Here is a 141908-nt window from a genome sequence, read left to right as displayed (position 1 = left end):
CTCCTACCTCCTCGGAAATGGGGTTGACAATATTTGTGATGATGTCTCTTTTGTACATTTTACTGTTCATTATCGAGCCACTCCTAAACTTCTTGGACAAATCCGCGATTCATTGAAAAATTTCGTGGCTTCCCGTTCTAACTTGTCTAGAATTATTATGCGAACCATTTCTGGGCTTATGAGAACACCGCACGGCGTTCCATTCAACCATCCAAGGTTGTTTCTCTGGCGCCCACCGCTCCCTGTGGCACTCTTCTAAGCGGTCTTCTAGACACTAAATCGACTTCGTTAAGTCGTGAATGGTTCTAACAGATATTCTTCTACTAGTGGCGATGTGGAATCGGCGAAGTATCAAGGTGACCGATATTGTGGTATACCTTCTTTCATTTTGGGTAATGTAACGCTCTTGCCTGGCGATTGGGCATCTTGGTCTACCCTATTCAGCTCTTCTACGTACACTATGTATTTCTCGTTGTCCCCTTACAAGTCTGCTTATAATCATTTTGCGATGTTTCCATTGCTATAACAACATCGACTTGGTGCATTCCACCATGAATCATACCAAGTGCCCTACTGGTTTCGACTTCAGTTAAATAATGTAAAAGCATAATTATAAACCGGTCAACTCGAGAAATTAATAAAAACAACTAAAATATTTAAACCATTTACCAGTAATAAGGAATTGTTTTGAATTTTTTTATTGTGTGGTAAAATAGTTAGCATATATTTAAACGTTCGCCAAATACCTTTTATATTAAACAAGAAAATTTTCAAAAATATTCGTTTAAGATAGCGACAATTCAATATCCCTTATTTTTTGCCGGCAGTTTATTTGAATATTTATAGCTCTCTGTATTTTAACGTGGATTTAATCAAGACTGAAATGTAAACATGGTCTTCACTCGATACTCGAATACGATTTGTCTGTTTGAAACTTTAAATGCATGTTAAGAATATGCTTTAGAGCTTGATAATTATGAAGAACTATAGTGAGTTACGTCCGCTGACTAGGCATTTTACCCTGGACAACCGGACGTACCGAACTTACGTCGAACCCGGCAGCAGTAACACCGGCACTTGCCTTTTAGTTGTTAAACTGTAACAATCTAATTGTAACCTACCAACGATTAGTGCAATAAATCAGTTAAAATATCTACTGAATTTTATTCTATAAAAACCAACATCCAAAAGAGGCGTTTTGAACAGGATTCATCAACGGAAATCATCTGAATTTTCGGCTTAATCAAGTAAGTCGTTCAGTAATTCCTTTTACACTCTGCTTATTTCTAATTGTTTAATTTTTATTTTTATATTTACACCTTTTTATGTCAAAAAATTTAGACGAAGTTACTTTATCGGAATTAACTGATCCAGAAATCGAACAGTTAATTAATTCACGGCAAAATACTCATATTACCAATCGCGAAATTGAAACGACTAATATAAATATGACTCATAAAAATGCCGTAATTCCTCAAATTACTGATAACCAATTAGAACAATTTTGTAAAGTTATTCCAATTTACGGTGATGGTGAAACATCCCTCAGCGACTTTATTATCGCCGTGGACAAAATTGTCGAACTTTTCCATGGTACCTTTGCAATTCAAATTGTTCAAATATCCAATTCAAATTTAACCTTTATGTTTTAAATAAAATTCGCGGACCTCCAAAGTCATTCATAACTGCAAACAAACTCGACAACTTTATTCCAAATTCATTTGATATTTGGAGAAAAATTCGAACCGAATTTCTTAGAAAATTTGGCGACCGTAGATCTGAATCCACTATTGAAGGAGAGTTAACAACTTGGGTTCAAAATTTTAAAGAAAATTATTCTGATTACTATTTACGCTTAAACAAAAAATTATATGGACTTATCGACCTTATTAATATACAGAATAGTGATGCAAATGTTATTCGTATTAAAACCGAACTTTTCCAACAAAAAGCTCTACTTACTTTTAAAGTAGGGATTTTTCAACCCTATCGAGATTTATTAAAATATAGTACATGTAAAAGTTTAGAAGAATGCCTGTTGCGTTGTTCTGAATTCGAGAATGAAGAAGCGTTTAGTACAACCCTACGAAACTCTAAATTAGAAAAGAATAAAACATACGGCACAGTTCAGCCTCAGAGATTCTCTAACCATGTACCCCAAAATTATAATTTAAATCTACCCGGACCTTCAAAACCTTTTCAGTCAAATTTTAATAGTCCCAGACATCTCAGAAGTATTAATAAACACATCCCTCAAAGACCGACACCGACAAATCGACAAGTTTTCAGACCTTCACAAAACAAAAATTATTTACAAAAAAAATCGAATTTTTCGATACCAATGTCAGTCCGAACTGCCAAATATTCTAATCCAAATTTTAGACCAACCTCGATGTCCACTCAAACCATCAATGTTCCCAATTATAATTACAGACAAAATGCTTATAACATTGAAAATTACGATTTCTATTCTCACGGTCATTTCCTCGAAGATGATACCTTTGACGGACATGCACCTGATCCATGTGAATCATATAACGATTCCGGCCAAGAGACCGTGTGTTCAGATAACGCTGATGTTGATGAAATGATGTGTGAAAATTTTTACAAAGTCAACATAAACTTGAATGTCACATAGACTTAAACAAATTACTGTTCATTACTCTTTCACTCTTTAACCTAAAAGTTTTCATAGATACCGGAGCAACCAATTCTATAACTACCCCTAAAGCTGCATCCTTTTTGATACCAAATATTATTTTCAAAAAATATTTACTGTACACTGTCTCATAATAATACATTTAATACAATAATCTAAATTTAAAATAGCCAATTTTCGAAGAATACAATATTAACTACAATTTTAAATTTCATATAATCCCTTGGCACTACAAATTTGACTCATTAATAGGATGAAGTTATTAAATAAAAAAGCAAAATTTCGATCAATGAGATGTTTTCGTTCCCACTATTTGCATTAACAGTCGAGAAATAACACCTTCTTCTATTCACACACTTCAAAACGGTTTCACAATGATCCGTTTTACAAAATTTGCTCCTAAACAAATTACCGCCTATTCCTTTCATTTATTTAATATCCAAACTAAATTTCCTATCATCAATAATAAATTAGACATTTCACAATTCCGTTTTTCTCATTTAAATTCTGAAGAAAAAACAAAAATTATTGATTTTTGTCAACGATATAAAAATATTTTTTATAACAAATCGACACCACTTTCATCTTCAGTCACAACTAAACATATTGCAACTAAAGATGAAAATTCAATTTATACTCGCTCGTTTAGGCATCCTCCGTTTATGCGTACCGAGATTTCCAAACAAATTAGGAAACTTTTGGATCAAAACATAATTCGCCCTTCTACAAGTCCCTACAGTGCGCCGATACGAATTGTTCCGAAAAAATCCGACGCCTCAGGAATGAAAAAATTTCGAATGGTAATTGATTAGAGAAAATTAAATGAAAACACGATTGAAGACAAATATCTCCTTCCTAGAATAGGCGAAATTTTAGATAATATAGGTCGTTGTAGATATTTTACATGCCTTGATCTTGCCCGAGGATTTCATCAAATTAGAATGTCTGATAGTTCAATTCCTAAAACCGCCTTTACCGTTAATCAAGGGCACTATGAATACGTTCGTATGCCTTTTGGTCTACGCAATGCTCGTGCCTCATTTCAGCGAATGATGGATGAAGTTCTTAGAACATATTTATATAATAAATGCTTCATGGATAATGTTATTATATATTCAAAATAACTTCAGGATCATATTCACGGCATAAAACTTATATTTTCTGCACTTGACAAAGCTAATCCTAAAGTACAAATGGACAAATCAAAATTTCTCACAAAACAAAACAAAAATACCAAAAACTGTTAAAGAAATCAAGTCATTTTTAGAATTCATTGGTTATTATAGAAGATTCATACCAAATTTTGCCAAATTAACCTATCCAATTAATAAGTACACAAGAAAAAATGAAAAAATAGACATAAATAACGAACAATACATATCTGCTTTTAATAAATGTAAGGAAATTTTGTCCAACTCTCCTATACTACAATATCCGGACTTTCAGCACAGTTTAACATTGACAACCGACGCGTCCAATATTTCTCTTGGTTCCGTACTTTCCCAAAAAGGACTTCCAATCACCTATTATTCTCGAACACTAAATTCTGCCGAAAGAAGTTATTCCACTTCAGAAAAAGAGCTTCTTGCTATTGTCGATTCTGTACAACGTTTTCATCCGTATTTATTTGGCCGCCCTTTTAAAATTGAAACAGACCACAATCCTTTAATTTGGCTTTCAAAGTTGAAAACACCCAACTCTCGGTTAATTAGATGGAAGATAAAATTGGAAGAATACTATTACTTATAAAAAAGGAAAAGATAATATTGTAACCGCTGCTCTTTCTAGAATTGAAATTAACAATAACGAAACTGATTCGATTCTCCCAAATATAGACGAGACTTCTAACCCAGCCAATCCAGACGAATTTCTTGAAATTAGCACAATACATTCACAGACAGATAACATTTCTTTTCAACTACCCATAACCGAAAAACCAATATATTTTTTTTAAATCAAATATTTATAACAACTGGGAATATAGAAAGTGATTTTCTTAAAATAAAATTCAAAGACCGCCGAGTTATCCATATTGTATTGCAAGATAACGATACTCTCACCCAACAAATAGTACGTCAACTTAAGAAAGTCAGAAAGAACGAAACATACGCATACTTATCATAAACTTATTACTGGCCAAATCCAAAGAACGAAATAACTAAATTTATCAAATCATGTCCTGTATGTTTAAAAAATAGATACGAGAGAAGACCCCCTAAATACCCCTTTCAAGGCCCATTAATTTCACATAAACCGTTCCAAAATCTACACATTGATATTTTCTTTTATATTATTTAACCATATTAGATTTATTCACCAAATATGCACAATGTTACATTTTGTAAGATCGTACAAGTTTGTACGAAAACTAAGGCATTTTTTCTCCCACCATAACTATCCCGAAAAAATCACATCTGACGCAGGAACTGAGCTTACTAGTCGCTTATTTAATGAATTTTTAAATTTACATAAAATTGAACATCACGTTACCACTATTAGAAACTCCATCTCAAACTCTCCTATCGAAAGATTTCATAGTACTCTCATCGAAAAATTAAATATCCTTCACGAAGTAAATCCACGAGAATCGTTGGAAGATCTTGTCATCACTGCAGTAACCATTTATAATCAGTCAATCCACTCCTCCACAAATTACGCCCCTTTTACACTATTATACGGGCCATATGAAAAATTAATTGAAATAGATACCGAGTGCTGCTATATACGAGGACTATGTTGACAAACGGAAAAAGAAACTCTTACCATTTTTTGACCACGTATATGGTTGGACTCGAGAAAAAGCACAAACCGCATTGAAAAAAATAACAAAAGTAAAAACGATGTTCCTTTAGATTATTCTTCCCAAATTAATTCTAATAAACCTTTAACCGTATATTATAAAAACAAGCCAGAAACAAAGCAACTGCACCCTTTTCTCCTCTTGTCGTTGAAAAACAACAACATAATAAATTAATTGGGAAAAACACCGAAACTGATTAAAAAATATGTAAGAATTCGTAACAAAAACACCTTGTTACAGGATTCTGCTAATGGTAGCTCTCCAAACTCAAACCCTACACAGAAAATGTCTTCAAAGTAAGGGTTACTATGAAGAAATAATTGGACAAAAAAGACAAATAAAACATTTTCATAATATCATTTCACAATTTAACACTTCCACTATCGAAGACAGAATTTTATTATTTCCCTAGCCAATACCAGTTCACAATTTTTAAATTTACTTCACGATCATAATCTCCAAAATCTATCAAAAAATAGAAATAAGAGAGACTTAATCAGTGCACTTGGATCCACAATTAAATTTGTTACTGTTAACCTAGATCAATCAGATCTGGATTTAATTAACACAAAATTTGAAACACTGAAGAATACCAACAACAACTTAAATCATCAGGTTAACAGTCTTGTTCTTCATGCTGAAGAAACCACTGATCTATACAACAAAATTGTGCAGACATTTAGTAATATTGCTAAAAATATTTGATCAGAATATCGACACGATTTTGATGAATTGCCAAGAATTCAATTGTAACGTAGAAATTTTTGAACTCAATGAAATTATTTCAATAGAATCGTGATTGATGTCACTTTATTCAAAGAAACGACTTCCAGTTTCTGAACGACACCCTTATGAAATTATCGAAAATTCAAAAACAACTGTAATTATTTCGGGTCAAACAATCTCAACAATTCTAAAAGTTCCTATTCTCACAAAAGAAAGTTATACATTATCCTAAAGTCTATCCTTTCCTTTTACTGACGATATTATGATTATTCCACCGAAAAAATATTACAAATGGTTTAAGAATTGCTACCAAGGGACTAAAGAGTTTATTTGTACCGAAGAGATATTTTTCGTATGTTCATTCGTCAAACCAAAAGACTGTCTAACAGCATACATCAAACAATCAATCAAGTATCAGCTGCAAACCAGTGAAATCTTTGCATACAAAGCTACGTCTCTTAAAGAAGCTTGCACTGGAGATAAAATCATCCCCGTGTGTAATGCCTTCATAGTAACGAGCCCCTGTGATGTCCTGATTGATGACGAAAAATTCTCTATCAACAATACAAATATATTGACGAGGATACCGTTGATTCGTCCCGTCCCGATGAGTGCTCGAAGAATAGCCGACCTGAACGAGATCCACATCCCTGCAGAACTTGAACTCAAACCCTTAGAAGACATCCACTTTTTGGGCCATCCTAATAATAATAATATTTTTAATAGTGATTATTACAGTTATACTAATTAAGAACAGAAGCCGCATCAACCATCTCCTTTTTAAGCAGAGGCCTACTCTTAAGGATCTGGAATCTGCGCTTAAGTCTGAGAAGGGAGGAATTACGTTGACTGACTAGCTATTTTACCCTGGACAACCGGACATACCGAAAGGGCAACCAACCACCCCCCAACCCCAAAATCAACATTCCAGCTGTTTCTGTTAAGCCCGTCGCTCCATCCACGAGCAACCAACCCCTCACATCCCCCAAACCCGGCGCACCTGCCAACCCATCGAAACCAGCCGTTCCTCCAAGGAACGACAAACCGGTGGCTAAGAAGGCGAAAGTCCTCAAGCCACTGTCATGGTCCGACTCTGATTCCGAGATGTCGGTGGATGTTCCCGTTACTCCTGCGGCCTCCCGTGCCCCTCCCGCCCCCGTTCCCGCGCGTAAGCGCAAAAATCATGCATCCTCCGCCTCTTCGACGGAATCCTCTGATTCCGAGAGCAACAACTCTCGGAACGGGGCTCCCGTTGAGAAGACGGTCCCTATCCACGTGCGCGACCACTCTGTGTGGCCCGCACTCCAAAAGAAGCTCGCCGGTGGTGACATCCGCTACCGGCAAGCTAAGAACACCTCCCTGGGCGTTCGGATCATCCCCGAACGAGTGCAGGACCACCGAGCCATTACCAAACTTCTCGAAAAAAGAAGCATCCCTTACAACACCCACCAATTGCCCGAAGATAAGCAACTCGTTGCTATCATTCGCGGCGTTAATCAGGCCGTGTCTGAGGACCAGGTTCGATCCGAACTGGTCAATATGGGCCTCCCTGTCGTCAAGGTGCATCGAATGCGCCGTGGCGAAAACATCTGGCCACTAATGTCGGTGCACCTGCACCGTACCGAGGTGGCCAAATTGATCTTCGACGTCCACGTCGTTGCGGGCCTCTCCGTAACGGTGGAAGCGAAGAGAAAGTCCACCGTCGTTCCACAGTGTGGCCGATGCTTAAAGTTCGGCCATACAAACAACTACTGTTTCGCCGACTTCGTGTGCAGCTTCTGCGCACACGGACACATTTCTGCGGAATGCCGCAAGAAATCTGTGGACGGCGCCAAGCCACGATGTGCTAACTGTGGCGGCGAACACCGTGCCACATACCGCGGGTGCCCGAAGGCACCCAAACCCAAGAACTCCCCGGCCCCCAAAAAGGCCACCCCAACCCCCCGAGCAGCCAAACCGGTGACACCTGGAGTTTCGTACGCCCAGGCGGCCACCGCCACTCCGCATCCTGCTCCTCAGGTCGTGCCGGCTCCACCGGCCGCCCCCGCTCCCCCGACCACTCCACTCACCCCCAACAATATGTCCCTTGATTCGATCCAGCACTTCGTGCTGGTCGTTCAGCCACTACTGGCGCAACTGGCAACGGCACTTCAGCCGTTTGCCGCCCCCCCCCACCGCCCAAGTGACTCGTAATGTCCAAGTCACTAAAGATTCTCTCTTGGAACGCTAGAAGCGTTAAAAAACACTCTCTTGAACTGATCGGGTTCATACAGTATCACGATGTAGATGTTGCGTGCATCCAGGAAACCTTCCTGAGACCCAACACCAACTTCTACATCCCCAACTTCCAAGTCCTCCGGAACGACCGTGTCGTTCAGGCGGGCGGTGGAGTCGCCATTCTAATCCGAGATTCTATTCGGCACAATAGAATCGATACTTCTACTTTTCTGGGCGAGTCGATAGGTATCGATCTTGGCTCAGAATACGGTCGTGTCCGAATTATTTCGGCATACGTTCCCCCAAGTAAGAGTGTTTCCGAACTTAACTTGCCCTCCCTGTTTCAGTCCGATTCTCCGACGATAGTGGCAGGTGATCTCAACTCCAAACACACAGCGTGGAACTGTTCCTCCACCAACACCAACGGGCGATCGCTTCTCAGATCTGCCCTTGCTCACGGTTTCGTCATCGAAACAACCGAAACTCCCAACCATTTTCCGGACAGTGAGGATCTAACACCAGACATCCTAACTGTCTTTCTATGCAAAAACATCCCCTTCACGGTTGACATCGTCAACCATGCTGCCCTCTCCTCTGACCACAATCCGGTCATGATGGAAACCCGGTCCGATTTTGACCAATCCGACCCCCTCCGGAAGAAAACAAACTGGCTTCACTACCAGTTTCTTCTGGAGAAGTCAGACGTTCGATGCAACGTTCTGAACACCCCCGCTGACATTGATGCAGAAGTTTCCAAACTTGCCGGCGACATCATTGCAGCAATCGACCGCGCGACCACACTCGTACCCGCCCGCCGTGCCCTGTCCAGACTTCCACTGGACGCTGTGATCCTTGTCAAAAGGAAAAATCGTTTTCGTAAACGATGGCAGCGTTCCAGGGACCCAGAACTTAAAGCGGAATATAACGCCTTAAACCGCCAACTTCAAGCTCGGCTGCGTGAAATCAGAAGCGCTTCGTTTCACGATTTCGTAGCCGAGGCCGAAACTAACCCTAGACGAGTGTGGAAAGTCGTGAAGTCCATTCGTGGTGCCCGCACGAGATACCCTCCCATTTCACATAACGGAACCCAACTCACCCTTGACGCCGACAAAGCTGAAGCATTCGCTGAGTCTCTGGAAGCCCAGTGCTCCCCCAATCCCAGTGACCCCCAATTCGTGGGGAAACACCGCGACATCTCCGAGGCCATCGATGCCATGGTCCATCCCGTACCCAATCCGAACATCCGTCACACTTCCCCGAACGAAATCTCCGATTTCGTTCGTCTCCTAAAAAACCGCAAGAGTCCAGGACCTGATTCGATACCGAATCATGCCCTGAAACTCCTCCCACCCCTCCACATCACGATGTTGACTAACATAGTCAACGCCATCCTCCGCCTCCAACACTTCCCGGCGGCTTGGAAACAAGCCACCGTGATCTCCATCCCCAAGGCTGGCAAACCTGCCAACCTTACTTCCAGCTACCGACCCATCAGTCTCCTCTCCACCCTGAGCAAAGTCGCCGAGAGCGTCATACGCTCTCGGATCGACGATCATGTGGCTGCACGCAACCTGATCCCGAACGATCAGTTCGGATTCAGGCTTGCACACGGCACCGGTCACCAGCTTCTGCGGGTGACCGAGACCATCGCCGGCTTTCGCAACCAAGGTAAACATGTATCCATGCTCCTCCTTGACGTCCAACAAGCCTTCGACCGTGTCTGGCACGATGGCCTGATCCATAAACTTACTGACATGGAATTTCCTCCATATCTGGTAGGTACGATCCGTTCTTTCCTGTCCAGTCGTTCGTTTCGAACGCGGATCGGTAAGGAACTCTCCACCCCCAAACCCATCACGGCTGGCGTCCCGCAGGGTTCCCGTCTCTCTCCCGTCTTATTCAATCTATATTGTTGTGACATGCCCACCCGCCCTAGCGTCGTAAAGGCACTATACGCTGACGACGTTGCCCTCATCAGTTCCAACAAAACGATTCGTTCGTCTGCGGTGCAGATAAGGAACTTTCTCCCTGAACTTCTCTCCTGGTACACTCAGTGGAGATTGAACATTAACCCCGCGAAATCTGAGGCCGTTTTCTTTTCGAATCGTCTCAGAAAACCCCCCAAACTCCATATCTATGACCATCAAATAGAATGGAGTCCGTCGGCTAAATATCTGGGAGTAATCCTGGATAGAAAGCTGTCGTTCCTCCCCCAAAAGAAGCTGTCCAGGGAAAAAGCCTTGGCAGCGTTTGTATCTCTCAAACCTTTCTTTCATGCGAAGAAAGTCTCCCAAAGCACCAAACTTCGCGTCTTCAACGCGGTGGTGCACAGCATATTTACATATGCTTTGCCGATCTGGGGCACGATTAAGCCGTGCCATGTTCGTTCCTTGCAAGGAACTTACATGCGCTTGGTGAGATCTGCCCTGGGCATTCCTTACTATATTCGAAACGCACAAGTCCGCCTCGAATATAATATTCCAACCTTTACGGAAATCAGACATAGATACGCCGTAAATCTCCGGAATTCGCTTCCCGAACACCCCAACCCGGAGATCTCCAGTCTGCGCGACATACTCCCCCGAGGAACCGATAGGTACAAAAGGCCATGCCTTTTGGCTATCGATCCCGATTTCTAAGCGTCCATTGCGACATCTTCCCCAAATTAGCGGTCAGTCCGCTAACAGTACCGAAGTATACCCCCCTTTGTTCACCGCGACTTCGGTTCGCTCATTCCGCATGGTTATGATCTTCGGATCGGTGCCCGGAGAGTGGTTTTTAGTCCGTGTGAATCGGACACTTGCCTCCGCCGACCCAGTTTCAGGAGGCGTCTAGCAAGATTTTCCATTCTCTCGTCCCAAAACAAAAAAAAAAAAAAAAAAAAAACATACCGAACTTACGTCGAACCCAGTAACACCGGCACTTGTCTTTTAGCTGTTAAACTGTAACCTACCAACGATAAGTGTAATAAATCAGTTCAAATATCTACTGAATTTTATACATTCAAAACCAACATCCAAAACTAATGTAAGACTGATTTCAATTGGCCAAACAACTAAACATGTAAAATACATCAAGTGTTTCAGACAGAATTGAATTATAATTATGTTTGAGTGAAGGAGCAGGTAAATTTCATTTTTGAAACACGTTAACTTTGACACATTCCTTATTATAAAAAATATATGCAAAATTAGTTAGATATAATGTGGATCTGAAATGAAACCAAAAAATTATGTATCGGATATCGTTTTATCGTATTTATAACTTAAAGAATGCCAGATACCAGTATTAGTAGGAAATGAAAAATTTATAAAATTATTACTAATATAAATATATAAATATTGAAGCAACGAATTCTATTATTAGTAGTAAATAAAATTTTTCATAATATAACTTTTTTTGTGTGTGCGTTATAGCCAAGAAAAACTAACCCTGTAACACCATGCGTCAATTAAGTGAGAACAAGCAATAGTCTAGTCAAGTAGTCGTGAAATTTAGTACTTCAGCATATTCATTTGAGTAGAATTTACAGAAGTTGAGTTTAGTAAGAGTAAAAACTCACCACATAAAACAAAGCTAATGTATCAACCGAACACGACATTCAAAAAATGAACGAATCTTCAGACAAGTGCAAAAAAAGAACCAAACATACAATTTTTGGTTTATCGATCCTCATCTGACACTGTTCTTTTGAGGTTGGAAGTTCCAAACTTACTTTTTCATTCACTCAATATTTTGTAATTATAAAAGGATTTAATTCAAATTTTGCCCTGTCAACAAAAGATATATTTTTATATTCCATACTTTTGATATTGCTTTACACTATTAGTCTATTTTAGTTAGCCAAAAAATAGAACATTCAATTGTATTTATGTTTTGTGTACATACACCCAAACTTATATGGAATCACCAAGTAATTACAAGAAACGGTGTTTCATTGGGAATTTTATATAGAGCAAATAACAAAAATGTGAATTTCTCTTGGAGAACATTTCTTCATTCTTCTAAAGATATCGATATAAATTGTTCTGTGTTGTCAGGGGTACTTTGAGCAGCTCTAATTCTTTTTGTAACGCTATCACATAAGTGTATTAAGATCCCGGAAACAAGAAGGCCACTCTAATTCAGTCACTCCTTCCATTTCCAAACAATTTTTGGCAACTCTGCTGGTATGTGGAGGAACAGTATCATGCATAAATAGGGAAAATATGGGAATGAAAGGAGTCTTTTCGGATCCGCCCATGGCCTGATTGGCGAACAATTCTATTTTGCGTTGATAGTTGTCCCTTCCGAACAGTTTGAACCGAAAGACGTCTGTAGCTTGCGCAAGTTGCCTTTGAAGCTCGGGATGCGTATAATGGAATTTTTTTGCTATGTGAGCTAAAAAACTGTCTCGATCTATTCCACGATTTCTCCTGGGCCTATTTTTTAGGGTTCCCAACTGCAGAAATCTTGAGTAGGTTTTTGAAACTACGCCCTGAGTTACTCCTACCGTTTGTGCAATTTCCCTCTGCAACATGCCTTGTTCTGACAGAACAATAATTCTTCCCCTCTGGACTTCTGATAACTCCATATAAGGAATTTGAAATAAAATTTGCGAAAATAAGTAAGTTCACTTCTCTACTACTGTACATGGGAACTGTAAAGTTGACACTGCAGGAACAAACAAAGATGAAAAACCATTAATATGATTTTAATATATGATTTATTGATAGATTTCGTACAAACTGTTAGAGATGATTTTGACAATTTAGAAAAAGAAGCAGAAAAAGTTAAGGAAATTGCATATACTAATGATAAAAAGCGACAGAAATCAATTTCATGATGAAATTCCAGAACATAAAAAAACATTGAGTCGAAAAGAACATTTTAAAGTTAATAAATATTTTTTTTATTGTATGCGATTTTTTAATTAACAATATTAAAGAAAGATCTGAGGAATATGAAAACTATTAATAGTAAATTCAAAATAATTTTTCATGATAGTGATATTAGTGACTCTTTAATAGGGGAATTAAAATGTTATGAACAAAATTTAAACCTAACAGAACTGAAAAATTAAGTATTACAATTTAAGATTTTTATAAACAAAGAAAATATTATTTCGCTTGTATCCATGTGGTCATTTTTCAGGAAATAAATATTATTGCAACATTTTCTAATTTAAACATAATTCTGAGAATTTATTTAACCCTTTCAATAAGCAATGTAAGCGGTGAAAGATTAGGCCAACAAAAATTAAATAGTTTATTATTACTTTATATAGAAAAAGAGTTAATTAATAATTATAACAAACTAATTGACGAGTTTGCAGAAATAAAAGTAAGAAACAAGGCAATATAACTAATCAATCTGGGTATATTTGTGTATTATTATTATTATTATTATTATTATTGTTTGTTTTAATAAATTATGTTTATGTTTGTTTGTTTAATAATATATGTGTATTTAATTTTTGTACATGTGTATTAATTTTTTCCTTTTCTTGAAATCCGATAATTAAATAGGACTACATACTATATGCTTTAAAATTAAACTATCAAACGCAAAGTATGTGTCATGACTTAATGATAGGCCCGGAGTTACAACAATATTGCCTAGAACCCGCTTTAGTCTTAGTCCGCCACTGCGTAAAGGGGAATCCCCATCCCGTCTGTAAAGGCTGATATGTGAGGGGGAAATAGGTTTAGCCAGCACGAAAGAGGGAGCCTGGGTCGTAAATGGTTTCAGACATAACAATCCAACACTAAGTAACGGATGATCGTGGTGAATTGAAACAATGTTCTGCAATATCAAAGTCTGTTAAGTCCAGTAGGATTGCTGATTCTACAAATACTTTTACAGAACTATAACAGTGATAGTATTCGGTTTCTCACTGACAAGAGTGTTATCTTAAAAAGAGTGCTATATGTGTATTATAAAATTTTAAACAGATGGCGGAACCTATGAAAAAATGGGAAAGAGTACACGCCACGATGTTTCACAGGTTTGTTTATTTATGTGTATATTTTGTGCAGAGACTGATACTATATATTATGGAATCTACGAGTGTAAATAATTTAATCCGAAAAGTAAGGCGTATTAACATTCGTAAAATACAACCTCCGCAAGAAGTTACAAAGAACATCAAATTAATGGAAGACTTGTTGGCTGGCAATTGTGAGTTCACTAAATGGAAATACCAAACATTCAATCGACCCTACCACTTGGTAAAATTGAAATCAAGAGATGAATTATATAGTTTGGTTGCCGCGAGATTTAATTATACCATGACATCTCCCAAAGGAACACATTATGCATTAAACAGCGTTCTTAGAGTGGAAAATCCATTTTTACTAGCACAATTTTATTTGAGAAAAACTCGCTTGGATAGAAGAGAAAAACGAGTGAGTGTAAATTTATTTCACGGAACACGGAACAAAAATCTGAATCCTATATGCAGAGATAATTTTAACTGGCGTTTAACAGGTAAATATTTGATATCAAATTGCGAATTACTTTTTTTTTTATCGAAAGGGGAAAGTCTAATAAAAGACGGAAAACCCCTCTCCGGGCACCGATCCCGAAAATCATAACCCAAAGAGAGACGCATAAGCAGCAAAGCATATGTGGGTGAGTTGAACCAGAAGATGTTAGACTGGGTTGGCTCCATTAGCTTCTCACTGCCACTGATTTGTGGAGCGGTACTGAGCCCCAGGACTACGACAAAATGAATCCAACCTGGGGACTGCGAATTACAATATGTACATATTAAAATATATATAAATATATATATTTTAAGATCCTTGTTAATTTATAAAATTAAAAAAATATTATCAATTCAATTAATTATTTCGGAATAATTGATTGAATTGATAATTATTATTAATAAAATAATTAATAAAAACAATATTATTCTGTGTTTATATTTTTATAATACATAAATGAATTTTTAGGAACAGCAAAGGGGTCAAAATTTGGGCAAGGTGTTAGTTTTTCAACAAGGTCTGATTATTCAAAACATTTTGTAAACACTTTCGATTTTGGCGAATATCCAAAACTGCGGACTACTGGATTAGGTTCAGCTATGTTCATGGTGCAAGTGCTTAAAGGAAAAAGTCATATTGGAAATAAATACACCAGGATTCCCGAAAAAGGATACGATACAACTGATAACGGAAAGGGCACGGTGATCGTGAAATATCAGGATTTTGAGTTTTATCCGCAGTCTATTTTATTAATTAACTAATCAATTTATTTGTCCTTATTTTTGTTCTTTCATGTAGAAATACTTTATTATCTAAACGACGCTTTCTATGAAGAGTTTTTCTTCATTTCATTATCGTTATTTTTAATTTGTTATTCCAACCAAAGTTAATTATTATGTTTATTTAAATGTGATTTTATTTTTTATATACTTTTACATCAATGTTAGTTAAATTTTACATGTTTCAGTTTGTTTTGAAAATAAACGCGTTAGGGAAAAATTTCATTTAAATATATTGTAAATTCACCTTTGGCGTTTCATTATTTTAATATCCTGAAATTTGTGGAGTTGGATTTCTATCAGCTATTAACTTCAGTCTTGTATTTATAGTGAAGTAAATAAGTGATGAGTGGGTAGAAAAAAGTCTGGTGATGCCCTATATTAATCAAAATTATTGTACTCACCAAAAAATGAGTATATTTATTTTAAACCATTGTTTCATTGACCTGTATTTTATATAACATATCGTTCAATAAGTCCCGAGACTAAAAACGAAAACAAGATTTCTATACCATGTTTATAAAAGGATTTATCTTTTACTTCAAAATAGGATTCAGTTTCGGCAATGACCTCCTCATTGGAGCCAAATTTTTTCCCTGGAGAATTTTTTTGAGATCAGCAAAGAGCCAGTAGTCGCTGGGGGCTAAATCTGGCGAATACGGGGGGTGGGGAAGCAAATCAAAGCACAACTCGTTCAATTTTGCCTTTGTTCTCATGGACTTGTGGCTTGCTGTTTTGTTCCATTGAAAGCAATCGCGGCACCCACTTGGAAAAAACCTTCTTCGTGCTCAATTTTTCATGAACCATTGTAAATACGCTTCCAGATGATATCTGTGTCATTTCTGCAATCTCACGGACCTTCACTTTGCGATTCTTTATTATGATTTTTAACACTTCACTCACATTTTCTGGCGTAACGGCTTCCAATGGCCTACCCGAACGTTCCGCATTGTTTGTGTCCGTACGACCACGTTTAAACTCAGCATACCAGCGACAAATTGTTGGTTTGGATGGAGAGGAGTCCGGGTAATGTTTTTTAAGCCATTGTTGGGCTTATACGGTGTTTTTACCCATTAAAAACAATGTTTTATCAACACGCGAAACTCGCTTTTCTCCATTTTTCAAACAAAGTACAAAGTTTACTACACATTTCATGTAAAGGTTCGTACGTAAACAAAACAGTTTTATATTAAAATTCATTGAATATTTTGTGGCAAGTTCTCCTTGCCTTTTTCCCATTCCCATTTTTTCCATTTTTGGTGATTTATGTTTATTTTTATTATTTTGCTAGTGTTTCTTTCATTTTTAATTTTTATGCAATAAATATTTATTAGCCATTCTTAAGTTGTGTTACTTTCCACTTCCGAACAGTTTTAGAAGGTTAAAATAATAATATTCGATCAAAAATCAATTATCCAATACTTTTTGTGACGAGTGTATTAATTGGAGAAATTTTAATTGTAAAACCTATGGTACATTTTGTTTTTATAATTCAGTAATTATTTTTTTTTATTATTTTTATAGTCTATTAATATTTTTCTTGTTTAAATTGTATTAATTATTAAAGGTATTGTAATGGGAAAAAATCTCAAAATCTTAAATTTTTATTTTTTGAAATGAACGCGAACAAATTCTGAACAGAAATAAATGCGAGTTGATATTTGCTTCGTGCAATATATATCTTTATTAAGTAAGATCGAGCACCGACATCAATCAAAACTGAATAAACATATTTACTTAAAATTCGCCTCTATCCAAATATTTCCAACCCTATCTCGTTTCAACAATTTTCACCTCTTAGACATTCAATAGCACTGGAATTTACAGATTTTGTACAATATTTTGTACGTTTGATATTTTGTATGTTTGATACATATCTGCTGGCAAATTTACATAAATAATTATACGAAATAATATTTAAGTACTGAAATGTTATGTCTAAGACTTGGTATTTTTAAAAACACGCGTTTATAATTTATACTAAAACTCTTCTCAAATCGTTCGAGTCATTTATAAAATGAAAATCTGCAGGGGATTACCCTGATTTCGTTGAATTCGTATATGTTGTTGTGTTAAGAGCGGCGTTTACTAAACAAGGAATCACACTTTCAGCCAGAAAAGGATGCAAAACAAAACATAGCCCGTAATGTGGTGCCGCCACGAAATCAAACAAACATTCGGTTCTAAAATGTTCGTCTACAATTTTTTTTGCATGGAACAGGACCGCACTTGAGATCTCATACGTATAGTGGATTTACTGGTTGTAATTAGATTATGAAATTTATAATAGTAATGAATTCTTAATATATTTTTATTAATAAAAATTATATAAAATTAATATATAATACAATAATATATATTAAAAATATAATAACGTATACAGTTATTAACTTTTTTATGTGCTAATAAGTTTTGTAATATTTTCTTTTTTGTGAATTCTTAATATATTTTTATTAATAAAAATGATATAAAATTAATATATAATACAATAATATATATTAAAAATATAATAACGTATACAGTTATTAACTTTTTTTTTAGTGCTAATAAGTTTTGTGATATTTTGTCGTATAGTTAGCTGTAAACAAATCACATTTTATCATATAAACAAATGTAATAAGTACGATATACAAATACGGAAGCCGATTTAAAATCTATTAAATCTAAATCTAAATTTACTTCATACTCTTACTTTCGCACCCTCAGAGTGATGAGTTATACAAATCAGTGCATGTAACCTGCGTGTAATTTTATGTGTCAGAATTTAAGTGATTTTAGCAGAGAAACAAATTAGTCTTATTTTAGTCGTCAAACAAAGTGTAATTTGTTATAAACTTTTAAAGGTAAGTTTTTTATTCAATTTTTGTTTTTATATTGCTGTATTATTGTTTCATATGTGTTATGTATATTTGTTAATTCATGTCATCAATTAATTAATTAATTTTTACTTCTATCTGCCACAATTTTGATATTATTTCATATTTTTGTGTCCTTGGTTTTCCATTGGAAGTGTCTGGATGGATTTGTATTTCGGGTTCTTTGTTTATTATTGGTTTTTCTCCCCAAAAATTATGAATAAAGATTGATTTATTTGAAGAATGTATTATGTTCATTTCAAATCGACTTTAGTGTATTTAAAATAAATGATAGTTCGGTTTTTTTATTTTTTTTTTATTAAATATATATATAGTTTTTTTTGTTCATATTATTCGTTCACCTAAAATATTAATATTCTTGAATTATTTCTATTATTTTTTGTTACATAACTTGTCTTTGAACTATTTTGTATTATGTAGTTAAATTAACTTAGACTTTATAAAATTGGAAAATCAAGTGACACATAATTTTAATATGAAATTTAAAATCAAAGAAGCATGTACGATTATATATTATAGTATATTATAGTATACAATAATAAAATAAAAGCAATATTAATTTTAGAAAATGACAAAAACGCGTAGATTTGCTTCTTGGTTTAGGAAAAAAAAAACAAAAGTTTATATTTACTTGAACTAAAAAACAGGAAACTGAAGAAAATAGGATCATATATTGTGGATAATCTTTTAGAACGAGATGAGAAGTATAACGAATCTACCCAATGTTCACAATTTATTTTAAATGATATTAGATCAATTCAAGATTACTAAAAAAGAACAATTTAAATAAATGAAAAAGCAATTGGCAATTTAACAACACAAATTATTATTAATAAATGCACCGGCTTACTGCTTCTAATTTTGGCGATGTTAAAATTAAAAGAATCTTGTAACATCTACAGAAGCTACGAATTACGGGAAAATTAATGATTCGGTAGCAATAAAAAAATTTGAAGAAGAATACAATAAAATTCTAAAACCTGCTGGTTTTTTTGTAGATATTCTTCATGGATATTTATAAATTATATTGTGTATTTTTATAATTAATTTTTTATATTTTCAGGAATTATTTCTGAAGACAAAATTGTGGAAGTCGAGTGTTCTTATGAGACGATTATAATATAGAACTTATAGAATATTACTTTCAGATATAAAATCAATTAAACATTATTGGAACTAATCTGTGCTATTTTATTGTACATTCAGGTCCAAAAATTAAACTTCTCGTTGAAGTAATTCATAAAGACGAATTTTTGGAACAACAAAATGCTTTCGAAATTAAAAAGATTCTATTTTAATTGTCTAGGACAAGAGATACTATTAAATAGAAGAGGGCAAAATTTAAAATGTTTTGATCCACCCTACATCAGAGAAGCGCAGAAAAAGAGAACAAAAAATGCCATTTTAATAAAATATTAATTTTTAAAATAATTTGTTTCACTACGTTAAATTCCTATAAATTCCATTCAAATTACAAAGTTTACGCATTAGTTTACTGTAATTATACATAAAAAAATATTGTATATAAAAAGTGTTTTGATTTTAATTTATCAGATAATGAAAATTGTATTGTATTATATTATATGGAACAATAAGCAGAATTTCCTGTTTAGATTTCCAATTTAAAAATTTACTATTTGATAATTATTTAAATAATGAGATTAAAATATATATTTACATCACATAAATTTGATTTATGATGAATAATCAATTATCAATATTTTTTTTAAAAATATATATTATTTTTGAATTTCTTGTGTGATACAGACTCACATGTCAATGGCTTTCTTACATGTGGCCAATTTGTAATTCCGAAATTAGTAGTCTTATGAATCAAAGAGTTTCTAAATTTTATTGCTATAATAACTGGTACAAATTTTCCTGAATACGTCCAGCCAATAGGCCATTTATGAATTATTCGGTTTACATATGAAATTTTATTATTTTGCTAATTTGGAGCAAATATGAAAAACGCAATATTTTTCTCAGAAAATTGTCACTGCACAGTCTTGTTAAATATCTAAGCTTTGAGATGACATATTTCATTTACCAAAATATTCTTTATTTTTTGAGTTATTTGCTGTACAAAAATGGTAGAAAATGACCTAAGTTTGACCATCAATAACTTTGTTATTAAATAATATTACGACTTTAAAACTATGTCATGTCAAAGATCAAACATTTGTTAATCCACACCCAAAATTTGAAATAGATTGATTGCGTATTTTTTGAGATTTGCTCCAAGTCGTCGACGGCGTTTGTATAGGGAATTTAACACAGGGAGACGCCGCTCTTAATTCCTTAAGATAAATTCATATATGTTAGCTTACGTCATCATTTTCACCGATGGACCGATGCGGCTAGACTATTTTGTTTTGTAAACAAATCTGAAGGATTTGTTTACACTTGATAATCGGGGCAGTTTTTAAGTAAGAACCAAGCAGTTAAGCTTTAGATGTCGAGGATTAAAGTACATTTGTTGTAATAAAGCGTATTATTGTGAATTTAGTGTTTGATTCAAACTAAAAAGACAGATTAGCAGTCGCTAATCTATCATCAGAAGTGTGACATCTTCTCGTGAATTATTTCCGGAAGAAACTATCCTAAAGTAATTTTTTTTGTGTTTCTTTGTGAACGAACAATGACAGACAATAGTGAAAAACGCGATCGCACAGTGAGTCTGGACGTTGTGAACATTACCGAAAGTGCATCGGAGAGAGATAATAATATGGCGTTGTTATTCAAAATGCAGCAAGAAAGTAACAACAGTTTCCAAAAACAAATCATAGAAATTTTGTCAACAATGGCCAACGTCCAAACTACTCAAGCAACATTGCGGATGGCTGCGCAGGCGCAGTCTGTTTCCACTTCAGTATCAGAAGGTGTAAGTGTGGCGGCGGCGCAGTTTCGACTTGCAAGTTTTGACCCAGATGATACACCGTTTACTATGGTTGAGTGGATGGATGATGCTAGTAGGATCCAACAGGAGCTGGAAATATCTGATACTCTTATTGTTTTAAAAGCTGGTCATGCTTTACGAGGACGTGCAGCACGCTTTTATCAACATTGGAAACCTATTGTTAGAGATTGGGCTTCTTTTCGACGAGATTTTGAAATTGCGTTTCCTGACTTAGGTACTCCTGCTACTCGTATCAGAAATTGTTTAGCAATTAAGAGCTCAAGTTTTGATTCACTAGTAGAATACGGTAACGTCAAATTAACAGCAATTAGAAGATTTTATTCAGACTTTCCATGGAATGTTGTGCTAAGTCTTGTTGAATACGACATTCAAAACACCGAAGTGAAAAATCGAATCTCCTTTCAAGCTCCTACATGTGATTCTGAGCTATTAAAACTGTTGGCTACCTGTGATGCGAATAAATTGAACGCTGGTGTGCGAGAGCGTGAATTATCACGAAAACGACGGTATAGCTTTCGTGATCAGCGTTTGTTTCAAGGGAACTGCAGAACATGTCAACGCTATGGACATAAAGCAGGGGATTGCAGAAACCCGGAAAAAGTACAAACTATGTCGGAAAAGATACTGCCGGACCCTTCGGGAGTACATCAAAGAAATTTTTCTTCCGGCAGCAACACCTCAGCAAATAAGAAGTTTTGTAACATCTGTCAAATGAATGGCCATTCAGAAGATACATGTTATAGATTTTGAATTTTATACGAAATATATTTTATTAATTCCTTAAGATAAATTCATATATATTAAAATTTGTTTTTTTTTTAATATTACACAACAAATTTAAGTTGATTACAGTCAGAGCTATCTTTTAATATAATTTGAATTTTTAAACTTACTTTAACGAAAATATTATTTATTATTATTTAGTCTTGTAATGTTATAATAATACGCTCATAAAAATATAATAAGTTATTTATAAGTACCTGTCAGCCTTCAAGAAGAATTTAATTTAATTAAATTTTCTGTTATGAATGTAAATTCGATTTTAGTTTTTCAGTCTACTTATTATGTATTTGGATCATGTTACTTTCTTTTAGGTCACATGATATAACAAAAATTTAAAATAGATAAGGTAGAAATTAAAAATTCTGTTATAAAATTATAAATCGAGTATAATGCATTGTTGTTGTTTAGTTGAAGAGAGCAATCTTGAACAAAGAAGATGGAATGAACATGATAATACAAGTGTCAGCCTTTTTAAACGCTATATACAGAAGTAATGAGAAACAATTTTTAATATTGGTTAATGTCCATACCATCAAATAAAATTTTGGAACTATCATTTGTCTGTTCATGGGAAACTTACTGTTAAAATTGTTCAGGCTGAGTGCAAGTCGTTAAAGCCTGTTTCTGTTGGATACTGATTAACAATTTCTAGCTTGTCTTGATGGATTTGACAATGAAAATGGCTTAGCTCTTGTACTTGAGACATCAAACTTAAAAATGGCTGAACAGCTGACAGAATATGATTATTATTCAATTATAATTGATGATCATGATTTGATAGCAACTAAAATGGTTCTGAAAAAGTTGAACAGTGTTTTTAATATTGGTCTTACAAGAAGAAATTTTTATGTTATTAAGGTAGAAATTAAAAATTCTGTTACAAAATTATAAAATATATTATAAATAATTTTATATTACATAAAAGTCATGAAGTCAATGATTATATTCACAAAAGGGTCAGTGATTATCACAAGCTTTTACCTGTGCATTTGGAATAACAAAAAACATTACAGAATATGGTTGCATTTCCAGATCAGTATTGATTGAAACAATTTTAGGCTCCATTGGTGGCAAATATCCTTCTTCCGTCAAAGTCAACCTCACGCCGTTCAAAAAGACATTGCTAAAGCAAAATGATTAGATATCACTAAAACAAATCTAATAATAATTACCGAGAAAATAAATGATCCGTAGTCAGTTCATAAATGTAAATTCTTGTAGCCTTTTCACTCAATCCTTGAATTCTTATGTTGGCAAACACGTTTTTAATGTTTATACCAAAAACTAAAAATTACAATAGGAATATACACGAAAACATCTATCAATTAAGTATAGTTACTAGTTACAGACGAGCCTTGAAAATATGGCACATTGTTGCTGGTACATTGCGCGTATAAGCGTAATTCAGGGTACGAAACAAAAGAGCTGTTCACCACTACAGGACCAACTAGACGCTTATGCAACACGCTCACCCACCAATCCTTCAAAAGAACATCTAAGTAACTAAGGCCACTGGTAACTAACTAACTTACGGGACTGGGCGTGTAATCCTCACCAATCAAAGCGTAATTGCCTTGCAAAATTGATTGCCTTATCACCACATCAAGGCCCATTTGCGCCGAGAGGCCCAGTTTATCCAACCACATGAACGAGGCGATGAATCGGTCCGACATCCCTTTGGCACCACCTCCGTAAGCCGAGGAAGTCTCACCTTAAACATTATATTTAAAAATCGGTAAGGCTTGAATGTGATGGTTTACCAAGCCATATCGGTAATTCACTGGCTCCTGCGTTACTTTGAATTTGTTTCACTGCTGCGATTTGAGTGGCAAGCAAGTCTAGAATAGATACATCCACAAAATCGCCTGGTAAAGCTGTACGGCCATTAAAATAATATCTGAAATTGAAGAAAAATTTTTATTCATTTAAATGTAGCCACCAGTCAGTTAATTAAGAACAAGTCGAACAAATGTTTTAATATTAAGCATCAATTTTCTTTGAAGAATAGTACTTTTATTACGTTAACCTAGTGCGCATATTTCAATAGTCTCAACAGTTAAAAAGTTATGTTTATTATGGGGCCTACTAGTTTTATTGTTCAGGCTATTAAAATGAAAATACTTTAATTGATCCAACTCAAAGATTATTTAACCTTTAAGCAATTTAGTGATGTATAAAACTTGTACAAAACATGACTTTTAATAAAGCAACAACAGATAAATACTAAATATGATATTTATATAATCATAACAATAAAATTAGTTATTTTATCTTTAAACGCGTATTTCTCGAAACTGCATTTTTCAAATTTGGTGAACTAGACGACAAATATTCCGATAACTTAAAATTTTCTTCTTCTTATTTTGTATATGTTTTATATAACGAGACCCAGTTTTTCGATTGTTTAAAAAAAGTAACTTTGGCAGGCCAAAAATCATCAAATTTTCGGGAGTCATTCGATACTATTTTTGAAAACTCTGAAAGCTGCAATCATTGCAGCAGCCTTTTTGACTTGGGAGATAGCGAATAACTCGCTTAAAATTAATTTTTTTCATTGGAAAATTTCACTATATATTTATTATTTATACACAAATGTATCCTCCAAATTTTAAAACATTTAATGCAATAGTCTTTTTTTTAATTCCCAAAAATCAACTTTTTTAGGCCATCACACTAGGTGTATCCCTTAAATTTGTTTACTTACAAACATTTACTATAATAATTAATTAATACTAAAAACAAAGATTCACATACTGATGCCATGTAATAGAATTTATCGCTGGTTTTGCATGACTAATAAAGCTCTCAAAGAACTTCTCTTTTTTCTGATGTCCTTCAATCGGTCTGGTAACATCTGGTCCTACCAAAATCGAATATTTATACCTTTCGTTAATGTTTAAAATATGTCTCAAAGTTCTGAAATCTTTCGCAAGTTGGGTAGCATTTACTACGTAATTGAACTGATGCATAAAAGCATCGGGCTCTACAAAATTAATAATTAAATATGTAAATAATAGATGGGTGAATTATTACCATTTCCCAATTCCCAGTTTATTTCAAGATTATGGTCAGCTGAGAATTTGATAAGCTCTTTGGCGTTTTCAAAGTTCCATGAACCATCAGCGTTTCTTATCAAGGCGTTCAATCCGAAAATTATGTCAAGATTCGCTTCAGTTGCAACGCTATTCAACATTAACCACTGCTGGGCTAAACAGAAAACATTATACAATTACGTATCAAAATAAATATTTTTAAGTACCCGTCATGGTAAAATTGGGTCTAGGCACAAAATCACAATAGTCATCTTCATATGCACAAGAATCTCCATCTTGTAACAAATCAAAATATTCATAATAATTTTTTACAGTAGTATTTGCATTAAAATGCAGTCTGTCACCCATAGTACCCCCAATTCGAAAATATGCTGGTTGCATGTACTTAATCATGTTTAACAATCTCCTATTCCTAAAATTGTATATTCCTAGATATTAAAATTAATTAATTAATATCTTACGAAAAATTGTATGCATTTGGTCCTCTGGCTATTACACTCGAGTCCAAAGCAATGCTAAGAAACTTTTCACTCGTTGTAAATACTGCTGGTGCGTTTCTATCAATGTAAAACACTTGGTTGTAATTCCTATTAGTGATGGTGTATATAAATATGAAAGACATAATTAAAATCACCATAAACATCCATGAGATCCAAGTAAAAATGGTTCTCCATGTTGTTACTAAAAATGTTTGATTAAAATAGAAATTGTTACTGTATTTAAAATACCTGATAAGTGTAGGACTTTATTGGCGGTGTTTGATAGTTGCTGATCTCCATGCATTTTCGAGAATTTCGATTTTACTGCTGATTTATTGTTAGTAAAATGGAAAAAGTCATGTTTAGTTTTCAAATTTGACTGTTGCTGTGTAAATATAACCTGTAAATATTATTACATGACAACAGTTGTTGACTGCTTGACAAAATTATTTAAAATCAGAAGTATATTAAAAAATCTAACTAAATAAATTTAATAAATGAATGTTGTTTTGTTTCAATCTATCTCTTTTTTTTTATTCTCATCGACTAAATATTAGACAGAGAATATGTATTTAATTTATTTTCATTTGTGCAATAAAATCTATCAAAAAATCAAAAGAAAACTATAAGTATAAGAATATATAGTATAAATAATAATTTTGCTTACATGAATAAACACATCATAAATTGAATATTTTATTTATTAATGAAGATTTTAAGTAAAATTATAAAAAGGTTGGAACTAATTGGAATTTGTTTTAATAATTGAAAATATGTTCTATGTTGATAAGGTTTGAATAAGTTCAAATAAATTGAATAATATATTATGAAAACAAATATCTAATGTTTTTACATCTATGGTTGCAATGTCAAATTGCCAAAACAGCTGTTTATTGATTTTCCGTGTGCAAAATGTTTCTGATTTAAAATGTTTGAGATAACTAATATTCTGGATGGTGATGGTGAGGCATCAAAAACTAGTTTTTCAGTGTTCGTTGCGATTTTGTACATGAAGGTGTTGTACATTTTGGTAATGACACTATATGCATTGCACAGACTGAATGATTTCTTCTTTTATTTGTAAACGTTTCAGTTATGTTCTATTTAAAAGAGGTACACTAATCACATAAAAACACCAGGAATGTGTAATTGATATTTGATATTTTAGCCCGCTAGCTTGAATCAACCATGGGTTCTATCGTCCTTAGGAGATGCAGATTCAGTAACAATCTCTACAGATGTTACAAAAGATTTAAAAAACTACCACATACTTGGCATAAATTTCCTTTATCAAAACTACAAGTCGAAGGTCTCATATAATTCATTTGGCTTGTTCGAGTATAATGTATTGTTGTTCAGTTGAAGGGAGCAATCTTGAACGAAGAAGATGGAATGAACATGATAATACAAGTGTCAGCCTTTTTAAATGCTATATACAGAAGTAATGAGAAACAATTTTTAATATTGGTTGTATGTCCAGACCATCAAATAAAATTTTGGAACTATCATTTGTCTGTTCATGGGAAACTCACTGTAAAAATTGTTCAGGCTGACTGTAAGTCGTTAAAGCCTGTTTCTGTTGTATACTGATTAACAATTTCTAGCTTGTCTTGATGGATTTGACAATGAAACTGGCCTAGCTCTTGTACTTGGGACATCAAACTTAAAAATGGCTGAACAGCTAGCAGAATATGATTATTATTCAATTATAATTGATGATCATGATTTGGTAGCAACTAAAATGGTTCTGAAAAAGTTGAACAGTGTTTTTAATATTGGTCTTACAAGAAGAAATTTTTATGTATGTTCAAAAATTATAACAATCTATAATATTGTTTATTAAACTTGAAATTTCTAGATGAATCCCGATCAAAAGTTACAGTGGACAATGTTAAATTGGAGTAATCCAGGATGTGTGGGAAAGTTAAAGGATTTCTCTGAGTAAGAATGTTTGATGCTATTGATGACTTATATTTTTTTAATTTGTTTTAGAATTGATAATGATAATTTAGAATATTTCAGAGATAATTACAGACATTGGTGGTTTAGACTTACTTGGCATTTTTGTGAGTCATTTGTAGAAATCACTGATAAGGAATTAAAGGTAAAATTGTTGTTTAAGTTTTGTTTCCACTACTTCTATTAAATATATTTTTGGTAGTCTTATATGAACACTTTAAGATTTCAAATAATATTTGCATGATTTTATATTATACTTTATTATATTTATATATATTAGTAAAATACGTTTATTTTTTTTTAATATTGTGATCTTATTTGACTGAAGTTTAAATGTTTTTGTGAGTTATATACGCTATTTTTTTTATTTCACTTAGCAAGTGAAAATATTTAATCAAAATATGTTTGTTTAAGGATTATCAACAAAAAGTAAATCATTGGGGCAAATTTAAAAATGATGTTTCAAAAAATATTTTAAACACACCTACAATCACTGAAGTGACCAAAGAATCTAAGAAAAGTGAATCAAAATCAGTCAAAACTCGGGGTATAATGTATAAAAATCCTCCTCAATCTAAAATTACTGTTAACCAAAATACAATTAAGAATGAAAGTGTGTCACAAGTTGCAGAGGAAAAATGTTCCCCAAAACAGTGTGCTTCAAATACATCATCTGCAAGGAAAGAATGTACTGAAAAATCACGCATCCATTTAAAAAGTCTAAGTTCAAAGAAAGCGGAATTCATAGATTGTAGTATTAAAACAATAACGGTTTCACCTAAAAAAGGTAAAAGAAAAATATCACATGAGTTGTTGGATACAAATTTCGACAATGAACGCACCCCAGAAGTGGTACCTTTAGAAGAATTATTCCATCATAGTTTACTTAATGATAGCGGCTCGAAAAGGACTAAAATTCATACGGAAGATTCGAAATTATCAGACTACGTTAAGCTGCCAAGCATGGATGAAGTTCCGATTGTTAATTCTATAATTGAAAACTTAGAAAAATCGCCGGGTCCAGCGAAAAAACAACCGTTTAAGTTTAATACTAGTAAAATTAACGAACCTAATTGTTCTAAAGCTTTTAACTACGAAGAACGGGACAAGGATGACTATGAGGATATTTTGAAGTCGATATCATGTGAAGATTCAGAGAAATATTTTGCTGGGCATGAAACCAATATAAGCAATGTTCAAGAAGAAGAATTCTTTAAATCGCTAGTTGATACCAATAAAATTGACGACAGCGACGAAGACACCGTAATTATTGAATCTGAAACTTCTAAAATTGTAGAACCAATAGAAGATGAAGCTGAAAAATCTAATTCAAATGCGTCATTAATGGATGATGACATTGAAAAATTGTTAAGAGAAACTGACAAAATGTTAGTGGATCACAAATTGTGATTTATTTTACTACACTTTTAGGACTGATAATTTATATTTTTTTAATATTAATTGCTTTTTTTTTAACTTTTTATATTACTTTATCAGCAAAATTTAGGAGTTTAAGACTTGCTTCCAGTTCTACATTGAACGCATTTGGCTCATCTTATTCTTGCTGTGAATTTTTATTCAACATTTATTATTATTATTATTGGGGACTCTAATTGGGATGTGTAGTTTGTAGATTGTACAACATTTTATATTTTTATGTGTAATTGAAAATATATATGTTAAAGTTACAATTCTTTTTTACTTTATTGTCCTAGTGTACTTTAGGAAAGCATTAATTTTTAAATTCTAGAAATGTAATATTTCGTGTTTGGCAAAATCTCTTTAATTAAAATTCTGTAACGATTTAATACAATTGTTATCAATTTTGTTGTTTATTACTAATCTTTATAATGATATAATAGTTACTCCAATTTATGTTTTTTTTACTTTTGTATTTTTTAATAAACTGTTTGTTTAAATTGTGTATTTTCCAGAATATTTGATCGATTTCAGTGAACGCAAAAATTGAGAATGAGAGAAGTTATTTTAAACTTAATTAAAAAGTTAAAGATATTTTAAAAATTTATTATAACATATTTTTCTATAATTATATTCATAAATATCTATATACAAAGTTAATAGTACATAAATAATATTTGTATCACAGTGGTAAGTATATGTTCAATATTAACTAAATCTGAGTGATCCAACTGATTTCATTGGAATGTCTTTATAAGTGCACTTTACTTTGGCTGTTTAAAAATACACTTTCAGAATATATACTTTCTCACCCATGTTCCATTAATACAGAATTATCCAATCAATAAAAGAATAATTAAATTAATTAGCAGAATAATTGTTCATAATAAATTGTTTTATTGATGGGCGCATTCTGTAATTACCATACCCAAGTACACATAATACACAAAACACGGAAATTAATCTCTTACAATCCTTAAACAGATATTATAATTCGTCTTTTAACTTTACTCTTTGCATATATTGATAATCTGTACAAGTTTGGGGTTTAACATGCAATTTATTAAAAAATGAGTTCACATAATTTACATTGGAAGGTTTGTGTGCTAGTAACAAGTGCAGTTGTTTTAGATTCCTCAATTTGTGTAACATTATTTGCTTATGTCGTTTATTTGACCTCCTCCAAAGGTATAGGGTGTTTTCTATTAAAGAGAGTGTTTCAATCCTTAAATTTGAGAGGCACGTTGATCTTTCTTCAGAATTCTGAAAGAAATTCTTTGATTAATAAGAAAATACTAATAATGGTTTTGTTTGAGCGACTATGCAAAAATAATCTCGGTTTCTATAACAGACAGCTCGTGACATTAACAATGCGTTTGGGTTAGGGACCACTAATGAACATATGGCACAATGGTGGTTCAAAAAATTCCACAGTACTGACGCGAGACTTGAAGATGATGTTCCGACATATGTATCCTGCATTGGTTAATAGAAAGGGACCAATTATGATAACGCTCGGCCGCACGTTGCACAACTGACATTGCATAAGTTGAACGAATTCGGTCATACTCATCGGACCTCTCACTACTGACTATCACTTTTTAACAACTTCGACAACTTTCTGAGTGAGAAATGGATGAAATGAAATCACTGATTTCTTCACCTCCAGACTTCCGGATTTCTACGTCACCGTCATAAATAAGCTTATTTCTTGTTGGCAAAAATGTGTTGGTTCGAATGGTTTTTATTTTGATTAATAAAGTTCATTTTAAAAAATGTTATGGTCTTTTAAAGTTAATGTTTGAAAACCGAGATTATTTTTGCATCAACCTAATATAAGAAGTTGTCAGACGTATGCATAAATTTTCAATTCTGACAAAAAAATTAGCGTTCGTACAAATTATCTGACTATTTTCCAAACTGTTGGAATAAATTTCTATTATTCAAGAATTTTTAAAACCAGTATAATCTCAACAAAAGTAACACTTATTTGAAATTAAGAATAATTAAGAATTTGTGTAGCTATTCAAAACTAATTAGATGGATGAAATTCGTTGTTGGAACAGAGTTAATAATAATAATAATAATAATTACCTGTATGTTATTACAAACACTCCATAATGTGTGGAGTTTCATGCTTGGACTTAAGTGAGTGAGTAAAAACCCAATTAGATTAGGAACAGTTATAGGTAAATTTCTGGGGTAGACTCTGCTTTCAGATTTCCTAAAACGACTCTATTAATATTTCCCTCAATAAAATCACATCTATTCTTACATCACTGGTGGAAAATATATAATGGTAGGATAACTTTCCATAGTGTACTGCCACGGCAAAATATTAATATCGCCATCAATTCTGGTAAAAAGTATATTTTCAACCGAAGACAGTTTTCTTGCCGCCGTCAGGAATGCGTGAGAAGCTCCGCTGCAAAATGCGCACTGTTTCGAATAATAAAAAACAAGCACCGCCTTTTTTTTACTCATTACGACAGGCAAAAAAGTTTTCGAGCTTAATTCTTGAACGCACACGTAATCATCGCTCCAACTTCGGCAGTAATCCAAATTGTTTTCGAACGTGTGGGTGATTTTCGAATCAATCGTCGCTATCGACTCGTACGATCTGGGCAAGTAGTTGTTTGTGTAGTTGTGAATGAATTTTCTGAGGTCTTCAGTTGAGACTGATTGGTGCATTATATAATGACTTTCCATCTAAAAATCGCAAATTATTAAACTGTTAATTAATAGCATGCATTTTTACCTTTTCGTTAACGATGACGACAGCAGTTTTGTCTTTATACTTGTTTAAATCGATTCCCAATCGTTCAGCGAACTGATAGTGCAACAGGCTGTCAATGGCAACAAACTGCAAACTGTGGTTTACCTTACACGCTAATCCCGACACGTCCTGCACATTCCCCATGTTGATATCCTGCTCGAAAATATGAGGTGAGAACTCCTCGGCCAACAAAAACCCTCTGCACGACTCGTTTTCGTGGATTGCCAGAAGGTTTTCGGCTGATCTGTGATCAGTATAGCCTTAAAATCAAATACTCCTTATATAGTAAAATAATATTTAAAGCGCAATTAATATAAAATAATATTTACCAGTATACATTGAGATCGGATATTTATGCTTATTTCTTAAGTACTTCATTTTGAAACAGTTCTCTTCCATATCCCGACAATAATGTAATTCATCTTTAAGTTTGCCTTTCATTGTGGAACTTTTAACCAACGTTCTTTGACACAATTTGTCTTCATGCCAGCAACTGATGTTGTTCCACACGTTAGCGATGACATGGACGTTGAAATTTTCGAACGCGTCTTTGAATTCGGAGCACCTCTTCAATCGCTTCTTGTATTCCATGTAGTTTACTGCAATTTTTACAACGTTTCAAAGGAAAAGCTAATATTTAATGTATAGGCTTACTCAATCTTTTCGTTCGTATGTGAAACATATCCAGATGGATGTACACATCTCCGCAATCGTAATATTCTCTGCTGATCAGTTGTAACTATAAAAAATATTAATCAAATTGTTTAAAAAGTTGTTACCTCGAAAAATATGTGTGATAACCTAAGACCATTTACTAATTAGAAAAACTTATTAGAATACAATATTACTTTAAAAAAACTGTTTATTTATTTTTAGAAAATTTCCTTGTTTTATTTAAAATCGTTTCATAAATGTAATGGGTTATAAATTGAAAAATGGTAAAATCAGTTCGACTAATCAAAACACAACATCAAAAGAGATTCCCTTATTTCATCTTCCATTTAACAGACATTTCTATATCACACTCTAAATTAGTATATTTCTTTATTCTAAACAACTTATTTATTATTTTTATTTTTTATTTTTGTTAAAATTCAATGAATGTCACAAAAATGGCTTCTTAACAATGAAAAACTTGCTACAAAATAATAAACTCAGTTTCAAAAGACTTGTATCACCCTCTAAATCAAGGGTCGCCAACCTTTTGGTAGGCAAGGGCCATTTAATGGCAAAGTGAAGTAAAGGCGGGCCGCACTTGTCCATAATTTGGATAATCGATTCATATATCTCACAAAATACTTTCATTTACAAAGGAGCAGCCTCCTTAAGTCAAAAGATTGAATATTCATCACAGTATGGTTAAGGGGACTATTCATACGCCCACGGCATACAATTGCCAGACAAGCACATAGTCGAAATGGTTGAGAAATAGGTGGATACCTGTTAAAAGCCTTCAGAGTCATTATCAGGCTGCATACCACCAAGTCATTCCCAATGCAACAATCAAAAGATGAATTATTGTTAGTCGATTACGATCTTATGAATGTTTAGACTATTATTTAGACATAGAACATCAAGGTTGTTATTAGACCCATGTCATCAAAATTGGTTTTTAACATCAATGGTCAAATATTCTTTTTTTGGACGAAAAGAGAATTCATTTTTGTTAATAAAGAACAAATTTACATAAACCGAGAGGCGGTGTGTTCCAATGCCGTATTCATGGAGGAACATGCTGACCTACATTAAACCACGCAGTCCGGGAGGGTCTTGGAGAAAATAAAATTGAACGAATGCAGTGAGCACCACTACACTACTTCAGTAATGGAATACTATATTTCAAAAATTTAATGATAATCTAAAAACAAGCATGCACATGCGTTATTATTCTTTATTATAAAGCAGGGGTAGAAATACGAAATACTAAATCAAATTATTATCATTTTTAACTTAATTATTAACTTATTCTCTATTTGGAAAATATTAAAACGTTTTAAGGGTCCTTTTAAAGTAGATATAGTATAATAACAAAGTTTTGTTAATTTTAAATCAAATTGCAGCATAATGCAAGATTTTTGAAACAGAGCGTATTAGATGAGTGTCTATTATATATTTTTATTTGTTTGGTATGGAGAAAGATATGAAAATGCAAATTTTTTCTTTTTTTTTCTATTACCTATTTATCATTTATCAAATAAATATATATTATGAAAAAATAATTTTACTAATATTAGTACCTAGAGGTGGTCGTGAAATAATCATGCAAAATATAGAAGACAAAGGAAAAAAGTGTTATTCTTGCGTTACTGAAGTTATAGAGCAACGATCAGCAACCGGAGGTCCGCGGGTTGTATGCGTCTTCGCGACCCGCCATCCGTTTTGTAAATGAAAGTATTATAGTTATATAGTAACCAAAAGGTTGCCGACCCCTGTTATGGAGTATATATTATTTCAATGAGCACTACAACATTTTTCTGATTAGTGCTTGTTTCTATAATTGGAATCCTGCACCATCCTATTTGGTAACTTCCAATATAAAGCAAACGATGAAGTTTTCATTTTAAAATAGATATTTTTAAAAATGCGTTTAAAAAAGAAGAAGTAGTAGTTCATTTCAATTAGAAATATACTCACCATATCATAATAATCAATATTAAAATGCAGAGGATTTCTAGGCGTAAATAATATCAGTGTAGGATTGTGCGACAACACTTTTGAAAGCTGTGCACTTTTCGAACCGCTCGGCGTCATCCAAGAAGTCACGACGGAAATATTATCAACGATCCATTGCATAAGCGTATCGGAATTCCAGTCTTTAGTTTGAATAGGGAATGTCTACAAAACGAAATTAATTTATAATAAAGGCACAATTAATAGTTGATTTAATTTCATAAATATAATATTTTTTTATTAATTTTATAAAAGATTTTTTTCTAATATAATTACATTTGAAATGATGGACTTACCAATGTGACGTTCCAAAGGTGTAGGCGGACTTCGGGTTGTTCAACTTCCGAAGATGTCACGTAGAATTTAACGCTTTTCGTGGGCTCTTTTTCTAGATATTTTAATGCTGTTAGATAGTATATCGCAAAATCAGCGCTGCCGGGCGATGCGTTTAACGTTGCGGTCACATAAACCTGAAAAAATCATATTTTTATCAATAATTCATACATAGATTAAAGAAATCAGCAAAACGGGATGTTTCTTTTTTTTGTAGATAACGGAGTTTATAACTTTAAATGTTTATTTCTATATTTCTAAAAAAAAAATTGATAGTTAGCTTTGAAAATCATTTATCATTTGTTTCGTATATAAAATTAACGAAGAGTGTTCGGACGATTCGGACTGACTGAACTTTTTTTACAACGTGCGAAGGTGGATGCGTTCTCATAGAATAGTTAAAGTATCTACTTAAACACATGTAAGTTATGCATCACAACTGAATTCTAATATGACACACAGATAGTAATTTTGACATTAATCATTTTTAAATTTCAGTCATATAAGAATCCACCATTCGCAATAATTAATCAAAATGCATCGACCGCAGCCTAAATGCAAAAATTCATCGAGCCTCATGAAGAATGCTACGACACCACCCCTCTACATCGACGATTATGATCTGGAGGAAAACCTGAAACCGAGTGACGTCTACTATATTCCCCGTCAAAACGTGAACAACCATTTGTATATCAAGTTCATACTACTATGTTTGGTTATGGTACTATTTGCAATTTGTTTATTTTACTATTTTAATTGACAGTATAGTTTTATTAATGGGTGCTTCCATCCTTACATCATGATATTCTGTTATGGTTTCCTCAGTTTTCCTTTCAATGGGATGGCAAACACACTGCAAGAACTTGATGATGTACTGAGCTTCTAATGGTCCTGTATACTGAATGCCCCTTCCATGAGAAGGATAAGCTACTAGCACAGGCCATTTGTATACCTAAAACATATCACCCATTATTAAATATATTTTGTTACAAATACACATTATCATGTTGAAATATTATTGTAAACTGTAACCCAATAAATACTATTGAAATACTTTGTGCAATTTTTGTTAAATTAAATAAATTTACCTTGTTGTATTGCAGTTTGCACTCTCCATTTGGTTGCCAGCAGTTGACTGCAGCAAAAGTGACATACTTTTGCATATGTTGAGCAGCTTTTTCCAATTCAGTTCTGGCATGTTGACTTTCGGCACTCCAAGGTGCATAGAACATCAAAAACGTAATATCTGATGATCTGGCGAGTTCGATGCCTTTGCTGATTTGGCCTCTGTACCAGTCTTTAATAATACTGTTCTTTGAGAAGAACGGATATGCGGCCGGACTTTTAGTAACTTTAGGAGGACTAAAACATTGCCCAACATTAATATTAATAGCTTATCCATAAATTATGAAAACATACTCATTTGTTAGAGCCGCATATGTGACAACAATAAGAGTGAATATTGCGACCTCCTTCGATAAATATAACATTCTAAGCGCAAAAGTCGGAGGTCTAACACTATTATCGGACAAGTCTTCTTCACGTAAATCGTTCTCTTCACTGTCACTGCCGGCACTTGAGTATTCTTCAACATTTGCATTATTTGAATTATTATCACTTATCATTATCTGAAATGTTAACATTGTAAGGTCAATTTTACTGCTTTGTTGTAAATTTACATTTCTTAAATAGTGTTTTTTTGAATAAGCAGTACCTTAGCATGTCATGAATAAGAATTGGTTTAACATTTCAAAACATCTTTGTCAGTTTTTTAAAGCGAAAATCTTGTATTTATTTATTCTTGGATGAACATATTTAATAACATGAAACGTAACCTCTTATGTAGTGTGGCCCACAAATGTCAAACTTTGCTTACTTTGCGGAATCTGATTGGTCAGCAATATTTCTATTGATTCAAAATATCAATTTCATTTCGTAAATGCAAATTAAAACAAATACAATATAGTACATAGAATTAAATAAATATATACAGAAGCATTTTTAAATTTAATAATGAAAGAAATGAAAGCTTTAAAGTGTTAACTGGGTTGCATATGCACATATGTATCAATTTAAAAAATATATATAATTCTTGTTATCTTTCGTAATTAAATTGATATTGCATTTTTATTTTATTATTTTATTATTTTATATATATATATATATATATATATATATATATATATATATATAAATATATATATATATATATATATATATATATATTCCGCCATTATATTTTTTCCTAGATAATTTTACAAGACCTTAAAATAAATTAAAGTGAATACTTCCCTCCTTCGCCACGTTGATACTGAAGAAACACATATTTCATAAAATGCAGTTTTCATCATTTATCGGTGTTGCAAGTGCGGCGAAGGAATTTTTAAAAACGCTCAACTACGAACATAATACGAATCCAAGGGAACAACGGTTAAACAGAAACCATAAAAGAATTCGTGAAATGTTAAATTATCGGATAGTTCTTTGCCCAGATTTCACCTGGATGGACGCAACTGTTCTTAAACGGCCCTCAATTAAATTTGTCTTCAATTTGTGGTGTGACTTCTGATGAACCGTTGACATTTGCTCAGTCCCATCCCGGGGGGCACTAAATTTAATTTAGGTAACAATTAAACAATTAATGAATTACAAACTGTAATTTATTTAATACATGCAATGTTCTATGCTAACATTTACTTTAACCACTTTAACAGGTGGGCTAAAAAGTTTGTAGACTGACACATAAATGGCACTACTAGTATAAAATCCAAATGATTTTCAGTTAGCCCTAACCTTCAAAAGATATGTGTATAAATTTGATAGCTGTCGTACTATTAGGTTGTGGGTTATAGCATTTTGAGTGAAACAACTTTTGTTAGTTTGTAAAAATGGATAAAAAGGAATTTCGTGTGTAATGCAATTTCGTCCCTCATATTTTCAGCATTAATTGTATAAATTAATATTATCAATCAATATAAATTGTATTGATTAATATTCCTTCATAGAAAGTAATCAAAGGGAAGTCTGAGGGTCAAGGGGGCTAGATTGTGGTCCCAGCCAAGGGTGCTTGGACATAAAATATTCATAAAAAAATTATAAAAATTTAATAAAAAAATTTCGTAGAAAATTTAATAAAAAAAATTCATAAAATTTCAGAAAAAAAATTCATAAAAATTTAATAAAAGATTTTCATAAAAAAAAACTCTTTATAATAAAATTTCATAAAAAAATATATATTTTAACACACTATAGGCGGGTAGCAAAATAGTCCAAACTAAGTTGTTGAATGATAACAAAAAATAAGAGATAATTCTTTCAGTTCCGTATGTAAACCAATAGAGTAAAGTTATCTCACCCCACTTTTAAAGTAAGTACATTCAAAAAGGTAAAAATTACCCGGCCCGCTAACAATCAACAGTTCTCGAGACGGGTATTTTTACCCGACCCGCTTATAGTGTGTTAAATTTCAAGTTCGTGGTAGAATTAATGAACAATTGGGAAAGATACCCCCGAAGTATAGTATTATTAGAATAATATTCCAATATTAGTGGGCCAAATCGGATTAAAAATTCAAATTTTATGGGAGTGTCCCGCTTTCAAATGGGTCACATTGTAGAACTCATTGCCCTGAACTGATGTCCAATACACTGAGGAGTGTCTAGCAAATCTGTGATAAATTATTCCACTCACCATTCATTGAAAGCTAATCTTCTTAGCATTTGTACAAACAATTGAGTATCGTATTCCATACTTTCTTAACAGGAGTTAACGATTATTAAAAAGGGACTAATATTTAGTGATCTTGCTAGGTTAAAGCTGGTTTCCATTTTGTAAAGCAGGAAGCTGGAACTTATTTGATAGTTTTATTTTCTAAATTTAAAATTAAATATAAACCCTCAAATGCCTTCTGGGATATAACGCATATCATGCTCTTGTGGGAAAGTATATGTCGGTTCTATAAAACGTTCAATGGGGACTAGAATCTGCTGTAGCAGAACATGCATTGTTAGATGGGAATTATAAGATAAAATTCCAAGATACACAATTGTTTGTTTCAACAACTGGATATGACAACAGAATGATTAGAGAAGCAAATGAAATCTATAAACTCGGAAACAACTTCAACAGAAAAGATGAAACACTGAAACTTGATAAAATATGGACACTGGTGCTCAAAAACACCAAAATCGCTAAACAAATAAGAACGGTCAACGAATAAAACAAAATTTCTCGAACATCAGTTGTAAATTAAATGTTAAAGAGACACGAATCAAATCAGATCTCTGAAGATGTAAGCCACTCGTGAAACATTAGGAAATAATTCATTTAACAAACGTCGACCTATAAACCCGAACAAATATGGATATTCAAATTTTGTGTTCAACTATTTGTATATGCATGTATTGTCAACCACTATCTGAGGACTTACTTAATTACTTTTATGTTTATCTTATTATTTATCCTAATGTAAAAAATGGGAAATTTTATACAATTTTTATATTTATTTTAATTAAGTGAAACCTAAATGAAATAATCTACAATAAAATAAAAGTTTATTAACAATATTTTATGAAGTTGACATTTTAGGATAATTTTACAATTTTATTTTGTTGTATTTAGCCCCCTTATGAACCATAAAATTGTGAAGATTAGCCCATGATAGGTTGTCCTATAAAAGGTTGTCTTTGACATCCAACTTGACCTGGACAAGTAGGTATTGGCGGAGATTGAGCTATAAATGGTTGAGCCCCGTAAGACCACGTTGCTTGAATTGGCTGCGGCTGCGGTGGCGGCGGCGGCGGTGGCTGAGATATGTAGACCCACGGATTCGTCAGACACTGATTGTTGATGTACGGACAATAACCACCACTGCAAGAGCCCCCACAGTTTGGATTAGGGACAATATAACACTGCACACCCACTAGCAACAAACATGACAGAATTACGGTTTGTACGTACATTGTGGTTATTTTAAAAATCTGATGGTTTAAGAAATTTTTTTTAGTATTTATAAGAAATTGGAAAGATAATTATCTGACCTATTGATAATCTTACGCTTAGGAAATTTGCCATTTAAAAATATAATTTTGCATTATCAAGTTTTTATCGAGGACAATATTATAGTTAAATATTCGTATGGAATAAAATTGAAGAGCTTTGTTCTAATTCCTACGATATATTTGAGAGAAATACTTTTATTTTATTGGTGTATATGAAATAGCTTAGCACAATTGAAAGCTTCTATGTTGTTTTCAAAAATTAAAAATGTCAAAATTATTTTTCTCATACAATATTATTATAAGTTTTAAATATTTAAATGTGTTGTACGTCAATTAATATTCTGATGTTATATTGTTTTTAATTATAACATCATGTGCATTCGACAAGTGGGTTAAATTTGCCGTAAGGTCGTTGTTCCGACAAAATGGCATCGAAGCTATGCCTGCTAAAAATAATCACTGATTATTTTATTTCGAGTTTAATACACGCCAAACGAACAGGATACCTATCCTTGAAAATCCCAGACATCTGTTTGAATTAACTTCAACAGAAACTTTTTATTTATATTTCGCCACCGACTCCTGATATAACTACTGTAAAATTATAGTCTATTGCGTTAGTCATACTACAATGGTTTGGTATTGTTTATTTAAATATAATTCGTAGTGTAATGAAAGATACACCCGTTCATGTGCACTTATGATTATTCTCACGCCTTTTGTGAATGTAAATGTTTACCGTCTACAGTTATTTACTTTAAAATATGAGCTTCAAGTTTTTTTGTGTTACTTAACTTAAAATATTATATATGATTAACTATAGTTGTTGATTTATTACATTAAAATTGCAGTGTCCTGTTATTGGAGATCTCTGTAGGGCATATGAAGATTTGTATTAATTATCATAAATAAGTTATTATTAGTCACAAGATAAACAAGTTCAATTTTGTCTGTTACACTTATGACTCGCAGTCAAACACTTAAGCACTAAATTGTGAAAACTAATGCCTTAAGCTAGTGTCTGATATTCTTAGATACTTTTCACATTTTATTACATGATTTTATTGATGAGAAAATTGCATCCATTAATGTGCAATATGTTAATCATTAATTTCTATTTTTGACCGAAAAATGTTTAATAATAAATAAAAAGATAAAAGGGGTGTTTCCATTTTAAATATGTCCAATTTTATACGCATTTATTATAAAGTTTCTAATATTAACAAAGTTATTAAAAAATAACGAATAAGACACATAAATCTGCGTTAATACAAATATTTTTATTAAAAATGTATTGATATATTTTTACGAGGTTGGTCTATGGTTTCGTTTGTATATAATTTAATGTTGAATATTTTAATTACATAAGTTAAGATATGATATATTTGTGTATTTGTATATCTTTTTAATTTAGATGATTTCGGTTAATTGTACATATTAAATGGTCTTTTTAAATAAATACATTCAAGTCTTTTAACAAATTATAAAATTTAATAAAATATTTTGATTAATATGTTACTGATTAATGAATACAATTAATTCTGTTATTGATAATTAATTGTCAGCTTATCCCAAATTTAGTGATTATTCATTAATTTATATAACCCACAGAACATACGATAAAAATAATTTTCGTAAATTTAACAGATTCACACATGAACATATCGATGTTTTTTTAAAAGATAAATTTAAGCCAATTTTCATGTCAAAAAACTGTTTCAAGGTAATGAACGCAGTAACCTAAATTTAGATTTTTTAGCTTTTAATTATTTTAGACTTTCTGTATTCTTGCTAAACTTTTATCGCATGTCCGGGCTCAATGACCGATTATTAATCGACGTTTTCATTACAAAAAATTGTTAAACGGGTGTATACCATATTAAAAGATTAACAGAATTAACTTATTTTAAAACAATAATTTTGTGTATTATTTATTTATACGCTTATTAGTAATAATAGAAATAATGTAATGTAATTTAATGTAATTTTTTTATTTATGGCAGTTTAAATGTAAAATTTTTCTAAAATTATGATTTTGTTAATATTTATGTTGATGATGTTTTATTCTTTATTACATTAAAAATAATGATTAGTACAATCAATACAAAATGTTCTTCATGAAAACTTAATTTGATTATATTTTCAAAATACTTTTATTAACTTTTATTAAGAATACAGACCTATTAGTATAATGAAAATTGTCAACAAGTATATTCTACAAGGATTCTGTAAATTAACGTTAAAGAAATGAATTTATAGAAAAAATTAGTATTATAAACATCAGAAAGTGGAGTACAGTGGGTGTATTGAAACTTATCATAAATTCATAACGTTTCGTCAAAATATTTAAGCCGACATTAATCATACCACAGTAACTTCGTGCTGTTTATATCATTCCTTAAACAAATCTCAACCAGTCTTTCTACACGTTACATGCTCCAGGATATCGGCGTTGGCATCCTGCCAGCCGCGAACTATCCATCACTGGACGACAGAACGTTTGCAGAAATCAGTTTCGAAAGCTGGCATACGCTGACGGTTTCGTTTTGAGGAACGTCCTCCTCTAATACACGCATCTTCCTTCCGGGTCTCGTCCACATCCTGGTTGATTGAGTGAATCTTGTTGGGTTGTTTTGGTGTTTTCTGGTGTATTATGTCTGTGCCTTTAAGGTAAGCTGTTTGTCGTGTGGTATGATATGTTATTAATTTAATAAATATTATTAAAAAATAAAAATGTGTATTAATTTAATGATATGATTAAGTCTTCCCGATTAAACTTGTTTATTAAGATTTTGTGTTAAAAAAATACTAATGATATACGCATATATTTTTTAAACTATCTGTTTTACTGATCTTGACCGTGAATTTGGTGATTAGGCTCTGAAATGTTTTGATGAAAAATTTAAAAATACGTATTTTGCAATTGCTGATAAATTAAATAGAAAAAATTGTTTTAAGTATATAATTAATATTTTTGATAGTATAATATTGATTAATTATACTTGAAACATTATAACTTATCTTTGTCGAAAAAAAGAGTTTTCTAACTAACACTACACAAAATATTTTTATATAAAATTGATTATTTTTTAATTTGTATAAATATTAACCCAGATTAATGAAAATCAAAAAATTATCGGTGGCTATTTTATTATATGAAGAAGTAATTATTTTATGAATTATAAAAGGTTTCGTTGAAATTACGTCAATTGCCTATTGGACTCTGCACTAAAAATAAGTTTTCTTAAAAAACATATTTTTAAACTCGTTTTATTGATTGATGACTTTTTTAAGTCTTTTCTTTCAACAAATTTTTATTTTAGGAGGTACACCCATTAGGTATATTTATATATTTTTTATCAAATTATACTATTTATTAAAACATGATTTACAAAGAATAAATTCTAATTTAGAACATTTCAAGTGATGTTAATTGGTATTTTGATTTATAATTAATTAAAAATTATATTATACAAGTTGAATAATTTAATAAAAACAACAAAAATCGTAAAAATTAAATATTATTATTAAGTATTATTTTAAACTCTTAAGAAACAAAAAAAAAAAACATATAGAAATAGCGTATTAAGAAAAAAGCATAATATTTAAACTAAAAATAATAAATAATTCCCATTTACATAGGAATTAATGAAATTAAATTTTTTTAAGAAAATCTAAGACAAATTTATATTTTTGCTAAATGTCAGTAATAAAAATAATTAAAATTAAATTATTGTATATATATATATATATATATATATATATATATATATATATATATATATATATATATATATATATATATAGTTTAATTGCTGCTAATATATCAAGTTACACTTTAATTTGGTGTTTTCTAAGTTTAATTTCTTATCGAAAATTAAATTTATTTTCAATGACATCTAATAAATTTACTTTGAATAAATAATTAAACTTAGACCACTTTAAAAACTGTAAAAGAAACAATAAACTTATCTTAAAAACGAAGTGACGACAGATAATAAATCATTAATTTCAACACACATAATGAAGACAGGAAAACATTGTTTGTACACGAATCCTTGGGTTACGTTTTTGAGTTTCTCATGTAGATCTATTACTCACTCTTAATTGTTATGTTTCTTTTTGTTAACCTGCTACCGACTAATTTTAAGTGTGCCTTTAGAGTTTTTAATCCTTGCAAAATTTTATTGTGCGATTATTTTTAACATCTAGAATCAACCTGTTGGCGTCTGTCTTTGCTGATTTAATTTTAAAGTTGCTTCTTCTTGAAATACTCGTTGCTCCATTTTAAATAGGATGTTAACCTAAATGTTTCCGAAACAATGACCTTAGTTACTTTCAGTTAGCGTCTTAAAATGCAAATTCACTTTGAAACAGGTGCTCTTTACTTAGAATATTTTTTATTTCGTAAAACTTCCAAACGAATATAAATTATCCAAATAAAATTTATAGCTTTCAAAAAAAACATGTTATCTTTCTATCGTCATGTTACTAAAAATATAGTTTTTATTTAAATTCAATATCAACTATAAATGTCTCCCAAGATCAAGAACATGTTCTATGCCAAAAATTAATTAATTATAAGTATTGATTCATTTAGATCAAAGAATTGTCTCTAGTAATTCGGAAAGTAATTTCGTATGTAAAACGATCAATGGATAGTTTTAGATGGCGCCTAAAGACGTCATTTAGTTCAAGTGCCAGTAAATAATAAGCTGTCATACGTTTACAAAGTTGAGAAAATTATGTCAATGGTACTAAAAATTAGTCATGGTTTATTTTAAATGTTCTTAAACTGGAACAGTATTCCAAATTTTATTATGTCATATGTCAAAATTTATACTTTGTATAGAGTAAAAAGTAGGAATAAGATTCTCACTACATACCGTAAAAGACAACCCTATAAAATTTGTTTTTCCTTTGTCCAATTTAGACAAACTTTCTTTTCATTTATAAAGCATGAGAATATGGTAATTTTTTATGCATGAAAATTTAAGATATCATATTAGCAAATCTTTTATGAAATATTTAACTACATCACTGGATTATGCATGTTCTGAAATGGGTATATACCAAACTTCTTAAAAAAATTATTCATATTTATAATTCTGTGAGAAAATTAAAAATTATATTCTTTTTATGAATTTAATTTTTAATCTAGTCTGTAGAATAAACTGATAAAAATAGCACAAATTGTCATATTTTTCAAGAATATATATACTAAACTATACGTATACTAACACTTTTAATGTTTGTTTATTTCCACAAATCTACTATTCTATTCAACGCATTTATTGTATTTTTTACGGAATTCAAGGGTATCTTTTTCAATTGTTTTAGCGAAATTTTTATATATAATTCATTGATTATAAATTTTTCCTTATTAATACAAGGATAATATAATTAGCATAGTATTATTAGCATAATATTGTTGAAAAATAAGATAATTTGTGCTGTGATTTTTTTAATTAAAAAATAAGTTCATAATAAGAATAGGATTTTTAATTTTTCCACAGAAATATGAATATGCATAATTGTATTATAAATTTGTAGATTTGCTACAAAAATGCATGATTTCTTCAATTTTCATGTTTAAAAAGTACATATTTTCATACTTTTGAATTGATAAAAAGTTTGTTAAAAGCAGACAAAAATACATATTTTATGAGGGCGTCCCGCTTTCATATGGGCCATACTGTATGTGTGTAACAAATGTTTTAAAATGTAAAAATTTTGAAAAACATTTTACAATTTTTTTTTAAATAGTGATTTATCATAATATAAAAAATATAATTATAAACAAGATCTTCAAATTAAGTTAACATGTTTAGACTGATTTAAAAGTGGAAAAGTGACGTTAAATTTGATTTAAGTTTTTAAAAATAATGCCAGACCTTTCCAGAAAAATGACTATTTTAAAAAAAAGAACAATTTTTTTCATAAAGAAACCAAATTGGTAATATAGGCTGGATGCCTAAGTATTAATAAAATAAAACTGAATGTGACTTTGTCAAAAAATAAAACAATACACTAAAGTAAAAAAGTGTAATATATCATGAATTTCTCAAAAATTTTAATAAAATCTTATGCCAATGAAATAATAAATTTAACAAAACTCTCAAGGAACTATTGGAAAATATGAACTGAATAAAACGTGACAAACATCGAGAACTTAAAAAATATGATTAAACAGGTATCAAGTCCATATTCTAATAAATTCGAGGCGTGCAATGTTTTTTGCGTTGTGTCAAAACCTAACTAATATTTATTATCGAACAAATGTTCATGTTCACTGAAAACCACATTTTAATAAATTGAAGTAATAGGTAATGCCTGAAAATTTAATTTAAACTTTTTTAATTTTAAAATTGGCAAGCGATACAATCGCTATTTTTAAATAGGTGGTTCTCCAGACTTCCTACATACAGTTTTATTAGAAAACACATCCAATAACTTCTCCTACCAACGGGTCATTTAATCTTTTTATTCGCGCCACATTGAAATCTATAATGATGCATCTAATTTAAAAACCAACATAACATTTCCATTATGTTGTGTCTGGCACTTTTCGAGAAACTGACTGTTTTAGTTGTTTTTAAGTTAAATTGACCTTATGACTATTATTAATAAGTTTTTATACTTATGAGACAATTACAATATCCTTAATGGTATCACCAAGCTTAAAAATAATTTAGCACAATATTCGTATCATATTTATTATAAAATATATACAAATAACTAGAAAATATTTGTAGTGTAAAATATTGGCGATCTTTAAGTGTACTTGACCTAATAAAATGGATATAAATAATATAAAATAGTTGCAGTTTCTTTAAATGTGGGTGACTATATTTAAAATATTTCCTGGCAAAAATGTATAAATGGATACTTATTGTTTGTCTTTTCAAATTGTAACAATTTTTAATAGATATTCCGTATTTTCTTTTAACTTTAATAAAAAATATTTTTTATTCGTTTTAAAATTTTTAATTTTAATTTACTAAAAACACAATAGTTGTTCATGCTTCTATAATTATATATTCAATTTTTAATTATAAATTGTTTGACAAATTTTGTGAATAAAAATATGTTTATTGGATATTTATAATTAATTATATTAATTATACAGTGATATTATCAAATACAAAAATATATTATTTTAGATATATTTACAGATACGCCGTGTCTCTTATATTTTGAATACAGTACAACTATCGGTTATGCAACCAAGTTTACTTTCCATCTCTGATTTAATCTATCATTTCAATATTTCACGAGTAAGTTGTCTCATGTTTAAATAATATGAATAAAATATGTAAATAATAATTGTTGTTTGATAAAGATTAATTTGTTGAAGTTAAAATAGTCAAAAATTTTAAATTGCAAGTAATTACAAAACGCAATAAAATGATTGCTTATAAAATAAATTGAATTGAAAACTTATATGAACATTATATTTAATTAAATGTTAATTAAGCAATAAATTTCTTAAGATTTTTTAAAATAACTGTACGCATTTTCTTCAATTTAGCCAACAATTAACAATCAGAAAAGCCGCTTAACTTTATTAATATTATCAGTCGGCGCATTTTACTTTTCACTCCACCATTAATGGAATCATTTAATCGGAGTGGTTGGGATGTTTTCCCGAAATGGAAATAATAGAAATTTTTACTGTCATGTTTCACTTTTACTGGTTTTCAGTTATTTACGCGAGTTATTCACATCGAATCGGTTCAAATCCATTGGGCATTATAAAAAAAATCAATCTTGTGTCAGTTGTTGTAATTCGACAATGTGGTGAAAACGACCTATTGATTAGAGGTAGGTTACTATTACATTAATAATTGATTTTATTGTGCTTATTACTTATCGAGTTGGCAGCAGAGATGTTCTTAGACTTGCTCGTATTAATAGAAATCATCGAGTTAGTTAGCAGATAATTTTATTTAAAAAAATACATAAAAGTTTTGCGGCGTTTTTTCAAGGAGTTAAGTTTAAAATGAAATAAGCCGACAAAAATGTTTAAGCCATAAATAAATAAATTAATACAATTATTTGTACAAAAATCTATAAATATAATAAACCAATAAATTTTGATATAAAAATATTTGTAGGCAATATAAATTTTTTCAAATTCATGAATCATTTCAAATAATTGAACAATAATGTTCATTGATAAAATACGAAATGAAACATTTTATAAATATATTTATTTAGTGATTTTTAAATTTATACAAATCCCACCTTAATTGCCTCTTTTATTAGACTAAAGCTTGGGAAACATGAACACGAAAAAATACATATTAAAATTATGAAAAATAATAATAGTGAATACTCTGCTGTGAATATTATATATTTAATTTAAAAAAAAGTTAGCATATAATCAATTTAAAATGAATGTAGAACTTTTTTCTTCATAATATGTATTTTTTTCATTTTTTTGACTGTTACAAATAAAAAAGTTACTGAGATATTTTGATTTTAAATGAGCACCACAGGATATTTTTATGTAAAGTAAAAAAAGCACAAGATTTTTTATCAGTAGAAATAACTTTTTAACTAAGGCAAATTGACAGTTTATTTTTATTGTCTTTTAGAAAAGAGTTCTTGAATATACTGTGTAATTGCCATTTGTTGTTAACTGAGAAATAAAACTTTTGAAAAATATATATTTGTTAAATAATTTATTCATAACTTTAAAAAAAATTGTTAATATTTTGTTGGCAAAGATTCAACGAAATATCGGCAATGGTCATATAAAATTAAATTTCACGACTCTTCAATCAATAACCACAATTCATCTAAATTTGATGCTTTTTGTTGTTTTAAACGAGATTGTCGTTTTACAAATTTTCAATTGTATTTAGATTTGGACATTATGTTGGCCAATCGAGGATCTCAATATTTTTATCTCTTAACCAATTTTGAACAACTTTATATGCAGAAAATTCCATATAATTGGTAAATTATCATTGGCAAATAGTTCCATTATATTTCTACATATAAAATGGTCCATTTTACTAATAATTACACTTCCACCTAGTTTCTTTTTTTTTAAGAGGACGATGAGTGTATTTTTTACCATTTGCTCTTGTTCTATTCAATATGGATTCATCACTTCTAAGAAGTATCCTTCGGCAACATTTTGGAGGATAACTAATACATTTTTGTGTTTTTAGTTTTATTAGAATATTCTTTTTTGATACCAGTGGTTTTTTTATTGAAGTTTTGTTTTGTTCATTCAGTTGACTAAATCCACTGGATATTGTATAACTCAATTAATTCATTTTTTATTTTCCTTGAAGATAGAGGATGTCGTTTACTGATTTTTTTCCATTTTGTCAGTCAATAAAAGGATATGTTTTTTTGTTAGAACATTTTCTTTTTGTATTTTCAATTGAGTGTTGTTGAGGAGTATCTTAAGTTTTTAGCGATATCAACAATATTTAGATCTTGATGTTTCATGTTAATTGTTATTTTTTTCCTCTCTGGAGAGCAATGTTTGTTTTATCAAACTGCAAGTGAATTTATTTTATAATATTGTATAAATTCTACTAAGAATAAATTATAATTATTAAGTGTATTGTTAAATATATACACAAAACGCAAATATATTTGAATGTACTATTTCTTTGGCCAAACAAATCAGACTGATATATAAATACAAAGTAATATCTTCCACGCATATAAGATTTATGTATAACAAAAAAGTAATATTGAAATATATTTTTTATACTAATTTGAATGAAATCTTTTTATTTGATTTTACAAAATATTTGATTTTAAATTTTGTCTCTAGTCTAGTCTCTAGCCACCTCTGTATGTGTCGATTAAGGCATATCAAAAAAGAAAAAAGAATAATAAAGAATATTTTTTATACTGACTGGACAAAATTTGAATTAAATTCTTTTATGAAATATTTTAGAAAATGTATAATTTTAAATTTTGTACTATTTTTCTGGTCACCGCTGTAATATTTTGGAATATTGTCCTTCTTTCTGAGACACTCTCTGTTTTTGTTATTTAATTACACTGTAAAATAAATATCTGTTGTTCGAGGAATTATATTCTGGTTATATAGTAATGTTTAACTTCGAACGTTTCCCTATTTGCATTAACGATAACGTTCTGTTCCAATTATGTCGTATTGGCGTATTTAATTTGCAACATAATCACGTCCGGTCAGTGTATAATATAGCGCAGACTATAGGAAATACCAACAACACAAATAATATTCAGCAAAGCTAATAAGTTATTATCAAAATAGTCGCAACTAACTTAAATTAAATCTAACTGATTGAAAAGCCGGCGTTAAATTCAGAAACTATTTCCTCCTTGGTGGATTAACACGTTTTAAACATATTAATTGAGGCGTGATTCATTTCTTTTGTCAATTGATGTTTGACCTCAGACACACAGACCGTTTGGTGCGTTTGTATTTTTTTGCCGAACGATCGTTATCAGAGCCCGATTAACTCCATAATGGTCCGACAAACGGACCGTTTAAAATCTCCAAAGCATTTTAAGAATGCAGTTGCCGGTGACTCAGTGAAAGTTTTTTAAGTGGCGTGCTCTTGAACACTCGAGATGATTTTAGACTTTACGAGGGAAATTCTTAAATGTTTTCCCTTTGCAAACTGGTGCACCGCAGTGTTTTATACTGTTGTTTGCTCCTTTTTTTCTACATTGGAGGTGAAAACCATTTTGAACACTGCATCATTACGACCTGTTATAAACGACGATTATCTTATATTAAAGACAGTAAACTCGAGTGTGCGTTATTTGGTACAGAATTGCAGTTTTGAAGAATGTTGAAAGAATATATTTTTAAGCATTTTAAACGTTTGATAATTGCAATTTCTATTGATTTAAAAATATACTACTAATTCTAGATTATGTTAGATTAGGTCTGAAACATGAATTCACAATTACTGAATTTGATAATATCAACACTTAAACATATCGTCTTACATACATAGATAGATAGAATGTTTGACTGCGCAATTGATGTCTGTTGCTTTAAGAGCAGACAGAATTATTAAGATAATTCCAATAAAATTTTAAACATTTTATGTAATTAATGATGACTATCTAACCTCATTGTATGAATATAGAAAATATTATTTATTCCTTTTTGTCTTGTTACATTCCTTCTTATTGTTCATTTTCTTTTGATATTATTAATTAAATGCTGAACAAACAATAAGATCTTTTTGGGCAACACTCGTAAACCGGTTCAACTGGTGTCTGTGCACTTAGACCGCCAATCTGAATAATTTCCGATTTTTTTTCAAACACATCTGACCAGTCAATACATACATGACTCACGACATTCCGACTCCATAAATAAAATATGTGGCGACACCTATTTGTGAAACGTTTTTTGTGAAATTGTATACAAAACTATGTATGAGTCACTGAAATCGATAAGGAACGATAAAATTAGTTGTCTTAATTCCGAAGTAAATTTTAGTCGATGTAATCTTCCAAGCAAACATTTTTTAGGAATCTTTTCCCAGTATTTTCCAAGAAAACTTCATTATATAATGAATATTTAATATTGCGCACTATTTATATATTTATTATACATTTCTATCAAATAATATCTGAAGTAGTACTTAAGTGTCTAATAATTTAAGGAGATAACGTTGTTCCATTATTAGCGAATGCATACTGCATTTTCTACAACTGTACTTGTAATAAACTAAGTACTATGAAAGTTTAAATTTTTCTTTTAATATATATATATTCTGTTAATGAATTATTCGTTCCATCAAACATTTTAATGAACAAAACTGCAATTTTTAAAATATACAAATAATGCAGTTTATAATTTTTAACAAATCCCGTTGAGTAAGAACCTCATTATTCAACTCTTTTATATCACATCAGTATTAAACAAATACTATATTTGCTATATGGTAAATAATTATTTTTGATGACAAAAAAGGAAGTAACAAACTCAATTTATAGTTATTTTATTAGTAATCGAATATTTGTACATATACAGTAGTGGACATAATTATCGAAACTTGAATTCGAAGTAATGTTATAATGTTTATTATTTTTTTGTTATTGTTGTGTCTCCTATCCACTGGTCAATCTAATTTGATTTTTTTTTAAAATTGCGTACTTTTTTATTTTTAGAATGGACAAAATAATAGCAACTTTTTACATTATAGTCTTTTATTGCTCCCTGTAAATTTAAATCGATTATTTACAAAAGTTCTTTTGCTTATAATAATTATTTAATCATTGGTCCAAGTGAATATATAATAAAAACTATAATTCAGCGTTACCAAGACCGAAAGAAAGAAGAGGAGATATATAAGAGTTTATGGCTAAATAAGTCAATCATTTCCTATATTATTAAAAAAATTAGGGAAAACAGTCAAGAGAAAATCGATAACTGAAGAATTAGAGTGTCAAAACACAATCACATATTACCGTCAATCAAAATTATAAACAACCTAGGCGGAATGAGCTGAAATTAGTTCGAAGACTGTGAGAAGATGGTTAGCTGATGGGTGTTCGCTTTATCCCATACAAACAATAAACTCTAAAATCTCTGATTTCTAAAAATGTGAAACTCTTGGCTTGTTTAGGATAACATTCACTGGACCACAGAACGGTGGGGACGAGTAGATTTTAGTGACGAGTCTTATTTTATATAAAAAAATATGGTTCTGCTTTTGTTAAACATTTTACAGGAACAAAACTATACAAAAAGTTTGTAATACTCATAGAGAAACATGGGGGCGGTTCAATTATTCTATGGGGATGAATCAACGCTTCTGATACATAGGACACATAGGCTGATTTATATTCAGGGATGTATTGAACAATAATTTGTTTCCACATATTAAAGAAACGATGCCCTGAACACGATGAAAACGTGAAAACTATCCAAAACACAAATCTAAAATTGTGACAGATTGGTTGAAAGATCAACGCATCGATGTTTTGTTTTGCCCATTCCAACCTCTAGAAAACATGGGGATCACGTTTATAACCAAAGTCGATATTTTATAAACTTAAATAAACTCTTCACAGTAATTTAGGAAACTTAACGAATATAGACTACATATATACGGAAATTGGTGGTCTATGCCATGGAGATGGGCCAAAATTATAAAACAAAGTGTTTTATCTTAAATTAAATAACACATTTAATCAATAAAAAATCTCTTTCAAAATTAAAGTTGCCTAGCTATATTTATACCCAACTCAATTCCGAAAAATATATGTAACATTTTATAGGATAGAAAATAGTTTTTATTATACAATATAACAGAATACATTACACAGTATAACAACAATAGTAAATTAATATTATTTTAACAGTTCATATTATATAAAAGGGTTATCTAAAATACTTAACATTTTAAAAATTTGTTATAATAGTGACCACCACTGTATATGAGGTATTATATATAACTCCCCCGTTAGATATAGGTTTGCTGGTATAGATGATGAAGGTTTTAAGGAAAAGTATTGTATTGTTTTGTATTCTTGAAATCAACAACTAGAAGCTCTTACAATTAGACGCAAATTTAAATCAATTATATATTTGTCTGATCGTACAAGAGATGAGAAAGTATGAAACGGAATTTGTTGCGCCTTAATTTTTACAAAGATCTTAAATATTATTTATTGTTAAAAAGTGAAATTGGTGTACTTTCGCTTAGTGGACAAAAGATACTCGATATGTATTTTTTATTTCATAATACAAACAGTTAATTTTATAGGAAGAGACGTTACACAATAATTTTTCTTAAACGCAACCTCAATGAAATACTTATATAAACAGTGTAATTTGGAAGTAGTTTTGTTGAATAAATTGTGTATGAATGGTTGTATTTCAGTGTGGAAACCAACCCATTAGTTTTATTTAGGGTTAGGAATTAAGATAATTTGGATGTTCTAATATTTTAATATCAATGTTTCTATGAAACACCACTTCCACAAAAAATTATGTCTCACAAAATATAATTTAAAAACAAATAATTTTGCTAAAAATATTTTAAAAGATTACTTATTTCATTTTGAAATATTATGGATTCAAAATTTTTCAATTATTTGTTTATTCATCAGAGACTGATAATGCATTACTTATTGTATTGCTTTTACAATGCAAAAATATCAAGATAAGATATAATTGTAATTTTATTAATTTAATTGAATTTAATAATAGCAGTTATTTTATTTATTTTATTGGTAGGTTATATCTCTATAATTCATTGTAGTTTTTTTATAAAAGTGACTAGGTTTAAACAGATAATAAGTAATTTTTAAAATTAGTTTTAAATAAACCGACAATTTGGTTGTCATATCCTTAAACTTTAGATAAATATTTTTCCGTATATTTTAAAGTATTATAGATATAGATATATTTTTGTATTCTTATGGTATAGCGTATATGTATATACAAATTTTTTAGTGGTTTCGAAAACCGCATTACGTCTGCGGAATAACTGACGAAATATACTTCCTCTAACGTTTCATGAAGTTTTCCTAATATTTCTAATAATAACTAATTAAGTATGTTAAAAAATCACTTCTTTTGTTGTTATTGTATTTTACTCGCCTCAGTTTTTGGCAGGACGACTAATTTCCTCCCGATACAAAATAACCAAGTGTTGGTTTGCAAACCTGCGTATTTACCTTTGTATACTGATCGTATGTATGGTATAAATCCCCACTCCCAGATACGGTGATATCATCAACGAAATTCCAAACATATAAGTGAGTTAATTCAGTCAGAATATCAGCTTACAGTCGAGCCAGCCCAGTCTTCACGGTCAAATTTCCCTTTCTGTGCCGGTCGCGTACGTACATTACTACAACGGCGCTGCATGAAAACCGGCACAATGTCCAAAGTGATCGTAAAAACGGTTGCCTCGAAGAAACCGGTGGAGTACAAGGACTATCAGAACTTCTTGCAGAACTACAAGAACGGCAAGAAGGACGATCAGATCAGTGTGGTGTCTAGTGACAGTGGTGTGAACAGCCCTTCGGAAAGGTCGCCCGTTGGATCGTCGATTAGTTTAAATACTGACGGTTTCGAGCTGGACGGCACCGCAAAGATGAAAACAGAAATTTGCATCGACATTACTCAACCGACACAAATTAAAATTCAGTTGCAAAGTAATGGCACATTGCAACCGGCAAAGGTAACACCTAAACCCAATGAAAATGTTATTCAAACCTCGAACTTTAATCGAAGAGGCACTGTTAGGAAAATGTCCAAGATCTTCGACCAAGAGGGCGAGAAAAATACAAAAATAAACGCAGTAAACAGTGCTCCAAAGCCGCCTCTTCCATCCACTCAATATCATAACAGACCTTCTTTGGAGAAATCTAAGAGGGAACCAGACAATCAGTTCCCAACTCTTAAAACAAACGGAACAATGTCAGCTTTAGACAAATTGTTGTTGGAGGACTTGAAGAATTCCCAACAAAACATTCCAAATCCTGAAAACATCGTAATACCCGCACCAGTTCTATCAGTGGACTCGGAAATGAACAAAATGTCGTTGCAAGACAAAAACGATACCGTCGTAATGGACGCTGAAAACATCTTCACATGTATTAAAAAGGCCGAGCCAGATGAACCAGATGTTTCATTCCCAAAACCGGCACCCACACCCAGTGCACCAGCAATCGAAGCGGCAGTAATACCTCCTCCATCTCTTCCAACAAATGCTTCCAACAAGCCTCCTCTATCTCCGAAACCTGTTATAAATGCCACCCAATTCTCGCCTCCGCCACCGCCACCCCCCATGCCCACAGCTGTGCCAACCGTAAAGGCATCCTATCAAGGCACCCTGAAGCCAAATCTTCCAAAACCCGTTCCACTGCAGACAACCGACTCCAAGGAAATAGATGCGGTGTTAAAGTTAGCTAAGAGGAAATTGGCCTATGGCACTTTGAGGGGTCTGTGCGACGCTTATCACGATAAGGCCAACAACTACGTAGCCACTCTTCCCCGTAGTTCCGTGCACCAAAACAAGAACATACAGAACATCATCCAGTCCATAGCGTAAGTCTACTTTATTGGTGTTTGGTGTAATTAGATCATGCATATTTATGAGAGAGGGCATTTGCATAAATAAACAAACAATTGTCTCTATTGTTAACCAGCTAAAGCTCTCAGTTTTATTTACATTTTCGTGTTGATCCGGCGCCTACTCCGTAAAACTGTTTTAATTGCTTAGATAAGAGATGCGAATCTCTAAGGTCAGTGTCTAGGGTGTTAATTAAAAGTTTTATCGGTGCTTATTTGCGTTTAGAGAGTTCATCGTTTCTTGCACTCAATGGTTTAAGGCAAATTTAAACTCTCTGCCTCATGACATTTCATGGAACAATTTTTTTAAAAAGGCAAGAAAATAATTATAACTAATAATATTTTAAAATCATAAAATAAATTTAGAATTTTTTGTCGAATTTTTATTATTATTTTAAGGAAGGAAGTCCTATAAGAAAAATAAAATTAATGATCAAAAATTTCAAAATTACATAATCTTGTTTTTTAGTATAATGAATGTTATATTCGTATTTAAGTTTTTAGTACTGTTGATAAAAAACAAAGAATCTTCAATTTAGCACTTTTTTGTAACTTAACTCATGTGAGCTCATGTAACAAACATGATAATGTATTTTTACAACGTATATAGATGGTTAATTATTTAATACATAAATTATCATTCTTTTACTTCATAAGTATAATAATATTGTTATTATATTATTTCACATCAGTAATTTTACTCGTACACACTCACCTTACAAAATTTAAATTAGTTGAAGTATCTTTTCACTTCGTTAATGCACAAAAATCATTTTGTTTTACGATCACGTCTCAATGCGAAAATTCCCCACTCGTTATTCTTCTTGAGAAAGTGTTTGTTTAAAGTGTCACTCAAATTGACACGGTATTCATCAAGTTAATTTTTTCCAACGAGCAAACGAGCAGTTATCAATAAACAAAATGAATAGAAAGCACGCATTTTTTCGGTTAGTGGCATCTCATTCGCCATCTGTCTGATTAAAAGCAGAGGTTGGGTCTACTCTTCTACGATTGATTGTTTTTTGAAACCCGATAAAAATCAACAAATTAATCCTATTCACGTTCCCATCAGATTTAAATAAAATATTACGTCCATTGTAATTTAAAGGACACCACAAAAAGAAAGTGGATCGGATCATTAGCTCTTGTTGTAAATATTAAATACCGAGACAAATTTTGGTGATTCTTCAACTGGTTAATATTTAATAGAAAGTAGGAAACCATATCAACCTCCTTGATTATTAAATTATACGATCCAACTAAGATTTACTCCCAACATGATGTCAAATATGTATTTCATCAGTTACACATCTGCTGTTAATTGTGAATATGCATATCCTAATTTTTCTAAAATTCGCCAGATGCCAAACTTTCAAATTTTATCTATTCCACACAGACACACACTTGCTAAACACACCCCTCCATGCGTTATTGCAGGAATGTTTGAATTGCATTTCGGTCTGTCCATTTCAGTTTCACGAAACAGTGAAAGTAATCTTAAATGTATCATCATAATTGGAAAATAAAATTCCATCGGACTAATACCAAATGCAATTGCCTTTCATGTCATCCCATTACTTTCACGCCTAAAAGCGCTTGTAAATTCTGTATTGTCAGATTTGCAATAAATGTGTGTGTATGCGATATTTATTAAATGGCCGTGTCGTAAATTTTATTATTAACGTGGGCTCACGTGAACCAGAATTATAAATAAATGTTTTTGTATATAAATTATTGTTAATTTATTAGCTATGGTACCACATACTTATAAATAGATGCATGATATAATCTAATTAAACCAAATCATGATTTAGTCTCTATTGTTTTTGGATGAGGTTTAACAAAGTAGTACGAGTATTTAGTTCTCGCATATCTAATTTGTGCATGTTTTTAGGTTGCAAGGTGGTTTGGACAAATTAAGTGGTCGGGCGAATCCGAAAACGGAATAGAATTACCCTATTGTATATATGCAATATTTTATATCTTCCGCCTATTTTCTATGAAGATAATTGTAAATAGTTAAACATATAGTTATTATTATACCTTATATACATATTAATAAAACTATTTTATTTTTTTAAATGCCTTTCTTTTCTGACTGTCTACGCGGTAGTAGTGGTTGAGGTTATAAAATAATTGATGTACATTTTAAAAATACTCTGTATATTAATACAGCTGTTATATTTAGAAGTGGTCCAGGAAAATATGAACACTTGGTAGTAGTGACGTAAACAAATACACGTTGAGTCAGAAATGTTTCCACATTACAATGCTACTTTTCCTGCAGTGAGAATAGAAAAAATATACTTTAAACATAATATTAGCACTAAATTAATTACATTTTATATAAATATATTTTATTAGCAAGTAAATTTAATTTCATAGTTAAAAGTCTTATACATTTAAGTAATTATCATTACTATTTAAAATAGTATGAATTATTAAATTCTGTTAATAATGTAATATTTTCATTATTCATTTATTTTTAAGAAGTTTTTAGTTTTTTAAATAATTTTTGAAACTAGAAATTCCATTAAATTTATGCTCTTTTAGATTAAAAAAAATGTTATATATTTTTGGACATAGTTTTTTATTAATGTATTAAAAATTCTATTAATTTTGTGTTATTTAAATTTTCTATATTCATATTTTTTATTTAAAAAGTAAACTACAGTTTGATTTTAACAAAATTTACATCTTACATTAATAATAAATAAATTAAAATTTCATATTTAATTTGACATATTTTGTTATTTTTATTTTGTAATTTTAATTACTAATTTTATTCTTTCGTTGGAATTGTATTAATGATTCTTTTAATGAAATATAAATATAAATTTTTAACAATTAAATTTATTTTATTGTAAGTTTAAAATAAGTGAAACTATAGGAATTATTCTTTTATTTTATTTAAAAAATTAGTTATATTTACAAAAATTTGAAGAATAAATTAAAAATTTTATTTTTATTTAAATATTAATTTATTTGTTTCACAGTTTAATAATATTTATCTTATATAATTACATTTCTATTAATAATTTTTAAATTACTATAACAAATAACTATACTATACTATAATAATAATTTATTTTTATATAATTTCAAAAGTATTTTAAAATGTTTAATTTATTTGTTTCACAGTTTAATAATATTTATCTTATATAATTACATTTCTATTAATAATTTTTAAATTACTATAACAAATAACTATACTATACTATAATAATAATTTATTTTTATATAATTTCAAAAGTATTTTAAAATGTTTAATTTCTTAATAATTAAATAATATTAAATCGAAAAAAATAATATATTTATATTATATTATATCATAGTTATATTAAAAAATAAATTATTAGTTTTACTAGTTACTTTCAGAGTTCGAAATTCCACCTTTACATTTTAAGTGCTTATAATGCATAGTCCACAGTCCATTATTACTGTGTGATAAAAAACAACAAAACATTTATAACCAACATTTTACGTATGCATTATTAGTCATCATTTGTTTATCGCGCATGTTAAATATATTTATATAAAAATGCAAATAAGCTTCGACATTCAACAAAAATTGCAGAACATCCAAGGAAAAGCGATGATTCACGACTTGTGGCGGGATTCGTCATTTATCGCGTTCAATAATTATACCGGAAATATTATTTGTTATGTGGACAACGCATTCTGTTTAAAAGGCGGGTATTGTTAATTAATAAGATAATTTATTCAGTTTATTCAACCGATATAGTTGCTAGACTATTTGTTACATCATTCTTTTAGTAATTAGATTTCCTGGTAATTTTTTTTGTGCTCCGAAAAAATGTTTTGCAAAAAAAATTACTGTCAACATTTTAATTTATAATAAGGTTCTTTTAAGATGTCATGTCATGGTTTCTGACAATCGCTTTTTTGTCACGTTTTTTCATCTCTTTTATTCGGTTGAATAAACTTTAAGTTAAGTACATGATTAGGTTGTGTTTGACTTGCGTACCTAGTCAATGTAAAAAAATTGGGATGTATTTCTGATGGTTAAAAAAACACTAACATTTACTTATTAATTTTTTATTACTACTAATTTTATTTTCTTCTTTCAGTTATTTTACATGAGTCTCCGACAAAATTATTAATAGTAAGATATATGGGTGTTTGCTTCATTTTTTTGCTTTTCCAGCTATCTGTAAACAGTTAGTTACAGCTTACAATTAGCCTAATTAACAATATTGCGTTTATTTTTTGTATTAAATTGTTTTATAATAAATTGTGTTACTATATCTCTTTGTACTGCTGTATTTAAACATCTCTAGTTACATATAAATGTGGACTTTTGTTTGTAGAAGTTGCTAAGTTGGGCGTTTGTTTAGTCAAATGTCTAGTCAAAATGTATCAGTTGACTAGATCAACATATCTATAACATTAATTCAAAAATATTTATAGGAACTAATTTAATATTAAAGATTAATTGAAAGACCTTAAAATTGGCTTTTTAATTGGATTTTTTCTCTATCACACGAAGAGGTTTAACAAAAAATATTTAAATTTATCAAAATGGTCGACATTCTCGCAGAAAGTGTATAAAATATAATATTTACGGTAACATCGAAGTATTTATATGTGTTCAAAAAAGTGGGATGTACAAAAGAAGTGGTGAAAATCCATGAAACGGAGAAATGAAAGAATGTTGAACTACCATAAAAAATTGTTTCTTTTGTTTAAATTTGTTTCACTTATTTAACTATGCATACCATATTTACATGTCAGAGTTAGTAATTATTCTTTTATTATTATCTAGAAAAGCATAAGAACAACATTTTTGTTGAATTGTTATTACATAAAGCCAGATTCTCGAAAAAGGATACTTTAACACATTTTCTTTACAATTATATATTTACATATTTAAATAAATTTATATGTGAAAAATTTATCCCATTTTGTGGTGGAACTATTTTATTTTTGGTGCAAATAAAATATAGGTTTAGCATTTACCTCGATGCCATTGAACCTTGAGTTTCTGCACAAAATAACTTGCTACTGAAATGAATCATTGTTTGACAAATTATCTGATTCGTCTAGTACAAATCTTTTTTCTATATTCATAATTATGAATCTGTTAATCTTCACTTAATCGTACGGAATTAGTAAGTAAGACGCCTTATGAGCACTGATAACGTCAGAAGATACTCTGAGATCCGGGCCCCAGTGTATGTGTGTAGCAGTATTTTTCAATCGTTTTCATGGTAGAACCCTCTTAGTATGGAAAAGTATTTGGTGACTCCTTATACTCCACTGGTTCTAATTTACACACATTAATGATTCATAGATGTTTCTTAATTCATGTTAACCTAAGTACCAAATTTTAATTAAACTGGAATTTTATGGAATTATTTGTCAATTGAGCAATTCTAGTTAAGCTTAACTTATGTTGTGTAAGTCGTTCTCTAATTTAAATAAGTCAAAATTCCAGACCTAGCCTACGCTTAAAGTTAAGTGATTTTTCCCATTATTTCTATTGTTGTGTTATTTCATCTAAATAAAAGCGTATATAAGTTTAAAAATATAATTTTTGTAACGCTTAACTAAAAATAATTAATAGTTTTATGTTGACATTCAAAGCTCACTACTCCAGAATTAAACCTTTTATTACCTAAAAAATTGACAATGGGAAAAATAAATAACATTCTGGATGAAGTTGTATTTCCTATTTAACATTTTATTCTATTCCATAAGGATTACCACCCTCAATCTATTGTTAGAATGGCGAGAATCGTCGTTATCAATCAATATTTCGTCGCAACTAACAAGACGATTAATAAAAGCCATATTTGCGTTGCGTGCAAGGGGAGAATTGGAAATTGTCAAATACATAATTTTGTTATCTTCACTTATTTTATGTGGAATTCATTTTTCCAATTTTGCCTTCTCTAATTGTGAATTCTTTGTCAGTACAGTCTTCGGAACTGTCATCTTCAATGCATTCAATGTCACTTTTAAATCGACGAAACCAAAATCGTAATACTTCATCATTTATAAAACTTCTTTTCCAGACGCATTGCTTCTGTTGCTTTATTCCTTTGATTACCTAAAATATATTTGCTGAAGTTATAAACTTGAAGAAATAAATAAATAGCGTAGTTAGAAAGGAGAAAGAAGGTATTAAATGCAGATTAATATAAAAATGTTAAAAAATTAAAATGTTACAATTACGATTTTGGTTTTCTCTGAGGAATATATTAAAGATCTGATCACTATAAAAATTCAGAAAGGTTAAATAACAAAACTATCAGTGTCACTTTTATAAGAAAATATTTACCAGAAATTAAAATATTTTCAAATACATACTAGTTTTTTATGTGAGATGATGACACATTTACCTACATAAGTTCAAAGATTATGTACTCCTTCACAAAGTTAGTTTAAGTTAGTTAAACCAACCTTAAATTTATGTCTAATATTTTAATTTTTACAAATAATAACGCTCAACTTACTTATATTGCATTATTCGTTTTTAAATTACTGACATCAAAATAAGCCAAAATAAGCGATTGCGTTTAAAGTTAAAATAAAATCGCACGTAATGTTATTATTAAATACGCATTTACAATTCAGATTAATTTTCATCAAGTACATTCCTGATATCAGTGGTAATATTAAACGGCCGACCGATTTCCGGTGGTGGCCGTCTTTCCGACCGTCGATAATTTATTAAAATGCCACGAACAATACGGTTCAAGGCGGGATTAAAATTCCGCGTTATTGAAAAGTGCTATTCCATATACAGCTCAGCTCAATGCTAAGTGTTTGACCGGGCACCGACGGGTTTTTAACTCGACTTATCTCTTTATAGACCCGGTGTTGCCTTTGTCCAATACCACGGCTGGTTGATCGAGGATAATCGGTTATAAGTTCTTTATGTCGTAAGATATAACGACATTTTCTCCAATGGGAGAAATGTAAATATTAGAGAAGTCGATGATTTAACTAATTCTATTCTTTTCATATTTATTAGACCTAATAAGGCTGTTGGTTGAAGTTAATAAAAAGTATTAAAAATGGTTTAGTTTTACATATACATCATACATATATTAAAGAACCTCCTTGTTGCATTATTTTAATTAAGGAGATTGTAGTTTTTCCCAAGATATGAGTTTGGATATTTTTAATGCAAGTAAGATTATTTTAGTATGTAATGTGAGCTTATAATATATAAATATAAATATTATTATTATATTGTTAAATAATTTATAATAGGTGTAACAAGACAAGGAGATTTAAAAGTCACTTATTCTGTAAGTAAATAAAATTAAAAAACGTCTAGAAGATAAGAAAATTTGCATTAAACTTAAAAATTTATTTACAAATATAAAAATAATTGAACGGAAAGTACAGTCACATCTTTAACTCATGTGACCTAGTGATGTATCTATTAATGTGTACTTTAGATAAACATTGTTCCGGTCATATTTTTTAAATTTTTGAAATATATATATATATACAATATATATTTTATATACACAATTATAATATATATATATATATATATATATATATATATATATATATATATATATATATATATATATATATATATATATTATAAGAAAAAAATATTATAATTGTGTATATAAAATATTAAATTCACTATTTTTTAAAGAAAATATATTCAACTAATCGGTAATAATTTATCATAATATTAATAATATTATGAATCATTGAGTCAGTGAGCAATAATAATGATGTATACAATGTTAAATATTGTTTAGTTAATTATTACTTGAAACTGGAATCATTTAAATAATACTAGAGAGATACTGGATTATTACTTGTCTAAAATGTAATTTTATGTATTTTGAAAGTAGTAAATTTTTCAGTATATGTTTTCCCTTATGTATAATTAGATTTTAATGAATACTAGCTCAAAACATAAATAAGAAAGAAAACATAAAAATATGAATAACTATCGTCATTAAACATATTTCAAAATATATTCGTAAGAACTGATGCTAGCACGAATATTATTATTTAAATTAACATATTATTTATTAATGTATTACGTAACGTTAGTCAAATATTGTAAATTTTGAAAAATTGTTGGTAATATAATTTTTCATATGATCTTCTGATTCACCCTGTATATGTATGTTTTGTTTTGAATTGTGCATTTTTTGGAAAAAATGTCTCATCTTAATTTGATATTCTTTCTAAAAATTATAAGAAAAATGAAAAATATTTATGAAATATTAAAGTATTTAATAAAATAAACATAAATATCTAAAATCTTAGATCTTAGATCTTGGAAACTAAATAAATTAACCCAGAAATTTAACTGCTCTTATTTTCTTATTTAGATGGTTAGATAATTGCAGCATTTACTGATTTATTCTTAATTTATTTCTGAACTTTTTAAAAAAATTAACATCATTAAAATTTCTTTAAAAACATAATAATAGTATATACTGAAAATTTCACGCTGTATTTGCAATTATAGACATTAGTTTACTACTACGTATTAGATAAATGATTTTATGGTTTGATTTTATTTTACTTGTAAATTGTATTCATTAAATTTAATGAGAAAATTATGAATCAAATTAAAAATATTTATATTCTTTAATTTTATTATTCAATTACAGTAATTTTGGTGTTAATATTAAAAAATATACAATTAATAATATTTTTTTCTTTAAAAAAGGTTTTTATAGCTATTAGTTATGAGCTAAAATTAAATTATTATATGGTCATAGAAATTTGAATATTTTAATCAACAAAATTACATAAAAATAAAAATACGTAAATAAATGACGTATTTCAGGATTTGTTCAATGATACATATCGGATATCGGTGAATATTTCTTGTATTAAAAGTAATTCCGTTATCTACAAATTAAAAAACTAAATATTCGGCTGGCATAAAGTAGAGCAATTTTTTATTAAACGTTCCTAATCCCTACAAAATCTGTAATAATTTTTAGTTTTACAGTATACACTTAAATAAACAGAGTTAATATAATGCCTCACGGATAGAAATAATCTCCAACGCGGTGAGAGAAAAATCAATATCGCTCGACGAGTAAATCGACTGCAACGCATGTTCTACAACAATTTTCAAGTAAAAAATAAAAGTGGAAGATCAAGAAATTTTATCCTACTCCAAAAAATATTCTTTCCCGAGTTCCAAGTTAAATAAAAGATCTATTTGGGACACAACTTGAAATTAACGTTTCCCCAAGAACCGTAAGAGACAAATTACTATGGGGGTGTCTTCATGCGTGAACATCAGCCAAAAAACCATTACAATTAGAGAAAAACAGACGAGCCACACTTAAGTTGCCCCATTTATATTGGACTTTAAATGATTGGAAATTAGTGATCTGGAGTGATGAATCCAGGTTTAATCTGGTTAGTATGAATCTGATGGGATTTTATATGTAAGGCGACTTATTCATGAAAGGCTTAACCCAAAGTATACTATACCCACTGTTAAACACGGCGGCGGGTCAGTAATGGTATAGAGGGAGCTACTTTTCGGGATTTGGAATGGGTCCTCTCCATCGAATAGAGGACATTATGGATCGTTTTATGTATAAAGAAATATTGAAGAACAACAGAATAATGACCCAATATTGTTATGAATTGGCCATCTCAATGTCCCGATCTAAACCACACTGAAAACTTATGAGAGATAGTGACCAACAAAATAAAACACAAAAAGTATAGTAATAAGAAATTTATTCATGGTTTTGTAGGAGGCCTGGTAAAACATGGATCCTAATATTATTGACCACCTGTTGCTTTCCATGTAAAAAAGGTGGTTGCAAGTTATTCATAATAATGGGTATTTTACAAACTATTAGTGTAGAAATAATTAAAATAACAATTACAAATTATTTGTCTAATATAACTTTAAAAAGCATAAGTTCTTGCTTTACTTTTTGCCAGCCCAAAACAAATAATCATTAGTAAAATTAAACCCTTTATTTTTTATTATTATTTAACTATGTAATTATTAAATTTAAAAATGTAAGTAAATCTTTAACATATATATTTTTTAACATAATAGCCAGGACAAAAAATATTTAAATTTTAAAAAAGTTGCATTACTTTCTGCCAATATTGAATGTTGTAACAGAAATAGATAATGAATATTCACATTGATATTCAACTTCAGAAATTTTTATGTTTATTTATGAAATTAATAAATTAATTGTATTTATTTTTAGATGTTTTATATGTATTATCAAAAATTGACTTTTAGCAATTGTTATTTGATCAAAGAAACTTGAATATATTCCTCAAGATAATTACGAAAAAATAATTAATTTTTGAATAATTTTACATCATATGGAATATGTTTTTTTAATCTAAATTACTCATTCACTTATAATTAGATTATTTTCTTATTAGTTGGGATTTTATCCAATGATTTATTAATTTTTTAAAATCTAAACTTTTTACACTATATTTGATTATTATTGAAATTAATATAATATTTTATTTAATTATTGTATATGTCATTGAGAAAATTTCAAACCAAATTAAAAACAAATCCACATTCGACACTTGATTTTTTAAAAAAAATATTTGATTAAAGTAACTTGAATAATTTAATTAATAAAATTAGAATAAAAATTATGTATTATTTATATTTTTCAATAATTTCGCAACACATACATATATATTTTTAAAATCTAAATTTCTCATTTACATTAAATTCTTACTTGTTAAGAAAATTTTTCTATTTATTTAAGATTTTAATCAATAATATTTGTTTTACTTTTAATTAAATTTTTGGAAATTTTCAACGAATTTAATAAGAATTTTATTAAAAAAACTAAGAACAAAGCGATTGTCCATTAACGAGAAGAAATACATTCCATGTAGCGTCGATATTCGTTTGGCGTCCCGACGCTCTGACCGGTGCTTCCATTTTTAGACACGGTTCAGTTTCCAACCACAATTCGGGCATCTTCGGCTCTATCTTGCAATGATTCAACATTGCAAAGCCAAACATTTTCAGTTTATTATTCGAAATGCACCTTTTCCAAAGTTTTTAGTTTTTAACGAATAGATTCGTTGGCATTGGCATAATTCCTCGTAAGTACTGCGTTTATCGGTGTTTTATTGAGTGTTGCTCGTTCACACATTGCGAAACGAACTGCCCTTTTGGTTTTTGATTCTGAAGGGCCGTATTCCGTCACTGCGCGACGTTACGCCTGTTTTTTTTTCATATTTTTCGACGTCCGACGGAAATAAACCGTAACCTCGGTTGCACCTGCACGCATTGATTATTGATAATTTGTTGTATTCCTGTGTTATTATTTTTTTTCCGTGCGCAAACGTTTCCGAAAATCCAAAAATACCACGCAAACCTTTGCCAAGACTATAAGCCAAAATCTATAAAAAATATTGTGGGTAACGCATTTTTTACGCAACACTTGCAAAATAACTTGCAATTACTTTTATATACGTTTCGATTTATTTGCCATTGCGGGCCTGACGTTATTTCGGTATTTGTAAGCGTGTAAATTGTGTGTCACGTGGAAGTTTCGTAGCCTTCGGAACGAATAATAATTCTATTTATTTCTCGAATATGTAACGTGAAGCTTATTTCGGGGGAGTTTCGAAATCTTATTGAAATTTGTTAGTCATACAACTTTCTTCGACCTTGAACTTCTCTCAGATGTGAATTGCATATCTGAAATGTGCTAAATTAATTGAGAATAACAAATGACTAAGTGATGAATTTTAATTTAATTTGTTATTTTACAATACGTAATAATATTTTGATGCCCGCATTTTGTTGTATTACTTTAAGTCATAATTTATTAAAATATAAATAGAAGATATACTTCTATTTATATTTTAATAAATGTTGACTTTTACAGTAAACAATTAACCAACAATTTTGATAACAATATTTATTTTGTTTTATAAAAATAGCCAAACCAAATATTACAAAAACTGTCAGCAAATTTAAATATTAAAGTTAAAAGTATTTTTTATTGCACTTTCCCATTTCATGAGCATCTAAATTAGAAAAGTAAGTTTTAATAAAAAAATTAACTTGCTTTATTATTTTAGTTTATTAGAAAAAATGATCATGGATAAGGTAAATCCTTCATTGAATTTATTAACAAAATTAAAAATGACACATTAAATTATGATATTCAGATTCTAATAATATTTGATCATTTATCATGATAAATAATAATAAATTTTTTTTTATCATCGACAAATACTTTTATTGTTATGTATTGTGTAAATTGCAAATAAATAATTTTATATATTTATTTCAAAATATTCAAATTTAATCGTATTTATTATTAATTCATTAACAATAAAATATTTAAAAAAAATACTACACAGAATCATTATATATTAAATATATAATTATATAATAATTATTAAAAATTCGAAAACTTAAAAATACAACAAATATGTATAAAGATAATTATTATATTTTTAAAAAATTGAAAAGTTCTGAAAAATATTCGATATTTTTTTGTTTCATTTATTATTTTGAAGCTACTTGTAATATTTATTATATATATATATATATATATATATATATATATATATATATATATATATATATATAGTTATTAAATAAATATAAAAAAAAATCTTCCAATCTACAAGTTATAATCAGTTAAAAATGCTTATTGTACCACTCCGTATTAATTTTCTTCATATTTAATATAGTTAATATAATTTTAATGAAACAAAATAAATAGTTCACAAAGCATAAATGTTAAATTTAAATACATTCAATTTATTTCTAAATTAGGTTTTTTTTCAATATATGTATATCTTTAATAAATATTAAAAAAGTGATGATAAATGCGTTTATTTTATTGTTAAATTCAACCCATTATTTTTAATAATTTAATAATTTTATGCTTCTATATACATTTCTAAAAATAATCTTCAGGGTTTGTAATTAATATTAATAATTAGTTATTAAGAATTGTATTAACAATTTAATTTAGAGAGACTAAAAGTATTTATAATCCAAATATATCACATGCATCTGTTACAACTTGACATCTAATTATTTCTTATTATTTCATTAACAATAAATTATTAATATACACATAATCATTATTTACTGAATTATCCAGAAAATTAAACATTTGAAAACTTGTCAATAAAATAAGAAAATGAAATGTACTTAAATTAATACACTAAATTATTATATTTTTCAGAAAATATGAAAAATTCTTAAAAATATTTAATATTTTTTTCTTCTATTTCTTCCTTCGATGATCAAAAATACTTATTGTATTATTCTAAATTAATTTTCTTACATTTAATAAAATGTATATTTTTTTCCTTTAGATTTAATATATTAAATATAGTAACAAAATATATGTTAAGAAACTAAATACACAGTTCACAGAGCACAAATTTCTAATTTAGATCCAAAATGTGGCATTATTTTACGAATTTATTTTAGGGAGACTGAAAAACATTTATAATACAAATACGCGTGTTTAATTTCTCAGTCGCCGATGTTAACGTTATAGGTTGAGAAATTAGCATTAATAAAAATATTATTGCAAGTTCGAAAATAATCGTTCTAAATTTAAATCGAGAAATTCTCGCAATTTTCCCGAAATAACGCATTGTTACAGAAATTACGGACGCGCACAGAGAGAGGTCTTTAAACTCGACAATTTTCGAACAACTGGTAAAACTACGTTGCTTTTAATCCGATTTATTTATTGCACCTCTAAATTTCGAATGGACGTATCAAAAATATTAATAATCATTTGAAAATATGCAGTTACTAAATGTCACATATTTTTTGGCATTTTGGCAAGTTTACAAACGGTTGCAGTGCAATTGCACATACGAGTGATTGCCTACCGTGATTTTTTTGTACTATTAATGTTTATGGTTTGTTTATCGGTTTGGGATCTGTGTGTTTTGTCTCACGAATTTTTGTTATGGTACTTAGAGTGCTTAGTCACACACGTATTGTTCGATTAACAGAAATTTTGACGAACTACGTGTTTGTTTACGTTTGAGGAATTTACGTCACACCTATGTAGTAACGACAAATTGAAAAATTATTGATATTAGTTACTGGAAAAGGTAATTTATATTTTTGGTTCATGATTTATTTGAATTAATTTTTTATATTATACATATAGTATTATGTATTTTAATATTTTATTAAAGCGCTAAATTCGTGCAAAAGTGCTTTCATAATGGTTTTTTTTGGAGCAGATATTGTAACTGATGAAGTTTTGCCAGTTTGGGTTCTTCGGTTTAGTATTGCATTGAACATGAACAACGTCAAGGTTGTCCTGATACCCACACCAATGAGGAAATTAAGTAATATCTTGAAAGTGGTTTGAAATTGGGGAGTCATTAAACTGCGACGAATCAATCACTATAAAAAGGTTACATGCAATGAAATTTATCAAAAAGCTAGACAAATGGAATCCACATAAATTGATAGGGTACAACAAAACGAAGCCTTTAACAATTGCCAATTTTTTCCTTGCACGTAAGGCAAATGAGTCTTTTTCTAATGCCTGTTACGTGCGAGTATAAATAGGTTGTTTACTATAATTCCTGACAGTTGTAGCTGATAATTCTGGTGGAATAGTACTTAAAAAATAATTTAGTCCAAGAAAGATTTTGACAAGTGTATATGGTTGCGTGTAAAATTTCATATATTACTATTTACAATGAGTATGATCATTGTATCTGTTTACTACATCTTCGTGGCAACATAAAGAACATATTAAAGACACGAAGATAGGTTCAGAATCTTAATTTATCCACCATATAGTGCAGATATTTTTCCAAGGGTTTATTATTTATTTTTGTCCAGTTTTTTACTTGAAAAAAGGCTTGATTTCGCAGAGGAGGTCCAAACTTTGTTTGACCTTCACTTCAGTTCCAAAAACTCTTGTTCTATTGTCAAAAAATAGTTGATTACTATAAAATTTATTTTGTTGAAAGTAAATTACTTTTTTCTGTACCTAATATTAAGAGTATTTCATAGCTGGCAAACATATATCACTTATTTGTGTTGTCGTAGGCACCAGTTTAATTATCCTACATTTACATTCAATATTTCTGCACTAAATTCCCATGTAAATTCATATTTTGCCCACACGTTTAAATAGCACTGGTGAAGTGTTGAAAAAAATCTTAAAATCGTTGCAGTAAGTTAGTAACTTGATTCGCGACATTGATTATACCAAATATGTACACGTCTTTGCTTCAACAAGGTTCATCGTAATATCTCGTATTTAGTGCCAGTTGCTTTGGTTAATTCAAACTTATCATCACGTTTTAATAAAGTTTATTTATATTTGTTAGTGATCTTGTTTGATCAAATTAATTAGTGCTAAACGGTGCCCGATGGTGTGGAACACGATTATTTCTAATTAATTTTATGTGCGTTCAAGTTGTTGTGTTATTTGATGACCATATGGTTGTCAGCAAATAGGTATGTCAAAATTTTCATGGAATACGCATAATTTTCAAGTGTGCATTTACGTTCTTGCTAAGGACTAATTGGAAATTGGATTATTTGGCCAATTGGTTTAAAATTAATTACATAAAAAAAATAAATTAATTAGTCGGCAACATTTATACAGTTGTTCTAGTTAAGTGCTTTGCTGCCGATTTACAGAAATAAATAATGGTGAATTGATTTGTGCCATTTTCTACATTTCTGCACAGACATAATTCTCCTTGAACCGAGTAATATGCAGTAAACATTCCTAACACACAATCTGACATTTCCCCGTTGAAAATATAAAAATAAATGCAATTTATAACAATAAAACCCACGGGCGGCGGAATTGCGCGATTTTTTTCCTGCCGTCCTGTTTTGCAGCGACCGAGCTATACTTACATTTGTGTCGTCACAAGTCTCGTAGACTTTTGTGGGCGTTGTAAAACTAAATAAACCAGTTCGCATTATTCTATTATATTCAAGCGCAAATTGTAAGTCGTTTCATGAACTTTATGAACTGTACGCTTACATACTTTAAGGGAGCTGGAGCGAATATCACTGTATTACTGCTGTATTTGTTGTGGTGCAAATACACTTCTGATTAACAAAATTTGAACACTCAGAAAAATTAACATTTATTAATGAGATTTGGTATACAAGTTAACTGTAACTTAAATAATAGTTTATTAAAAATTAAGCTGTAATTATATAACACATAAATTTGATCATGAGTGTGTAGGCCAATCTCGCAAATTTGCACACTCAGGTACTCGCCTTGGCGTGCTGTGGAATAGATTGTTAATCTATTCCTGAGGCAAAGAGTTCAATTATTCCCGGGTTGAATGGGAAGATTAGTCAGTTTTTTTCCTGCCATATCTGTAACACGAGTTTGTTCTAAACATCCCATGAAAGGAAATGTAGAGAATAAGGGGGTTTGTTGGAACACGGCGTCTAAGATACATCCGCATCTCTCCGGATATCCTATACATATCAGTACCCTGTATAACTACAAGGAGGAAGTTGTTCCCATAACACATAGTTAAAATCACTGTTCTAGAGAATATTCTGGACTACGTCTTTGTATCCGACTTCTCTCCAGCTCCATCCCATTCATCAATCCAATTCATTCGTTGGCACCATTCCAATCTTTGAGGCGGATGTTCGGAGGTCAGTGGAAGCACCAAATGCGGGTGGTACCCACAAAGACCAAGAAACCTGATACCACACCTTGTTGACGATGCACCAATTAGTACACCCACAGTATTATGCAGCTGCCACACGATTTGTCGATATATGACGGTATTACATTTCTGTAGAACCTCTTTGGCCGTCAAAAGCGTCATACACGTATTTCTCTCCGTGCTGGTCAACACCTGACCTCAGTACACACTCTTCTAACTATTTCTTTAATGGACCACCTTCTTTAAGTCCCCCTTCAGATTGGGTAAATTTACGACTGTAACGCAACATTTAACCAAGCAAAAATTGAAATAAATAAAAAGAAAAAATACAAAGAAAACCATTGGTACAAATATATCTGAAAAGTTTTAGCTATATAAACACATTATTTCTTGGTATTCGGATTTTGGTATAATATTTGGTATTTAAAGTTATAAATGGTTTTAGTGAATATTATTTTAAATGTCGATGTGGTTGAGAATTGTTAAAATATACAACGTGCTTATACAGCTTTGATTCACAACATATTTTCTCCTATTTTCCTATACATCCTTGTTGACATATTTTCGGAAATAATTAATTAATTTCGTTTGTATATTTCAGGTACGTATTTCATCAAAATTTCATAAATAGTAAGTAAAATACAATAAAAAGAATGCAATTAAAAATATTTCATATTTATTGTTTTCTAATAATTACTATTAGTAAACTATTTAACACAGTAGGTAAAATAAAATATACTAAACTAACACTACAAATAACAATAAATAACTAATAAAACATTATTAATAATATTAAAATTATTTCATATCTTTTGTATTGAAATGAGCTTCTTCTGAGTTGTAATATTAAAATATTCAGAATAGGGAAAAATAAACTATTTATTCACGTTATGTTTCTTTTATATAATACACTAATAAAATGAAATATGAATTTTTAAAGTCGCTAAACAACTCGGTTTAATTACTTTTGACGTTCATATATTAATTTAAGTTTTCATAGATACAAAAAAGGAATAATAAAAATATTAGATTAGAATTTTTGCCATCTTTAAAACATCAGACAACATAACTTTGCATTATTTATGCAATTATTTTTTTATCATAAATAAATTTTATTGCAATAGTCTAGACAATTACTTTCTATCTTTAGATAAAACTTTTAGGATTTATTAGCTCGAAAAATGAACAATTTATCAAATCTACATTATCTTCTCATTATTAATAATGTATGTGTTTTCCTAGCAATTAAGATGCATAATTAAAACAGTTTTACAAACATATGCAGATGAATCATAACTTATTAGATTCATAATAGCGTGTCATTTTGGAATTTTAGCCTACGCATATTTACAATATTAGCCATTTTACTGTGTACAAATTTACAGTAAAGTGATTTATTTATTAAATGTCACATTAATTGGACCAGATAAAATTTAAGCACCGCCGATAATTACAAAAATTCCTTAAATTTGTCCTAAACAACTTACGTGGGTGATTATAAATAAAACACTCGTTCCTAAAATGTTTGAAATTGGAAATTAGGTTTCCATAGCCAAAATTGTAAGTTGGGCATCGAGCCAATACGCAAACATGTATGTCCTGTCATGGTGTCTATAATAAAACGCATAAGATGTGTTTATTCGGTTTTGATACACGTGGACACATTCTTCAGCAATTAATATACACTTACTGTTTATTAAATATAATGTGACGAGTTAAAAAATTGATCATTTAGTTGCTCAAGTTAATCTTAATTAATTAATTTATGTTATTACGGTCATAAACGATTAGTTACAATGATTGTTCACATGTTCTTACAGATATTATCTATTTTCCTAATTAAATCTTTGTTTAATTGATTAAATAATAAAGTTAAGAATTATCAATTGTTTCATCTTTGAGAAATAAGAAATGGAAACAGTTTTAACTCAAAATTCTTCTTTTTAGAAGGAAATTAATAATTCTGATAGTATTTGATTTATTCAGATAACAGTTTAAAAAATTTACAACATATGTGTTATATGTTTATTTTCATTATTATGATATATTTAATTAAACATTGAGATATCGAGATAATAAAATCTTTTTTTTCTAGAATGCAATTAATAATTTGAATGGTAATCTCAGATTAGCATGTTTGAAGGTAATTATAAATATGTCTAAAATTTTTATCAGATAAAATATTGATTTAAAAGCTTATTTACTTTGCTTCGATGCGTTGAAATAGACATTCATGAAAAATATAACGCAATTGTTTTTCCCAATTTAAAATTAACTTAATAACATAGCTCAAAACTTCCAAGGTTCTACTTTTAATTAAACTTACTTTGACCGTGAGATAATCCAAATATAGAACAGTGTTATTTAATTATATATTTTTATTCTGGATTTACCATAATACACTAAAGCATTTTGAACTATCATCAATTAAATAGAGAATGTCAACTGTGTGTAATTATTAATGACATCCTTGAATCGATGAAAGGAAATTAAATAAAATTTACTAACATCTTATTAATTTGTTTTATTATTAAATACAGCAATATGTAAAATAAATTAAATTCCCCTCAGTCTTCTTTAATAATATGTTCCGTATCTGAAAAATATTAAATTAAAAAGCCACTTTTAATAAAAATAAATCGATTTACGTACGGTCTTCTTTCCCTATTTTGGATACCAATAGATGCTGTCTGCGATTGTGAACTGGATTGATGTTCGTGTTCATCTACATGTTCCAAATTGTAGTCGCCTCCATGTATTTCGTTGATGTGCTCATGGTGTCCGTGATTTTGGGCATTGTTTTGAGCCTGGGATAGGTTTATGTTGATCACATTGGGTTTGGTGTATGGCGGGACGACTGGTGGAGGTGGTGGAGGAGGTGGCGGTGGGTACGGAGGGTAAACCGGGTAAGGAGGGTAAGGATATGGCGGAGGATATTGTGGATAACCACCGAAACCACCTTGATAACCACCACCGAAACCTTTCAGTTTTTGGAGAAGTCCGAAGGAACGAACTTGACGTGTGTCTCTGACTGTAGACGACAAAAAATTTACATAATTGAGAGTAAGGAAGATGACAACGGTTTACTTACTTAGTGCATCATTATTGTTGGCACTTTCGACCACTTCCGACAATGCAACGAATAGACACACAAATAATCCCGTTCTCACACCAAACATCTTGATTATGATTATTTTGCATCCATTGCAAATATCCTTTTATTTGGATTGTCCCCACCTTGTGAATTTCTTGTTAATCTTGACAGACAAAATCAGAAGGTCGTTAATCGCAAATCAGGAGTTCAGGGCAAACTGAATAAATTAATCAATAATACCCATAACAGTTTTGTGTAGGTGTATAATTTTTGCATTACTAATACCTCACTGTACTATCACATTTTTATAGGACGCTCATTGCAAAACCAACAAAAAGTATATAAACGTACATATTTTTTAAATTATAAAAAAATGCTAAAAATCATTTTACGCCATACGTTTAAGTATACTTATTTTTATAGAATTGCAAACTAAACTAGGAATGGCGTTAAAACCGATTTATTTCTTTATGGAAAAACAATAAACGAAGAAAACAATTTACAGTTACAACTGCACGTATAAATATTTATAGACTTAAATGCACCATTCAGCAATTTTAATTAAAGTTTTTAGAAGAATCACATGTATCATTTTCCAAGAAATGTGTTACACCATGATTTGTCTCTAAGTTGGTCATTCATTACTTGAAACGGAAGAAACCGTAAGTAGTCCATAACAATTAAAAATAGCCTAAATCATAGCAAATTACGTTAAACTTAGGCTGTTTATAAAAATGAGTCAAAATGTTTAAAAATAGTCGTTTAATGGGTCAAATAAGTGAATGTACGTTTAATTCGTTTTTTTGGGATTCGGAAATGGCATTGAATGTTCAAGAACTGAATAAATTTTGCACATTTTAACATGTTATTATATAATAATTTATAGGCAATCCATAAACCATCTAATCGGCCTAGATCGATGATGGAAAATTTTGCCCAATGTAAGATGTATAACATTTACTTATGTATTATTCTTATAAGTATATGTTACAGTTAATGCGCAATTTTGACTGGGTCATACACAAACTAATTTGGCTATTTTGATAGAAAAATCAATTTCGTCTAAATTAGCAGTTAGTTTATTGACTAGCCAAGTATTCCGGTTAATGTAGTTGATTAATGGAGAAATTTAAAATAAGTACACTGTTTGAACATTATTCAAAATAATGTAACTAATTACCTTAATTTTTGTTTAGTAACTACAATTCCTGCTTAATTTTATAATAAAGTTACGAAAGATCTTTTATTTTCTTGAGTTGTTCAATTAAAACCATGTTCAAGAACAAGCTACAATAAATAATTTTGTTTTGGTTACTTTTTAAAACCATCCCTTTTTCATGTTAACTTAACTGTTTTGGATAGCATTTAAACTATCCGATTAGTTTATACTTCTTAATGATCTGAACTACTAGATCATTGGTGTCTTCTATCAAAATAGTTAATGGTTTTGTTAGTTTATAAGTTATCCACTAAATTTTGAACTCCTGAAGTTTGCACTAGCCGTAACGTGTGAATTTCAGATTTGAAAGTAAACGTTCTCCTGCTAACGTTTGTTATATGCAACTCAACTTACATCTTCGACATCATTATGTAGCAGCTTCCTAGCAAATATAATTTTCTTGAATGTAGTTTATAAATTAAATAAAACAATTATATAAAATTTTTGATTTGCTATATTAGTATTGAATTTATGGTTTATCATGAGTTCTGTGGCTTATGGAATTCTTACGCACATGATGATGATGTTTGCATTGCTTATGATGATTATAATGTGCAGTGCAGTCATGAGTCTTTTCTTCTTCGTCATCAGCATGTTGGTATTGGTACCTTTGCTCTGAAAAGTATTAATGTTAAAATAGAATTGTTTTAATTAAATCAATTTACCATGAGACACTGGTATTTTTGGAGTATGTCTTTTATATTCGTTTGAATGTTTGCACAGTCTTTTGCATGTGTGATTATTTACATAATCCCTAATTTGTGAACTATCTGATTCATGGGTATTACAAATATTTTCTGGATTCTCCATTGATGAAGATTCTTCTCCTAAAGTCTTCTTGTCAACTAATTTATAATCGTGCTTAAGCCTTTTACATGTAATTTGACCTCCAATTTTGTCCTTTTTCTTAATTTTTTTCGGAGATAACTTTTTGTTAGTTCCCTTTAAACATGCAAGTGATGACTTAAAACTATTCGGGTCTGACGCTTCCACCAATATCAGTTTTTTGTACAGCCTTTTAATTTCTTGGATGGTTTCTTCCTTAAATGTTTTTAAGTCTGTTTCTTCTTTGGGAGTTGCTTTCTTTTTTTGGTTCGAATTGGGTCGTTTCTTGCAGTGTTTTGCTTGTTGTTTCAATGATGTATTAGAATTATTTTCGTCAGTTGATTCTTCTAATGAATCTTCATTAAAGTTTTCATCACTATTTTTAAACAGTATTTCAGTGTGTAATTCTTCGCTCATTCTATGCTATGAAATGAAGATGAGTATGAAAAATGATTAATTTTTTGATGACTAGTAATTTGACAGCAATGACAAGATGACAAAATGATAACAAATAAGGCTATAAACGGGTTCGAATAACAAACAACTTTGTTAAATTAATATAATTTTTAGTTATAGTTGTTTTCTTTTTTAATCAGATAATCGGGTTAAAACAAATAATTGACTTACAATTATAAATTAACAATTAATATTACACTACATTTTCTTGTCTTTCTTTAAGTTGATAATTTTATTAATATTATTAAATATTATTACAAGTATGTTACTTGTATTTGAGGAAGGTAAAAAATTTATTTTATCTAGTTGCTAAATTAAAAGAATATACATATATTTTTAAACAATTCTATTCATCAGACACTGAAAATTCAAAATATTAAAAATACTATGTGATGTACTCGTGCTCATGCTTGGGATGATAGCACGGTAATGACTGTGATCATGCTTGAGATTGTTATGTTTGTCATCATGAATAAAGTCGTGACCGTGCTTAAATTCATTTTTGTGCTCATGGTGGTTTTCATGATTATTGTCCTTGTCATTGCTGTGCTCAGGATCGTGTTTGTGTTCGGAGTGTTGATCATGATGATCAATATCTGGAACAGAAAACAAGAGTTTGGTTATGTCTAAGTGTTAAAAATAAAAAAAAATATGATTCAACTAATATTTTTAAATACTCTTACAAAATGCCTTATTTGCATTTGAGGAAATCCAATATTTTTATTCTTATCTAACAATAAAAATTTAAAAACATTACAAATAATCAACCATAGGTAGTTCTTGTACTCATGCTTCGCATGATTACCGGGCTGTTGTCCTTGCTTATGTTTATCTGTGTGATCATCGTGGTTTTCATGTTTGTGGTGATGGCTGCGATTATGACCGTTTTTGTGTCCATGCTTGTACTCGTCGTGATGTTCATGCTTGCCTTCGGAATGATGATCTGAAATAAAAGAGCAGTTAGTCTACGTCTGGTTGTTAAAATTTGGTTTTACTTTCATCTTCGTGATGATGGACATGACGATGGTTTTGCTTGTGGTTATTCTTATACTTGTAGCTGCTACCATTTGTCTTGATTCTTACATGAATTTTTTTGTCCCGGTGTGTTAGGTCAATCGTTATATTATCATAATGAGTTCTGTGTCTGTGTTTCTGGCAACGGGGTTGTTGTTCTGAAGTAAATCAATGGAAAGAGTTTATGATTGGAATTATCTGTTTTGAATTACGTCTTTTCTTGTAGTCTTTTTCTGTAACAACCATTGTATTATTTTCGTTAGTTTCTATTGAGTCTCCAATACTTCGTCTGCACACTCTATGCTACAAATTGAAAATAATTATAGAAGAGGAATTATTTTGTAATTAATAACAATTTGACACTTAAAAATGACAAAATTATAATTTATAATAATATAAATGTGCCTAAGCAACAACACTCATATAAATGGGTAAAGTAAATAAAACTTAATTTTAATATTTTTTGACATAATATAACAAAATTTCCATGTTTTATTTCTAGTATTGCAGACCAAATTTTATTTTGTCTAGTAAATTAAAAGAATTATTTTTTATTTTTAAATAACTTTATTCAAATAACAACAAAAGCACAAAAACATAACAAATAACTGTACTCCATCAAACATCTACCACTTGTGGTGCTTCTTGTGGGAATGCTTGTGTTCATGCTTGGCATGATGACCGTGATGATGATGGTGGCCATGCTTGTGATGATGGTCATGCTTGTTGTCATGATGATGGTCGTGACCGTGCTTATGTTCATGTTTGTGATCGTGATGGTTTTCATGTTTATGATCCTCGTGATGGCTATGCTCATGACCGTGTTTGTGTTCGTGCTTGTGGTCATGATGGTTCTTGTGTTCATGCTTGTGGCCGTGGTGATGTCCGTGCTTGTGTTCGGAGTGGTGGTCATGATGATGTTGGTCTGAAACGAAAAATCGTAGTCAGTATATGATTAGGTGTTAATAATTTGTACTTACTTTTATGTTCGTGATGATGGCCATGATGATGGTCGTGCTTGTGATGGTTCTCATGCTTGTGACCGTGTTTATGACCATGTTTGTGCTTGTGCTCGTTCTCGTGCTTATGGTGATGATGCTCATCATGTTCGTGGGTAGCCTTGTGCTTATGCACGTGCTCCTGTTTGTGATCGTGCTCATGAAGGTGCTTGTGTTGATGATAATGGACTTCTTTCTTTCCTTTTTTATGATGATAACCGTAGTAGCCTAGGTCATCTCTTTGTTCGTATCTAGCCGGAGCGCTGTATGGTACGGCTGAGGCCGCATCGTCATAGTCTTCTCTTACACCCAAGTCGTCGACTTCCGCCTCCACTGGGCCGCCCTCAGCGAAATCATAGTCTGGAGTTCTGCTACCTCCGTATGTTAAATAATTGACTCTCGAATAGCCCGGATTTATGTACGCGCTGTGTATATTATTGCTCGCAGGCACGTAGTTGCCGTAGACGATTGGCTTCTGTTGGTTTTGAGCAATGCTTACATACGACTTAGCTTCTTCATCTAGTTCTGGATCTACTTTTACTGCGGCAATTGCGCACAATCCAATAATAAACACATTCGCGAAAACCTATTGATTTTAAAATAAAATTAGTAATTACATTCAAATTAAAATACATGTAACATGAAAAAATATCAGAGTGTGTAATTAGTTGTGAAAGTTCAAACACTGGAGTTTTGTTTCGTGACACTTTTCATTTTGTTTTTGGCGACAACATATTGCAGGCGTTTCTAGAGCATCAACATTTTATTTATTAATTAGATGCGTATATATTTCCTTAATTACTATAAAAATACCACATAAAAAACCTAGCCCATTTTATTAAATTGTAAACAGATTTCCCTGTTTTAATGTCATTTCTATATTAGACTATTTAAAAGTTCTTTCTAATTAGAAATGTTACCGATCGACATAAGATAAATTATCGTAAGTGAGAAAACTTACCCAAGCTCCTCCCATGGTGCAAAAGTGACTAAGCAAACCAAGCTGAGAGTGTGCCTTCTGAGTCGTGCCGCACATTATTTATATTAAACAAAAAGTACCACCACCCGTCTACCCAGCCATTTCTTCTCGCTTCATAAACTTCCGATTTAATGCAAATTTAGATTATAGACTATGTACTTTACGTTTTTCCATTGGGTTCATTAGTTTTAAGTTTCTGTCTGGTTATTTTTTAAAGGCGTAATTAGTTATTAATTTAGCGCGCTGGGCTGTCTTGCATAAAGTGAAAACGGGACAAATTAACTCAATTTTTCTGAATTTATTATCGGAATAATTAACAATACCAGGTACGGTGTATACGTTATTTAATTGTTAGGAAATTTAATGTTCGTTAGAGTCAATTGATTATATAATAAAAAAATATCCGGTCGTTTGAATTAAATTATTCGTTAAACAAATAGTACGATTTCGACAAAATTACAAAAATATCTCTTTTAAATATAATTTTTTATAGGTTATGTTATATGTTATTTAATATTGAAGTAGGTATGTAGTAGAATATGCAAAATAATTATTTGTAAATAGTTTAAAAAATTATACACAATAATACATTTAATCCATTACAATAAGATAAAATCATACATATTTTATTATGTATCTCTTTTGTGGTATTCAATTAATTAAAATTATTATTAAAGATATTTACCATAACAATATATTATAAGAAGAGAAAAAATCATAATAACAAATTAGTTCTTAATAGATGAAGATTATATTAATTTAAAAATGTCTGTTTTTCGTTCTACTTAATTAAAAGATTATTTTTTTGTTTACCTCTATTTTTATCTTTCTCAATTTCTTTTTTCTTTATTAAAAATTATTTCGAGAAAAAATGAAAGCATAATATTCAATTTAATACTGAAGTAGGAAATTTGTAGTAAAATATAAAAATTCCATTTTATTTAATTAAATAATTAAATTTTATTTTTATTCTCCGCCATTTTTATGTTATTTAATGTCAGAAGAAATTCATTTCTTATTAGAAAATTGTAATAAAATATAAATATGCAAAAAAGTTTAAAAAATCCATTTAAAATCAGTTTAATTTATTTAAAAATCTAGACATGAAAATAATCGTATTATCATAACATAATTACACTTTAATTTTTAAGAAATGAAGATTACATCATATTTAAAAACATATATTTTTCGCTCCATTTAATTAAAAAATTAAATTTTATTTTTGTTTATTTTTATGTTATTTATTTTGTTTTTTAGTTGTAACAAATTATTTTGGACAGAAGGGGAAACATCTTTTTTTTAATACTAAATTAGAAATTTTGTAGTTAAATATAAATCCAAAATAAATTATTTTTATTATTAAATTAAATTATATTTATTATTATTCTTAAATTTATTAAAAAACCTTTTAATAATTTTAACAATCTTTTGCAAAGACAAGATAAAATCGTATAATCATAATTATAAATATAAATGGAAATATTATAAAATAAAAAATAAATTATTTTCTAAATAGTATCAAAACATTTTTAAGTAAGGTAAATAGAGTAAATTTAATAAATTTAACGATGTGTTATTAATGTTAAAAATAAGATGAAACCGTATAATCATAATTTAAATTAGTAGTTTATTAAATGAAAATCATTTTATATTTAAAATCATACTTTTTCTGTACATTTAATTAAAAAAAATAAATTTTATTTTGGTTTAGCTTTAATTTTGTACCAAATTACTTTGGACAGAAGAATACACATGATATTTATGGTATATATATATATATATATATATATATATATATATATATATATATATATATATAGACACAAAAAAATATATATAAATTTAGCAATTTATCTTTATTTTTTCGTAAAAAAAGTAAATTTTTTCTGTAGTTAATAGTTTTACTAAATTATATTTTAATGTGACACATTAGCCAATAAATAAATATTTTAATAATATTATTATTATAAAAGACATAACATCGAACATTTTTATGGTTTACTTTTAGTATAATAAATATTATAAATTTGTGTTGTATTTTATTATATTTATTCTTTGATAACATAATAAGAATATTTAGAAAAAACTATTCACGAACATTTAATAAATTTTGTTTATAAAAATACATATTAAAATAGTAAAAAAATATATATAAAAATATATATCATACATTCATTTTTATATTAAAATAACAAAATTGTAAGAAAATGTATAATTTTTTATTTCTAACTATATTTATTTTTAAAGAGTTATATTTGGAATATATTTTTCAAAAATATTATATTTTTTTAATACAAAAATTTATTCATCATTTAATATTAAATTACTTTAATACATTTTGATGATGTTTTAGTTAAAATTTGAAATGTTACTAAATTTACACGAACATTTTATACTTTATATGCAATTTACTTATCAAATAATAAATAAAATATATTAAAATTCTAAAAAGGAGAATGCATTTCAGAAACTTTCAGAATATTTTTTTAATCAAACATGTAATTGTTAATGTTATAATTTTAAAAATTTTCATATTCCAACAAAATCTTTTCTTTTAATTCACATATTTTGTCAAGAAATTGAGGGGGTTGAAGTAAATACTTCGCGTTGGTTTTTTAAAGTTTATTATCAAAATAAATATGTTTACAACTACGATCCCCTGATATAATAAACCGCCTGTCCAAGATCGTGATGGCCGTGCCAGGGTTTAGATTGATGGGCATGCTCATGTTTATGTTTGGCGTGATGGTCATGATGATGTTTATGATCGTGTTCGTTATGATGGTTATGTTTATGATTCTGATGGTGTTCATGGGCATGTTTGTTCTCATGTTTGTGATCATGGCTGTGATCCTGTTTGTGCAAATGACTGTGGTCATGCTTGTGCTCTCCTTTATGACTGTGCTCGTGTTTGTGGTCGTCCTTGTGCTCGTGCTTGTGGTCATGCTTATGGTCATGTCCGTGTTCGGCCTTGTGCTCGTGACCATGCGATTCTGTAAGAGAAACATTGGATTAGATATTAAATAACAAAAACTATAAAGGAAAATGTACCTTTGTGTTCGTGATGATGACTGTTATGGTGACCATGTTCATGATGGGCCTTATGATCATGCAAATGTTTGTTTTCATGATGATGTTTATGGCCCTCTTTATGGTCATGGCCATGCTTTTCTTTGTGGCTATGTGCTGATTTATGTTTATGTATATGTTCTTGCTTGTGGTTATGTTCATGCAAATGTTTGTGTTGGTGATAATGAATCTCTTTCTTGCCTTTATTATATTTTATGTAGTAGTATGATGTGTCGTCTCTGTTCCCTTTTGGATCATAGCCTTCATTGGTCGGGCTGTATGTTTCAGGTTGATCTTCTTCTTGTTCGTTGTAAACTGGTTCATTTTGAATGTACGAATCGTCTGTCACTTCCTCTGGTTCCTGATATTCCTGGTTTTCTTGATTTTCTTGATTATCTTGATAATCTTCCGCGTATTCGGGGTTTTCGCCATCCTCAACGTAACTGTGCACATGTTGTGCCTCCTCTGCTTCTGAATTTCGGTTGGCTATAATCGGATTCTGTTGATTCTCTTGCTGCAATTGTTGTTGCTGTTGTTCAACTTTTTGTCCAACTATTGGTATTAAATATGATGGGGAAGGTCGAATTGTGTTTGAGTAGTATACTGGATTGTTTGGATACCGATAGTATGTGATGAACGGTTGAGGATGTTCAGTTGGCTCTTCCGCGTTTTCATTCTTCGCTGCAACCTCTTGAGCTACAGTCAAACATAATGTCGCGAGAAATGCGCAACCTATTACCTAAAATTGAAAAAATAAAATGGCAGTTGGAAAATGTGTGAAAATGTGTTTTCGAAGCATTGTACTTACAAGTGCTCCCATGGTGCTCTCTATTGATTTAGATTAGCCTACCACGCTGAGAGTGATGACTTTCTTCTGTCCACCATCACTTTTATACGTTAGTATTTCGCCCATGCCTATTAACAGTCCATGTCGTGAATAATTATAAGAATTTTCATTTTCATAGTATTAAATTATATGCGCGTTTATATAATTAGTTAAACTGATAATTAGATTTCAATTAATGGGCAAAAGTTTGCAATAAAAACCGGAGTAATGGTCATGGTTGTAGTTTACGGTCGTAGTGTCTTTATATTAATTATCGTATTATGTTTCTATACTGTACAAATCAATGTTTTATCCCAGAAATGTGTATTTGCATAATGATTATTTGATTCAGTCTACTAATTTGTTAAAGTAGTACACACAACCGTAGTAAATTCCATTAATGTATTCATGTGTTAATTTCCAATATGTTTTATTAATTGTTTATTAAAGGAAATAAATGCTAATATTGTTAATCTTAATAATGAAACTAAGCGAGGAAATAATAATAAATTTAAATTAGCAGTTAATGTTTTATATCATTAATTCTAAATACTTACTTTATCTACTTAAAATAACAACTAAAAATTTACGGGAAACAAATTATTAATTTCTCTCCGAATTGATAAATTATCATTCATAATTTATTGCATACAAATAAACGTAAATATTTTCATAAAAAGATAAAAATATATTCCATTTTTAATTTATTAATAATAAAATAGAAATAATAATAATTAGTAATTAAAATTTAAACAAAACTTATTTGATAATCAAAAACATAAAAAATATACAATAATTTAATATAATAATATAAGAAAAATAGATATAGATGATGATGAATTGGGAGTAATTATATTCAAAGAAAATTTAATATTAAAATCAAAACTAATTAAAAAAAAAACATCTAAATAGTTTAACAGTTAAAATAATTTTACATCTATTACAAGAATTTTGATAATAATAAAAAATATAATAAACTATTTTTAAAGAAATTTCTTTTTTATATTTTTTAAACCAAATTAATTTTAAAATGAAATTGTCGCATTTTAAATTTATTTTTATTTAAAAAATAATTTTTTTATTAAATTTTGTAATAAGTATGTATATAAAGTAGTTTATAAGTTAACTTTTTATTTATTTATTTCTTATGTCTTATACATCTTTAAGACGAACTAATTTGATACTAAATTTGCAAACATCTCCAATATCTTTTTCGGTGTTATATTTAAATAGAGTATTTTTCTATATCGATAATTACAAATTAAAAACTCTGCATTTTTTTAAAAAAAAATAAGTGTGACTTAAAAGCATAATAATTTGAAATTTATTTTATAAACAATAATATAATATATCATATTTGTTAACACAATTTCTTCCTAAATAAATTATAAAATTATTTTACTACACATTTAATATTTTATGGATTTTTATTTATTAAATTTTCTTGGGTAACCATTTTAAAATAACTATTTTAATTAATTAATTTTAAGATTAATTATCGTTTTGTAAATTTGCATACATTTTAGATTGTATTATATTAAATTTTAAATATTATTTATTTTACATATTTGCAAACATTTTAATTTTTCTAAAATATTTCTTTTATAAAATTCAACTAGAAGCAAATAAATTTTGTAAATAAAAAATTATTATGCTTTCAACAACATTTTATTAAAACAAAAGCAACAAATTTAAAGGTTACCAACAACTAAAATCAACAATGTCTTCACCATTTTTTATGACTATGGCTGTGCTTATGTGACGAATGATGGCTGTGACCTTCCTTATGACCGTGACTGTGTTTGTGACCATGTTTGGCGCTTTCCTTGTGATGGTGCGAATGCTTGCCGGAATGTTTGTGACTGTGATCGTGGCCGTGAGAATGAGATTGGTGATGGTCGTGAGTATGGCCCTCCTCGTGTTTATGATCGTGGCTGTGGTGGCCGCTGTGGGTGTGTTTGTGGCCGTGCTGATGACCATGTTGGTGGGCTGAGTTGTGTTGATGTTCATGTTGTCCTGAGAATGATAATGTTAATTGTAATAATGTAATAATGCAAATTTTTATTGACACTTTATGTTGTTTGTTGTAAAAAAATAAATGTAGACTTTTCATAGAAATATTTAGTGATTGTGACTATGTTATAAGTATAAATAATATTGTTATATTAATCAAAAAATATATTTTATTCAAAGCGAATGAAAGTAAGACGAAAAAAACTTTTAAATTGGGTGGTTAAATTTAAATATTTAGATACTGATAATCAACAATATGATTAAAATAAACTTACCTGCATGCTCGTGTTTGTGACTTCCAACATGATCATGCGAATGACTGTTCTGATGGTCATGAGAATGCTGCGCGCTGTGCTGATGCGTGTGCCCACCTTGATGCTGATGACCGTGCTGCTCTTCGTGTTGATGCGAAGATTGATGTTTGTGGATGTGCTCTTGGTTGTGATCGTGCTCGTGCAAATGTTTGTGTTGATGATAGTGGACCTGCTTCTTTTTCTTCTTCTTCAATTCGTACAGTTCAGAATCGTCGCCGTAGGTATGATAGATGTAATCTTCCACCGGTTGGTAGACTACATGTTGGTTGTTTTCTTGCGCACTATTCGAGTATCCATAGACGTCTTGCTTCTTCTGTAGTTCCGTGGATGCTACAAAGTGGTTATTGTAAAAGGTCTGAAACATTCTATGAATGTAGGGATTTTCTCGGAAAAATGCGGCTGCGGCGACTTCCTGGTCATTTTGGATAGAAGCGGCTTCTACAAAAACGATTGTTGCGTACAACAAACTGATTGTCACCTTAAAAATAACCAATAATTAACCAGTTAATTTAATTATAATTAATTGTATTAGCATACCCAAATTCCCATGGTTGCTTACTTAAACTGATAGCTCACCAAGCTGTGAGTGAGTGATGCGTTCTGAAGAATGGATTTGGTATTTATATGGATCAAAAACGACTATCATTTAAGTGAATCCTTTTACGGCTTATGGATTTGCTTTTCAAACGTTTAAACAATTACAATCATAAGCGTAGATGCGGAAAAATTATTTACACTTTTACTGCAATTAAACTAATTTAATATGTATCGTCCAAGAATATCATTATAATTCTTGAAAACAGTTTATTCTAAGAGAAAAAAATATTTTTTTTTATTTATTACATGTAGTAAACTAAAATAAAAAATGCATTAAATTATTCATATCTAGTCATAATTTCATAATTATTAAATTTTATCTTCAAACTTAACAACCTTGCTTAACTTACCTCAGCCTAAACTAACCAACTTCATTTTTTATATAAATTGTAAGTTAATAAAATCATATTCATTAAACAAATTCAAATTCTGAAGTAAAACGTACTGTTGCATTTTTAAAAGTATAATATCAAATTTTAATTTAGTCTTTACAATAAGATCATGCAAAAATAATGTTATTTTAATAATATATCTATTAATTATAATAATTTATATATTTAAATTCATTATTGAATGGAATAATAAGAATATTTAATAATTTTTTGCATTTACGCACGCCATTGCAAATATAATTTTTAACAATTTCAAACGGTAATCAATAGTAAGAACACGCAAATCATTGTTTTATGTTAATTTCGTGTTAATTAACATCAGACGAAGCATCATTATTGTATTAATTAGTTCGTCGTTACAAATTAATCACGTTTGTTTATAGGAAGAATTGCTTCAACGATTTGAAATGATTGGTTGTAGTGTCAAAAGGAAAACATGTTTTCTACCAAGATATATACAAATCAATAATAATTTTATAATTTATTAGTATTTCCTAAATTTTTATGGTAAATTTTAAATTGTAAAGAATTTTTTGGAAGATAAAATAAAAATTGTAATAAATAAAAATCTCAAAACCCTTAAAAATTTATATTTTTATTTGAAATTTTAATTAAAAATTGTACGGGAAAATATAATTAAAACAGATATTTGTCACATTTTTGTGAGATAGAGAAAATAATAAGAATTTGCGTCCTCAACATATATTTATTTAAACTTTTTAAGTTTTTCCTTAACAAAAATGTACAACTAATAAAATAAATATTTAACTAACATACTTACACATTCTTTAGTTAATTTTGTTAAGTTGGTTTCATTTAATTACACTACACGCCAAATTAACACATAATTTTATAATTGGATTATTGTTTGAAAAGAATTTACGCGTTTTCTTTTCTTGTGATAAATTATTAAACATTTAAAAAGAAAATGATCATGCAAAAAATTATTTCTAAAAAATTATTTATATATTTAAAGTAAATAAAATTAATAATGAGTATTTCCCCCTTGGCTTAGAAAAAGATCATTTAAATTGTTTGGTGGGTTTGGAAATTGTATCAGTCGTCTACCTATCCTATCCTATATGTGCCCAATGGTATTAGGGTCTGGGAGTTAGAACTATTTCAACCATTCCAACTTATTGAAGGTACTGATGCACGATTCTGGCTAAGTGAGGTCTGGCATTGCAAATGGTGCAAATAGAATTACATGATTTTCTAAAATTTCCATAATGTACTGTTTCCATTTATGCCACAACAAATCATTATAATAATCACTATAATAAAGCATCTGTGATTATGAGAAAATATTAGCAAATCACACTTTACATAATTACAAAACAAACAAAATTTGTTAAATCCTTATTTTTAAGTGTAGTTTAGTTTAAATAATAAATACATATATAATCTAAAATATATAAATCTATAATATTTTTTTATACGTTTATTTTTCTCATTTTCAAAAAATATTAATAATAATTTCTATTTGTGTGGTGTGTTAATTTCTTGGAACAGTGTATGTAATATTAAAATAAAATTAATATTTTTTAAATAAAATTAATTTATTAAATTATTTTAAAGAATTAAAAATATTATTTTAAAGAATTAAAAATTAGATGGCGTCATTCATATTATCATATCATCACTAATAATAATTGAATAATTTGAAATCTCTACCCTCCTGTAGACAGCTTTAACTTTTTGATTGATATAAAGATACCATTTTGCTGTTTTAAACATATATTTTTTGTTATAAGAGGACGTAGTGGAGTATCGTACTTTTTTAAATATATTTAGTTAAAAACTCTAATGAATGCCCCAATATAATAAAATTTACCTTCTGATGCATGGTAGCTGTATATCAAATAGTACGTTTATATGAAATTATTTCTTCAAATGAACCCAATAATCATCATTAAATATTTATCTTACTTTTGTAACACTCTGTATACATAATAGTTTTAATATGTATTATTTCATCATTTCATTCACTACTTCCCTGTTTATTATACAAGAATATAAGCACAAGTCAAAAAAAAAATATCGTATTTATTTAAGATATTTGATTATTTATTTGTTTTTACAATTTTTGTTCTTTCCCATTGTGAACAATTTTATATATATTCAGTAAAAATATTGGTTTAAAGTAAATATTTGGTATATATATTTAAAGTTTAAAATAAAAGATAAAATTTATAAAAAACACCTTTATTTATAAAAAATAACAACAAATAACAACGAGAACAACCTAAATTCAATGTTTGGAGTGCTTATGATGGTGGTGGCTCTTGTGACCATGTTTGTGTTCATGTTTGTGGCCGTGATGATGTTTGTTTTCATGTTTGTGGCCGTGATGATGCTTATGCTCATTATGATGGGAATGAGAGTGATGATGGTCGTGTTTGTGGTCCTGGTGGTGGCTATGCTTGTGGTCCTGATGATGGGAGTGCTTGTGCTCGTTGTGATGATCATGCTTATGTTCTTGATGATGCTTGTGCTCGTGTTTGTGCTGAACATGATGTTGGTGCTTGTGTTCCTGATGATGCTGGTGATGATGCTCGTTCTTGTGGTGATGTTCATGTTTGTTGTGGTGGGAATGCTTGTGATGGTTCTCGTGCTTGTGTTCGTGGTGGTTATGGTGTTGATGCTTGTGACCATGCTCATGTTTGTGCTCGTTCTTATGTTTGTGGTGATGTTGCTGTTCATGCTTATGTTTGTGCATATGCTTGTGTTGATGGTAGTGCACTTCGGCATGGCTCTCGTGGTGATGGTGGTCGTGATGACTTTGATGATGTGCGCCACCGCCGCTTTCGTAGTCATCCAGATCGTAGTAATCTACGCCCCTTCTGTAGCTTCTGTCTTCTATTTGTTTTTGTGGAACGGGCAAAGCTAGCAATGTCGCTTTGGTTGAATAAGGCACGAAACTGGTGGTATCCACGAATTGATCATTCCTAGTGTTCTCCATGAACTGATCATCTTCTTTCACTGACTCCAAGAACTTGTAGTTTTTGCCAGCATCATCACTGTTAGCGTTTTCGAATGAAATGAACTCTTCGACGGGAGTGCCGCGAGGGTATCTTCCTACGTCGTCAATTGTTGATCCAGAGTTCTGCGGTAAAATCGAGTCGAAGGACATGTCCCGTGAGGTATCCCATTTTGAATCGACTGTTAATGGATTTGCCTGAACGGCGACGAAAATTGTCCAAAGGATGCTCGCTACTACCTGTAAAAGTTCACATTTTATCATAAGACAATCTTCTTTACTGAAAATTGCTTCTGTCTTACCATGGCTCCCATGTTGCTTTACTTAGCAAACACGCTGAGAATGAATATGTTTTTTTGGCGCCGCTGTTTTATAGTAAAATTTCTCCCCTTGTCACACTCCCGCTTTGTTTAAAGATACGGTACAGTAGTTAAGCGATCGTTATAGGTTAATTAATGCTTAATTATTATTTTATAAAATTAATAAGAGCAAATTATGGCTTTAATATTTTAACATTAGGAGTAGATAATTAATATATTCAAATTGAATTACGGAACAAGAACCTTCGACGAGGGCAATTCTATAATTGACTCTAATTTCAAATATTACAAGAAGATTAACAAACAAACGTACTCATTTAAATTAATATTATGGAAAGATATGTTTGTAGTAAAATAAGGAAGAAAGTCGAGTTCAGTTACATGGCGGTATGTGTCTCAGCATAATATAAATATTAATTTTACACATGCATTTCAATTATCTTATTTTCATGTTGATTTCTACGTAAAACTATAATTATCTTGTTGTCAAATATAAAAGGAAAAGAAACCTATTAGCTTTTCAGAAAATCAGAATGATTTAAGTGAAAACAGTCAACTATTGAATATATACATATATTAGTTTATGTAGTTCTCTTTGTAGAAAATTTATATTTTAATACCATTAGTTATGACAGTTTCTATAATATTCAGGTGCTAGTTTACAATTAAATCCTATCAAAGAAAAACAAAGTCAACCAAACTCTCAGTTCCGTCTTTCCCATTTACGCTACTTTAATATTATTAATAATATTATTATATTAATATAAATTAAATATTAATTTTTTTCTTAAAATAAATATAAATCCATATATATTTAATTAAATATTTTCTTAATAGTCACTGATTAAAAAAATAATTTAACCTGAATAGTCTTCATCTACTACCATCTAATTTACGGATTTTAAGGAAATTGAAAAAGTTGTATTTATCCTATGTAGTTTCGTAGAAAATTTCAATTTAAAAATATTATAATAAAATCAATTGAATTTTTCCAATCTTTATAAAAATTATGCAACCATGGATGTAACAAATAAAAAATATTATTTATTTTTTATGAATATAAATTTAATAAAAATTTAAATATTTTACTAAGAAACTAAACATTCATGTCCAAGATGTTAGAATTGAAGTTAAGAATTGTTTTCATTGATACTCTTTTCAAGAAGTAGGTTTATTTTTTATGTGAGAAGGATAATTTTTATTTGATCTGTATAAGATGATAAAAACTAATCCATTGATTAATAAATATTTAGAAATTACATATCATATTCAAATAATTCTTTCTAATACTTCCAAGAATTAATTGTTGTATGTATATGTTACGGCTAATGTGCAAAATTTGGCCTGTTCGTAAACTAGCTAGATAACTATAAGATAACTAAACTCTTATGCTTTTGTTATCATAAAATAATATAGGTGTTTATTAACTGTAATTCTCTGGCTAATTTAATTATTGTAATCTAAGTATTATTAAATTAAAATGTATGTAATTTCAGATGTTTATTTATATTTAACGTTTTCAGTATTTTTTTGTAATTTTTGTATGTATCTACGATATCAAAAATTATACTTTTTATATTAATCACTATTTTTTAGATACCCACTTCTATTGACTAATAGTTTGGCTAGTAAGGAAACTAACAGCTATTTTTTATTTTTCGTTAAATTAAAAATGGAGCAAGATCTTACTTAATGTAATTGAAATAATGGAGTATAAAATAGATAATTTGTTTATAGACCGATCAAGATAACTAATGTGAAAAGCATACTTTATATTATCATAAAATAAATAATACTCTTTGTTGTTCATAAACTACAATTATAATTCTCTGATTAATTTGATAATTATAAATTAAGTAATATTAAAATAAAAATATAATAGTTGAGATTGAATGTTTTTTTTTTCAATATTATTTCTTCGTAATTGTTGTACTATATGGCTAGTATCTATACTGTTAGCTATTTTGATTTTAGACGTAATTTCGTCTAAATTAACTAGAATAAAGTAATATATCAGGTACTATAGTTGAAATATTTAAGAAATATAAAATACACAGATATATTATATACCAATATAACTAATGACAGGTATACATTTTGTTATCATAATATAATCAACATTTTAACTGTTTATAAAATACAGCTATAATTCTCTGCCAAAATCCATTGCCATAAATAAAGTAATATTAAAATATAAATATAATTTCTTAATGTTTATACAACTGAACAAAAATCTAGAAGATGCATTTTCAATTTTAATATACGTAGGTTTTTTTTATTACATATATTTGTGTTCAATCTGAGATTGAATGTTTGTCAACAGTATTTCTCATTAATTTTTATATGTATTATTGGCATCGATACAAAAAAAATTATACTTTTATATTAATCACTTCTTTTTAAATAGTGTTATGTTAATGAAATTGTGTTACATTTTAAAATAGCTAACAGTTTGACTGGTTTATGAACTAGCTATGTTTGAGATTACACATTATTTTACTACTTTTTTATTTCTATATTCAAATTTATTATATTTTAAATAATTATTTTCAAACTTTATTCACTTTCTTATAACATATTATAGGTAGACCACAGATAGAAAATAAATTCATTAATTTTAATAAAAATATGTATATTAAATGTATTTCTATAAAAAATGCAGCAAAAATTAATAAAATTATAGATATGCTAATTATCCTATAGGAAACCAAATATAAGAGGTAAATAATTTTTTTCAATAATAAAAATTAATAGCTTAATTATCTAATCACAATTATAAAGAAATTAAAATTAAACTGATTTTCTACCATAAAATATATTTGAAAATGTAATAAATCAAGAGAAATTCAGAACAAATGTCGTAATGCCATTAAAAAATGTTAAAGCTCCTTCACTTGAATTACGTAAAAATAAAACTTTTATTACCATTGGTTATACCCTAATATTGCTTAACATTTAGATGATACGTTTATCATATGTTATGTTATGGATATTTTTATACATTGGATAAATTTATTAAATTAAAACTCTATTAGAATGATGATTTGTTTGATGTTTGACAAAATAGTTTGCCGCTGACTATAAAAAAGGTTATGAAAAGGTGAATCCGTTTTTAAATAAATAAATAAGAAACGTTTGTAAACTTAATAATTTTTAATAACAACGACACATTATAAACAATTCAACGAAAACAATACAACAAGCTTAAATCTAATTTACAAATTCAGTGGTGACCGTGATGATGTTTATGGTGACTTTGATGTTTATGGCCGTGCTTATGCTCATGTCCGTGATGATGTTTGTGCTCGTTATGATGATGATGTCCATGTTTGTGTTCGTTGTGATGGGTATGGCCGTGATGATGTCCATGTTTGTGGCCGTGGTCATGATTGTGCTTGTGGTCTTCGAGATGTCCATGTTTGTGACCGTGATGATGACCGTGTTTATGTTCCTCATGATGTTTGTGTTCGTGTTTGTGACCGTGATGGTGTCCATGTTTGTGCTCATGGCCGTGTTTGTGGTGATGGTCGTTTTTGTGTCCATGTTTGTGTTCGTGCTTATGGCCATGTTTGTGATGATGGTCGTGATCGTGTTTGTGACCTTCGTGATGGCCATGCTTGTGACCATGGTCGTGTTTGTGTTCTTGTTTATGTTTATGTAAATGGTCTTGTTTATGACTGTGTTTATGTAGATGTTTGTGTTGATGGTAATGTATTTCGGTGTGACCTTCTTTGTGACCATGGTGACTCTCATGACCATCTTCATGCTTAAATTCACTTACATCGTATGGTTCGACTTTCTTGTGATAACTTTGAGTGGTGATCTTCTCTATTTGTTTTGGTCCCTCTAGATTAAAGCTGGTCTGAGTTTTGTAGTGTTTAAAGCCTGTTGTATCCAAAAATTTTGATGTAACTTCAAAATCTGTATCTGCATATTGTCCGGTTTTCTCATCTGACGAGAGTTCTTCATGCTTATTTTTGATGTCTTCTGTAAGTTTGTCCATTCGTTGTGTTTTTATGTTATCACGCATTCCGTATCCATGGTAAGTTATCACGTGTGGTTGGTCGTTGGATGAAAAGACCAAGGAACCAGATACATCAGCAACAGCGCTGTTAAATAACTCAGTTTTCTTAATATCATTAATGTCAATTGGAGTGGATCGCACGGCAAGGAAAACCAAGAATAAAACACTCGCTGTTGCCTAATAAACAATAAATAAATTTAAATATTAAATTCAATTAATACGTAAGTTATACTGTTTTTTACCTGGACTCCCATGTTGCTATTTGTTGAGCGAACAAGCTGAGAATACAATTTCAATAAGGTAAACTGTGGTTTTTATACTATAAGAATTCGTCGAAAATTGTAATATATGCTCCAGTAGCCCCTAGATTATAATTATTATTATTTACGTAAATTTAATTAATAATATGTTATTCATATTTCTAATTAAAATCTTAAAGAAGTGCATCCGGATATCTAGTGAAATGAAACATGTAAATTGCTATTATGATTTTAAAAATCTTGATAAAAAGTGTCGAAAATTTATTTGAAAAAAAGATCATATTTATAATTTTATCTTTATTCTTTAAAAAAATACTATCTTTACAACTTATACAGTTTAAACAGACTAGAATAGTTTTCATTTATAATTTTTAGTGATAAAAAATAATAGATTAAATACTTAATAAAGTTGGTTGAATAAAATGACCAGTTATTTAAATAATATAAATTTAATAACCGACTCTGAAATATAAAAAAGTGGCTTGTATTTTTAAAAATTATCAGAATACTATAAATGCTATTTAAAAATGCCAGATAATGAATATATTATTTCTTTTTTCGGGGTTAAAGAGCAGAATAAACAAAGAAACTATAAAATTTTAGATTTTCCATCTAATTATACATTTCATGTACATTTATGTGTTATAACACATAATAAAATTAATAATATGAAAAATATTTATAAATTGTAATATATGAATATAAAAAATTAAATAACAAAGAATTTTAAATAATAATTTTTTATTCATAGTTTAATTTAGATTGTTCATTATTATTATTAATTATTTTCATTGAAAGCTACATCAGATTTATAAAAAATAGATTAAATAGAGAGTATTAATCTTATAAGAATTATTTCATTGTCTTAATTTAATTAACAAATTTTAAATTAAAAATTTTTTGTCCACAAATAAATTACATAAGTAATAAAATATATAAACTTTTTCATAAAAAAATAGTACAAATAAAAAACTAAAATTATTTTATATTAATTTTTCGTACTATAGATCTTCAAACAATTTCGGTCTAATATAAAAATTAAAAAATATTAAAACGAAATATATAATAAAAATCAAAAGTATAGTTATTTTTATATTAATTCTTGTATTATAAATTGATTTAAAATTAAGTTCTAAAAATTTATCGCAATTAATAAGAACTGTAGCAGAGGTAATATGATAAAATTATTATATTTAATATGATTTTAAAATGGTTTCTTTGATACTCGAATAATAATTATTACATATTAATTACAGAGACAAATTTTACTGTACTTTCTATTAATTATTGATTTTTCTCGGGTATTAACTATAACGTACAAATAATAAGAAATTTCTTTTAAATTACGTACTTGCTTAATTTTTAATTAGTAGAACTATTGATTACATTTACAATTTACATAAATCAATACTTGTACAAACCCAATTATGGTTTAATAAATTTAGAGTTTTATTTTGGTTTAAACTAAACTGCAGTGAGTGTAAAAAAATTTAAACATGAACGAATCGCTTTTATTGGTTGTCTCACAAATTTTTTTCTAGTAAAAGTAACAGTTTTTGTTTTACACTTAATTTGATATCATTTTTATGAGTCAATTTAACATTTATTGTTCACGAGTAAAAGGTAAATTTTCACCTTTTTTTGCAATTATTTTAGATTAAACTTTGCTTCATAATCTATCAAAATATATCCAGATTCTAACTACTAATTTTCTAAATAAAACGAGGTAGATTTAGTAAAATAGTAAATATTTATTAACAAGACAACAACATAAAGAATAAAAACAACAAAGAAAGTAACAATCCCCTAATTCACATCTGCCACTTTTAGTGATGGCCATGATGATGTTTGTGGTGGCTGTCATGCTTGTGTTTGTGGTCGTGTTTGTGTCCATGATGATGCTTGTGCTCATTGTGATGATGATGGTCATGCTTATGCTCGTTATGATGATGGTGGCCGTGATGATGATCATGTTTGTGTCCATGATGATGGCTGTGCTTGTGGTCCTGGTGGTGTTCGTGTTTGTGACCGTGATGATGTCCATGTTTGTGAGCCTCGTGATGTTTGTGCTCATGTTTGTGGCCGTGGTGATGTCCGTGCTTATGTTCGTGACCATGTTTGTGATGGTGTTCATTTTTGTGACCATGCTTGTGTTCGTGCTTATGGCCATGTTTGTGATGATGTTCATGTCCATGTTTGTGACCATGTTTGTGTCCATGCTTGTGGCTATGGTCGTGCTTATGTTCGTTCTTATGTTTGTGGAGATGCTCTTGCTTATGCTTGTGCTTGTGGAGATGTTTGTGCTGGTGATAGTGGACTTCGGTATGGCCTTCCTCGTGTCCGTGGTGGCTCTCGTGGGCGGCTTGTTCTGGTGCGTGGGCACTTTCGTATTGGAAGTCACTTACATCATAAGGTTCAGTTTCCTTGTGGAAACTGCTTGTTGTAATTTCCTCTACTTGTCTTGGTCCTTCCAGATTGAAACTGGTCTGAGTTTTGACATGTTTGAAACCAGTTGTGTCTAAAAATTTGCCGGTGTTTTCCAATTCAGGGTCGTAACCAGTAGATTCTATCGATGAGAAATCTTCATAAGGAATGTCATCTGAATCTTCGTAGTTGTCATTCCTTTTGGTATGAACCTTGACTGTATTTGGATTTGCATGAAGTGTGATAACGTGGGGTTGGTTCTGCGCGATAAGTAAAGGGGTGGGAATGTTTGGTACAGCGCTGATGATTGGTTCGATTGCCTTCAGCTCATAGTTAAGTGGGTTAGCCCTCACACTGAGAAAGACTAAACACAACACACTCGCTGCTAACTGAAATAATAATTTATTTTAATTAATTATTTATATAAATAAATAATACGATTAAAAACTGTTAATAATTGAATTCTTCTTACCGGGACTCCCATGTTGCTACTCCTAGAGCAAACACGCTGAGAATAGTTTCTTGTCGGTAGCGCTGTGTATATATACTTACTTTGAACATAGCGCGGCGGTCAATTATATAATATGCTTCAATGATCATTAATAAATTAACGAATAGAAATTACCTCTTTTAGTTTATTTATTGTTTCAACAGGTTAATTAAATTTTAAGTGTGCTTATTGTTGTGTGTAAATAATATTATATTTATTTTACTGAAATTAGGCACGGTCAATGAAATTTTTATCTTAAATATACATACATACACATATATATTGTGTCGAGTTTTATTATTTTAATTAATATAATATATATTACGTATGTATGTATGTATTCAATAAAAATTTGAAAAATATTATTACAAACTTTTAATACTATAAATTTACTTAAGCAGTAAGAAAATACCAGATGTATATTAGTGAAAGTCAAATGAATTTACTCAAAATAATTTAAATAAGAAAACAAAAGTTACATATTTTGTGAAAGACATTTTAAATATTTAATACGGTTCTTTTTTATTTGAAATTACAAATTTTCAATTTAACATAATATGTAATCATATAATCGAAATAGGTTTCCTTAAATTAATTAACTTACTTTTGAAATTTATGGAACGGATTAGAAAAATATTTTTTAAGATTAATCTAAGAAATATTCCCATAATCAATATGTAAATTTAATTATTAAAATATTGAAATATTGAATATTGATTAAAGTTTTTCATTATAAAATAATGTTGAAAATAATATATTGTTTTTACATTTGTTTGTATAACTTATTGAACTTTGTCGTGTCTGCAAAATACTCATTGTATGCAGCGATGTTCTCTTTATCTTATAATTTTAATGATGAAAAAATCACAAAATATGTAAATTATTAAGTTATTTATTTTTGTTAATTTTAATTCATATCACATTAAATTGAAATTTAATGTAATTTAATTTAATGTATTTATTTAATACCAGTGATAAATAAAATGTATAAAAAATAGTGGTTTATTTTAAATTATAAAAAATTTAAATACTTTATTTGAATAATTACTCACTTCCTTATGTATATTTTTTATATAGTTTTACTTTCATAACTAGAGGAAGTTTTTCTTATATTTTGAGTGTATTTAGCACAAAATATCTAAGCAAATTTTGTATGCAAACATACATTCATTTGAAAAAAAAAACCTTTATGAAATTATTTAAACAAATTTAATTTTAATAAACCTTTTATTGAATTGAAAATATTATTAAATATTATTATTAAATATTATTATTAATATAGTTATTTGAACATTCCAATATTATAACTTATGTAATTAAGTTTAATATTTAATAGTTTAATTTTAATATTTAAAATATTTAAAGTAAAAACGCATATATGATAAATTATTAAAATATGAAAATGCTTCGATTGAATAATCACAATTTAATATTTAAAGATAATAAATAGTAACAATTATTATTTCAATTTTAGAAATAGAGAAATTTTGTGTAACTGATGTATTTATATATCAGGTAGAAAAAAAGTATAATAATAGTATGATCTTGTATGGAAATATATATTTAATTGAAAAAAGTTTTGATAACACAATTTAATTAAATTTAAGTTTAATAAATTTTGTATTGAATTAAAATTATTATCTACATAACAATTTTTATTAATGCAATTATTTGAAAATTCAAATATGTTTTAATTTTAAAATATTTAAAGTAATAAATCTATTATTTATTTTTAATAGTAATTAATAATAATGTTTTATAAATTCCAATTTTAGAAATGGAGGAATTTTCTTTTATATATTTGTGTTATTTATCACTTATAAAAGCGAAATTTGCACGTAAATTTACATTTATTTGAAAAAATCTGAATAAAATAAATTAACTAATTTTAAGTAAAACACATTTTTTTATTTAATTGAAAATATTCAAATTACAATTTGTTGTAATATAATTGTTTAAACATTCTAGTATAATAATTGACTCCAATAGTTGTATTTGATATTTGATAGTGATAAATCTAAAACAACAATTTTCTAATTCTAGAATAGTTGAAGTGATAAATTACACATATTCATTAAATTATAAGATGAAAATATTTAAACATTTTAATGGAAATACCACAGTTTCTTAATATCTATTTTTTAATACTTAAAACTAGTAACTAATACCAACGTTTTATAGATTTCATTTTTAGTTACAGTGAAATTTTCTAACTGATAAATTTGTATGTCAAAATATTAAAAAAAAATAATAATTAAATGATAACTAAATTTAAGTTTAAGAATTTTATATTGAATTGAACAAAATATTTATATAACAATCTATATTAATATAATTATTTAAACATTCTAATACATCTTCTCTGTGAAACAATGTTTTCCTTTTTTAATTTTAAAATTTTCAAATTAACAAATTACACATATTCAATAAATTATTAAAATATTGCATATGGATTGGATTAAATAATTACAGTTTTTTAATATCAATTTCTTAATATTTAAAAATAATAATAACAATGTTTTATAAATTTCAATTTTAGCAACATTTTCTCGTATGTTTTTAATTATGAATGATATATTTATATCTCACTATATGTAAGGTAATTTTGTATGTATATGTACAATTATTTTAATAATTTAAATAAAAAAATAACATTCATTTACAAATTTTAATTTCAAAAGTAGGAAGTTTCTCTTATATTCTTTTAGGGTAATTTGGGTGTACTGAAGTCGAAAAACGTTCATTTCTTTGTCATTTGTGCCATTTACCTAATTAACGGTATATTTCTGTTTTTTGATTTATAATTTTACTTTAACTAGCCTACGGAGTGAACAGAAAACTCGATCGAAATTATTATAATTTGTTAGAAAGGCAATTAAATTACGCGTCCAACGGTAATCAATTCGTTTTGGTTGTATAAAAAATAGTTGAATATCTGAAATTTATGATAATTATCAGTCATTTTAGTCATCTAAATAATTCTTCCTTAACAATAAATAATTCCAATATCCTAAGTATATATTGTTTTTCAATTATAAAAATGGCTGATTTACTGAAAATTTAAATTGTCAAAATATTAAATTCATTATTATACAAAGAATTGACAGTACATATTCTAATCTAGCTTCTATGTGTAAATATGTTTTCCTTTTTTAATTTTAAAATTTTTAGATTAACGATTTACTCATATTCAATTAATTATTAAAATATTGAATATGGATTGGATTGAATAATAGTTTGTTAATACCAATTTTTTAATATTTAAAAATAATAATAACAATGTTTTATAAATTTCAATTATAGCAACATTTCCTCGTATATTTTTAATATTGAAATATTATATTAACAAAGGGTCTATTTTGTAACATTCTGATTACATATACCGAACGAGTTAAAAGTTGTATTATAACCAGATAGTTATAATTTTAACCCAATGTCATATTCTGTAACGACTGATTTTATCTTTTGAATATTTTTAACTTAACTGTATATTGAATATGTTATAATACAGAGTGGTATTAGTAGGGTTGTGCACCTATTTACACGTTTTTGTTATTCGAAATTGCCAATTCTAATAGCGTAAAAAATTATTAAATGAAAAAAATATATAAATTATTTAAAAGGAAGTTAGGTGAAAAAGCTAATTAGTAGTTAATAATTACAATATTATTGAAAAAGCAAATAAAACAAAGTATAAAAATTAGTGGAACTTTAACAACACTGTCTCATCATCTTCTTTTTTAGTGCTTTTACCTGGGGTTATTTTAGAAAAATGAATAAATTTTTTTAAGCAATATAATTTAAAAAATGTGTTGTCGATCAGTTGAAACATCATGGAAATTATGACTAATTAGTCGAATTTCATTTCTAAAAATATATGTATTCATGTTAGAAGAAATTAAATTTGTATAATTATTCAACTTATCGCCTCCTTCTTTCACGAATATTTAGGTAATTACGTGCCATAATATATCGCAGCCGTTTTTAATAAAGTAATATTAAAAAATGTTAAATTTGAATGTCTGAAAACCTATATAAAACGCACAGAAAAATAAATAGCTGATCGATAGTGGCCACTCATTAATTAATGAAATAACCATAGAGTCATATTTATCATTCATCAAAAGGCATGCCGATATACATCTCGTTTTAACCCGGTGATTTTTCGATATCGACTATAAATTTAACCATTCTTGGACACACATATTACCACCATAGGTTAAAATCGGTCGATGTAAAATAACCGTAGAATATTTTTAACCAAAAAGTTACAAAATAGACCTCTAAATATTCTATATTAATACTACTACTACTACTACTTCCACTAATCTATCGTTCAATTCAATGCTTGTATTATAAATTTTTCGTAATTTGTGATTATCTTTCTCAAGTAGAATAGTATTATTAGTTTAATATTCCAATATTGTTTACAAATAAGATATTTGTGTTATGTATGTATGAATGTGCATCATTTTTTATGAAATTTCATATTAACCTTTTCAGGAAGTGCTCAATCCAATGGTGTAGTTTGATTAGCTATAAAAAATTTGTTAATATGATTTCTTCAATTTTTATGCCTAAAAAATTATTTGTGTTGGTTTTGAGCAAAAAACGTGACATTTTGTCCATATGCGTATATTTTCATGGTTTACAATTAAAAAGTTTGTTAAAATCGGACAAAAATTACTAAGGTTTATTAAAGACTGTAAATAATTTAAAAAAAAATAAAACTTCAGAATTGTTTTTTTTTTAATTATTTTATTTGAAACATATAACAAAAAAGCAAACTTAACAAAAAATGCAAACTTAACAAAAAATATACAACACTTACAAATCACACAATCAGTGCTTTTTGTGCTTGTGACTATGTTTATGATGACTATGGTGTTCATGCTTATGACCATGTTTGTGGCCGTGTTCATGCTTATGACTGCCGTGATGACTGTGGCTGTGCTTATGGTCATTATGATGCGAATGACTATGATGATGATCGTGTTTGTGATCTTGGTGATGGCTGTGCTTATGATCCGAATGATGAGAATGAGAGTGACCATGGTGATGATCATGCTTGTGTTCCTGCAAGTGATGATGATCATGCTTATGATCTTGATGATGGCTGTGCTTGTGCTCTTGGTGATGCTTGTGATGATGCTCGTTCTTGTGGCCATGCTTGTGATGGGCGTGATGAGAATGATGATGTTTGTTCTCGTGATGATGCTGATGCTTGTTATGGTGCTTATGTTTATGACCATGTTCATGTTTATGTTTCTGTTCATGTTTGTGCATGTGTTCTTGCTTATGATTGTGCTTATGTAAGTGTTTGTGTTGATGATAGTGAACCTCTCCTTCCTCTTCCTCGTGATGGTGGCTTTCGTGTTTGAAGCTGCTAACATCGTATGGCTCTACTTCTTTGTGATAGCTTTTGGTGGTAATCTTCTCCATTTGTCTAGGACCTTCTAGGTTGAAACTAGTTTGAGTTTTATAGTGTTTGAAGCCCGATGTGTCCAAGAATAAATTTTCATCTTGAAATTCATTGTCTTGGTAGTTTTCGCTGTCGGTTTCAATCGAAGAAAACTCAGTTTGCACTTTGCTGTCTTCTTCAGGAACAACTTCGTACACATATCCATTATTATATTGATTGATCGGATTGCCATCTTTATCAACTGCATCTTCCGCAGTGAAATGATAATGTTTAACATACGGTTCATAATTTGTCGCTGACGTTTGCAATACTACTGGTGTCGCGCTGTGTTCCACTGAGATTCCTTTCGTTTGATCGAAATTCTTCGCAGGTTCCACATAGTACTCATAATTCGGCTCCAATTGTCTTCTAGTAGACCCAGTGGATTCCTCCTCTACAGGTTTGCAGCTAACCAGGAGTAATCCCAGACAAAACAAACTCGTCAACACCTAAAATTATATTAAGTAGCATTAATAAATGTCAATAAAGTAAAAAATGATTGTGTGATTGTGATCATGTTTTTTGGTTGTTTGTGATTTTATTTACCAGAACTCCCATGCTGCCAACTGAGTTGAGCAGTACACGCTGAGAATGGTGCTTTCAAAGTCAAGTGCACGTTTTATATTGTTTTATTCCTTCCCTTACCGGTTTTCTGTGTTAGATGTTACTGCACGGTTCGCTGCGTAAATGAATAACGCGATCAGGAACACTTAAACAATTCAAATAATTAGAGACCAATTACAATAATTATTCTAAGTTAATCCATAATTAAACACGTATGTTTATTTGTATAATTAATAATCGAAAGTCTGCTCATTTTAAGTCAGTGATATTCTAGTTCTGCGCTTTTTTAAATTATGCGTGTCGAAGCTTTTCTTTTTTTTTGTTAGTTTTAATGAATTCAATTGCAGTTCATTTAACTGGTTTATTTGAGAAAATGTATCGGTGTTTCCGGAATTAAATCTGAATAATTAATTTTGTATGACTTATGTGCATATTAATAATAAGTGATTAAGAACTGAAACAAAATTAAATTTCATGTTTACATTTATTGATTTATTACGTGAAAATATATGTCTTACATTAATAATTGTGTGTACAGAGCCACGTTTTATTTCTTTGAAAAGTAAAATAGATAACCAAATAACAATTAATGAACTGTGGCAGTCTCATAAAATAAAGAAAAACTTAATGAACCTGGAATTTTATGCTAAAAGAAATTGTATAATTGGGTTAGAAATTTTATTGTCTAATTAAATTAAGAAAGTATGACAATATTTAATTGGTTCAGTTTTTTTTATTACCTAATTTAATTTGTATCTTTTGTAATCTACATATTTAAATTTGTTTTCAGACACCAATCAACAAGGCTCCCTGGTGCAGAATTTACTGGCAGTAAAGGATACGGACCACCTTCTCTTTCTCCCTTTATTAACAGTGGAAACATTCCTATAGATAAATATAAACCAGAAGTAAGTAAGAAAAAATAATAATAGTAATATAATAACATGGTGTCGATTAATAACTCTTCCTTATTTTCACACTTTTCCAAGTATTTTCTAAATACTTTAATTGAGTATTGTTTATTAAACCAACAATGTTAACAAGCAGATTAATTTTCTACTCTGCCGACACTAAATTTCTTAGCAATTATTGTGCGCTGTCGTTAATTAACATATTTAAGTAACTTATTAAAATTTCCCGGTTTAGTAACTGCCCTAACAACAATCAATAGGTTTTATCATGCTTATGTCGTGCATAAAATTCGCAATTAAATTTAAATAGAAACGCCTGTCCGACATAATCTAGACAATTAAGTCAATGAACTTAATTGCGTTTTCTTAAATATGCTGCAAACCATTTTTTAAATCCGGGAAGTCGATTGATTTCCACCTTGTTATGAGATTGACCGACTGCATTAATGATAGCGTGTTTCAGAAGAGTAAATATGAGTAGCAATAGTCATTTTAAGGAAATTTACAGTTTACAAAAAATGTACTTTTGAAAAGAATTGCTGGAACCGAATTAAAAAATTTTTATTAATATTTTCAGAAGCAACAATACAACAAGATGGATCCCCCGCAATGCGTGCAAAACGCCATGATGACCAAGGATAAGAAACCATTCACCTACACCCCTAGCGGCATCAACCTTAGCGAAATCAAGTCGCCAAGGCTGAGCAGACGGATAGAACGAAATGCGAACTTCGACGGCGTCAGTCAAGTACCCAACCAACCACCGCCACCCCAAAACCACGGACCGCTTCCGCCCTCCGCTCTGGCGGCCATGCAACCCCAAATGCATGTTCAGGTATTCCGCATCTAAATTGATACAAAGCAGCAATGTAAAACCGAATTTTAAAAGGTATTCCCATCTGGTCCGCCGCCACCTCCACCAATGGGAGGAAGAGGAGGCGCTCCACCGCCACCTCCACCCCCAGCTAACGGCCCTCCACCGCCGCCACCACCTCCAAGTCAGCCTTTGCCCACGCAGAAGGTTATGACCGGCGACAATCAGGTTCTCGAGCGACCGGACATGACCAAGATCATTCCGGATAATCCGATGGCTCTGCTTAGGAAAACTGGAGGTCCCAAGCCCAGGAACTTCGTTGACGAGATGTATCAGAACGGTGCACCTCAGGTGAGCCAACCTCAGATGCAGTACGCACCTCCGCCGCAGCCGCAGGTGCAAAAGGCGGCGCCTCCGCCACCACCCAGGTCTCCAGAGAACGTCAGAGAACCTCCAAGGTAATGACTAAATAATAATTATAATATTGTATATACTAAGTACTAAGCGATAAAGAAATTGCAACACCAAGAAGTGGTGTTCAAATTTAATATTATTTTGGTAAAACATGGATTTTATAGCAAGAAGTACACGATTAAAATTTGGAAACAAAATATCAAAAAGATTTTAGATTATATCTAATAATTTGGTTAATTATGTGTTTGTCTTTCGATGTTATCCAAACACTCCCTGACAGGCATTGATTGGCATTGGTCTATTTCCTGTTGAGGTATAGTATCCCAAGCTACCCGTCCTTCATGTCTTAGAACCTCCAAAGTCCGTGGGGGCTAGAGTAAATTTCATAGCACTTTACTCGTCATATCCCAAACATATTCTATGGGTGAAAGGTCAGAGCTAGCCATCAGATTCACATCTGTAACTTCAGAAAATTTAGCCTGGCAACATGAGTTACAGCATTATATTGCTGAAATATTTGATCCCTTGGACGATTAAGGTAAGGAAGGACATTCGACTCCACTACTTCCTGAAGATAACCTTGCGCTGTCATTTTGCTTCTAATAATGACTAAAGACTACTTCCATGAGCAATAGCACCCCATACCATAATGCCCATTGTTCTCCCCGACGTCGTCTGACTCTTATTTGCCCATTATGTCCACCCAAACAAAACGAATAACAAAATTTATTTGCATTGTGGTAAAAATAAGTTTACATGAGAAAATCAAACATTACCAAATTTTAATCATTTACTCCTTGCTAAAACATTTATGTTCATCAAAAGAATATTAAATTTGAACATCCCCTTCTTAAAATTTAAACATTATTTTCTTGCTTGTGAATTGTTTTAATGTACAAACCATCGTCAGGAAATTTACACATTATAAGAACAATTAACATAAAACACAAAATAAATAATTAGAATTATATTTTTAATCGACACTTTACGCATTTCAAGTCCACGAATGGATAGGAAATAATGTTGGGACGGAAAAAATAGTCTACCTGATCAACTTGATCACTTAAGAAAGAAAAATATAGAAAACCAAATGATTAAAAAGAAAATAATTAATTTATTTAATCTTGGAAGTCGAAATTATATTGAATATAGTCTATAAATAAAAAACTTGATGACGATCAAATGAATTTAAACTTTCCGCCATTTTTTGTTTGATACAAATCAAGTTATCATAACCATAATTATTACAGATCTTTGTTGATATTCTTACAATGAGAAAAATAATGAAAATTAATTTTATTAAATAAGAATTTGAACACTCTGACGTTGTAAGAAATAATTTATTTCCAATATTATAATACAAATTTTAGTTTTACTTGTTAACTGACTGACTAATGAACTATTTGAATTTAGATATCAACCACCAGTTATCGAAAGAGCTCCTCAACAGTCACCACCAGTTCATCAACAACAGCCTCAGTATCAACAACAACAACCAAGATCACCTCCAGTCCAGCAACAGGCTCCAAGAACTCCTGAAGTCGTTAAGCATGTACCGAGTTATCAAGCGCCAGTTATTGAAAGAGCACCAGTTTCTCCCAGACCCGCTCCCCAAGAACCACCCGCAAAGTCCGTTAATGTTGGATCGCTGTATATACCGCCAGTTAATCAACAATCACAACCACAGCAGGTGAGTTTTATACACAATTTAATCGCATTCTAAATTAATAATAATTTTTATATATTTAGAGAGTAGTTTCTCCTCCTACACCACCACAAAGATCTACTGACAGTCCTGTCACCATTTCGCCTGGCACTCCGCCTTTGAAGCAAGCACCAAGACCATGGCAACAAAAATCTCAGCAGCAAGAAAGCGTACCGGAATGGGCTAGACGTGACGTTGCTTCAGAACCTCAGGTAAATTCTAACACATTTTTGTGAATGTCTGAATACTCATAATAATAATCCCTTAGGCTCAATATCAATCTCAGCAGTCACCACCGATTCAGCAGCAACAGAATCCAACCAAACAGTCCATCCCAGTGCATATCGAGGTGAAGAGCACCCAGCGTCCAACTTCGCCCTACCAACAACAAAGGCCACAGCCTAATAGACAACAATATGAGCAACCACAGCAACCGTCGCCCAATGCAGTGTATGTTACTCAACCAGTTGTCTTGCAACATCCGGGACCAGGTCCTAGAGGACCGACAGGTTCGCAGCAACAGCATCAACCACCAACGGTAACAAAGCCCAGGGTCGACAACCAGGGAGCCTTCATCATACCCATACAGATTGAAGGCAAAAATACGACACAGCCAATCAGAACACCTGGGACACCAGTTGATAGGTTGTTTTCTTGTACATTTTACGCGATAGATTTGATTGAATAATTCGATGTTTTAGGTCACTTCAACGTCAGCAAAGTTGGGGTAATAATCCCACGCAGTCAAATACCTTCCGGGTTATTCAGAAAATAACCAATACCGATGATGAAGAGGATGATAATGTTCCAGTTACTTCTCATTCGCCGAAATATCCTTCAAATTTCCAGCAGGTACCCGCTGAGCAACTCAGAAGAATGAAAATGTCTGAAGGAGACAGAAATTTGGTCGATAGATTTAGACAAGGTAGTAGAAAACTAATCGCTTACAAATACCTGTGCTAATGTTGATGTTTTATTTACATCTGTACAAGGATTGTTACAAAATATTAATTGTATTGTTTGTTATATACTAACTATTGCATTTTAGATTGTAGAAACTCGTATGAATTAACATATTATATATGAATTATTGTTTTAGTGTGAGCTTAGTAACATAAGTGTATATTTTAGAAAATCTGATAAATGATGAGGAGAATCCACGATATAGGGGAGGATACATTCCATCCAAAGTTTTTCGAATGTTGGATGAAAGTGGTAAAAAAAATTCATTTTAATATTGGTGTAGGGTTATCATCTACGATTAAACATAGATATAAATTTCTGAGTACTCCAAAAATTTTCTGAGAAATACACATGTAATGCTTATGTATTTTATTAGTTTGCTTATCATTATTCACACATTCAACTTTTCTCAATGTTCAGGGGAGGACGATGTTTATTTGCACAATGAGGTTGACCCCAGATATCGAGGTCCAGAAATACCTTCTAAAGCATTTAAACTACTTCAAACAATGACAGAGGGCTCAGATATACCTGTTCATTCAGGTTACAGGGGTACGAAATTTTATGAAAGTATGAAATTTTTGTGATTTTTTATCATTGGCATGATTTTTTATATTTCTTGTCCTGGACCACATTTGACATCAATTAACTATTCGAAGCTATCCAAATGGAATACTTCCATTATATGATAATTCTATGTGTTTTCATAATTTCTTTAAAGTTGGAAGGATATTAAATTTGGAAAGCCAAATATTAAAAATATAAACATATTTGCAGAGTTCATTTGGGGTTATATTAACTTGTTAACACAACATAAATAAAATTTTAACTTCAATTCATGTATTAAAATAATATTTGTTTATTTAGTGTCTCCAGGACCACAGCAACCTGTGAACAGAGGGCCCCAAGTTAGAACCATCCCTGTTCAAATAGAAGGTAAGTTAAATTTCTAATTTAAAACAAAAAATTTCATACAAAATCAATGCTTTTAGGTAATGGCCAACAACAATATGTGCATCCTAGCCAACAAACTGTTCCAGAACCGAAGAAGTATACCGGAAGCTCAATTCCCAGCAGATCATTTAAAATATTGCAGGCTATGACATCTCCAGATGGTTGTGGTAAGTTTTGACACTGTCTATAACTTTTAAGGAATATCACAGCATTTTTAATAAACAAAAACATGTTTTTATATGTTTTGATATACCTTATAAAACATATCATACATTACAAATGATTATGGTTCATACAGTGCATATAAATTGACTAACTATGTCAGGCATACCATAAATCGTTCACGCATTGTAAATCCTACCTTATTGTAATTATAAATATTGAATTTAAAATAATAAACCAGCCTACCGTTGTAGTTTTTCAAAAATTCTCAGTTCCAAAATTTTGTTATAGCCAATGTCAACCAAGATTACGAAACTATAGAACAATCCGACGTTCCCTTAAATGAACAATGGGGTGTAGATCCTAATTACCCCCCTTATTCTCCTTATTGGCACGAATATTATTATCCCCCTTATCCTCAAGAACTTTCTAAGAGCGAATCCTCAGAAAAAAAATCTAATTCTAGCCAAAGAACCACACCAGTACCGTTTTGGGGTTATTACCCACCACCATATTGTTATGGCAGACCACTAAAAACACCATCTACCGATGTAGAATCCGACAGTGAAACAATTAAAAGTTCCAGAAGGACACCAATACCTTTTTGGAATTATTATGCACCACCTCCACCACCGCCACCTTATCAAAGGCCACTTAGAACACCACTCACTGAAGATGAATCAGATGCAGAAAAAACTCCTTGGGGTTATCCATGTTATCCCACTAGTTCGGAAGAAAGTTTCGAAAGTAAACAATCAAATTATCCGCCACCTTATCCTCCGTATTTTGACCCATACTATTATCCACCTTATTGCTATGGTTATCCACCTGTCTACTCGCCATATCCTATGTATCATGTACCAGAAGGGGATGATTATGCTGGGTATTCCTCTACTGATGAAATGGCATATTATAACAATCGATTCACGCAACAGCAACAATTAAAGCAAAAATTAAATCAGAAACTAAGAACAGAAGAATGCAGCACCCCTAAAATTGTTATAACTCCTACAAACACGGAAGAATCGAAAGAAGAAATCAATTTTAAACATCAAGAAGCAACATTCGAAGCAGAAAATTCACAAATAGAAACACCTGTTAACTATTCCGATGAAGAAACTCTCGATTCAGACACAGAAGCCGAAGAGGAAGAGAATCTTCATCAGAAATCAAAAATGAATGGTCTAAAATCGATTCCTTCAGTGTCAAATGTTCACATGTACAACTTCGATGAAAGCATTCAACAATATTCTGATGAAGAGCCAAATGTGGAAGAAGTGTCTGAAGCTACAACTGATACTATCGATGACGACGATGCTTCTATATATATAATTGAAGATGATGCTCTCCCTCATCAACTCAGTGTGATTTTTGAAGAAACAGAACGTACCGATTCGAGAGTTTTAAGAGAGTCAAGCGTTGTTAGTGATTCAACCACTATTGCAGATGATGTTGACGAGGAGTACAACACAATCAGCATGCGTTTGCCTCTTCAGTTGGAAACTTCGAATAGTAGCGAAATGACAACAATGACGGTAGGAGAAGCTGAAGTCAAGAAGTTGTCATATAAAATAGAACAAGAGGAAACTGAAATTTACACTTCATTTACTCTAAAATCTCCTTCGTTGACTCCAAGAAAGAGATCACTATGTAGGTTCGATAGTGAAGAACCATCTTTGGAAGAAAATGTTTATATTAATAATGACATTGAGCCTGAAAAAACTGTAGAACATACAAAAGAAAAAGTTGAAGAAAAAGAGACGGAGAAAAAAGACGAGTCAGAACAAGATTGGTGGAGTATTATTTCTAACGACGATGATACTCCTTCTCGTAAACCAAAAGTATATAATAGTGAAGAAACTGATAATATTGATAATCATGATATAAAATCCGCACAAAACAGTAATAAGGAAGATGAGATAACTATTGAAAAACAAAAAGAAATTGAAAAGAAGAAGGTCGATGACGGCAAAATTGTAATGAGAGACTTCGCAGCGAAATTAAAAGAAATAAAAGATATTCATACGAAATCAGGTACTATTAGACGTCAGAGCTTGGCAGAAGAACAAGCTTTGGAATCTAAATTCGAAGAACAAAAACAACATGATTTCTGGGCACAAATCAATGACGATGATGATTCTGAAACTGAAGAAGCAACTCAAACTCTTACTGAACCTGAAAATATTACTAAAACTGAAGAAGACAAGGAATTAATTGAAGACCAAGAAAAACAAGAAGAAGAAAAAGAAGAAGAAGAAGAAGAAGAAATTGACTTTTGGAGTACTATTGGAAATACGGATGAATTGACTAGTCGTAGACCAGTCTATAGATATAGGAGAGATACAGATTCCACTCGTTCTAGAAATAGTAGCGTTGGCGAGAGTCAAGTATCAAAGGATGTTGAATCTAAAGAAACTGAAAATAGTATTGTACAAGAAACTCTGGAAGCAGATGTAATTGAAATTGAACAGGAAGTAACTGAAATTGTAGAAATATTGAATGAGAACAAAATTGATGCATGTGTTGCCCTTGAACAACAAGTCGTACATGAACTAAAAGAAGTTGAAAAAGTAAATATTGTCTACGAAGATGAATCTAATGATTATTATGATGACGAAAAACATGTAAATAAAGATGTTATTAATTATGACGAAAGCAAAGACGTTGATTATTATACAGAAGTTGCTGATGGAAATTTGGCAACAGACGAAAATGCCCAAGAAGAGGCTGTTCAAAATAAATATTTAGAAGAAGAAGAAGAAGAAGATTCAAATAATTATGATGAAGTTCCAGTAGAAGTACCCTCAATTAAGGATAGAATTAGAGCTCTTCATGAAAGCGTAAAACAGAAAGAAAAATCTACATGTAGCTCTCAAGAACAGGGCATTTCAAGAAAACATACCCCTTCTCTCACAAACGATAAACAACAACAACAACAACAAGAATACTTACAAGAAAATGAAGACGATGAGTCATCAGATTCAGAATCAGAGGAATCTGATTCCGATTCAGAGAAAGGTATCAGTAATATTAATATTAACGGACAGCAAGAACCTTTGTCTATTAAAGAACGCATTAAGGCGCTTCAAGAGAGTGTTAAACAGAAACAACAAGGCATTCAGGAGCAGCAAGAGCTCAAAGTACAAGTCAAGCAGAAGATTAGTGCTTTGGAAATAGCAAATAGTCAAAACTCTTCAATTGATATAAACAATAGTGTGAGCAAAACTACATCGACGAAAAGTAGTATGAAGTCCTTTGAAGAGTTTAGTGAAGAAGAAATTGATTCAGGAATAACATCTGATATGAGCAGACATATTTCTGATAACGAAGAATTCACAGAGTTGAAGAAAATGAGTAGATATCAAAGAGCAGCGACTCATTCGAGATTATTCAGACTTCTGCAAGATGAATGTGATGAAGATGATGAAGAAAAAGAACCTACAGGTAGCCAAAAAAGTGATGATAAATTTGCAAAATTATCTGTCAGAAGAAGAATGGAGGAGAAGAAAAATGAAGAGAAATTGATTAGCAGAGATCAGCTTTCTTTACCTTTGAAGAATATGAGTGAACCAGATAGTATGTCATCAAGTGGATTGACATCGCCAAATTCTCCGGTGAACGAAAAATTGGTAAACGAAGTGGTACAAAGTTTGTTGCGCAAGAAGAAAGGCCAAATATTTAGAAATATGCCAAAAGAAAAACTATATGCGGCTGCGTTAAGAATTTTACAAGAAGATATGGATGGTTTGGAAACACCTTCCGAGGAATGCGTCAGTTTTTTATCACCATTAAGAACTGACACCGAGAATTCCACACCTGCTCAAACGCCTCAAGAATTTTATGGTAATTACAACGAATACTGTCAATACTACGATACTTGGAGCGAAGCAGATAGACTTTATTACGAAAATTACGACATTTGTCCATCCAAAGCATTTAAGTTAATTAAGGATCACCTTAATACGAATAAAACAGGTACAATATCTGGTTTTTTGGCTAAATGTCCAAAAATATTAAGTTCTAAAAATGTTCATAAAGACTTGTACAAGCTCTTAGAGGGATCTGAGGATGCCGACAGTGCCCCGACCACCCCCGAGAAAACTAAAGAAGTGAAGGAAGTAGCTTCTTGAAAACGAAACGAAGAGAAATCGAATATTCGATGTGATTTGTTTGTACGGACCCGGTTTTGTATGAGGTACAAATATTGAAAAACGATTGCATTTTCTATTAGATGAAATTTTTGTTTTTTTTATTGGTAGGCTTTAAACGGACATTGACAATTGGAGAAACCACAACATTTGTACATTATGCTCTAATTCATTTAAAACATTAACATTCATTAGTTCATTAGTCAAGTGGTTTCTCTTTAGTCGATGGTTAAACAGTATTCAGCTCTATGGAGTAAACTCCACCTTTTTAGAAATGAATTAGGCAAAATGAATTTTTGACGGTTTTATTTGCATTTGAATAAAGTCACTATAAATATGATTAACGTATTAATACAACCTATATTAACATATTAATGTTGTTGCTTTTATTTTGAGTGTTTCATTTATAAAATAAATAGTGAGCATGAAAAACAAATATTCAGAGTTTCTGTTTCAGAGATTAAATTGAATTTTTAACACGTTTCTTATAGATATTTTTTACGTGATCACCAATTTTAAAGTTATTAAAAATATATTTGATGTGATAGAGAAAAAAATAATTTAAAAAGAATATGCCTATTATAGTAAAAAGGGCAGTTATTCAAAATATAATTTTATATGCAAACAATAAATTATTATAAATAGTATAAAACTTGATAATGATAAAAATAACATTTTATTAGGAGAATATATAACTAGTAGGAGCCAAATATTTTTTTTTTAAATATATTTCTTTAATTTCAAATTTTAAATAATATAATAAGATAAATTAATTACGATTTGGCATGCATGTTTGCTTTAAAATTATTGCAAAGCAGTCTAAAACAAACAAACAGTTTTAAGATGTTTTCAATATAAAAATGACGAACAGTTTGCCTTTTTTAAATAGTGACTTAAATTTCTAATATGAAAGGTGTAGTTTGCTACTGAGACAAATTAACTAAATTTATTAATCATTCTAACTATTCATTGAAAATTGTATATGTTTTGCATGGTGTGACATAGATTATTTTGTTATTGTATTAACATTATACTGATCATGTATAACACATTTTCATTCACTTTATTCAAATGCAAATAAAAACGACTGATATAAATACTTGACAAAGTGACACGGACATGTTATTTTATTGTCTGCTTGTATATACAAAATTTGATGACCAAATATATTTCCAATTGAAAGTAAAAAGGTTGAACGAAAAAAATACATATTTACAGCAAAAATAAGTAAAAAATATAAATAAAATGTGGGTGTAAATTTCGTACTTTACCAAAAACCTTTTTGCTATTCAGAAACACAAATCCACCAATTATACTGGCATACTAATATTTTTCTGTTTTAGGTCCTGATCAATCAGATTTGTAAAATCTGACCCATTGAAGCCGAATAAACTATAAAAACAGAGTAAAAAAAATTGAAAACTCTCAAAATAACATAAAATGTAATAACTAGTTTTTATTTTCTGTGGATGGCTAAAAATTTTCGTGTGAGGTGTGAAACGCATTTTTTTTTGACTTACGCCACATTCACAAAATAAATGGAAACTATATTTTTTTTGTAAATAATTTAATACGTTAAGGAATTTTATATAGGTACCCTTCGGATTTAATAATCACGCATGGAATGTTAATATTGTTTTAAAAAAGTTATTAATAAAATGTAATAATAGTTATTGTATGTTAAACAATTTATGTGTATTTTTAAATTTTACTGTATATACATATTATATGTAAATGAATATGTTAATAAAATGTTATATGAATGTATTTTTAAATAAATGTTTAAATAATTCAATTTTGGAGCCTATTTATTTATAAAAACAAAATTAGAGCCTGCGAATGTATAAAGAAGGAAAAAGAAAAATATTTTAAGCAATAAAACATCGAAGAAAAATTGACCTGCGTTATGTTTATGAGAAATTTTGGATTTTTTATGTTTGTATATGTTTTTTATTTATGTATAATTACACTCATTTTTATGATCTATAATATTTTTATGTAACAACTATTATATGGTATAGGTCGTAAAAAGTAAGTGATGATAGTAATTATTATTATCAGTTAACATAGTTCTCTTCCAATTTTTAAAAATATATAAAAATAAAACTTGAAGTTACTTTTACCTCTTTAAAGAAACAATTAATCTGAGATAAAATGAAATGAACCAATAGATTTATTACCCAGCATTGTCTACATTATTCGTTCTTTTTTTTGCTCAGTTGAATATGCATTGTATGTTACAGTCCCTTTTCAGAATATGGGTCCGCAGTCGCCTCAGATATCACCTCCGCAATTAATTTATTACATTATTTCATAAAATTATTACATATTAATTATATTGATTATTGCGATTTGAATAAGTTTTCTTTTCTATAACAGTCTATTTTCAATCCAAAGTAATGATGAATGTTCAAAATTCTCATTTTTCCACATTATTGGCTGGAACAGTATTCAATAAAAAAATCACTTTGACAATGGAAATCATATATAATTGTAATGGTCAATGAGGATAACTGTTTAAAAGTTTTAGGAAAACCTTAGAATACAGTGTCACAATAGGTACTGTTATTACCTGTATATTTATTAGCATATTGGCAAAAAAAAGTTGAAGTTGAATTTCAGAAAAGAATAATCAGAATTGGGATATGACAATAATACTCTATTTTCTTTTAACTTATTCACAAAATAAACGATTTATATACGTAAGATTTGATAATTACTCATGGAATGTAAACAATATTTCAAAAAGTTTTTATTAAATTATAAACATATGAATTATTCAACTAATCGAAATTTCTCTTAAAACACTAACTCGTTGGCTATTGATGGGTTATTATTGGTAGTGTTAAGAAACCATCCATTTTTACCGTTGTTGTTGTTAGGGTTGAAGAAATGTGTATTACATAAATTAGTCCTACATGATCGACAGTAAATCTGTTGACCATTAGGGTTATTCCAGGCGTCGCAATAATTTGTAGTATTACTTCCTGGTGGAGGAACCCAACAATGTCGATGAACGTATTTAATAACATCTCCTGAAATCAATTACTCAAATGAAAATTTCTAAAAAAGTGTTATTTCTTATACGTGTGTATTGTGTTATACAAAAATCAAAAATTAATTATAATAAAATAATTTTCAAAAAGATAAAACTACAGTGTAACAAATACTTTTTTTTTTCATATTACATATTTGTTTTTTTTTGTGATATTTGAAAATTGAAACGGTATTTCAAAAATGAGACTGTAATTCAAAAAATACCAATAATTTCTTTTACTTCCTTAAGATGTGCAGAGTAACAGTGATCAAAAAATCGGAGGTACGTGCCCGAACCTCTTTATATAATTATTGTTCATTATTGTCACAAACTAAATGAAATTTCTACTTTTTAATAGTAATGTAGTAATATTCTAAATTCGTCTTAGTATATAGTAGTCAGATAATTTTTCATGCATGTCAATCTTAATTTTTGTATTACACACTTTAAACCTATTAAGAAATATATACCTTGATAATATTCTATGGACTCGTAGCATTGTGCATTTTTGCCTCTGCAATAAATCCACATGCCTGCATCAATAATAACTGCACAACGTGTTTTAAATCCTCCTTGGCAAGAATAACAATTGAAACCTTTACCTAACAAAGATAATAAGCAAGTTGCTTAAGAATTTTCTATATAATATAATATTTTAGATACTTACAATTAGCATCAAATGCTGCAAAACTTAATATTATTATTCCGTATATTAGCATTTTATTTCAAAATTTTAATATGTCAAATCAGAATCTATATGAAAAATGATGTGAATTGCATACAAACAATATTTATTTTTTATGTTGTTGCCCCTCATTAACATCAAATTTGATAATTTTCACATTTTACAAAATGTAATATAAACGTTTTTATAATTATTTTGGACCAACACGAGGTAAATTAACTAGAGATATACAATAAACAATATATTTATGATTTGCAAGACGATTTTTAAACTATTATTTAGATGCCTGATTTTAATCGGAATCTTCTATTGGTTTCAACATCACTTAAATGTGAATCGGACGACTCAAGAAAATAAAAAGAACTAAAATGTTTAAATCATTTACCAATAATAAGCGATTGTTTTGAATTTTTCTATTGTGTGATATATATATATATATATATATATATGTGTGTGTGTGTGTGTGTGTGTTTTATATTAAATAAGAAAATTTTCAAAAGAATTCTTAAGGTAATGAAAATTCAATATCCCTTATTTTTTGTCGGCAGTTTATATTATCGATTTGTATTTGGTTTACAGGTAAATAAATACAAGTTGAAGGACGATTTTATCATAATGATAATATAATATAATAGTATGCATTGTTTAAATAATGCATTTCATATACATAATTTATAATAAAATAATACCTGATGACCCTTTCGTTGATTGTTTAGAGATTTTTTGATTTAAATAGTTGAAGTGTAAACACGCATGAAAGGAACATCACAATATCCTATGAGTAAACACAAAAATCATCTGAAAAGAAAGTAACTGTAGAAAATAAAATTGGTTAAACACGTAAATCAGCTATAATGTCAATGTTTTTGGCTATCCGAGTGTGGAGATTCCTCAAGTATAACCTCCGGTCCATTGGATTGCTTTAGTTTATAATCAGATATTCAACACCTTTCAACCATTGTCATCTGACGATGATTGAGTTCACTAATTGAGACGACGTGAAAATAATTAATTTAAAAACGATCCAAAATAACACATTTATATCAACTTCATTTAACAACATTAAATTAAGCATTTAGAACTATATAAAATATCGAATACCTTACACCATATTTACTTTATTAATGCGTTGTTGTTTCCGATACATTTCATTTGACAATTATATTTTTGAAAATGTTTATAATTATAATTATACATACATATATTACAATTATATTCTATTAATGGGCTTTTGAATGACAGTTAGAAGAATTTATAAACCATGAATTCTTTCCATTGTCATAATTGGGATTGAATTTGTTTCCATTACACTTATCACCTTTACATGACCTGCAATAAATCTGTTCACCATTTGGATTATTCCATGATTTACAGTAATCCGTTTGGTTGCTTCCTGCTGGAGGAACCCAACAACGCCTTTCGACATATTTAATAGCACTGCCTAAAAATTATAAATAATGATAACAATAATAATACATGAGTAAACTGCCACAATAGTTGACACGCATGTTATAGTCAAACTTTTTGGATTTACTTAAGAAAAATGTATAAGTAGTATATAAAAGTAGCAGGACGTTCTATCATTATTCTTACCTTGGAAAAATTCTATAGATTCGAAACATTGAGCATTTTTTCCAGTACAATATTCCCATACTCCGGCAGGAAGAATTAAGGCACATGGGGTTGTAAATCCTCCTTGGCATGAATAACAATTAAATCCATTTTCTAAAATATATTTAATTACTCAACTGAAATAGACATATTAATTTATTGTATAATAATTAAAATAATGATAATAATAAAATTGTTAAAAAACAGTATTTCTCTATTGATATGATTTACAAATAATTTTTATAGAGATAATATGTCAAAACGAAGACAAAAAGAAGTATTTAAAAGTTTAAATCTTTACCTGCATATAAGCTCACGAAAAACAGTAATAAAAAGAACAAACTCTTGAATAGTTTCATTCCGTACAAAATAATAAGTATACGTTAAGCAATTAACTAACAAACTAAAAATACAGCAGTAATTACGATATTTAGTGAATTTCTTTATCACTATCATTAAAATTCAGTATTCATAAAACGACCGTTTTTTTAGAAAACGTGCTACTTATTGATAAATTTAGTCCTCTAAAATTTTAATATTGAATATTGGATATTCTAAATATTTTCTAATTAAAAAAAGGTCAAAAAACTGTTAAAAATCACATATAATAAAGACAATTTTATTATAATTTTTTGTTTAAATGTGTCCCACATTGGTTGTCCTTGGCTAAAACAATATTTCCAGACAATAAAGAGGAAAAGGGACTTAAATGTCCAGAGCTTTGAAAGGCTGATACTCCAAACCGCATTTTAAGTATTGTCCACTAATCGTTCTAAAATATCTACTGATAATAAACGTTTACTTTTACCAAATTTCGAAATAAAAAATGCCTATTTTTATTGTTTTTTACAAATACAGCATGACAGCATTTTTTTGACCAGATATGCACATCTAAATAATAAGTCCAATCTTAAAAAAATTCTAATAAAAGTCCAACAGAAAACGAGAAAATGTTAAAGTAAATACTGCATAAAATTTAGAAATTCATATGTGGTAAAAAAATTTCGGATAAGTTATGAAACACCCTGTATACGCCATAATTGAAAATTTTGCGAAAATCGATGAAAATTTCCAAAATAAAATAATCTGTAGTTCAGATACATTTTCGATAAATCTCGAGATATTTAAAATTGTCATATATGAAATATATGGAAAATATAATTTTTTCTGAGTAACCTAAAACTAGTGTTTAAACTAGTATTAAACCTAGTGCTAAAACTGCCAAATGTGTTAAATGGCAAACTTATTATTAACATATTTTATAATCTTTGATAATTTCAGTTAATGTGTGAATATGTTAATGTGTTTAGAAACGAACAAGTTAAGTTATGATAGACGAGAATATTAATATTTTAAAATTTTCGAGAACTTATCTAAAGAAAATTAACGTATCACAAATGAAAAAAATAAAATTTTTGAAAATCTTTTTTCAACATTTAAAATAATTAAATATATAAATTCGATTTCTGCCAAGTCAGATTTTTTAATATTTCAGAAAAATATGGTTTGCAGCAAAAAACGTTTTAGAAAAATTGAGACTGGGACGTTTATGTTAGTTTTTTCTATGTGATCTAGAATTCTCGTAATAGTTACACACAAGCACTTTGAAGCAGTATGAAAATATTTATGAAGCAGTTTTTCTAAAATTCACTATTCCAATTTTTTTACAGTTAATGCCGTCCCATTAAGTGAATATATTTATCGACCCATATCAGAATCAATTTACTATTTCACTGTTATATTTGTAAATAAAGAAAGTATAAATATTATTACTTTTATTAAATTTTGGAATTTTCATTAATAAAATGTATAAAACAGACATTCTAAGTTTAAAACTTATATTAATATAATTACTTAAACTTAAAATTACACATAACAACTTTTAAACCATGAGAAATTTTCCAAGAGATATTATAAGAACGTAAAAAATTGCAGCAGTTGCAGTTGCAGCAAATATGCAATAATCTAATCACATTTTACACGTGTACATAATAATAAATCAATAAAATAATTGATTATAATTAAATATATAATATAAATTTATAGTATAAAAATATTAATAATGATAAAATAATATATACTAAATTTAAACACAAGTTTACCAAAACATGAGAAAAAAATTTACAAATTTAAATTTGAAGGGCTATACTTTCTAAGGCAACTTAGATTTCCTTCATTATTATTCTATCTGCTTCCAAATTTTACCACCAATTTTAGAAACACCTTGTATAATAATAATAGTTATTATAATAACAACAGCTACAGTTAATATAAATAAATTTGCCTATATTATAAATTAAATTTAAAAGTAATGTATTTTTAAATATTTATTAATTAATATAAATTATTCAAATGTGAACTTTTTTATTATTTACACATTAATTTTATTTAATTATTAATATTTAAAACCTTAATTGGTTTATGGTAATTTTTGGCGATGTTTATAAATCGCAGACGCGTAATAAAATTTTGTGTTATTTCATACTGAGGGAATCCAATAACGTTGATTAAGGTATTTTAATAATGTCTATTGAAATCAAAAATGTTTTTAGTTAAACTATAATTTAAATGAAAATTATCAATAAATTAGTTATCGAAAAACATCTAAACTGGGTTATTTCTTGTATAATTGAATTTTTAATTTTTATTATTCAAATTCTACGGATTATAATTTAGAAAAAGGGTATAGTCTAGTTTTTTAGTTGGCAGTATAATTTGTTAATGTGATAAATTACAAATCTTAATTGTTTCTTGCAGGACAATTTGTAGAACCTTTGTCAAACACCTGTATTTGTTATTAAGCTGTTTATTTCTTCTTCTATAAATTGTATATTATAAATGTATAACATGATTATTGTTTGTTTTTCAATAGAATTTTTACTCCGTTTACTGTAACCACATCAAGTCTGACTTACAAGATCTTTCTCATTCTGAAATTCTAAAGGAAGGTACTATTAATTTTTTTTGGTAAAGTTTTCATCAAACTGTTGAATCAAGGTTTCTCTTTTCAATATATTTTTTTAATATAAAGGTTTACATTCAAGTCTTATTTACTATATTAAAGGATTTCTTTTCACATCAATTTATTAACTTTGCCATCTCCAGGATGTATTATTTTAATTTTTAGAAAAATCATTGGTGTGTGACAACTCCATATTAAATGCCACTTCCAAAAATTCAAATAGCCTTGGGACTCTTAATAAATTATTGACACTGTATATACATATTTTTATTAAAAAATGTATAAGAAAGTTACCATAAAATGACCAAATACTAGTGAGGAAACAAACACTTTGTACTCTATGTTTTAAATCTAACTAATTTAGTACTACAATAAGTAATTTTGATATATATCAGCCTTTTGAATGATAATTTTATGAAATTATCAATGTTTAATAAATAATTGCATAAAAGTTTTCCTTATCGCTTTACATTACAAAGAACACTGCAGGTTTAATTAACATTCCAATTTATACCCAGTCATAATTGATTCACTTCTTAAAAGTGGGTAGTTAAAGTATTAAATGTCGTTCATCCGATATCATAATTATGTTGTCTTGAAGACAACAACGGTTAAAAATGCCAACTGTAAATTTATTTGTTGGCAGTTTATTAGGTCACTTGTTAAGCTGCATTAGCAAAAAGTAATATTCATAGTTAATTATAAAATTAATTACATTATTACATTTTTACTTGTGCCATTATAATGTGCTGGTTGTTATAAGTGCTCCCGTTCTGACGTTTCAAAATGGTAAGTGTGTTTTAAATTTGACATTTCTTTTTTAATTTTTGTTTTGACATGTGTACAAAACACTGTGTGTACAGTGTTTTGTAACATATATTAATAAATTACTTATCTTAAAATATCCTCCTTGCAATCAATATAAATTATTTTTGAAATAAATTATTAAAATTTGATAATATTAAATTTAAAATTTGAATTTGTCAAATTGGTATATATACAATTACAAAAATATATTTATCGTTTAAACATATTATTTGGATTATTTTTTACCATAATATTCATTTTAGTATAAAAATTGCCGAATTTGTATATTTATAATGATTCCTATTTATATATTTGCATATACATAATATTTTTTTGATACCATTGCAATTTGATCTCTTTTATTATACGATTACAGTATAATTTCAAATAAATAGATTAATAAAATATATTTAATTATGCACAAACATTTGAAACAACAACTTTTTAATGTATGAATAACTAAATAATTTATTTTTAAAATTTACTAATTACATGTTATTAAAAAGTAGCTATTTAATTTTATTAATAGTTAAACATGAATTAATCATATTTAATTATGAGTAAATAATATGTAAATGAAACGATAATAAATAAAGAAATATACACATAATCTATAAAATCTATAAAATCTATAAAATCTATAAAATCTATAAAATCTATAAAATCTATAAAATCTATAAAATCTATAAAATCTATAAAATCTATAAAATCTATAAAATCTATAAAATCTATAAAATCTATAAAATCTATAAAATCTATAAAATCTATAAAATCTATAAAATCTATAAAATCTATAAAATCTATAAAATCTATAAAATCTATAAAATCTATAAAATCTATAAAATCTATAAAATCTATAAAATCTATAAAATCTATAAAATCTATAAAATCTATAAATCATTATTTAATTTTTCTTTGGACTAGGTGTTACACGTTTTTAAACTCCAATATATGTTTGTAGATTTTTAAAATTATCATAATCTCACTGATCTTCAATGAGATAGCCTCGCTCTACATCCCGGGCACTGCAACCGCAGTGGCAAATCTGAACAAAGCTCGTCTAAACTACGCCATACAAGCCCGCAAAGCTACAGCCCAATTCGGTCCGAAGTACTTTCGGCCCAACTTTCAAACCTTTCAATCCTATGGGCCTCATTTTCCTAAAGCCAGGGCCATTGAACCACATGAAATACAACAGTTTCCTTTCCAAAATGGGGACCCCAACAATTTCGAAATTCCCGAACAACTTCGGGAGTTCGATGCCGTTCCCGACGTCAGGTTTTTGAACACTGCCGAAGTTTTACAAGATCTTCCGGTGATAAATGCAGAGAATAACTTTGGTATGACTTTTAGTTGGTTATTGATGTTCAGTTTTTAACAAACATATTTTAGTTGAGGAAGAAGATTTCGTACCACCTGAGCAGCCCAATAATTTATTTGCTCCACAAGAATTCACACAAGTAAACAATCAGGTATAGATTTCTATATGTATATGGAATTGTTTTAATGAAAAATATTTTTAACATTTACATTTTTTAGGAAACTGTCCTGCAACAAATGCCGGACGAGCAACTACAAAATGAGCATGATATCCGTACACAAGAATTTCTTAATAACTTATGGTCCTCAAATAACCTTCCACAACCGGACTCTTTCATAAGACATATAAATACACAAAAGTGAGTTATATATATAATGTATATAATAATTTTTTATTTAACTAATTAACTTTGCATTTTACACTACATGGAAGTCAATTAAATCCAAAATCAGTAATATTTTTTAAATTACATTTGATGTATAATTTAAAAATTACATAGCAACACACTTGTAGACCAACTGTAGTTGTCCAACCTGAAAACTTTGAAGAAAGGGCAGCTGATCCTCATTTTGGACACAAACATATTGAGCACAAAAAAGTATTTAGTAATCCCCATGGTGGTTACCATGCCCATGAACTAACAGTAAGTTTAACAAATTCTTCTAATTCCTACATTCGAATATATTCCGATTATTTAGATTGACAAAGGACACGGGCTTGATCATGCCGGATATAACCATCATGGAGGTTTCGTCGAAAATTATGGGGGAAGTTTTCATCAAGGACAAGGAGGAATCATCAAACATGGGACATTCGTAAACTCAGGAAGTTACGCTCAGGGTAATTTTATACTATAATAAGTTAAAAACAAGTTAATGGAATATGGTATGTTTAAAGGTGGACAGTTGATTCATGGAGGTGGAATTAGTCCTGCATTAAGTCATGGAGGAGCAGTTATTCAAGGAGGTAATATTAACGAAATTTGATTAACAAATTTTATATTCATATTTATTATTTTTTTTATTTCAGGAGGAACTACTTATGGGGGTAAGAGATGTAACTACTATATTTAATTAAATAAATACCTAACAAATAAATTTAATTTTATATATACCATTTATGTTTTTAGGTGGTTTTGGACATGGAGGTAAGACTATCTGATCTATTACTAAAAAATACGACTATTAATTAATGCTGAACTCAATTTAATTCATCTAAAATAAATATACTTATGATTACATAATAAAAACTTGAATCTATTAATGGAGATAAATAAAAAAATATATATTAGTTCTCATAATAATTAAATTGTTTGAGTGATCAGATTGAAATATATTTATTTTCTTTTTCAGGTGTTAAATATTAAAAATTAATTACCTATTAATATTTGCTTTAACATCATTAAGCATTTATGTACTTTGTTAATTTAAAAGAATAAACATATTTTTTAAAACATTAATTTTGTTTTTAAGTTTTACCAACTCTTAATTTAATTATTTTTAGGAAATTCAAATTTCGGACAGCATACAAGTGAGTAGTGAATCTTCATCATTATGTGATTAAATTTATGAAAAACTAATCGACTTTGAAATAATTTTAGCAAATATACAAATTTCCCAAGTAAACGGACATAACAACGGTGTTCACCAAGATCAGTTATTTGTTGGTGCTCCACAACCTGAAGAAGAATCGTTTTTGCATAACGAGAATATGGAAGAACCTTCCCTAACATCTGAGTTAACCGATGACACAATTGTAAATTCACCCAATCCCAATTTCAATGTAATGACTCTACAAGCTGAGGATGAAACTCTTGAAGTAAACATATGTAAAATATTTGATTTTAATTACTTACATTTTTAAATTTGCAGCATTCTCCTTTAGTGTCAGCAGGTACTTTGTTTCCAACAACCCCTTTAATTCCAACGACTCCTCTGATTCCAACAGTTCCTCTAAACCCAACAACTCCTTTAATACCAGCAACTCCTTTAATTCCAACCGCTCCTTTAATACCGAAAACTCATTTACTTCCACCAACTGTGCCAGGCTTGAGTTTCCTTCCAACGGACGCAGGTGTATTTGAAAAACAACGTGAATCATTTTCAAATTTGTTTGACCACGGCAGACAAGACACCACTAACCTATTTCAAAAAATAACTCAGGATCAACAAAAATTAGCTGATCAAAACCAGAAATGGATTGAACAAGCACATCAAAGAAGTGTCGCCTTTAGGAAACAAGTGGATACTGACAATAATGAAGTTCCAATTTTTAAAAACAATCTAAACCAGATCATTGATTTGAATCACTTTGGTGAACATCCACAAAACAAAAGAGAGTCAGTTGATAAAGAAACTATAAACGGACAAATTCCTGTGAAGATACTTCATGAACCTTTGAGCATTGGTAAGGAACAACATGTACCAAACGGTAAGTGACTTATCGAGGTTGATTAGTTCTAGATATTAAGGTATAATTATGATTTTAGATGATCCGAATGTAGTTGGAGCTCCATATTTATTTGAAATATTGCAAATGGATAAACAAAGAGAAGCAATGAGGATCAATGAAAATAGCGAAAATGAATATAATAGAAAAAAGAGAGACGTAAAAAGCATAATTAACATTCAAATGGATGATATTAAAAAAGCTATGAAAAATGTACAAGCATTAGACAGTGAATCAGAAATAGCACTAGAACTGCAAAAATTAAAAGAAATCAGGGAACACGAAATTGAAGATGGAGGACTAAATGTTAACAACAATACTCAGGCCGCTAGAGTACCAACATCAGAAGATAATTTCGAACAAGAAAGTTCAGAAGAATCAAATAAAGATGAAAATTCACAATTTGAAGTAGAGCCTGAAGTTGTAAGACTTCATCCAGATGACTTCAAAAGTAATAGTTTTAAACAAAGTGAAGAGGATGCTGCGTTGGGTTTGATGAACAGTGGTTTTATGGATCAAAACATGAATGGTGCTAGATTTAAAAGAAATATCGATGATGAGGAAGAAAACAATGACAATTTATTAAATGACAAAAATGATTTCCATAATAGACAAGAAGAAATAACAAAACAGGCAGATGAATTGTTGGGTAAAATACTTGAAAATGATCAAAAATTTAAAGAAACTAACTTGGATAAAGCAAGAGAGGCAACAGATGAAAATTTGGGAAAACTATTAAATAGTCAAATAGAGTTTACTAACAATAAGGATTTATCCGAAGAAAAAATCAACGAGTTGATGGCAAAACAAGAAAAAATAATGAAAACTTTACGATTGAATGAAAACGATGGCGACTTAATGATGATTGGAGACATCGGTGGGAATATTTTAGAAGATCTAACGGAGAGCAAATCAAATACTAAAGCAAGAATGAGTAAGTTTTATTAATGTTTCTATTTCCTTTTCACAAAACGTTTATTTTAGGTGATCAATCGCACAAGAGACGAAAGAGGGACACTCTCCCATTAACAAAACTAATAAGCCCTGATACTAAATTGGACCTTCCCAAGTCATTCGATAATTTTGGAAACGTGGCCAAAACCATATTTGAAGATGAAAAAGCTCCGATGTTCCATGTCAGAAACTTAGTAGGATCTACACAGGATACAATTATGTCAGCCATGAGAGTACCTCCTAAAAACATTCTTGTGCCAACTAAGTTGTCTATAATGAAAGATGAAGAGATTCAGATGAATAATCCTCAAGGAAATCAAAATAACGTAGGAGCTATTAATCCTAATATTATGACACGCATGGGAGGAACTGATAAAAGTATTGATAATAAAGAAGATGGAAGAAGTGCTGAAGTTGAAGATGATATAGGAGATAATAATAATAGTGAAAATGACTTTGGTGAGTTTTTAAATTCATTAGTTTCATTAATTTGGGGGAAATTAATGACAAATATTTTCATAGGCATAATGTCCACATTTGAGAAAATGGGAAAGGCAATTAAACACGGTATTACAACAGGAAGAGAAACTTTAGAACATGTGAATAATATTGCGAATAATGCAAAAAATGCTGTTAACAGTTTGCAAAATACTACACCGAAACTGGTTACTCCTTTGAGTCAAACAGAAAGTGGTGGCAAAACTATGTTAATAACTCCCAGAATTTTGGATGTAGAAAATGAAGAAGTAGGCTTGCCACAAGAACCACCTAGAGAGTTATTAAAATTTGGAGACGTAATGGACGCAGTTGGTATATCAAATCCAAACGGAGATAAATTGGAAATGGAGAAGATAGTATTTGCACCCACTGGTCCAGTAATAATTAGAGATAACGTACCAAAACAATATAAAGTAAAATCTCCTAGATTAGAAAAAATGTTGAAGAAACAGGATAAAGACCTAACAAAAATGGAGAATGCGATTAACAATTTGGAGCAAGCAAGACAAATAGTAGGAGCTCCGAATTTGAGAAATTATGTTTTACAAATGAAACAACACATTGATTTGATTAAAAGAATAAGTGCCAAAGAAAAAATTAGGAACAAAAAAAGGAAAGGATCATATGTTAAAAGAAAAGGTATGTATTAGTAGTATATTTAATACTTTAATACAGATTTGTATTTGATTTGAAGCGTCTGCAAAACCCACAAGTGAAGCACCACAAACACCACCCGAAATAAATCAGCGAGGTGGAAACGTCCCCAGTAAGGAAGATATTAAAGTTGGATTGGATTTGCCTCCAGAATTGTTAAATCCGTTTATGGGCAGAGCGACTGAATCTGAATTAACAAAATATTTTGGACATAATTTGAGACCAGAACAGAAAGCAGCTGTTTCAGGTAAGAAAATTTCTCCATTCTTGTGTTGTTTTATATAAAATTGATAAATAACGTTTTCTTCTAACAGAAGCGACAGATGGTTTAATGTTTGAAAAAATCTTCAACAATACTAAAAGGTTGCATCCACGATCAGTTATGTTCCCATTTGATGAGATGTTAGCTAATGATTATCATAATCTTGGCACATACATGTCGATTCAAGGACCTATTTTGCATCCATTTATGAACAGACCAACCCAAGAATATTCAAATACCTTCTTTAATGATTATAACAACAACATGGATGGTGCTTATGACCCGATGGGACAACATAGTTTAAATAACATGGGGTATAATTCTGAACATAATGACTTGAATAACTTTGGATACAATCTTCTGCACCATAATACAAATGACCCGATGGGACTACATAATTTAAATAACATGGGGTATAATTCTGAACATCATGACTTGAATAACTTTGGATACGATCTTCTACATCATAATGCAAATAATGTAGAATATAATTCAGAAGACGATGGTGATTTAGAAGGATATGGAATAAGTACATTTTAATATCGTTAATAATATTTTTATAATTTTCCTATGTTCGTTTTGTAAGTTGTTCAACAATACAAAGTCTTAAAACATTATTTTTGTCTTATTCCAAGTATTTTATAATATTTTAAAGGTATGAAACTTTACAGATGAATCTAATAATATCAATCACATATTGTGTTTGTAAAAGAAAATAGCAAGAAATTTCCCAGTTATTTAAAAAAAAATAATTTAAATAATGTTCCTATAAATACAATAAACTTGGAAAGAAATCAATAATTCTCAAATGTCTCCATTTATAATAATCTATTACATAAAATACAAAATTTAGGCAGCCGCAGGAGCAATCGGTATTTTCTTTCCATTGGGTCCAGTCACACTTATAGAGAAAGCATTTCCATCAGCTCCACTTTTAGCTCCACCATTAGCAGCTGCACTGAAGACGTCACCAAACGATACATCAATTGTCATACCATTCAAATTGTACTGCTGGGAACCGGAAATTCCAGCCGATCCAGATATACCACCAGGTCCGAAATTAAAAGCCTGTGTTTGTGATCCTTGCAAAAAAGTGAAACAGTTCATAACCATGGTCGGAAAATGATTAGGTGTTTTTACCAGTGGCAGACGCTCCAAAGTCGGCAACGGGTCCATGCGAATTGAAGGCCTGAGATTGGGCACTTCCGGCCGAAGCACCTACGTTGAAACTGGGAAATGCTGGGAAGCTTGGAAATCCAGGTGGCAACTGGGGATTAACGGCTGTGCTTTGTCTTTTGTGGCCGGCTGCTTCCCTCGCTGTTCTAGTTTGATTTTTTCGGCGAATGTTTAAGGAGGAGTTTACTGTGATTTCGTCGAAAGGTTGACCATAATCAGCTAAAACCGAATTTAAATTTAAAAATGTACAAAACAACACAATTGCAAAACTTGTTTGGGTGTGTTTGTATTAATTGTTCTATTTTTCTTTTTGAATTCAATAAAATCGATTTCAAGATGCACTTTTTCTGGTATATCAAAATGTCAAAGTTTGACTTATTGTGAGTATTTTAACAACTTATTATTTTTAGATATGACTAAGGTTTCATATATCAATTATTTTTATTAGTAGATAATAATTTAAAAATTATTTATGATTGTATAAATTCACTTATACCTTATATATTAAAATATTATATGATAATTTAAAAAAAATATATAATTAAATTATTTATATTCATACTTAATATATTGTCGTTTACCGAAAAACGTTTAATAATTTAGAAGTAGATTACTATCACAATTTGAATTTAAATTTCATGAACAAAAATATGAAACACACAATCCGATATTTGTATTTAAAGTAGTGTATTAAAAATGCAAGATAAAGTAGGTTGTAAATTATTAAAAATAAAATTTAAAATAGCTTCTCTAAATTATACAGATTTTTTTGTGTATCTGCAATAAGAGTATCGACCAGAATATGTAAATAAAGTTATACTTTCACCTCTCGACATATATTTGTTTTAATCTACTCACGTTTTAAACTTCTAAGGGCTGATCTACTCCTTTCCACAACATTTCCTTTAACAAGAGCAGCCACCAGCACAAACGCGCACACAACAACCACGTTCTTCATTTTGATGACAGTTTTCACTCTAGATGGACCACTTAACACTCCAGATTAACCTCGACTGATGTATTGACTTAATTATTAATATTTAAATGCTTAAGTTATTTGTTTTAACCGGTTTGTTAACAGTTTTTTTTAGTAAGATGGAATGAACAAATTATATGACATTTCTCTTGAATCATAAAACAAACATGTTAGAATCCATTTAAGAGGTTTTAAATTGAAAAGGGGATTAACAGTAGTATGTGTGATTGTTTTTGGCATTTAATTTAAGTAAATAGGAAATTGTGGTTATGTCATAGTTTAAAATAAAATGCTCTGTTGTTCAAAGATCTTGAAAATTTAAATCTGGTTTGACCTTGAATTAATTTTCTATTCAAGGATAAAATAAATTCAATTTGTTAGTTTTATATTAATATTATTTTTATAACATGAAAGCGAATGGAAATTACTCCTAAATTATTTTCATGTGTTTCGAATGGTTGAATTTGGATGTTAGGAGTACTTCCTGGAGAGGAAAACTATCTTGAAGTGTAATTACTCTTTTCTTTTTTGCACGTGATAAAAACTACGGTACTACGCAATTGTGAGCCATTTACCACAAAAAAGTATCTTTTAAAAATTTCGAAATAACATATGCAACTTCTTCTTTCAAATGAACGCCAATAGAATTTACTTGGAAATACAGGAAAAAATAAAGCTCTTCGAAAACGCATAACTTGTAATATATTAAATTATTCATATCAACACACTAGATGGACAATTTATTTTCGAGATAATTAATATTGCCGTCTCTACAACGAAGTGAATGTAACCGATAATTTATTTTATTTACATTTTTAACTTTTTTATGTCAAATAGAAACTATAATTGAGTTTTTAAAATATCAAAAAAGGAATAATTTTTAGCTAATAACGATGATAATGAAAGTCCAAAAATTATTATATTTGATAAACTTATTCTTAATCATAAATAATTCATTTGAATAATTATAACATCATTCTTGTTTGTAAGTGTTTGAATATAAAATTTAACACAACTTTAAATCCAAATTTACCAGAAATATGTATGTTTTGTCACAAATTATATCAATTTTTGAAAAGCTACCTTGAAATTTCTTGTAAAAGGTTTTTCTCGTTTATTAAAAAAATATACTGTTTGGGGTAACACACTTTGTCAATTTTCTCTATCTCGCAACAGCCAAATACAACAAATTTGGGACAACCTGTATAATATTCACGAACTTTGTGGCATAATTTCCGGTCCACCCTGTACAATATGTGCATGATATATTTTTGTAAAAAAATTCAGGTATTTCAATTTATCATCATGTGAAAGTAGTAGATTTTGTTCCGAAATTCTTTTATACGTTCATATCGTTTGGTAAAAAAAAATATTCAAAAAAGTTTTTTTATCTTATCTATGTACAAAATATGAATCTTATATATATATATGTATATATATATATATATATATAATTGAAACAAAATGTCTTTTTTATTGCTTCTAAGAACAATTTAGTTAACAAAAGTCATTCCGTCACTTTAAATATTCATTAATTTCATAGATATTTTGTCTAAAAAGTGATAGTGACAAAAAATTAAAATAAGATTAGGTTATGAGTTAGGATAGATTGAGTTAAGTTAACTTAACTCAATTTAATAGCTAGTTCCTGATATGATCTCATCTTAAATAATAGCAGACGTTAAGAAAAAAATTCAGTACTGAGAACATTTTAAAAATTAAATTAAAAAGAATTATTTTTAACTTTTAAGAAAAATAATAATAAAACACCCATAGGTGTGTGAAATTTGATTAAAAAAATAAGAAGACATTTAAAGCATCACTATGTTGCAAAACACGTGTAGATTTTATCTGTTCCACATATTTCCATGTTACAATTTGCGTGTCCTAAATCAATAGGCCTACAAAGAAAGAAACCTCATTATGCAAATTGTCGATTACGATTTGAATACGAATGCGTCGGACACCTGAAAAATGTCAGGCCTCCGGAAATAAACAAACTATTACAAAATAATTTACGAATTTCACTTTTTTTATGATATAACGAATATGATATTTCACATGGGTGTAGGATATGTTTCCGATTATTGTAAGATTTTTTATGCGTTGGGTGGGGCAACATTTAGACAAATTTCTATATAAAATTCCCTCAATCCGTCGTATTGTCATTCCGAACTCCGTGGATAAGCCATATCAATCAAAAATGTCCTTCAAATACTGCATTGTAAGTAATTCAATGATTTTTTGCTGTGACAATACATAAAATTATAAAACACTTTTTCAGGTCCTGGCTCTTGTAGCAATCAACTTGGCCAATGCTGGCAAATTATTCGGTGGTGGCGGCGGTCACCATGTGGAACAGTAAGTGCCCATAATCATCAAATTTGAACATTTCCACACGAAGTTTGCTGTCATTTCAGTGAGCACCATCTCATCCACGCACCCCTGCACGTTGCCCCGGAAATAGTCCACGTTCACCACGTCGAAAAAGTTCATGTGCCAGTGCACGTTGTCAAAAAGGTTATCGTTCAGGACGATCATCACCATCATCATGCCGATCATTTTCACGTCGACCATCACATCCACGCCGATCTTGATCTTCACGGCGGTCACGATGGTTTTGAGGGTGGCTGGGACGGCGGTTTGGCCGGCGGTTTCGGAGGACACGGAGGCTGGTGGTAATCCACGTTTGAAGAGTGAATGATAGAGTTCGCAGTTAGGTAATTGTGGAGTAAAATGGTGATAAATATTTTGTGTAATGATTATGAATTTTCAGATATGATGGCAGAAAGTGCAAAACTTTTTTCAGTTCTAGTCGTTTTGTAGTTCTAAAGGTCATATTTTATAAATATTGATTGTTGTTGTTGTTATGTAGTTGTTACATATTTTTAATAAATTTATTATAATTAACATGTATTTTTTATTTATGTGTGAATGTGATGATAAAATACTTTGAAAAATAATGAATAATAAAATAATGTACGGGAAAAATAGGTTCAAAATACATGATAAAACTAAAATTAAAAACTGAATAAATATATTATAATTATATAAAAAAATTTGTCCAAAAAACATTTTTTTTTTTTTTAATTTTCAAAATCAATAAATTACTTATTCAAAACTATTACATTTTTTAAAGAGAGCTGAATTTCCTTTTATAAACAAATGTTTCATTAAAGAGCTATACGTATTTTTGACTAACAATTATTAATTATATAACTAGTTACTGTAGTGTACTAGTTTTTCACTTGTAGTCAATAAATAAATTATCATTATATAAAAAAAATCCCATAAAAAATATTTTGTATCAATAAATTACTTATTTAAAATTAAGATTTTTTTATATTGTTTTCTTCTCATTTATACAAAAAACAACAGTTTCATTTTAAAACCGTATATATTTTTGGTCAACATAAAAACATATTTTTTCATAACTCATAAGTTTAAATCTTTAAATATTTTGAAAATTAATTTATATTATAAATTCAGTCAATAAATCAATGACATGACAAAATTAATCTTGAATGTGTCAACCATTTTTTCTGTTGTAGACTTTTTGTAATTGTAAAAATCATATTTTATAAATTTTGGTTGTTGTTATTGTTATCTAGTTGTTATATATTTTTACTGAATTAATTACAATCAATATGTATTTTGTATTTTCGTTCAACAATACCTTAAAAAATAATGAAAAATAAATAAATGAATACATAAAAAAAATTATAAACTGAATAAATACTCACAGCTATTTTCGACCATTTTTTATAAATTTTAAAAATACAATATCTTTCCCAAAATCAATAAAATTTCATTTATAAAAAAATAAACAACGATTTCATTTAAAAGCTATTTTTGGGTAACAATAAACTTATTTTTTTATAACTTAAATTTAAATCTTTAAACATTTTAAAATATTTTATAATAATAATGAGTCTCCAGACATGATTGTAGAAAACCTTTTTTCAATACATAAAATACTAAAATTGAAAACTGTATAAATATTTTTTAAAAAAGGATAAATATTTTTTAATTTCTGAAATCAATTTTTTTCATGACTAAAAAATCAGCATTTAAACGTTTAAAAGCTGTATATATTTTTGAGTAACTAACTTATTTTTCTCAAATATAAATTAAATTAAAAAATAATATATATTATATGTTTAGCCAAAAACTCAATGACATGTTCAAAACTATTTTTTTAAATAATAATTTTTATTTCTAAATTAAAAAGGAGTTTGTTTATTTTATTAATTTTAAATATATAAAAAATAGAAAATATGTATAATATTTTTATTTTATCAATAATTTATTTTTACACGAATATGTATTTGTGTTAATATTTCAAATATCTAAATGCAAGAGCTTAATTTTTAATACATTTTAAATTTTAATAATAATAATTTCTTTATTAAACTGATTGGTATTCAAAACAACTGTATATATTATCAAATATTATATTTATTGTTCTATAAATTTATTTTTCAAGTGAATATTTTTTTATAATTTACACGTTTAACCGTATTATGTTTATAAACCTATTTTGCTTTACAATATAATAAATTCTATGTATATAATAATATAATTAAATATGTTGCGTAAAGATGCGTAGTTGACATGTTAAAACAAGATTAGACTACATCACGTTTCAAAATATTGATTTCATGCGTCCTCTACACAAAACAACAAATATAATTTATTATTTATGCATGTATTTAACTTTCTTCTTCCGAAAAATAATTTATTCGTAAACGGAATTTACGTTTCCCATATACACCATATATATGCTAATTTATTTTTTGACCTAAAGCTATAGAATAATTGTAATACAGTTTTAAATTGTTTCAGTATTGTAACGCATATCCGTAGGATTACAAATTCTATGTGCGAATGATCCATCAAATGGCCATTTGGCAGTTGTAATACGAAAATTTTAATATAAAACTGATCGTAAAAATTTTCACATTTTATAATCTAAAATAATATATTCATATAATTATATTCTTCCATATTAGAAAATTTTTGACTTCTACTGTAGTGGGGCCAAGATGTTTCGTATATATTTGGGAATCTGTTGATCTGAATCACATTCGAGTGCTCCGGTACATTTTGGTTACTTGGTGGAACTACCACAAATTCTAAAATGGCATCCATTAAATTACTCGTAAGTGTTTAAACGTTACAACATTATCTGGGTGTTGAGACATCAATTTTCAGGTCGCATTCTGTACTTTAACCGTTGTCGCGGCATCTCCAAAACCAGGTTTCTTGTCCGGTGGCGGAGGTGGCGGCTGGAACGGAGGCGGCTACGGTGGCGGCGGACACGGAGGCAAACAGTACGAATAATTGATTTTTTGATAAATTCTAATAACCTAACCCAACCTGAATTTTCAGCGAACATCACATCATTCACATTCCATTCCCAATTCACCACAAAAAAGTTCACGTAGTGCACAACCACGTCGAAAAAATCCCGGTGCCAATCGTTCATCTGAAGAAAATCCATCTTCACCACGACCACCACGATCACCACGACCATCACGATTTCCACGATCATTTCGATCACCATGACCACGGTTTCGCTGGGGGATTCGGTGGTGGATTCGGCGGCGGATTCGGCGGCGGATTCGGCGGTGGATTCGGAGGCGGATTTGGCGGTGGACTTGCCTTGGATGGTGGCTTAGATCACGGATTCGGAGGCGGCCATGGTTTTGATTTGGGCCATGGACCAATTGAACACGGTCCAATCTTGCCCGTTGGTCCCGTTCTGCCACCACCGGTGCACGGTCCAATCCTGCCGGTAGCTCCCATCCTGCCGCCACCAGTGCACGGTCCACCACTCGACTTCCACCATGGACACCATGATATCGATGATCACGAACATCTGCACGGACCTCCAATTCTCGCACATGGACCACCAGCCCCAGGATGGTGGTAGATTCCACGAGGAAGAGCAGTACCAAAGCACATTAGGTAGGTAATTAGTTGTTATTATTTAATTATTTTACTAAGAAAGGTTTTTTCGTTTCAGAAAGAAAGTTCAAAACGTATGGCAACACGACTGAGAGTTTTGAAGTTCCAATTTTGTTGTTAAATATTGTTGTTTAAATGAATATTGTTACATTGTTGTTAAGATTGTAAATAAATTATTGTTTTAAAAACATCCAGTTTTATTTTTAAAAATACAACATAAAGAAAGAAGTATATGAGGAATTTAAAGCGGTGGTGGATCCGTTCATTGTTATCCTGTTAACATTAAGTTATTTATGTAAAATCTGTTATGTTTATATTTTAAATATAAACTTTAACACAAAAAAGTGTACTTTGCTGGCAAGAAAATGAGTAATTTATTGACCAACTCAATTACATTTTTCTACCTTTCTATTAATAAGTAATCGATTTTAGTTCAAATTTTAAAAATTTCTCTTGCTTAGGTTAACTGTTTTTGTATTTTGATTAACTATTTTATTGTTACTATATTATATTATACACTATTTGTTTCAATTTTTATCAACTATATTTGCGATATTCTTCTTTCTAAATCCATATTTTAAGAATTTCTCAGATTTATGATTTAATTGTCTTTTTATAATGATTTTATTTTCACTTTATTCAGTACTAAAAATTACTTAAAATGTAACATTTATCCATGATAATACAACCACAATTTAAGTTAAACAAGACATTTTGAAGTGATAAAAAGTTGTCGTTTAAGTGCACTAAAGAAGGATTTTTCTTTGTAAAATTAAACAAACACGACAGAATTGTGAATATCAAACAAGGAGGCCCGCATAGGAAAACGTCAGACAAAATGGATATACTTTCCATCTGTAAATCAAATTGACTTTAATCAATTGACGATTAAATTTGAAATTTCGTAGGGAAAGGTTTCAACAAGGACTATTCGTCTACGTTTGTCTGAAAAAGATTTACCTGCTCGAAGATCTGACAAAAGAAAACTCAACTTTCACCTAAAAATACACGAAGAAGGTTGCCTGATGATAATATTTTTGTAAGACATTTTAAAAATAAGAGATTACATTCGAAGTATATTTGCACCATTTTAAAATATTTTCTGATCATAATATGGATACCATACCATCGGAGCGATCGGGATAAAGAAAATTAAAGTGATATATTACAATTCGTTATGTTCTTTGGGCAGAATGGAATATGCCTAAAATTTCTCTTCTAACACGGTAACGACCCAAAACACATTGCAAAACTGACTGTGGAATGGTTAAAGAACAACAAAAACAAAAGTTTTGGAATGACCGCCTCAATTACACGACCTAAACCTAAAATTAAAATTTTAAAAAGTAAATTGTACTAAAGATAAATAAATGCAGTTATGGAGTGCAAGTATCCAACATTTGGCTACCCAACACTTTACATAAAAATGCAATTATCAACTATTTGTATTATTTTTTAATAGTTGGTGTATATGGTCTATATGTATTCATTTTCAATTCCTTTTATAATTCACAAGAGAAAATTTAGAAAAAAAACATAATAATAATATAATAATAGTAATAAATGATTTATAAATTTACAAAACTGAACTTGAAATAAATTTTGACCCCAAATTGGATAAAAAAAAATCAATAAAATTATCAGTAAGAAGAGTTTCAATTTTCATAAAAGATAATTATTAAGTTTCAACAATTTCATTTAATGTCTTTCACATCTTATCTGTGAAACAGATCAGTAGTACCTAACGTATTACATACAAATTTTTCAACTTTATTAGAGCACCAACACGAGAATACAAAGCGTGATTTGTACACCTTTGGTCATTTCGAGTCGGCTGTTGCATGTCAATTTCGAATTCTATTTCCTAATCTAATTTTTGGCAAAAAATAGTGGGAAAACCGTATATAAAAGGCAAGTTCAAGAATTGGATCAGTATCAAGTCTCTAGTGCTATTGTTCAGTACTTGTGGGGAACAACCAACCAGCAAAATGGCCTTCTTTAAATTCAACGTGAGTATTTCTTCATGCAGTTAACCCACATTTATTTGAATTCTTTTGAATAATTCTACTGGTTTAAAATTTCCTACTTGCATTAACAAATGTATAACTGTTTTTAGATGTTGGTGCTTGCCGTAGTTTTGGCTGTAGCTAGCTCAGCTCCTGCTCCAGAACCAGAACCAGCAGCTCAACCAGGATGGAAACATGAGTAAGTTACTAAAACAATCATATGCTAAAAAGTCATATTATTACTGTTACTTCAGTTCGTAAAATTGACATGGTATGATCTGAATGTAATAAATAACACCATATGAATATAAATCAATTTGATTTACTAGATTTGTTAATTTCTTATTTCAAAGGTGTGAGAGCGATGCCTCTCATTAATATTTATGGAGAAAGTTTGTCACATTACAAGTCAACGCATTGTGAAGATGTACGATGCATAACTATAAATTTAAATATGTCAACATTTAACCTTTTACCCTTTCAAAAGCTTTATAATATTTTCTTTTTCAGACACCACCATGCGATCATCGCAGCCCCTTACCACGTTCATAACATCCATCACCACCACGTGGAAAAAGTGGCGGTGCCAGTTCCAGTTGTGAAGAAGCTCGTTGTTCACGATCATCTCGACCTGCATCACGGTCACGATCTGTTGCACCACGATTTGCACCACGATTTGCACCACCACGATCTTCACCACGACCTCCACCACGATCTCCACCACGGCCTTCACCACGACCTGCCCCATGATCTTCATCACGGCTTGCACCTTCATGGTGGCTTGTGGTAAAAACCCACTGTTTGTGATAAATCATAGACAAGTAGAGGTGAGACAAAATATTTGTTATGTTGCAACTTTAAATTAATCACTTCTTTTTGTTTCAGACCTGATATTTTAAGAAAGTGCAAAACATCTGCCCACACCAGTTCGTCATATATGCTCACCCTAGGATTATTCCATGATTGAAATGTTGTTCATATAAAGTCAATAGTTTTGATTTGCGGTTTTTAAACATTTTTAATAGTGGGTAGTTTGTTTTGTAGTTCTGATAATAGTTGTAATATTTTTGTTACTATTCATGTTTGAAAATAAATGCTTAAAAAAATTTACTTTGTTTTTTATATTGTATTTGTTGTTAAACAGTGACCATATTCAATATAGAAGCACTCCTTTAACTTTTTTATTATAAATTGATTTTATTGAATAATAATTGAAAAACATTTATATAATAAGTTCTTCATCATCTGATCAACTAAATTAACTAAATAATGGAATAAAATGTGAAATTATCTGAAAATATCAGATACTGCTTTAACTGTATTTAAAAGTGTGTTAGTGAGTGGTGTCATTTCTAAATAGTGTAACAGATAAAATTAAACTTATACTTCTTGTTGACACAAAGAATTAAACTAATTATGAAAACTAATCCGTTAAATTACTACCTGATATTGTGAGAAGTTTGTAATATTCTATTACCAGTATAAGGAATAAATTTATTAAAAAAATATAATT

General features: G+C 29.6%; 22 protein-coding genes across 28 annotated transcripts; 8 read left to right on the top strand and 14 right to left on the bottom strand.

Annotated features, from left to right (window-relative positions):
• The first annotated feature begins 14202 nt into the window (after positions 1 to 14202).
• Positions 14203 to 15833, top strand: LOC126266514 (protein mono-ADP-ribosyltransferase PARP11-like). The gene is made up of 2 exons (XM_049970649.1): positions 14203 to 14870; positions 15338 to 15833. Exons 1-2 carry the CDS (start codon positions 14336 to 14338, stop codon positions 15628 to 15630), a joined length of 828 nt encoding a protein of 275 aa, XP_049826606.1. The 5' UTR covers positions 14203 to 14335; the 3' UTR covers positions 15631 to 15833.
• A 7266-nt stretch (positions 15834 to 23099) lies between these two features.
• LOC109608715 (heparanase-like) lies at positions 23100 to 26273 on the bottom strand. Its single transcript, XM_020025242.2, has 10 exons — positions 26009 to 26273; positions 25742 to 25961; positions 25487 to 25692; positions 25261 to 25434; positions 24982 to 25210; positions 23988 to 24124; positions 23760 to 23938; positions 23567 to 23708; positions 23400 to 23511; positions 23100 to 23350 (listed from the first exon to the last, which is right to left on the bottom strand). The coding sequence occupies exons 1-10, from the start codon at positions 26061 to 26063 to the stop codon at positions 23185 to 23187; spliced, it is 1620 nt and encodes a 539-aa protein (XP_019880801.1). The 5' UTR covers positions 26064 to 26273; the 3' UTR covers positions 23100 to 23184.
• Positions 26274 to 26633: 360 nt separating this feature from the next.
• On the top strand, positions 26634 to 29409 carry LOC109608714 (uncharacterized). Of its 2 annotated transcripts, XM_020025241.2 has the most exons (8): positions 26641 to 26789; positions 26853 to 26872; positions 26928 to 27068; positions 27119 to 27314; positions 27364 to 27560; positions 27618 to 27700; positions 27752 to 27863; positions 28133 to 29409. In XM_020025241.2, the coding sequence occupies exons 2-8, from the start codon at positions 26855 to 26857 to the stop codon at positions 29126 to 29128; spliced, it is 1743 nt and encodes a 580-aa protein (XP_019880800.2). In that variant the 5' UTR covers positions 26641 to 26789; positions 26853 to 26854; the 3' UTR covers positions 29129 to 29409. The 2 variants fall into 2 exon arrangements, with proteins under 2 accessions (XP_019880799.2, XP_019880800.2); XM_020025240.2 differs by having other exon boundaries at positions 26634 to 26872.
• A 318-nt stretch (positions 29410 to 29727) lies between these two features.
• LOC109608705 (thioredoxin domain-containing protein 11) lies at positions 29728 to 36766 on the bottom strand. 2 transcript variants are annotated; one of them, XM_020025230.2, is made up of 12 exons: positions 36631 to 36766; positions 36336 to 36544; positions 36005 to 36278; positions 35713 to 35868; positions 34880 to 35053; positions 34548 to 34748; positions 32568 to 32652; positions 32243 to 32512; positions 31896 to 32173; positions 31413 to 31846; positions 31232 to 31361; positions 29728 to 30400 (listed from the first exon to the last, which is right to left on the bottom strand). In XM_020025230.2, the coding sequence occupies exons 2-12, from the start codon at positions 36539 to 36541 to the stop codon at positions 30125 to 30127; spliced, it is 2484 nt and encodes an 827-aa protein (XP_019880789.1). In that variant the 5' UTR covers positions 36542 to 36544; positions 36631 to 36766; the 3' UTR covers positions 29728 to 30124. The 2 variants fall into 2 exon arrangements, with proteins under 2 accessions (XP_019880789.1, XP_019880790.1); XM_020025231.2 differs by having other exon boundaries at positions 36596 to 36740.
• A 5701-nt stretch (positions 36767 to 42467) lies between these two features.
• LOC109608744 (titin) lies at positions 42468 to 116823 on the top strand. 4 transcript variants are annotated; one of them, XM_049961557.1, is made up of 14 exons: positions 42468 to 42586; positions 60077 to 60111; positions 105748 to 105865; positions 106446 to 106703; positions 106758 to 107140; positions 108510 to 108786; positions 108846 to 109013; positions 109070 to 109446; positions 109503 to 109726; positions 110185 to 110316; positions 110632 to 110700; positions 110757 to 110885; positions 111172 to 115075; positions 116372 to 116823. In XM_049961557.1, exons 4-13 carry the CDS (start codon positions 106464 to 106466, stop codon positions 115008 to 115010), a joined length of 5838 nt encoding a protein of 1945 aa, XP_049817514.1. In that variant the 5' UTR covers positions 42468 to 42586; positions 60077 to 60111; positions 105748 to 105865; positions 106446 to 106463; the 3' UTR covers positions 115011 to 115075; positions 116372 to 116823. The 4 variants fall into 4 exon arrangements, with proteins under 4 accessions (XP_049817514.1, XP_049817513.1, XP_049817515.1 ...); XM_049961556.1 differs by lacking the exons at positions 42468 to 42586; positions 60077 to 60111 and adding exons at positions 66937 to 67070; positions 73240 to 73268; XM_049961558.1 differs by lacking the exons at positions 42468 to 42586; positions 60077 to 60111; positions 110185 to 110316 and adding exons at positions 66937 to 67070; positions 73240 to 73268.
• Positions 54690 to 58067, top strand: LOC109608716 (arp2/3 complex-activating protein rickA). The gene is made up of 2 exons (XM_020025243.2): positions 54690 to 55961; positions 57880 to 58067. The coding sequence occupies exons 1-2, from the start codon at positions 54775 to 54777 to the stop codon at positions 57932 to 57934; spliced, it is 1242 nt and encodes a 413-aa protein (XP_019880802.2). The 5' UTR covers positions 54690 to 54774; the 3' UTR covers positions 57935 to 58067.
• LOC109608746 (WASH complex subunit 1-like) lies at positions 75148 to 75982 on the bottom strand. The gene is made up of 3 exons (XM_049961562.1): positions 75730 to 75982; positions 75291 to 75669; positions 75148 to 75234 (listed from the first exon to the last, which is right to left on the bottom strand). Exons 1-3 carry the CDS (start codon positions 75815 to 75817, stop codon positions 75216 to 75218), a joined length of 486 nt encoding a protein of 161 aa, XP_049817519.1. The 5' UTR covers positions 75818 to 75982; the 3' UTR covers positions 75148 to 75215.
• On the bottom strand, positions 77383 to 78253 carry LOC126264296 (uncharacterized). The gene is made up of 2 exons (XM_049961561.1): positions 77617 to 78253; positions 77383 to 77566 (listed from the first exon to the last, which is right to left on the bottom strand). The coding sequence occupies exons 1-2, from the start codon at positions 78191 to 78193 to the stop codon at positions 77421 to 77423; spliced, it is 723 nt and encodes a 240-aa protein (XP_049817518.1). The 5' UTR covers positions 78194 to 78253; the 3' UTR covers positions 77383 to 77420.
• LOC126266529 (histidine-rich glycoprotein-like) lies at positions 78579 to 79561 on the bottom strand. Its single transcript, XM_049970695.1, has 5 exons — positions 79459 to 79561; positions 79228 to 79404; positions 79038 to 79175; positions 78658 to 78828; positions 78579 to 78592 (listed from the first exon to the last, which is right to left on the bottom strand). The coding sequence occupies exons 1-5, from the start codon at positions 79490 to 79492 to the stop codon at positions 78579 to 78581; spliced, it is 534 nt and encodes a 177-aa protein (XP_049826652.1). The 5' UTR covers positions 79493 to 79561.
• On the bottom strand, positions 79872 to 81222 carry LOC126264295 (uncharacterized histidine-rich protein DDB_G0274557-like). The gene is made up of 3 exons (XM_049961560.1): positions 81206 to 81222; positions 80227 to 80830; positions 79872 to 80171 (listed from the first exon to the last, which is right to left on the bottom strand). The coding sequence occupies exons 1-3, from the start codon at positions 81218 to 81220 to the stop codon at positions 79873 to 79875; spliced, it is 918 nt and encodes a 305-aa protein (XP_049817517.1). The 5' UTR covers positions 81221 to 81222; the 3' UTR covers position 79872.
• On the bottom strand, positions 83831 to 85112 carry LOC126266524 (histidine-rich glycoprotein-like). The gene is made up of 3 exons (XM_049970685.1): positions 85101 to 85112; positions 84494 to 85031; positions 83831 to 84216 (listed from the first exon to the last, which is right to left on the bottom strand). The coding sequence occupies exons 1-3, from the start codon at positions 85110 to 85112 to the stop codon at positions 83873 to 83875; spliced, it is 894 nt and encodes a 297-aa protein (XP_049826642.1). The 3' UTR covers positions 83831 to 83872.
• Positions 86845 to 88010, bottom strand: LOC126266523 (histidine-rich glycoprotein-like). Its single transcript, XM_049970681.1, has 3 exons — positions 87983 to 88010; positions 87407 to 87923; positions 86845 to 87134 (listed from the first exon to the last, which is right to left on the bottom strand). Exons 1-3 carry the CDS (start codon positions 87992 to 87994, stop codon positions 86845 to 86847), a joined length of 819 nt encoding a protein of 272 aa, XP_049826638.1. The 5' UTR covers positions 87995 to 88010.
• LOC126266522 (uncharacterized histidine-rich protein DDB_G0274557-like) lies at positions 90686 to 91728 on the bottom strand. Its single transcript, XM_049970676.1, has 2 exons — positions 91717 to 91728; positions 90686 to 91654 (listed from the first exon to the last, which is right to left on the bottom strand). Exons 1-2 carry the CDS (start codon positions 91726 to 91728, stop codon positions 90686 to 90688), a joined length of 981 nt encoding a protein of 326 aa, XP_049826633.1.
• Positions 97834 to 98967, bottom strand: LOC126264294 (histidine-rich glycoprotein-like). The gene is made up of 2 exons (XM_049961559.1): positions 98915 to 98967; positions 97834 to 98831 (listed from the first exon to the last, which is right to left on the bottom strand). Exons 1-2 carry the CDS (start codon positions 98924 to 98926, stop codon positions 97845 to 97847), a joined length of 999 nt encoding a protein of 332 aa, XP_049817516.1. The 5' UTR covers positions 98927 to 98967; the 3' UTR covers positions 97834 to 97844.
• Positions 103775 to 104951, bottom strand: LOC126266519 (histidine-rich glycoprotein-like). Its single transcript, XM_049970673.1, has 2 exons — positions 104940 to 104951; positions 103775 to 104842 (listed from the first exon to the last, which is right to left on the bottom strand). Exons 1-2 carry the CDS (start codon positions 104949 to 104951, stop codon positions 103775 to 103777), a joined length of 1080 nt encoding a protein of 359 aa, XP_049826630.1.
• Positions 116824 to 117701: 878 nt separating the features above from the next.
• LOC126264231 (uncharacterized) lies at positions 117702 to 118790 on the bottom strand. Its single transcript, XM_049961074.1, has 3 exons — positions 118733 to 118790; positions 118536 to 118667; positions 117702 to 118063 (listed from the first exon to the last, which is right to left on the bottom strand). Exons 1-3 carry the CDS (start codon positions 118782 to 118784, stop codon positions 117828 to 117830), a joined length of 420 nt encoding a protein of 139 aa, XP_049817031.1. The 5' UTR covers positions 118785 to 118790; the 3' UTR covers positions 117702 to 117827.
• Positions 118791 to 119848: 1058 nt separating this feature from the next.
• On the bottom strand, positions 119849 to 120754 carry LOC109608738 (uncharacterized). Of its 2 annotated transcripts, none has more exons than XM_049970567.1 (3): positions 120663 to 120754; positions 120344 to 120475; positions 119849 to 120191 (listed from the first exon to the last, which is right to left on the bottom strand). In XM_049970567.1, exons 1-3 carry the CDS (start codon positions 120718 to 120720, stop codon positions 119971 to 119973), a joined length of 411 nt encoding a protein of 136 aa, XP_049826524.1. In that variant the 5' UTR covers positions 120721 to 120754; the 3' UTR covers positions 119849 to 119970. The 2 variants fall into 2 exon arrangements, with proteins under 2 accessions (XP_049826524.1, XP_049826525.1); XM_049970568.1 differs by having other exon boundaries at positions 120705 to 120738.
• Positions 120755 to 124062: 3308 nt separating this feature from the next.
• LOC109608694 (uncharacterized) lies at positions 124063 to 130884 on the top strand. The gene is made up of 17 exons (XM_020025216.2): positions 124063 to 124112; positions 125092 to 125470; positions 125523 to 125602; positions 125670 to 125809; positions 125965 to 126094; positions 126150 to 126291; positions 126349 to 126417; positions 126481 to 126498; positions 126581 to 126598; positions 126955 to 126981; positions 127052 to 127269; positions 127323 to 127881; positions 127940 to 128833; positions 128884 to 129312; positions 129376 to 129990; positions 130046 to 130252; positions 130320 to 130884. Exons 1-17 carry the CDS (start codon positions 124110 to 124112, stop codon positions 130805 to 130807), a joined length of 4416 nt encoding a protein of 1471 aa, XP_019880775.1. The 5' UTR covers positions 124063 to 124109; the 3' UTR covers positions 130808 to 130884.
• A 184-nt stretch (positions 130885 to 131068) lies between these two features.
• On the bottom strand, positions 131069 to 132555 carry LOC109608734 (uncharacterized). The gene is made up of 3 exons (XM_020025264.2): positions 132302 to 132555; positions 131408 to 131662; positions 131069 to 131349 (listed from the first exon to the last, which is right to left on the bottom strand). Exons 1-3 carry the CDS (start codon positions 132399 to 132401, stop codon positions 131117 to 131119), a joined length of 588 nt encoding a protein of 195 aa, XP_019880823.1. The 5' UTR covers positions 132402 to 132555; the 3' UTR covers positions 131069 to 131116.
• Positions 132556 to 134565: 2010 nt separating this feature from the next.
• LOC109608740 (uncharacterized protein DDB_G0272718-like) lies at positions 134566 to 135322 on the top strand. The gene is made up of 4 exons (XM_020025267.2): positions 134566 to 134643; positions 134704 to 134780; positions 134840 to 135139; positions 135196 to 135322. The coding sequence occupies exons 1-3, from the start codon at positions 134623 to 134625 to the stop codon at positions 135099 to 135101; spliced, it is 360 nt and encodes a 119-aa protein (XP_019880826.1). The 5' UTR covers positions 134566 to 134622; the 3' UTR covers positions 135102 to 135139; positions 135196 to 135322.
• A 2189-nt stretch (positions 135323 to 137511) lies between these two features.
• On the top strand, positions 137512 to 138562 carry LOC109608730 (ATP-dependent RNA helicase glh-2). The gene is made up of 4 exons (XM_020025259.2): positions 137512 to 137580; positions 137634 to 137752; positions 137811 to 138389; positions 138448 to 138562. Exons 1-3 carry the CDS (start codon positions 137560 to 137562, stop codon positions 138352 to 138354), a joined length of 684 nt encoding a protein of 227 aa, XP_019880818.1. The 5' UTR covers positions 137512 to 137559; the 3' UTR covers positions 138355 to 138389; positions 138448 to 138562.
• Positions 138563 to 140326: 1764 nt separating this feature from the next.
• On the top strand, positions 140327 to 141222 carry LOC109608733 (uncharacterized histidine-rich protein DDB_G0274557-like). The gene is made up of 3 exons (XM_020025263.2): positions 140327 to 140398; positions 140506 to 140594; positions 140906 to 141222. Exons 1-3 carry the CDS (start codon positions 140378 to 140380, stop codon positions 141183 to 141185), a joined length of 390 nt encoding a protein of 129 aa, XP_019880822.1. The 5' UTR covers positions 140327 to 140377; the 3' UTR covers positions 141186 to 141222.
• Positions 141223 to 141908: the final 686 nt, after the last annotated feature.

This window comes from Aethina tumida, chromosome 1 (genome assembly GCF_024364675.1).
Source record: "Aethina tumida isolate Nest 87 chromosome 1, icAetTumi1.1, whole genome shotgun sequence".
Classification (NCBI taxonomy): Eukaryota; Metazoa; Arthropoda; class Insecta; order Coleoptera; family Nitidulidae; genus Aethina; species Aethina tumida.
Note: the sequence above shows the minus strand (reverse complement) of the source record. Positions and strands in the feature narration are given on the sequence as shown.

What these genes read in the sequence shown, in the direction of transcription:
- LOC109608730 (XM_020025259.2), top strand. Translation starts at nt 137,560, where the DNA reads ATGGCATCCATTAAATTACTC. An exon ending in TGGCATCCATTAAATTACTC is followed by an intron (nt 137,581 to 137,633) that starts GTAAGTGTTTAA and finishes ATCAATTTTCAG; the next exon opens with GTCGCATTCTGTACTTTAAC. An exon ending in GGCGGACACGGAGGCAAACA is followed by an intron (nt 137,753 to 137,810) that starts GTACGAATAATT and finishes CTGAATTTTCAG; the next exon opens with CGAACATCACATCATTCACA.
- LOC126266523 (XM_049970681.1), bottom strand. An exon ending in TCACAAACACGAGCATGCAG is followed by an intron (nt 87,135 to 87,406) that starts GTAAGTTTATTT and finishes TATCATTCTCAG; the next exon opens with GACAACATGAACATCAACAC.
- LOC109608738 (XM_049970567.1), bottom strand. Translation starts at nt 120,720, where the DNA reads ATGAAACTATTCAAGAGTTTGTTCTTTTTATTACTGTTTTTCGTGAGC. An exon ending in TTTCGTGAGCTTATATGCAG is followed by an intron (nt 120,476 to 120,662) that starts GTAAAGATTTAA and finishes AATATATTTTAG; the next exon opens with AAAATGGATTTAATTGTTAT. An exon ending in ATCTATAGAATTTTTCCAAG is followed by an intron (nt 120,192 to 120,343) that starts GTAAGAATAATG and finishes TATAATTTTTAG; the next exon opens with GCAGTGCTATTAAATATGTC.
- LOC126264296 (XM_049961561.1), bottom strand. Translation starts at nt 78,193, where the DNA reads ATGAGCGAAGAATTACACACTGAAATACTGTTTAAAAATAGTGATGAA. An exon ending in AAAAATACCAGTGTCTCATG is followed by an intron (nt 77,567 to 77,616) that starts GTAAATTGATTT and finishes AATACTTTTCAG; the next exon opens with AGCAAAGGTACCAATACCAA.
- LOC109608746 (XM_049961562.1), bottom strand. Translation starts at nt 75,817, where the DNA reads ATGTTTGGTGTGAGAACGGGATTATTTGTGTGTCTATTCGTTGCATTG. An exon ending in CAACAATAATGATGCACTAA is followed by an intron (nt 75,670 to 75,729) that starts GTAAGTAAACCG and finishes TGTCGTCTACAG; the next exon opens with TCAGAGACACACGTCAAGTT.
- LOC109608733 (XM_020025263.2), top strand. Translation starts at nt 140,378, where the DNA reads ATGGCCTTCTTTAAATTCAAC. An exon ending in TGGCCTTCTTTAAATTCAAC is followed by an intron (nt 140,399 to 140,505) that starts GTGAGTATTTCT and finishes AACTGTTTTTAG; the next exon opens with ATGTTGGTGCTTGCCGTAGT. An exon ending in CAACCAGGATGGAAACATGA is followed by an intron (nt 140,595 to 140,905) that starts GTAAGTTACTAA and finishes TTTCTTTTTCAG; the next exon opens with ACACCACCATGCGATCATCG.
- LOC126266524 (XM_049970685.1), bottom strand. An exon ending in CTACATAAAATATAATAAAG is followed by an intron (nt 84,217 to 84,493) that starts GCAAGAAAGAGA and finishes TTTCTCTTACAG; the next exon opens with AATCGCATGGTCACGAGCAC.
- LOC109608740 (XM_020025267.2), top strand. Translation starts at nt 134,623, where the DNA reads ATGTCCTTCAAATACTGCATT. An exon ending in TGTCCTTCAAATACTGCATT is followed by an intron (nt 134,644 to 134,703) that starts GTAAGTAATTCA and finishes ACACTTTTTCAG; the next exon opens with GTCCTGGCTCTTGTAGCAAT. An exon ending in GGCGGTCACCATGTGGAACA is followed by an intron (nt 134,781 to 134,839) that starts GTAAGTGCCCAT and finishes CTGTCATTTCAG; the next exon opens with TGAGCACCATCTCATCCACG.
- LOC126264231 (XM_049961074.1), bottom strand. Translation starts at nt 118,784, where the DNA reads ATGCTAATATACGGAATAATAATATTAAGTTTTGCAGCATTTGATGCT. An exon ending in TGCAGCATTTGATGCTAATT is followed by an intron (nt 118,668 to 118,732) that starts GTAAGTATCTAA and finishes TATCTTTGTTAG; the next exon opens with GTAAAGGTTTCAATTGTTAT. An exon ending in GTCCATAGAATATTATCAAG is followed by an intron (nt 118,064 to 118,535) that starts GTATATATTTCT and finishes AATTGATTTCAG; the next exon opens with GAGATGTTATTAAATACGTT.
- LOC126264295 (XM_049961560.1), bottom strand. An exon ending in CCATCATCACGAACATAAAA is followed by an intron (nt 80,172 to 80,226) that starts GTAAGTACAAAT and finishes TTTTCGTTTCAG; the next exon opens with ACCAACATCATCATGACCAC.
- LOC109608744 (XM_049961557.1), top strand. Translation starts at nt 106,464, where the DNA reads ATGGATCCCCCGCAATGCGTGCAAAACGCCATGATGACCAAGGATAAG. An exon ending in ACGTTGCTTCAGAACCTCAG is followed by an intron (nt 109,014 to 109,069) that starts GTAAATTCTAAC and finishes ATAATCCCTTAG; the next exon opens with GCTCAATATCAATCTCAGCA. An exon ending in TGTTCATTCAGGTTACAGGG is followed by an intron (nt 110,317 to 110,631) that starts GTACGAAATTTT and finishes TTGTTTATTTAG; the next exon opens with TGTCTCCAGGACCACAGCAA.
- LOC109608714 (XM_020025240.2), top strand. An exon ending in ATCAAAACTACAAGTCGAAG is followed by an intron (nt 27,069 to 27,118) that starts GTCTCATATAAT and finishes ATTGTTGTTCAG; the next exon opens with TTGAAGGGAGCAATCTTGAA. An exon ending in AAGTTAAAGGATTTCTCTGA is followed by an intron (nt 27,701 to 27,751) that starts GTAAGAATGTTT and finishes AATTTGTTTTAG; the next exon opens with AATTGATAATGATAATTTAG.
- LOC109608705 (XM_020025230.2), bottom strand. Translation starts at nt 36,541, where the DNA reads ATGATAAGTGATAATAATTCAAATAATGCAAATGTTGAAGAATACTCA. An exon ending in GCAAACTGCAATACAACAAG is followed by an intron (nt 35,869 to 36,004) that starts GTAAATTTATTT and finishes GATATGTTTTAG; the next exon opens with GTATACAAATGGCCTGTGCT. An exon ending in TCCGATCTCAATGTATACTG is followed by an intron (nt 32,174 to 32,242) that starts GTAAATATTATT and finishes TTTGATTTTAAG; the next exon opens with GCTATACTGATCACAGATCA.
- LOC109608734 (XM_020025264.2), bottom strand. Translation starts at nt 132,401, where the DNA reads ATGAAGAACGTGGTTGTTGTGTGCGCGTTTGTGCTGGTGGCTGCTCTT. An exon ending in AGCCCTTAGAAGTTTAAAAC is followed by an intron (nt 131,663 to 132,301) that starts GTGAGTAGATTA and finishes ATTCGGTTTTAG; the next exon opens with CTGATTATGGTCAACCTTTC. An exon ending in CTTTGGAGCGTCTGCCACTG is followed by an intron (nt 131,350 to 131,407) that starts GTAAAAACACCT and finishes CTTTTTTGCAAG; the next exon opens with GATCACAAACACAGGCTTTT.
- LOC109608715 (XM_020025242.2), bottom strand. Translation starts at nt 26,063, where the DNA reads ATGCATGGAGATCAGCAACTATCAAACACCGCCAATAAAGTCCTACAC. An exon ending in TGAATTACCGATATGGCTTG is followed by an intron (nt 23,939 to 23,987) that starts GTAAACCATCAC and finishes ATAATGTTTAAG; the next exon opens with GTGAGACTTCCTCGGCTTAC. An exon ending in ACGGATCATTTATTTTCTCG is followed by an intron (nt 23,351 to 23,399) that starts GTAATTATTATT and finishes ATTTTGCTTTAG; the next exon opens with CAATGTCTTTTTGAACGGCG.
- LOC109608716 (XM_020025243.2), top strand. Translation starts at nt 54,775, where the DNA reads ATGAAAACCGGCACAATGTCCAAAGTGATCGTAAAAACGGTTGCCTCG. An exon ending in AACATCATCCAGTCCATAGC is followed by an intron (nt 55,962 to 57,879) that starts GTAAGTCTACTT and finishes GCATGTTTTTAG; the next exon opens with GTTGCAAGGTGGTTTGGACA.
- LOC126266514 (XM_049970649.1), top strand. Translation starts at nt 14,336, where the DNA reads ATGGCGGAACCTATGAAAAAATGGGAAAGAGTACACGCCACGATGTTT. An exon ending in TTTTAACTGGCGTTTAACAG is followed by an intron (nt 14,871 to 15,337) that starts GTAAATATTTGA and finishes ATGAATTTTTAG; the next exon opens with GAACAGCAAAGGGGTCAAAA.
- LOC126266529 (XM_049970695.1), bottom strand. Translation starts at nt 79,492, where the DNA reads ATGGTTGTTACAGAAAAAGACTACAAGAAAAGAC. An exon ending in AAAAGACTACAAGAAAAGAC is followed by an intron (nt 79,405 to 79,458) that starts GTAATTCAAAAC and finishes GATTTACTTCAG; the next exon opens with AACAACAACCCCGTTGCCAG. An exon ending in TAAGCAAGGACAACAGCCCG is followed by an intron (nt 78,829 to 79,037) that starts GTAATCATGCGA and finishes TTTCTGTTCCAG; the next exon opens with ATATTGATCATCATGATCAA.
- LOC109608694 (XM_020025216.2), top strand. An exon ending in TCACACAAGTAAACAATCAG is followed by an intron (nt 125,603 to 125,669) that starts GTATAGATTTCT and finishes TACATTTTTTAG; the next exon opens with GAAACTGTCCTGCAACAAAT. An exon ending in AAATTTCGGACAGCATACAA is followed by an intron (nt 126,982 to 127,051) that starts GTGAGTAGTGAA and finishes AAATAATTTTAG; the next exon opens with CAAATATACAAATTTCCCAA.